The following is a 126,801-nucleotide window of genomic DNA, read 5'->3' as shown; positions in this document are numbered from 1 at the left end:
AAAAGGGGGGGAGGTGGGGTTGAATCCAGCTTAAAAAGGGGGGGAGGTGGGGTTGAATCCAGCTTAAAAGGAGGGAAGTGGGGTTGAATCCAGCTTAAAAAGGGGGGGAGGTGGGGTTGAATCCAGCTTAAAAGGAGGGAAGTGGGGTTGAATCCAGCTTAAAAAGGGGGGGAGGTGGGGTTGAATCCAGCTTAACTCTTTATTAATTTGAGTATCTGCTCATCAAAACTAACCCCCAGCTTGCTTAAACCCAGCTCATTTCCTGCGGGTTCCCACGCGGAAGCCTGCCGTGGCCGTACGCCGTCCTTCCCGTGCACGAAGGCATCTCAATTTTTTTCTTTTCTTTTCCCCCCAGAAAACCTCCGGTTTGAGCTGGAGAACGACACAGGTGAGCACGGTTTGGTTCGGGGAGTCCGACCTTCATTTATTTTTTTTTTATTGTTTTTGCAAGGTTTAATTTGGGAGTTTTGGCTCTGCTGGGGAAGAGCTCAGTGGTGTGACCGCCTGAAGGTCGGGAGAGGAGAAAATTATTGCTGGTGGAAGGGAAAAAAATGAAAAAAAATAAAAAAAGATGCAGCTGCTGGGAGACCTTCGGCCCCACCGGTGGGGGTTGATTTATCTCAGAGATGGACTTTGCAACCTTCCTGTTTGCTGCTGGTGGCTCAGAACCGTCGCCGGGCTCTGTCTCCTTGGCTGAGTGCAGGATAGACCCGTGGTTTTTTTATTTTTTTTTTTTTTTTGCAGTGGTTTCTAACGTTCCCCCCTCGCAGTCATTTTCAGGCTGCGCAGCCCTAGTTCCTGACGGTCCCCCGGGTCCAAAACCAGCCCTTAAACACGAGGATATTTGTGCTTGTTCCTCTCCGGCGCTTGGCAGGGACTTAAAAAAAAAAACCCACAACTTGATTTCTGTGCAGAAATTTCTATTTCAGAGCAAAGAGGTGTCTCAGGTGGGGCGGATTTGCAGCTTTAATTAGAAATCCTTTTTAATTTCTGCCAGAAAGTGGAGCCTGATCTTTGTTCCTTTGTGGTTTTGGGTGCTCCAGGCTGTTGGAGGTGACTCGTTTGGTGTCGTCCTCGTCCGAAGGATGAATCCCCTCGGTGGGTGGGAGAAAGATCTCGAGTTTAGACGCTCACGTCCGTGTTTCTGTCCGCCCAGGTGATCTCTCTCTGGACCCGGACACTGCCAACCCTTACCTGGTGCTGTCGGAGGACAAGAGGAGCGTGAGGCTCCGGAGCGCTCCCCAGGAATTACCGGCAAATCCCAAAAGATTCGATTATTCTTTCTGCGTGTTGGCGGCCGAGGGTTTCGTAGCTGGGAGGCATTACTGGGAGGTGGAGGTGGGCGATGGGGAGAGCTGGGTCCTGGGGGCAGCCCGCGAGTCGGTGCGGAGGAAGGAAAAAATCGACTTTGCGCCGGAAGAGGGAATCTGGGCAGTGGGGCTCAACTGGAAGGGGAAGAATTGGGATCAATATCAGGCTTTTACCTCCCCGGAGACGCCCCTGTCCCTGTGCGAGAGGCCCAGGAAAATCGGGGTGTACCTGGACTACGAAGGCGGGTGGGTGGCGTTTTACAACGCCGATAACATGGCTCCCATCTTCACCTTCACGGCCGCTTTCACCGAAAAGATCTTCCCTTTCTTCTGGCTCTTCTACGTGGGCTCTTCGCTCTCCCTTTGCAATTGACCCCCCCACACACCCCAGTTTCTTTAACCCTCCCCAAGGTGACCTGCAAGTAGTGCCCCATCCTCACCCCTTTTTTTCCCCCTTCCCTTTGCTTTCAAAAACACCCCAAAACTCACCATTGTCCCTTATTTGGCTTCAAGGTTCATTTTTCCTTGTTGCATTGAAAAGTTTGGGGGTTTGTTACCCTAAAAACCTTCCTCTGGGGCTTCAAGCGTTGAGGGTGGCCGCTTCTACCCCCGACGTGGGGTTATCCCCCCTCCTGCTGTATAAGCAACCCCATCTCTATTTTTTTTTTTTCTTGTTGTTTAGTTGTTTTTAAGTTGCCTGCCCCATGCAAACAGGGCTGTAACCAGGGAGAAAAGCTGCCGTAGGCGTTTTTATCGCGTCCCACCTTGAGCTGTAGCCAAAGCCACCCGCTTTCCTGCACCCCCGGGGAGCTCACGAGGGAAAAAAAAAAAAAAAACCTGCCTGAGGAGAGAGGTACCGTACCCAAACCCCCCCATTTTTGACACCGTTGCTCTGCAGGTCACCTTTTAGCTTCCCCCTGCCCCACCCACTCCTCGCTTTCCTCCTGAGGAAAGGGCCGAGCCTGTTTTTTGCTGCCGCTAGCGCTAAAAAGAGCAAAAAATGGAAAAAAAAAAAAAAAAAAATAACCCCCCAAACTTCCCTCGCTGCTTCCCCCCCCCCCCCCCCCCTGTTAAGGCTGAGCAGCCACAGTGGGAAGAAAAAAAAAAAAAAAAGCTGGAAAGCTGTAGGGCTGCGCCGCAAACCTGGGAAGGGCAGAGTTTTTGGGGGTGACTTTGTGGATTTTTTGGGGAGGGGGGGGGAACCCAAGGCCGGGTGGTGGGGAAGGTGGGGGGAAGCCTTGTTTTTGGTGTGATCTCACGCGTGCTTATCGCCCCCTGCCCGCCCTCGTGTGATCCCGCGATGCTGTTCTGTCTCTTTGCCCTGTCACTCTGTTTAGTGGGGAAATAAAAGTTGCTGTGCAAAAAAAAAAAAAAAACAAAAAAAACCAAAAAAAACCCCCTAAAACCCACCAATCTTGATGTATGTTCCTGCCCCGAGCCACCCTCCGAGGTGAGCGGAGCTGGGGACCCCTTTCCTGTCCCCACACTTTAGGGGGGGGGGGGGGGCTCAGCAGAGTTTTGGGGTGTCTGGAGGGTTCACCCAGTCAAGAACCACCCCGAGCTTTGAGCCCCACAAAACAGCCCCAACTCAGAGTCTTTTATTTTAAATTAAAGTTGAAATTGATGACTTTAAGTGCCCAGAAAGGCCCATTTGGGGAGGTTTAAGACCCTCCCCCCTGCTTTCCTTGCATATATATCTATTTTAACTCTTCTGTTTTCTTTGAAACCTGCTAAAAATGGAATAAAATAACACATAAAACCTTTAAAATAAAATAAGGGGAGATGGGGATCCTGGTTTTGGGGGAGCAAAGGTGAAATGGGGGGGGGGGGGGTGTCCTCACTGCTCCCTATGGCCAACACCTGGCAGCATGGAGCCCTTTTTTGGGGGGTTAAAAAAAATAAATGGGGGTTTGGGGTGAAAAAAAAAGAGTTTTGGGGGTCAAAAAAGCCCTTTTTTGGGGGTGGGGGATGGAGCCTTTCCGCAGGCAAGCACCAACCACGTGTGCATGGGGAAGGAGCAGGTGGGAGGGGGGGAAATTGGGGTGCTTGTGTTCTCCCCCCCCCCCCCCCCGAAAAAAATCCAAAAATCCCCCCAATTTTGGCTCTGAGAAGAAAAATAGGACCCAGCAGGAAAGCAGATGCCCCAGCCTGGGTATCGCAGAGCGTCTCTGTGCCGTCACTGACCCTGGGATTTATCCCTTGCGGGGGAGCTCTCCCGGCGCCCACGCAGCCCCGGTTTTGGGTTAATTCCTTCCGTTATCAGTTTCTCGAAGCGTTTGGATCCGGGGCCGTGCTCCAGCTCATCCCTCTCACAGCTGGGATTTACTGCTCAGCGCAGCTGGAAACGTAGCGCAGTGGCAAAACCCACCTCTAACATCCATCTTCTCCCCCAAAATGTGGTTGTTTTTTTTTTCCCCAAAAAGTGCTATTTTGAGGGCACGACCTGACTTGTAATTCCTATATTTTGGGTCCGTGCGTCCCACGGGAGCGCCGTGCTCCCCGCCCAGCCCTTTTATCTGGGTCAAAACGATCTCACTTATGCTTGGGGGGTGGTTTTGGGTTGGTTTTTTTTTTTTTTTTGATAAATCTTGGTGACCTTCAAGGCTGCGTAAATATTCGAATCCTTTCCAAAAAAACCCCTCGATCAAAAGCGAGGGGTATTTATAGGATTTGGGGAACCAGCGCTGGATTAAATAACGCCCATTTCTGCAGCCAAAACCGATAAAGCCTTGATCCCCTCCACCTCCCGCTGACTTCCTGACCTAAATCCCTTTTTTTTTTTTTTTTTTTTAATTGTGCTCAACGCCACCAACCTTTGGACCGGGTGTCGAGACAGGCTGCGCCCGCAGAAATCGCACTTTTCTACCTCTTGTTTTTCATAGAAACCCAGCGCCCGGCGCATGCAGGAAAATCCACTTTTCTACAAAATAAGGCTTTATTGAGGATCCCGACGACGACTTTTGCCACCTCGCGGCTCCAACGCTGCCACGAGCTCGCGGGCAGCCCAGATTTTGGCGGAGAAGTTTGGGAAGCGCCGCTTCTTCTTTCTTATATTTTTGGCGTCGGACACGCTGCGCCGCAGGGCGGGGCTCGGCCTCATTTTGCCCCCACCCTGCTCTCTAGTCCTCTCTTATCCAAGAATTAGGATGAGTCCTGCTACGAGCCAACAGCGTCCATCACCGTGCTTTGGGGTGCACCTGGATCCTGCCCGATACCCCCCCGATATTCAGCCGAGACATTTGGGGTCTCCGTTTCGCCGCTGCTGCCGCCGCTCCCCAGGGTGTCCTCGATCCCTGGCCCCCCCAGGGGCTCCCCGGGTGCCTCCGGGTGCTCCAGTCCCGCCCTAAAATTGGGCGGTGGGGATGGCGCCGCGTGTCGTTGGCCCCCCCCCTCGGCTTGGGGGGTCCCGCCGGGTGTTTCAGGGTGACTTTTGCTTTTGTGGGCGGTGACGTTGTCTTTCTTCTCGAACTTCTTGCCGCAGATGTCGCAGGAGAATTGGTAGAAGGAGTCGGCGTCGTGTTTCTTCATGTGCCAGTTCAGGGAGGCTTTCTGGCGGCAGGTGAAGCCGCAGATCTCACACCTGGGATTAAACAGAACGGGATCTGAGGTAAAATCATTAAAAAAAAAGTATTAAGAAAGGATTAAGCACGAGGGAGAACTGGCCCCGCCTCATCTTGGCGCTGTAATTTTACGTGGGTTTAGCAAAGCCAAGGCCCTGCTGTTGAGGAGGGAGTTCTGTGTGGCTCCAGCACACCCTCCAGGCACGGAAAAGCATCGCTCTGGTTAAAGCCCAGCTTAATAAACTGCTCCAAATCAAGCCCACGCCCTGAAGCTGATCCTAAAGCTGCTGGCTCAGAGCGCAGCAGAAAACTTTGAGCCAAAACAAAAATACCAGCCAGTCCTCTGGCTGCCCACGGCGAGGAGCTCGGCTCTCCTGTGCGGCCACGCACTGAGGAGCTAAATTTGGGTTGAAAAACGATGAAAAATGGCAACTAGAAATGTTGAGGGGAGCGGTAACTCACTGCAGGGGCTTCTCCCCTGTGTGGATGCGCCTGTGGATGATCAAGTTGCTGCTGGTACGAAAGGAACGGGCGCAGAACTCGCAGATGTAGTCCCGCTTGTCTGTGGGGAGAAGAAAAAGGGGAAAAAAAAAAAAAAAAGGATTAGGGGCCTGGAAGAGCGGTCGGGGGGTTCTTGGGATGTATTTTAGGAGGCAGGATGCTTTCCCAGCCCAGAAACTGAGGTGGAAAATGAAAGATTGGGGAGCAGAAAGCAAACGGGTGCGGTGACACCTCCCAAACGAGGACGGTGAGGACGCAGGAGAGCGCAGGAGATGGAGAGGAAGAGGAGGAGGTTTCTGTAGAGCAGGAGAGGAGCTGTAGGGAGGGAAACACCCGTATAGGGGGGACGCGGCCGACTCACCGCTGTGCAGTTTCTCGTGCTCCTTGAGGTGTTTTTTGAAGTTGAAGGACTTGCCGCAGCTGGGCTCCGAGCAGGTGAAGGTTTTCTGGTGGACGTGCTGGTACTTCTTGTGGTGCTGCCGTTTTGGGGAGAAAAAAAGGGGAGTAAGAAAAGAGGAGGAAGCCTGAGGGCACCTTCCAGCGATAACCTCCCCCCGTTACGCTCCCTGAAGTGGGTGGTGGGACGTTCTGGCAGCAGGTGAAGCCGCAGAGAAAACGGGATCTGAGATAAAATAATTTTTAAAAAAGGTATTAACAAGGGATTAAGCATGAGGGAGAATTGGCTCTGCCTTATCTTGGTGCTGTAATCTGAGTGATGAAAACAGAACAGGATCCGAGGTAAAATAATTTAAAAAAAAGGTATTTAAGCCACGAGGGAGTGACTCATCTTGGTGCTGTAATCTGAGCGACCTCGGACAGCGAGCCGCTGCTGAACACATGGGACTAACAAAGCCCAGCTTTGGAAAGCCATCGACAATTCTGCTTGCTCAACTCCAGCTTATGCCCAAAGCGGAGCTTAGCCAGCCAAAACCTGACCTATCTGGTGGGTCACCAAAGCGCCTGGTGGCTCCAGAAGAGGCTGGAGGGGGGAGGGCTGCTCGTGCCCAGCTCGGCTGCTCCTCCCGGGGCACCAGAGGGGGGGTTTAAGCGCGACAGTTGATCCCAACCCTCACGTTGAGGTACTGGCGGTTGGAGAAGATCTTGCCGCAGCCTTCGAAGTCGCACAGGAGGATCTCGCGCTTCGCCGCCTTCCTGCAGAAGGTGGAAAACCATCATCGATGAGGATGAGCGGGGAGGAGAGTCAAAAAACCCGCGGCTTTTCAATTTGGCACCCCGCTAGGTCCATCTCCCCGCTTACCCACCCATCAAAAACCTTAATTTCAGCAAATAAAGCCCTTCAGGAGGCTCCGATCGGAGCCGGCGTTGCTCATCACGCGGGTCCCACCACGGAAGGGCTGGGAAACGGGGTGGCAGCTTCTCCTTCCCCCGCCCCGTCCAGCCCTGGGGGTACCTGATTCTCTTGGGGCCGATCTGGGCCACGTCCTCGTCGTTCGGCCGCATTCGCCTCTTGCAGCTGCAACGGGAAAGAAATGTCTTGAGTGAGGCAAAACCCCACGTTAAAACCATCCTCTGGGCGACTTTTTCTTGTATTTCCTCCATTTTGGGACTTCAAGCTTTCTCCCCATCGGAGCAGGAAGCGACGTCGATAACAAATGCACCTTTCAGACGTTATAAATAGGAATATATTCTTTATTATTCATTACAAAAACTCTTTCACATGGTTTTGGATAGGTCCCAGGACGTTTAAGAGAGCTGTCAACCTCGTTTGATCTCTAATTTATCCACAGCTCCGTGGAAACAGCAGTTATTTCTGGCTGACGTCCTGAAATGAAAGAAAGATACGTTAAAAAAAAACAGGCGTACTTTTGTAGGGAGAAGAAATAAAGAGATCGTTAATAAACGACGATGCCAGACCACATCCTCAGCACTGAATAAAAACAGGGGCTGGGCATCTTTGTCTGCAATCTCTTAAAAAAAAAAAAAAATGTTTGATCAGCTCACGATGGCGTTACCTTTGGGAATCGAGAAGAGGACGAACACGCCAAAGGCCGCAAGCTCTCGCTTTTGCTCGTAAAATAGTGTTTTATCTCCGTTCTTCCAGTTGCTGCAAAAGAAGGGGAAAAAAAAATGACTCAAACGCTTGTAAAGACGCGCTCTATCACCAAACTCAGCCTTCAGAAGGGCAGCACTGACCTAAAGTTTAGGCAGGGCTTTGGAGAGGGGGTTAAAAGCTCCAAGACCTCACTGGTTGCCCAGGAAAGTCAACGGCCGCTTCTACAAATCTCCAACGCTCCTTAGGTGCATCTTTAGGCACTTTTGGAGGCCTGAACACCAGGATTTTGAATGGAAAGCGTGCAGGACCCAAAAAAAATGCCGTAGGGATGTGAAAAATCCCTTTTTTTTATTCGCTTTTGGCCTACAAGAAGTACCTAGAGCGACCCCAAACTTTTCTATCCTCAAATTGAGGAATTGGGAGAAAAGGAAACGCCAGATTTACCGTCATGTTTTCTTTTGCCGGGGTTGGGTCTCCCGGGAGGGCGTTGGCTCTTCCAACGAGCTGCGAGGCGGTTTCAGAGCTGCAAGGAGATGGGAAGGGCGTTTAGCACCGAAAAGAAGCCGCGACGCCGCGTCAAAGTGGGGGAAAAAAAAAAAAAAGGCGATAAAAGTTTTCTCGGAGCAGCGCGATACTTACAGGGTGAGTTTTTGGGCGCCCGTTTTGCTGACGGTCTCTTTCTGAGGATGCACGAAGGCAAGACGCGTTACGGGGCGGTGTAACGTGGTGGCTCCGGCTAATTCCAACGAAAAAGGGTGGTTTTAACACCCTCGTCATATTAAAATCGTAACAAAATTCCAGCGAGGTGACATCTCCTGGTGTGTCAGACCCAAGAGGCAACGCATGGACCATCCTCTTGCTTCAGCATCAAGACCGACGTCTATTCCATACTCTTACGTAAAAACCCAGCAAAAAAATTTGATGATTTGAGCTTATTTAGAACAGAAAAGCGAATTTTGAGCCCACGTGGCTGGGAAGGAGCGATTAAACCTAACCCTCGGCCTTAGGCGGAGGTAAAGAGCGCTCGCAAATTAAATCATTGTGGTTGTTCTCAAGCTGCCCCTTGGCCAAGGTTGGGTTGAGGTTGGCAGCGCTGCCATCGCTGCTGGGCCATATAGAGCTGCTCCCCGTATCTATAGGTGGAGGCAGGAGTCTCTGTGCTTACGTGGCGGGGAACTATGGATTTTTTGTGGCTGAAACCTCCAGGTTCCTTGGAGGCTTTAGAGATGTGAAAGAAAAGGCTTCGACGCTCAAAATGGTGCTGGTTTAAGGGGTCTTCCAGCCCTGCCCAAGCAGCACATCCTCGCTCCCCGCAGCTCCACGAGACCCAGCGGACAAAACGACGACTCGTTAAGCGCCCTCGTTAAGCCCCAACGAGGCCTGGCAAAGCAGTTCTGCCCCTGCTGACGGCGGCACCATGAGGAGGATTAAACCCCCTTGGGGACACGTGGCTCCTGGCCCACCCAGAGCTCAGGGCTGGAACATTTATTGTTGAGTTGGATGGTTTCCATCTGGTTTCTCATCAGCATCTCAGTCGAAACGCTCATTCGGTGGCCACGGGGAGATGGGTGCCCCAAAACAAGGCACCCTGATGCCCATCCCTGGTGTCACCGCACCTCAGAGACATCGTGACTCACCTGACACGTCCGCTCTTCTCCTCGGATGGGCTGGAGCTGGTCAGGCTCGGCTCATTTGGGGGCTGCTCCTCCTTTACGGGTTTCTTACGGGTTTTGGTCTGGCTTTGTCGTCGCTGCGGCTCCGAGTCACTGCGGGAGAAGACAGACGTGGGATAGGCAAGATGGTTTAGGTGCTTGGATGTGGTTGGGTGTGGTAGGACATTGGTTGGGTGTGGTAGGACATGGTTGGACATTATTTGGATGTGGTAGAACCTAATTGATGTGGTAGGACGTTGGTTGGGTGTGGTAGGACATGGTAGGACATCGTTTGGATGTGGTTGGACATTATTTGGACATGGTAGAACATAACTGATGTGGTAGGACATGGGTTGGACGTGGTTGGACATGGCAAAGACCCTCCCCCAGGCAGAGAGGCAGTGAAGGAAGGTGCCTCCCCAAAAGACTCTGCCCTTTTGAGCCCAGAAGCACCTTTTTTAAGCCATATAAGGACATTTTTCCCATCTCCCATCTCTGCTAGGTCAGAGGGTGGCAGAGATGGAAGGTCTGAAACCCTCCCAGTGCGATACCAGTCTGGACTGGGATGGTGTGATTGGGAGCCTGTGGAGCGGCTCTCACCTGGTCCCAGTCCCCGGGCTCCTTCCCAGCAGCTCCCAGCGCTCCTCACCTGTCCAGAGACGGGTGGTAGTTCTCATCACGTAGGTCATCGGTGTAGGCGAGGTCATCGTCTTCGGCGAAGTCCTCGTCCTCCTCTTCCTCCTCCTCTTCTTCTCCTCGGGGCTCAGCCCCCTGCTCCGCTTTCTCCTCCGGGCTGAGCGCGCTGCGGGAACGCAACGATCAAAGTCAACTCTGCCGCGATGGGTCTTCGTTAAAACATTGGAGAACTCAAGGGATGAGATGGACGGGTCTAAACTTGACCTTCGGCTTTGGAGAGCCCAGTTGTGCGCTGGGGGGGAGGAAGGCTCACGCCTGCCACCACTCACCTCCCGTGATCTTTTGCCGAGGTCTCCGTTGGCGCGTGGGGAGCTGCAAGGAGACGAGTTGCGATAAGTCAAAGTGGGGATTTGGGGAGAGGAGGGAGGAAGAGGAGGAAGAGGAAGGGGAATGGATCTGGCTTGGGAAGCCTCAAGTGTTGGGAAGGAGCTGCACGGCGCATCAGCGGGAGAAATGAGGGTCAAGTTCCTCCAAAATACTCTACTGGAAGAAGCTCAACCTCTTCTCAAGTAGCTACATGGCCGCTGTATGGGGGGGAAAAAAAAGATTTTTCTCCCTATTTTCAGTCCGAGTAAACAACAAGATTTGTGGCTTTTGGAAAACACGTTTGTGGGCTCAGCTCTGCGGTGACGAACCCGAGATCCCAGCTCCGCTTTTCGGGGGAAAGGAAAAGGAGGGAGAAGCCACGGGTTGGTTTTGCGGGAGACTCCTCGACCTGGTTCTCCAGAATTTTACACAATCGTTTCCCCAGAATTTTACACGACTGTTTCTCCAGAATTTTACTGGTTTCTCCAGAATTTTACGTGACCGTTTCTCCAGAATTTTAGCGATTGTTTCCCCAGAATTTTACTTGTTTCTCCAGAATTTTACGTGATTGTTTCTGCAGAATTTTACATGACCGTTTCTCCAGAATTTTAGCAATTGTTTCCCCAGAATTTTACTTGTTTCTCCAGAGTTTTACGCGACCGTTTCCCCAGAGTTTTACGCGACCGTTTCCCCAGAATTTTACGCGACCGTTTCCCCAGAATTTTACGCGACCGTTTCCCCAGAATTTTACGCGACCGTTTCCCCAGAATTTTACGCGACCGTTTCCCCAGAATTTTACGCGACCGTTTCCCCAGAGTTTTACGCGACCGTTTCCCCAGAGTTTTACGCGACCGTTTCCCCAGAGTTTTACGCGACCGTTTCCCCAGAGTTTTACGCGACCGTTTCCCCAGAGTTTTACGCGACCGTTTCCCCAGAGTTTTACGCGACCGTTTCCCCAGAATTTTAGCGACCGTTTCCCCAGAATTTTACGTGATTGCGTGGTCAAATCGGGATTTGGGGCAACATCTGATCCCCGGGGACCCCAGGGACCGGGAGAAGGGTTGAAGAAAGGGGAATGAGGAGGAGCTCACCCCCGTCGCCACCGTCGCTCCCAACTCCCGGCTCTTCCCCGTCCCCAACGGGCAACCGAGCCGCTCCCTCCTCTTCACCTTCCTCCTTCGCGGCGCCACACTCGGCGGCCAACCCCGCTCGTCGCAGCGAGCGCCGGCGGCCGGCGGCGGGTGGGGAGCCGCCCCCCGAATCCCCCCGTTGTTCCTCGGTGCGGGGGACGGTGGCGGGGGGACGGTCCCCCGCCGCCTCGGGGACGCCCCAGGAGAAGCTGTGCCCGGCCACGCACTCCCACACCAGCCGCGCCGCGCCGCCGGCGCCCGGGGGCTTCACGTCGGGGATAAAACCGCACTCTTGGCCGTGACCGTGCGACAGGACGACCAGGCGCTGCAGGGCCTCGGCGGGGAGGACGTTGGGCTCCGGTTCGCCTGGTGAAAGCACAAAAAAAAAAAAAAAAAAAAAAAAAAGACAAATCGGAGGGAAAAACCAGCTCCAAACTTTGGCTTTTCAGTCGTTCTCCACCGTGTAAAGTCAGCGGAGGGGGAGTGGGGATATCTGCGAGCGTTTCTCCCTCCTCCTCATGCAGGCTCTGATGTTTCCACCGTATTAAGACCATATTTTTTTTTTTAGCAGCCCCCAAAACCTTTTTTATGCACCCAAAAAAAAAAAAAAAGAGCTAGGGACACCAACAACCCTGAGGCAGCCAAACCCAGGGAGCGATTCTCCTCCATCTCGGGGGCTGAGCATCTCCCAGCGCCACGGGAAGTTTCTTTTTTCACTATCCACCTTTTTTTAGACCCAAAATAATCAAAGCCGACCCAGATTTGAGGCGGGAGGCACCTACCCGGGCTCCAGACGCAGCCGTGGGAGCTGTACCTGCAGGGGAAAAAAAGGGAGAGTGAGCTGGTTTAAACCTTTTTTTTCCCCCCTTTTTAAGGGGGTTTTAAGGGTTTTGTGGCCCTCCCAGCTGACCTGTCAAGGAGGAACTGGGCTAACTGGGAGTGCAGGGCAAAGCCGAGCTGCTCCTTGAGGCGACACCAACGTTCCAGGTGCCCCCCGATGCGGATGCGGCATTTGCTGCGACGAGCGTCCAGCTCCCGGCGCTTCTGCCGTCGGATGCAGTCGGGGGCTCGCTGCCGGCCCGGGCGGCCGGGCTCTGTGGGGGGGGTCTGGGGGCACATATGAGGGGGATATGGGGGTGGCTGGGCTCCATGGGGGGTCTGGGGGGGTCAAAGGGGACATGGGAGGGGGATATGAGGGTGACCAGGCCCCATGGGGGGGTCTGAGGGGGTCAAAGGGGACATGGGAGGGGGATATGGGGGTGACCAGGCTCTATGGGGGGGTCTGGGGGGGTCAAAGGGGAAATGGGAGGGGGATATGGGGGTGACCAGGCTCTATGGGGGGGGTCAAAGGGGACATAGAAGGGGGATATGGGGGTGACCAGGCCCCATGGGGGGGTCTGGGGGGGTCAAAGGGGACATGGGAGGGGGATATGGGGGTGACCAGGCTCTATGGGGGGGGTCAAAGGGGACATAGAAGGGGGATATGGGGGTGACCAGGCCCCATGGGGGGGTCTGGGGGGGTCAAAGGGGACATGGGAGGGGGATATGGGGGTGACCAGGCCCCATGGGGGGGTCAGGGTGGACATTGCGGGGGGACACAGGGACATGGGGGGTGTTGGGGGGACAAAAGGACATGGAAGGGGGGACATGGGGGTGGCCCCACCCCATGGGGGGTGACAGGGGACACTGGGGGGGGGACAGGGGGGGTGGCCCTGCCCCATGGGGCCTGGGCAAGGCCACGTTGCCCCCCCCCCAAGCCAGCTGAAGCCCCGCCTCCCCGTCTAGCCACGCCCCAACCCCGCCCCGCCAGCGCATTGCCCCGCCCGCCCGCCTCAGCCCCGCCCACTCCTGAACCCAAGCCCTGCCCGCTGGCTCCTCCCACTCCCCCGCAAACCCCGCCTCCTTTCCTTAACCCCGCCTCCCGCCTTCCCGCCATTTCTTTCCCCGAGGCCCCCTCACGCCCCCCCCCCCCTTCCCCCCCCCCTTTCCTCCGCCGCCGCGGCCCCGTTCCCGCCGCCGGGCCTTAAAGCGGCCGCTGCGGCGGGGAAGGGAAACGCGACGGGAAGAGAAGGGCCGAGGCTCCGTCCCGCTCCCGCCGTCCCCGCCGCAGCCTCCCCGCCCGCCGACCAACCTCCTCCGCCGAGCCTCGCTCCATCTCCACCCGAGGTGGCCCCACCCTGGGGCCGTGCCCCCTTTAAGAGCCAAAGGCGCTCACACCGCTCAGGGACCGGGACAAGATGGCGGACGGCCGGCCCCCGGTTTGCCGCCGTCGCGCATGCGCCATGCGCCCCTCCCGCCCCCAGAGCACGCCGGGAAATGGAGTCCCCGGCGCGGGGGCTGACGGGAGCTGTAGGCCTGGGCCGCGGGGCATTATGGGAGAGATATAGGCCTAGGCCCCGCAGCCATCAGCCCTCAGGATGGAGCCAGGCGAGATTTGCCCAATTTTGGCATTTTTTGGGGTGAAATAATCCTCTTGACAGGCTCTTTTTGGCATTTTGCAGCCCCACCAAGGGTTTTCAGCTCCCAGTTGGGATTTGGTGCCGTTTTTGTCACACGGGAGAACAGAAACCCCCCGGAACCTGCCCCACAGCCCGTCAAGCCACCCCCAAACCTGCACTAATAATAAATATTAATAAATTATAATAAAGAGCAACAAGCTATAATAAAGTATGATAAATAATAAGTTATAAATTATGCTAAGTAGTAGTAAATTATGATAGGTTATAATAAATTATGATAAGCAGTAATAGATTATGATAAGCAGTAATAAATTATAAGTTATGATAAACAGGAATAAATTATAAGAAATTATGATGAGCGGTAATAAATTATAAGCAGGAATAATTTATAATAAATGATGATAAGCAGTAATAAATTATGGCAGTAATAAATTATAGTGAATTATGACAAGCAGCAATAAATTATAAACTGGAATAAATTATAATAAATTATGATAAGCAGTAATAAATTGTAAGAAATTATGATAAGCAACAATAAATTATAAATTATGATAAGCAGAAATGGATTATGATAAGCAGTAATTATAAGAAATTATGAGCAGTAATAACTTATTATAAGCAGAAATGAATTATAATAAATTATGCTAAGCAGTAATAGATAAGCAATAATTAATTATGATAAATTATGCTAGATTGTAATAAATTGTGATAATAAAATATGATCAATTATAATAAACCTAAAAGCCAACACACCTTTAGTGTCACGCCTGGGCGCCCCCTGCTCCCCCCCTTCCTCCAAGGACCTTTCCTGGCAATTCCTGACAGCCATCCCCGTTGCCCAAATCAGCCCAATTTTACATGGAAATCATTTTCCATCCTCTTCACCATCTTTTTCAGGTTCTTTTCCCAGCAAAAACTCGGATTATCTTGGCATCGAGACAGCCGTTATAAATTTACAATTTTTCTCCAGCTGGTTTCTACCTCCTCCCTCAGTTTCCCTCCAAAAAGGGGCTTGTTAGAATTTTTAATTAATTTTTTTATTATTTTTTCAGAAAGTACCCACACCGCCGCTCACCCAAAACCTCATCCCAAACGAAGCTGCCGGAGGATTTTGGGGTGTAAGAATTATTTTTCACCCCGTGACGATTCTTTTAGTCTCCTCTAAGCATCCCTCAGCGATGATTTTTTGGGGGGTATAATTGACGATTTCGGTGCTTTTGACCAATTCTGGTGGTTTCTCCAAATACGACCAACTCCCCCGCACCCTCCGGCAGCTCCCTCATTATATAATTAGCATGCAAATGAGAGGCCAGCCCCCCGCCCTGCTCTCGTGGGGAAGCTCAGAGCTGGGGGGCTGGTTTTTGGCAGATCCACTGCAATTCTGAGCTGCATCTCTCGGAGACGATCCTGCCCCCCCTCAGCGCCCCACACGTCCCAAATTCAGCCTTAGGGCTTGCCCGGAACCTGGAGGGGGGCAGGAGGGAGCCCGTGTCACAGCACGAAGGGCCCTGGAGGTGCCCCCCGACACCCGTGTCCCCCCCAAAGCGCTCACCAGCCCGGGGCCAGGCGGGAGCCGTTCAGCCAGGTCCAGCCCTGCCCGGCGGGGGGGACGGAGAGGCCGATCCAGAAGTAGGTGCTGGGTTTCCGGAGGGTTTGATTGAGGAAATCCTATGAGTGGGGGGGGGTGGGAAGAGGGCAGGGGGTGACGCCAGCACTGTCACCCCAAAACAGGTTCCAGCCCGGCCCCACGCCCTGCAGAGGCACCGCAGGGGTGGGGGCTCCCCCCGCACGGCCTCAGCGCTTCCCCACGTGCCCCCAGTGCCCCCCCGCCCCCGATGCCATCGGTCCCTTTACCAGCTCCTCGTGGCCCCCCGGCACCAGCAGCTCGGCGCCCCGAGTCGCACAGTCCTCCCGGCTCTGGTTCCACGCCTTTTGCTTGTCGCTCACCCAAAAGCACTTGGTCCCGCGCAGCGTCCAGTTGGGGGGGCAGAGCCGGCACCCCCCGCCCTCTGAAAGACAAGTGCAGCCCCCCCAGAAGCCACCTCGGCCCCCGCACCCCCGAGGCAGGACAAGGGTCCAAGTCCTGTTCGCTCCCAAGGAACGCGGGGACGCCCCGAGCTTCGTCTGCTCCTCCAGTTTGGGGGTGTCGTAATTTTCTTTTTTTTTGGGGTGGGAACCCGACGGTGCGGAGGAGCCTCGTGGCCGTTACCTGGCAGCTCGGGCAAGCAGAGACTTTTCCTCAGCTCCCAGCAGATTTTCTCCGGGGTGTTGCCATCTCCTACGTTCCCGCTCTCGTTTTTGCGGCTTCCCAAGTTCTCCAGCTGCTGGTGCAGAGCTGCAAGGGGAGGATGGAGCAGTGAGGGGGGGGGACGGGGCTCCCCCAGGCACGATGCCCGCCCAGATCTGCCTGCGCGGGGCCCCGTGGGGTGCAGGGCAGCGGCTGGGCTGGATCCCGGCCCCCAGCGACGCTCAGAGCCCCCCCTCACCCTTCCCGTCCCCTCAGCTCACCCCAAACCTTGCGCTGAGCATCTCAGGATGGGACTGGGGGGGGAATTGGCCTCGGGGTCCCCAAACCCAGAGCAGAGCCCAAATCTCGGGGTCCCAAACCCCAGAGCAGACTCCCAGACCCTCTTCTTTTGGGGTACAAGGCCCCCACCCCAGCGCTCACCCCCCCGCCCCGCTGCTGCTTTGCACCCACAACAGGATGTGGCCCCTCCGCCCCTGGCACCAGCCCACGAGCTCCGGAGGCGGCATCGCGCTGGACGGCTGCGAAAAGCCCCCGACCGCTGCGGAAGTCGCCTCTCCTGCCAAACAGCTCTACCTGCGCGGCCCACAGGGGCCCGACGCCGGGGTGAGGGGCTCCCTGCCCCCTCTCCACCGCCCCCCGCAGCCCCGCAGAGCCCCAACGCCTGGCAGCGGGTTTATCTGGGGCCACGCCGGGTTCAAACAATCCCCCCCAGCTCGCTGCCGGCCCCGCATCCCCCCCCCGACGGGGACAGCGGAGCCCTACGAAGCCCCCGCGCCCCGGCTCTCGCCCCCAAGGTCGCTCCCGCGGCCCCACGGCGTCGCCTGCGGAGAACACGGGGCTCAGGGAAGCTCCAGCCCCGGCCCTTCGCTCCTCCCTCCGCACCCCTGGGCCCAAAGCTCGGCAGATCCACCCCCACGGGCCAAATCCACCCCCGAGCGTCCCCCCCAGCGCAAGACCCGCTGCGTCTCCCCCGCTTTGGGGGGAGGATTCTCCTCCCCGACACCCAGCGCGCGCTTGCGTCTCCCTCCCGCCTCCTCGGCGCGCTCTGGGCCGGGGCAGCCTCAGATGCCACCGGCAACATCGCACCAGGCACAAGATTCATTTTGGCTACGGGGTGTCAAATCCTGACCCGGCCGCAGCTGAGAAGTTTCCAGTGGTTTGCCCCTCGCCGGCCAACCAAGAGAGTCCAGGTTCCTCCCCGCCTCGGCTCTAAAATTCTGATCCAAACCCACTTCCCCGACCTCGCGCTGACGGGCGTCCGCCAGCGCAGAGCGTGAAGAGATTTGCCTCCGACACGAGCACCTGGGCCAGCACCCCGAGAAAACAGGGACACCCCACCCCGCTCTTTGGGGTGTCCTTTGGTTGCCCCCGGGCCGGCAAGCGCAGCCACTCACCCAAGCAGCCCACGGCCACCACGGCCACTCCCAGGAGGAGGTTCCCGGTCCAGCCGGCCCAGAGCGCGGGTCGGTGCCACTGGGGACAGCCCGATGCTGCGGGGGAAAGAGTCCTTAGGAGAAAAAACACACCCAGCCGCATCCGCAGCGCCGATTCGGGCGCTTTTCTCCCCAAAAAGCCCTCCGGGGTGGTGCTGCTGGTTGTTCCGCCGCGGCCGCCCTCCTCCCGATCCCGCCGGCGCCGCGGCCAAGTCGCTCGGGAGGAGGTTGGGTCGGTTTGACCCGGAACTGGGAATTTCCTGGATGTTGTAAGAAAGCCAAAGGGTTAAATCCAGGTTAGAGGGGGGCCAGGATGGGAGATGTGTCCCCCCACGGCACCCGGGGCCAAGCTGCTGAGCCCGGAGCAACAAAACTCTCCAAGAATTCACCCCACCGAGCTGGGACAGCCCCGCCGGGGGCAGATTCCTCCCTGCAGAGCTCAAGGCCAAGGCCAAGGCCATCCCTCCTCCGCAGGACGGGAGCCGCGGCCTTGAGAAAAGCCCCCCCAGTCCCTCCTCTTCCTCAACCCGCGCCTCAGTTTCCCCAGCTTCCCCCCCTGCTCAGCGACACCCCGTTATTTCCTTCCCCCCCTCCCCAACAAGTTTAGGAGGGACCCAGCAGCCACGAACCCCAATACCTGCGACGCGGGGGGCCCCCAGCCTCCCCCCAACACCCCGCTTGCCCCGCTGCTGTAAGACCATGTAACCGTCCTCATCCTCCATGGCGCCGAAGAGCCGAGAGGCCGCCGGCGTTGGGGACACGGAGGAGGGGACAGGAAACCCAACTGCCACCGGCCACTGGCCCCTGGGCCAGCGAGGTGCAAATAGGCAGCGGGGCCCGAGCTTCCTGCCCCGCCTGCAGGTAGAGAACCCTTTGGTTTTGTAGAATAATAGCTAAAAGAAAAGAAAAAAAAAAATCTAAAAACACCCAAAAACACCCCCAAAACACCAACCAAACAAAAATCTTTAAAAATCTAATAAAAATTCTAAAAATATTCTAAAAAATCTCAAAAAAAAATCTTGAAAATATAAAAAATTAAAAAACTTTTTAAAATCTTAAAAAAAATCTGAAAAACCCTAAAAAATTCTAAGAAAAAAACCCCTAAAAATCCTAAAAAAACCGCAAAACCCCCAAAAAACTGGGAAAAAAAACAAAAAACCACCCCCAAACCCCCAAAAATCTAAAAAAAATGAAAAAATTTTTTAAAATCTTAGAAAATCTTTAAGAAAATCTTAGAAAGTCTTTAAGAAAATCTTAGAAAGTCTTTAAGAAAATCTTAGAAAATCTTTAAGAAAATCTTAGAAAGTCTTTAAGAAAATCTCTTAGAAAATCTCTTAGAAAATCCTAAATAAAAATCTAAAAAAAATTTTTAAAAATCTAGAGAAGCCGAAAAAAAAAAAAAATCTCGGGGAAAAAAAATCTCTGGAAAAAAAAAATATCTTGGAAAAAAAAAAATCTAGAAAGAAAAGTCTGACCCCACCGCGCCTGAGGGCCGCGGGATAGAACCGGGGTGTGTCCTGCTGGGGAAAGGACAAGATGTAGCACCTGAGAAACTTGGAAAAAAAAAAAGTTCAGAAATCATTTTCCCATCCCAGAATAAAGGCCGGAGGGGAGAAGCGTGTAAATTAATTACCCCGTGTGCTAATTGGGACGCGGTAATTGGCTCACGGGTGCGCAGCGACTTGGGCCATGAACTTTCCCTTTCTTGGGCCGTTTTCCCTCGTTTCTGGGCTCTCGCAGGAGCTCAGGAAGCCACGAGGCACCTCAGGAACTTCCGCCACCCAATTAGGAGCACGTTAATTAGCCTCATTAAGGCCTGTTTGATTGCTTTCACCGCCATTTCCCCCCCTGACAGCCGCCATTTCCCCCGATGCCCATTTCCCCCCGACGGCCGCCATTTCCCCCGATGCCCATTTCCCCCCTGACGGCCGCCATTACAGACACACACAGACACACACAGACACACACAGACACACACAGACACACACGTACTTACACTCCTGTCCCTCATTTTCACATCCCCACCCCGTTCCAGTCACACGCACTTGAGCCCTGACACGGCTCGGGGGCTGCCTGCGGCCACCACAGAGCACTGACCTCACAGACAGACCCTGCCCCGCCCTCGACCCAAGGATTTGGGTTCACATCGGGAGTTTTTACCAGCTTTGAGGCCCTTTCACAACGCAGCTTTTAAAGCCCCCGGTCTGCAGAAATCGTCCTCCAACGGTCTGATGGCAGCGTGACGGGTTTAAACTGCAAACATCATCTCTCTGACTACTGAAACCAGCGCACCACTATCTTTTTGAAAAAATCCATTCCTTCTGGGGAAAAAAATCCATTCCTTCTGGGGAAAAAAATCCATTCCTTCTGGGGAAAAAAATCCCATTCCTTCTGGGGAAAAAAATCCCATTCCTTCTGGGGAAAAAAATCCCATTCCTTCTGGGGAAAAAAATCCCATTCCTTCTGGGGAAAAAAATCCCATTCCTTCTGGGGAAAAAAATTTCATTCTTTCTGGAAAAAAAAAATTCATTCTTTCTGCGAAAAAAAAAATTCATTCTTTCTGGAAAAAAAAAATTTCATTCTTTCTGGAAAAGATTCTTTCAGAAAAACCAATATTTCTGTGAGATTCCATTTAATGGATTAGTCCTAACCGTTCCTTATCAAAATCACCAAAACCCATCAACTCAGTAACAAACCAGTAAGACCAGTTGTGATTTTACCTTCCACAGGGACAATTTTACAACAGTAAGATTTATTTGTGATGCGAGGTACATCAGAGGTTAAATTTTAGTGGCAATTGTTCGTATTTAAATTGCTTCAGTAAACAAATATTAAAATACTGATCTGGCTGGACAGCCCAGAATTACAAATTCAACAACCACCACATTTAACATGCAAACAGGTATTTAAATATCTGTGTGGATGTAAAGACTCAAACCACACACACACACAGAGAAAACTTCCCAGTTGGAGTAAAATGTGTAAACATCCGGAACTGCCGAGTTCTAGTGCAGAGACCCCCGTCTCGTGGTGCCCCACTGAGGCTTCTGCAGCCATGGCGGGAGGCAGCAGCTCCCCAGCACCATTGTCACAGCAGAACAGCAAAGAGATGTGAACTGTGGGAGAAGCCAGAGCTGCCTGGGGGGGTCCCAGAGAGAAAAGGAATCGATTCCACGGACAGCCCAGCGCGGGCAGGGACACAGCAGCTGCCAGGACATCTCCATGCCCTGCGGGTGCATATCTCAGAGCAGCAGCGCGTCCCTGCCGACACCAGAACAACCCGGAGCAGCGGCTGAGGGAAGGACACGGAGTGGTAAGAGCACTTGGTGTGGAGAAGGGCCTTTGGCCACCACTTGTCACGCCAGAACTTGGGGCTTGCTGCAGAGATACGCCCGTGCCTGGGAGCAGCTCGCAGCCCTGAGGCAATCCTCGCTCAGATACACACACGGTTCTTGGCCCTCCACATGGAACCTGCAGCAAGACAGAAAGAGGCGACCGGCCCCCTCAGGTTCCTGGTTTCCCCCGTCCCCTCCAGCAGCGCGAGGGCACAAGCACTGCCCGCCAGGGACAGGCCCAGCACACACGGCCCCCAGGCCCTGCCCATCCCACCGCCGGACGGTCTCCGCGCAGCCTCGGCTCGCCACAGCACTCACGTTTGGTTGAAGCTGCTGCCGTCCACCCACTCCAGCTCCCGGCCCCGTCTCTGCAGCCCAACCCAGTAATCGATGTTGCCCTTCAGGCACGTGAGAAACTCCTGAGAGAAGAAAAAGAGAAGCCACCAGTGAGGAGCCGCTGCAGGAGCCTCGGGCCTGCTCTGCCGCAGCTCTGCTCCGCTCCTCGGGCTCCAGCCCGGCACGGGGAGACGCGCCCTGGGCTCCACGCCGCACCCCGTGCCTCCCTCCCGCCGAGGGCCCCGGCAGAGACGCAGCTCTGGCCCTACAAGCGCCTCTCACCCACCCAGCACCAACCCAGAAACCCCCCTGCACCCCCCAGCCCCTCACTCACCATCTCCCACTGCTCCTTGAGCACAGCCAGCGAGGCCCCGAGGGACGAGCACCGCTCCCGGCTCCACTCCCAGCTCCCCTCCTCGCTCGACCGGTAGTAACAGACCCCACGGTGTCCGACCCACTCGTAGGGACAGGCCAGCACCGGAGCCAGAGACCCTCCACATCTTCCTGCTGGAGAGGGAAGGGCAGAAGGTCAGAGGGTTCCCCTCGGTGGGGACCAGGGCACAGGGCTCTGGGGGGCAGGGAAGGGGCAGCCCCACGCTCCCCCCACCAGCCTTGGCCTCGCACCCCAACGCCTGCCCCAGCCCGCAGGGGAAGGGGCCGCATCCAGCCTGGCACCGCGGGGGCTGGGCTGCCGGCGGCACACACAGCTCTGCGCCCAGGGGCACGGGCAGCCGCTCCTCCCTTACCTGAGAGTGCAGCAACAGCCACGACCAAAGCCACGAGCACAACCCCAATCAGTAACAGCACTGGGTACGGGACCCGCACGCGATGGAGTTGGTGCCACTTGCCTGGAGGAGGAAGAAGCCGCTGGCAGTGAGGACGGTGCTGGCCCGGCACAGGCACGACCCTCACACCCCCACCACGAGGGACCCCCCAGCCCGTTTCCCCCCACACACACAGAGCTGGCAGCAAGACAGCCAAGGGACAGTCACACAGAGCAGGGACAAGGCTCCCACACCACAGACGTGGGGGACAGCCTGGAGCAGGAAAGCTGCCAAAGATCTGGGGGGTGCAGGGGGGGCAGCTACAGCCCCCCGGGGAGGACCCAGCAAGGCCCTTCCCAGGCAGCTGCAAGAAGCCTCACGCTCGCCAGCCCCAGGGGTGACACTGCCCCAGGGACGCTGTCCCCTCCCCACGGGACACGGCGGTGGCCCCACACTCACCCACAAATCTTCTCTGTGTCCTTTTCTTGTCATCCACGGGCACCTCTGTAGCGGGCGGTACCGGTCTGTCCTGGGGCACCAGGGCTGCCTCAACATCCACATCGTTGGAGCAGGAGCCGTTCCCATCCCCTCCGCCCATTGCACACCGAGAAGTGGAATCTCTTTCCTCGCCACCAGCAGCATCTTGCGCCGAAGGAATCGATCCGGCTGACAAAGGCTGTTCCAGGCCCGGTTTCCCCTGGGACAGCAGCCGGCACCTGCGGGGACAAACACAACCTCAGAGAGCTCCGCCCGCAGCGAGCGGCCCAGCCCGAGCAGAACCCACCGCGGGTCCCCACCTGCGCCCAACACGAGCGGCTGCGGCCCTGGGTCCCGCACCTCAGCTCCAACCCCCCGCCGCCCTCCCAACCCGCCCGCGGACGCTCCTCAGGAGAGTCAACATGGCGCCTCCCACGGCACAGCCACCCCACCGCGCCCCGGCCAATCAGCGCACAATGAGTGACCAAGGGAACAGCCAATCGGAGCGAAGCTCTGCCCCGCCCACCCGGGAGGCGGTCTCTGACGAAATAACAGTTTCCGGCACGGCCGCCCCCGCTCCTTTTGGGGGAAAAGCCGCCGGTTTTACCCCCCGGGGCCCCGAGAGGCTGCAGGACACCCCCAGTTCCGGCAGCCCAGGCTGCCGCCGTTTCTCCAAGCCGCTTCCCTGCCCGTGCGGGGCGAGCAGCCCCCGCCTGTCCCCGCTCCCTCAGGCCCTTTTGCCCCTTGGCCCTTCCCAGGCAGGTGCAAGACGCCTCATACTCGCCAGCCCCAGGGGTGACACTGCCCCAGGGACGCTGTCCCCTCCCCACGGGACACCGGGGTGGCCCCGCACTCACCCACAAGTCTTCTCCGTGTCCTTTTCTCGGCATCCACAGGCACCACAGGGCGGGGAGGGGTACCCCTCCATCCGGGGGATCCAGGGCTGCCTCAATACCCCCGTCACTGGAGCAGGAGCCGGTCCCATCCCCTCGACCCACGGCACGTTGAGAAGTGGAATCTCTTTCCTCGCCACCAGCAGCACCTCGCGCCGAAGGAATCGATCCGGCTGACAAAGGCTGTTCCAAGCGCGGCTCCCCCCGGGACAGCAGCCGGTACCTGCGGGGACAAACACAACCTCAGAGAGCTCCGCCCGCAGCGAGCGGCCCAGCCCGAGCAGAACCCACCGCGGGTCCCCACCTGCGCCCAACACGAGCAGCGGCGGCCGCTGCCTCAGCACGGGACTGGGCTCGGTGAGGTCAGAGGCACTTTATGAGGAGCTGAACCCGCACCTGAACCCGCCCCTACCGCGCTCCGGCCAATCAGCGCGCAAGAAGGAAGAGTGGCGGAAAGCAGCAGCCAATCGGAGCTCTGGTACACTCACAGCCTCTCATATAAAGTGGGGGGGGAAATGCACCCGGGGGTGACTTTTGCCTGCCAAACAGTACCCAAACTATTACTGGCATCGGAGTTTCATTCCATGTGCTGCTTATGCTACTAGGCCTTGGGTCAACAATTTATACAACGCTGCAGCTGTTGCAAGGGCTGTGCAGAAACACGGAGCGGGATTAGGACCGAATAGCTGCCAGAGCCGCTCGGGCCGGCGACCCCCAGCAGGAGCCGGGCAGAGGGAAAGGCGGCACGAAAGGGTGAACACACCCCATCCCGCCTCAGCAAACGCTTGTCTGGGGGAGCGAGGCCATGGAAACCCACCGCTGCTGGCCGGGACACAAACAGACGGGAAAACGAACGGAAAAGGGACAGAAAACCGTGCTGGGTGTGCACCCACCGCCGAGAAACGCTGGAGCCCGGGCTGGGGATCCCCCTGCTCCCGCTCTTTCTGTCCCTTTTACTGCTTTTCTCTCTCACAGATCCAGCAGCAAGAGGCCGCAGCACGTACTACCCTTTTCCAAGCTTAAGTTGTTTCTACCACAACTGAAACATCTTCAGTGCTCACTTGCTGTCGCGTCACCTTCATTTAACCCGAGGGGATCACAGGACCTGTACGACCCCCTGGGCTCCCAGGGGCGGTGACAGTGCGGAGACAGCGCCAGGGCCGAGCCGCTGGCACCTCCCTCGTGGTTTTGAGAAGGCAAAGCTCAAAACGACTTTTCACAGAGTCACAGGAGTGACTTGCGCAATCCCGACTCCACAACCTATACGGTTATGAAGTAGGAACGTTTATTCAGCACTGAGGCACGCGGGGGTCTCTCCACCACAAGTGTGCGAACCCACCGTGGTTATTTGTCTTGGCTTTGTACAAGGAAGTGTTACATATTCATGATAGTTTCAAAGCATGCCTATACATATTCATAACCTTTCCCCAAAGAGGCAGGTTTTATTATAATGAGTTCTAAGACGTAATTTCCATATGCTCCGCTTGGTTTCCTCTTCGTTTCACTTGCACAGTGTCTAGTGGTGGTTGGGAGCGGGGTGCTCAGAAATGAAGTAACTCCTCTACCCCACTGTTGAACTTTTCAAATCTGTCTCTTGTGCAGCCCCCCTGGACACTCACCGTTTTTCCAAACCAGGAAGCCAGTTCAGCTGGTTTCAGCTTCTCCGGACAGCAAGCCTTTGTTCTTATCAGGAACTTCTCTGTAACAGACCCTCTTACACAATGAGTTAAAATACATTGTTTCAGCTAAATAATTGCTATCCTGTTAGCCCTTACGTGTTTGGGCTGGAAGGGAATTCTCAAGGCCATCCAGTGCCACCCCCTGCCCCGGGCAGGGCCACCTTCCACTAGCCCAGGTTGCCCAAAGCCCCGTCCAACCTGGCCTTGGACCCTTCCAGGGAGGGGGCAGCCACAGCTTCTCTGGGCAACCTGTGCCACGTTGCTGGCTCACAGGCAGTTTTCCACCCCCCAACCCCCAAGTCCTTCTCCTCGGGGCTGCTCTCCAGCCCCTCCTCGCCCAGCCTGGCTTTGGGATTGCTCCAACCCATGGCAGGACCTGGCCCTTGGCCTTGAACTCCACAGGGTTTGCCCGTCCCCCCTCTCCAGGTCCCTGGGGACCGATCCCTTCCCTCAGCGTGTCCCCGCACCGCACAGCTCGGTGCCGTCAGGGAACTCGCTGAAGGCGCCTCCATGCCCCCGTCCCTGTCCCCAACAAAGATGTTAAACTGGTGCCAGCCCCCAGCCCCGAGGACGCCACTTGTCACCCTCCGCACTTGCACACGGAGCTGCTGCCCACAGCTCTGCGAGTGCCACCACCCAGCCAGGGCCTGCTCCAGCCTGTGCTCTGCTCTACCACACACAGATAAACTCGAGATTAAATCCACAGCGGTTACACAGATGCTCCTATTTCTGCCACGGTGTTTTGCTGATCAGGGATATCAGTTAAACTCAGACACCAGAGTGAGAAGAGCAGGTGTATTTTACTAGAAATAACTAAATAATATAACAGAATAATACAGAAAACATACAGTAAGAAAAGACAGAAGAGTGCACTTAGACAAATAGGAAAATACAGGGTAACGCATCACATCATTGCTACCTGAGAGTGATTAAGAAAGATCCATCCCCACTTGCACCGTTCCCATCATCCAGCCCCGCAGTCTCTGGGCAGCCCCAGTTACAGCGAGGATTTGGAGAACCTTTCCCTGCAAGTGGGAAATCCTACGCGGGGCGTCCACCCGTAGCTGAGGCACCCAAAATCAGCAAACCAGAATAGCTGGCACCTTTGCTTTAAGCGGAAGTATCTGGTTTAAATTTCACATTAGGTTCCCCCCAGAGCCTGGCCAGGGCTCAAGGAAGAAACTGAGGGAATTGCTCTGCTTATCTGATCGGATTATGCACAAGGTCTGACATCAGGTCTTGGGGACAGACACCTGCCTCCGTGACTCTGTTACCCTATTCGTATACAAAGGAAGGGGAAGATACATTCATCACATCAGGTCTGGGGACAGACACCTGCCTCCGTGACTCTGTTGTTCTACTCACATACAAGGAAGCGGAAGATACATCCAAGGTAGCTGCATCCCCCGTGCAGATTCCATTAGGGATTACACACGGAGTGAACAGTTTCGGTGCAGGGCCTGTTGCTCAGGCTTCAACAACTTCCACCTTTTACATCAGAGTAGGTGGTTTGTTATAAATTAGTATAACACCCGTTAGCACAATGGTTATCAGTTATAAAATATACAGGATTCGTCTATAGGTCAACTCTGGCTTATGCCTATGGTCCAAGCCTTAGCACTTCACACGGCTCGAGGGAGAAAACCCCGGCAGGCAGCTGCCGCCTCACACCCGTGAGCTCCGACGCTTCCAACACCGTGAGGGAAAAGCACCCGCGGGAGCGAGGAGGGGCAGGGACAGGGCTGCTGTGAGCAGGCGCCTCCCGGAACACAAGGGACACCCGTGGGAGTTGGCAAACTTTATCAGAAAAAGGAGAAATTAGAAAATACCATTAGTGACAAATCACCATGGAGCCCACAAGGGCCAATCCAGAGCCCCTCTGCTGAGGGTTCTGTGCCCACATCAGGGGCAGCAGCTCCCCAGCACCATTGTCACAGCACAAAAGCAAAAACGGTCTGATGGCAGCGTGACGGGTTTAAACTGCAAACATCATCTCTCTGACTACTGAAACCAGCGCACCACTATCTTTTATAAAAAAATCTTTTATAAAAATCTTTTATAAAAAACGGTATTTCTGTGAGATTCCATTTAATGGATTAGTCCTAACCATTCCTTATGAAAATCAGCAAAAACCATCAACTCAGTAACAAACCAGTAAGACCAGTTGTGATTTTACCTTCCACAGGGACAATTTTACAACAATAAGATTTATTTGTGATGCGAGGTAGGTCAGAGGTTAAATTTTAGTGGCAATTGTTCGTATTTAAAGTGCTTCAGTAAACAAATATTAAAATACTGATCTGGCTGGACAGCCCAGAATTACAAACTCAACAACAACCACATTTAACATGCAAACAGGTATTTAAATATCTGTGTGGATGTAAAGACTCAAACCACACACACACAGAGAAAACTTCCCAGTTGGAGTAAAATGTGTAAACATCCGGAACTGCCGAGTTCTAGTGCAGAGACCCCCGTCTCGTGGTGCCCCACTGAGGCTTCTGCAGCCATGGCGGGAGGCAGCAGCTCCCCAGCACCATTGTCACAGCAGAACAGCAAAGAGATGTGAACTGTGGGAGAAGCCAGAGCTGCCTGGGGGGGTCCCAGAGAGAAAAGGAATCGATTCCACGGACAGCCCAGCGCGGGCAGGGACACAGCAGCTGCCAGGACATCTCCATGCCCTGCGGGTGCATATCTCAGAGCAGCAGCGCGTCCCTGCCGACACCAGAACAACCCGGAGCAGCGGCTGAGGGAAGGACACGGAGTGGTAAGAGCACTTGGTGTGGAGAAGGGCCTTTGGCCACCACTTGTCACGCCAGAACTTGGGGCTTGCTGCAGAGATACGCCCATGCCTGGGAGCAGCTCGCAGCCCTGAGGCAATCCTCGCTCAGATACACACACGGTTCTTGGCCCTGCACGGGGAACCTGCAGCAAGACAGAAAGAGGCGACCGGCCCCCTCAGGTTCCTGGTTTCCCCCGTCCCCTCCAGCAGCGCGAGGGCACAAGCGCTGCCCGCCAGGGACAGGCCCAGCACACACGGCCCCCAGGCCCTGCCCATCCCACCGCCGGACGGTCTCCGCGCAGCCTCGGCTCGCCACAGGACTCACATCTGGTTGAAGCTGCTGCCGTCCACCCACTCCAGCTCCCGGCCCCGTCTCTGCAGCCCAACCCAGCAATTGATGTTGCCCTTCAGGCACGTGAGAAACTCCTGAGAGAAGGGGAAAAACAGAAGCCACCAGTGAGGAGCCGCTGCAGGAGCCTCGGGCCTGCTCTGCCGCAGCTCTGCTCCGCTCCTCGGGCTCCAGCCCGGCACGGGGAGACGCGCCCTGGGCTCCACGCCGCACCCCGTGCCTCCCTCCCGCCGAGGGCCCCGGCAGAGACGCAGCTCTGGCCCTACAAGTGCCTCTCACCCACCCAGCACCAACCCTGAAACCCCCCTGCACCCCCCAGCCCCTCACTCACCCTCTCCCACTGCTCCTTGAGCACAGCCAGCGAGGCCCCGAGGGACGAGCACCGCTCCCGGCTCCACTCCCAGCTCCCCTCCTCGCTCGACAGGTAGTAGCAGACCCTGCGGTATGCGACCCACTCGTAGGGACAGGCCAGCACTGGAGCCAGAGACCCTCCACATCTTCCTGCCGGAGAGGGAAGGGCAGAAGGTCAGAGGGTTCCCCTCAGCAGGGACCAGGGCACAGGGCTCTGGGGGGCAGGGAAGGGGCAGCCCCACGCTCCCCCCACCAGCCTTGGCCTCGCACCCCAACGCCTGCCCCAGCCCGCAGGGGAAGGGGCCGCATCCAGCCTGGCACCGCGGGGGCTGGGCTGCCGGCGGCACACACAGCTCTGCGCCCAGGGGCACGGGCAGCCGCTCCTCCCTTACCTGAGAGTGCAGCAACAGCCACGGCCAAAGCCACGAGCACAACCCCAATCAGTAACAGCACTGGGTACGGGACCCGCACGCGATGGAGTTGGTGCCACTTGCCTGGAGGAGGAAGAAGCCGCTGGCAGTGAGGACGGTGCTGGCCCGGCACAGGCACGACCCTCACACCCCCACCACGAGGGACCCCCCAGCCCGTTTCCCCCCACACACACAGAGCTGGCAGCAAGACAGCCAAGGGACAGTCACACAGAGCAGGGACAAGGCTCCCACACCACAGACGTGGGGGACAGCCTGGAGCAGGAAAGCTGCCAAAGATCTGGGGGGTGCAGGGGGGGCAGCTACAGCCCCCCGGGGAGGACCCAGCAAGGCCCTTCCCAGGCAGCTGCAAGAAGCCTCACGCTCGCCAGCCCCAGGCCTCAGGGGTGACACTTCCCTCTCTCAACGGCACACGGGGGTGGCCCCACACCCACCCCCAAGTCTTCTCTGTCTCCTTTTCTCGGGATCCCCAGGCAGCTCTGAGGGGGTTTCCCCTCTGTCCCAGGGACCCAGGGCCTTCTCCACATCCCCATCGTTGGAGCAGGAGCCGCTCCCTTCCCCTCGGCCCATGGCACACTGAGAAGTGGAATCTCTTTGCTTCCAAAAGCTGGATCTTGCACCAAAGGTCTCAATCCTGCTGGGAAAGCAGATTTCAAGTCAGTTTTACCACAGCAGATCTCAATATTGGAAAGGGAGGTGGCAGAGAGCATGATGGTAACACAATAGACTGGGAGGTTAATTTCTGCTGCATGACAGCTGTCACACTTGATTTAAAATATCAGCCATGGCCCCCTGGTGACACCCGGGCTCAGGAGGGTGGATCATGCACAGTCCTGTCCTCTCCCTGCTCCCCCCGGGACAGCAGCCGGCACCTGCGGAGACAAACGCAGCCTCAGAGAGCTCCGGGACCAGCCCTCGGCCCCCAGCACAGCCAGCGCCCTCCCCACCCCTGCACCCCCCTGCCCACAGCCCGCAGGGCACTCGCTGGCCGGGGGCATCCCCCTGCCCAGCCCCCGGCCCCCCCCGCTCCACCACCACCGGGGGCCCAGGCAGGGCAATGGGGGGCACAGGCTCCCCCCAACATCCGCTGAGCCCCACTGCGCTCCGCACAGCGCCTGGACACCACCACCAGCAGCCCCAGCACCCCAGGCTGCCGCAGGGACAAGACCCGGAGCCTCTGGAGACAACAACAGCCTGGAAACTCAGTTATCCTGGGGGCAGCGAGAGGAAGGGGCCTCAGCAAAGCTTTTTATGTGCTGTTTCTCTCGACAGCTGCTGGAACACCAGCTCCCCATCCCTCACATGCAACTACCAACGCCTAAACGCTGGCAGCTGCTTGGCACAGTTGCAGAACAGGCTCACCTTGTGCAAGGGATCAGGACTCTACATCCTAACGGCTTTTCTCAGAGCAGAACCAAGTCATCAGTTGTAGGAAACCGACTTAGTTTATGAAGAAGAGCTGAAAACACCCCTCCGGGGAGCAAGTCCCAGCCAGATAAGCAGGAGGGGTCCCGAAGGAAAACCCCCTGCCCAGACAGTCCAGGCGACACCAAGGCCTCCCAGGAGCCCACCCGAAAGAACCCCGGGGCCAGCGGGAGCGGTGCAGCCCGGCCACGCCGAGCCCAGGCCCAGCTGCTCCGGGCTGCAGCGCCGACACGACGGGCGTTAATTCCAAGGGGCGGTGGGCTGGGGCCCCTCGGCACCTCCCGCGCTGGGAAGCTGAAGGCTGCACAAGGAGGGGAGACCCTCGGCGGGACCCCTTCTCTGCTGCACCGAGGAACCAGAACCCGCCACAGCAGAACAGGCTCCTTCCGAGCCCGCACGTACCGAGCGCTGCTGAGGGGACGGCGGGAAGGAGAAGGGCACAGGCAGCCGCTCCCTCGCCGGCCCCACAGGGAGGCGGCAAACGGGCAGCCAGAGCCCGCCAGGCTCCCTCCAGCACAGCTCCCTCCGCCCGCAGCGAGCAGCACAGCCCGAGCAGAACCCACCGCGGGTCCCTACCTCCCTCACCCCAGCCCAAACCACACGACGCTCTCCTACCCCTTTCCCTCAGGACTTTTACCCCAATTCGTGCCCCGTAACTCACCGCTTGGGTCAAGGGTGGGTGTAAACGTCTGGAATCTCAACTATTTCAGCTCTCCCAGCTCCGTCACTGACCAGCTCGAGGCTCTTCAGTGGGTGGAATAGGTTGGCATTCTCCAATTTTTCTTCCAAATCTCTTTGAGAGTTCCCGTCCTGGCTCTTCATTCCTACACAGCAATAGAACAGGGATATCCACGGCTTTTTAGAAATTCTCCAGCCAAAAAAACCCCAAAAATAAATAGGACTCAGCAAGGGCAGAGCACCAGTTGAGGCTTCAGGGTTGTCTCAGAGCAGCAACACGAGAGAAGTTAAAAACAAAGTGCTCTACTCCCAGCTCCATCAAACCAGCTCAGAGATAATTTAATTATTGAAATAATTACCATTGCAGCGGGAAGGCGGGAGCTGCTCCAGCCTTTGCACCTCCACGTCCTTCGGTGGCAAAAGAGAGAGATGAAAGCAGACGCAAATTCCTGCCCCTTCGCAGATTTTTCGCCTCCAGATCTCCTCTCTCGCAGATTTTGCGCCGTCTCCAAATGACTCACATCCACTCACTTTTTTTTTTTTTTTCCCTGTTAAAGCAGCCGCTTCAGTACAATTCCACTGAGGAAAACAACCCAGGGGAGGGCGAGCACCAGCTCAAAACCACCCTCCCACGGGGATGCCCACGGTCGGCACCTTCACCGCGGGAGCGACGCGGTGTCGAGGTGACAAATCCCCTCAGATTTCCCCAGAAAAACATTTCCCACCTCCCCAGCTCAGCTCCTTTTACAGACAGGTATGTAACAACAAACCCAAAGCCATTTCCATTTATCACAGCTGACCGATGCAGCAAACAAAACTTTATCTGGGCTCCGCAGGCAGAGGGTGATGCTGATTTTTCCTCATCATCATCATCATCAGGGAGAAACTGGCAGGAAGGAGCAGCCTTGAAATCAGAGACAGCAGCGTAGTTTCAAGCAACAAGGGTTCAACGTTGTCCAAACCTGCTTTTCGTTATAGTTTTAAGCAACATAAAAAGAAAACCAGGATTAGAAAGTCACATTAACAGGAAAAGGAAGAGGTGGGAAATCTGTAAAAGTCACATTAACAGGAAGAAAAACAGGTGGGAAAAATGTAAAAGTCACATTAATAGGAAGAATAGAAGGAGATGGGAAAATGTAAACAATAAACTCCATAAACCTCACGAACAAACCAGCACGTTTTGAATTGCTCTTCGGTAACAGATGAAAAAAGATGGGAAAAAAAAAAAAAAGGTGTTAGAGGTAAATCCTGCACTGGGTCACTGGGGACACTGGTAACAATCAACTGATTTGCACAGCGCTCATTTCCCAGCAGCTTCCAGGCTGTTCTTTGAGTTAAAAATCAACAGCAGCGACAGTTTGTACCTGGGGGAAAATGGTGGTTTCTCCCCCCTACGGCAGCTCGTGGCAAAAACCGCAGCGAGGAGCCGGAGCAGCAGCTCGGGCACACGCGTGTGGCTGCCCAGGGGCGTGTTTGCTCGTGCAAGGCCGTGTGCGGGGGCTCTCAGGGCCCCCCCAAATCCTGATCCCCCCTCCAGAAGGTGCTGGGGGTGCCCCAGAAGGTGCTGGGGGTGCCCAGGGCAAACCCACCGTGGGTGGTGGGTGAAGAAACCTCCCAGCGAGGGCAGCGACGACGCGGGAGCCTCAGGGCTGCTGTTAACGGCCCCTTCCCAGTGCTCCCAGTCCATCCCAGTTCTGGCTGTTTTCATACCACGCTGTAGTCCCAAGCGAGCTTCGTGGCTCGCTCCGAGCGGGGGAAACGCTCTTCTGGGAGGTTTATTCTACAGGGAGAAGTTCTTATCTCTTCCCCATCGCCCCCGATGTGGCGGCTGCGGCTTCGACTCGCAGCCGTCCCCGAGGCCCCTCGTCCCCCAACTCTGCTCTGCAAAATCTGGGGGTTTGGGCTGCGCATTTGGAGCGAGCTCCCTTGCTAAGGGTTTTGTTGGGGATTTTTTGAATCCCCCCCCACCTCTTTTTGGTTGTTTTGGGTGGTTTTGGTTTTTTTTTGGAACCCCCACGCTCTCACCGCTGCTGCCAGCGCCGCACCACGAGCATCCATCTCCTCGACCGCCCGTCGCTCCCTTCCCGGCACCCCCTTGGGTTAATTTTTGCCACGTACGGGGGCAAAAACACCCCCTGAGGATGAGGATGGTCCTGGAGGAAGACTGAAGGGAGGGAGGGGGACCCTGGCAGGGGCAGAAATCCCAAAGCGGGTTGGGACGGGGGCCCTGGCGCGCGCTGGGGATGGGGAAGGGGGGCAGGTAGGGACCAGGCGCCTCGGGATGCTCCTTCCAGCCCGTCCTCGTTAAGAAATTTACTTAAAAAACATCACACGACAGAGCCCGGCCGGTGTCATTATTCATTTGTGCGGGTGGTTGGTGGCCAACAACATCAGCACCAGCTCCCGGATTCCCCCCTGGGCTGAGGGTCTGATCCTGACCCGCCCTCGGCCCAGCTCAGAGCTGGGGGGCTGGTTTTTGGCAGATCCACTGCAATTCTGAGCTGCATCTCTCAGAGACGATCCTGCCCCCCCTCAGCGCCCCACACGTCCCAAATTCAGCCTTAGGGCTCGGCCGGAACCTGGAGGGGGGCAGGAGGGAGCCCGTGTCACAGCACGAAGGGCCCTGGAGGTGCCCCCCGACACCCGTGTCCCCCCCAAAGCGCTCACCAGCCCGGGGCCAGGCGGGAGCCGTTCAGCCAGGTCCAGCCCTGCCCGGCGGGGGGGACGGAGAGGCCGATCCAGAAGTAGGTGCTGGGTTTCCGGAGGGTTTGATTGAGGAAATCCTGTGAGTGGGGGGGGGTGGGAAGAGGGCAGGGGGTGACGCCAGCACTGTCACCCCAAAACAGGTTCCAGCCCGGCCCCACGCCCTGCAGAGGCACCGCAGGGGTGGGGGCTCCCCCCGCACGGCCTCAGCGCTTCCCCACGTGCCCCCAGTGCCCCCCCGCCCCCGATGCCATCGGTCCCTTTACCAGCTCCTCGTGGCCCCCCGGCACCAGCAGCTCGGCGCCCCGAGTCGCACAGTCCTCCCGGCTCTGGTTCCACGCCTTTTGCTTGTCGCTCACCCAAAAGCACTTGGTCCCGCGCAGTGTCCAGTTGGGGGGGCAGAGCCGGCACCCCCCGCCCTCTGAAAGACAAGTGCAGCCCCCCCAGAAGCCACCTCGGCCCCCGCACCCCCGAGGCAGGACAAGGGTCCAAGTCCTGTTCGCTCCCAAGGAACGCGGGGACGCCCCGAGCTTCGTCTGCTCCTCCAGTTTGGGGGTGTCGTAATTTTCTTTTTTTTTGGGGTGGGAACCCGACGGTGCGGAGGAGCCTCGTGGCCGTTACCTGGCAGCTCGGGCAAGCAGAGACTTTTCCTCAGCTCCCAGCAGATTTTCTCCGGGGTGTTGCCATCTCCTACGTTCCCGCTCTCGTTTTTGCGGCTTCCCAAGTTCTCCAGCTGCTGGTGCAGAGCTGCAAGGGGAGGATGGAGCAGTGAGGGGGGGGGACGGGGCTCCCCCAGGCACGACGCCCGCCCAGATCTGCCTGCGCGGGGCCCCGTGGGGTGCAGGGCAGCGGCTGGGCTGGATCCCGGCCCCCAGCGACGCTCAGAGCCCCCCCTCACCCTTCCCGTCCCCTCAGCTCACCCCAAACCTTGCGCTGAGCATCTCAGGATGGGACTGGGGGGGGAATTGGCCTCGGGGTCCCCAAACCCAGAGCAGAGCCCAAATCTCGGGGTCCCAAACCCCAGAGCAGACTCCCAGACCCTCTTCTTTTGGGGTACAAGGCCCCCACCCCAGCGCTCACCCCCCCGCCCCGCTGCTGCTTTGCACCCACAACAGGATGTGGCCCCTCCGCCCCTGGCACCAGCCCACGAGCTCCGGAGGCGGCATCGCGCTGGACGGCTGCGAAAAGCCCCCGACCGCTGCGGAAGTCGCCTCTCCTGCCAAACAGCTCTACCTGCGCGGCCCACAGGGGCCCGACGCTGGGGTGAGGGGCTCCCTGCCCCCTCTCCACCGCCCCCCACAGCCCCGCAGAGCCCCAACGCCTGGCAGCGGGTTTATCTGGGGCCACGCCGGGTTCAAACAATCCCCCCCAGCTCGCTGCCGGCCCCGCATCCCCCCCCCGACGGGGACAGCGGAGCCCTACGAAGCCCCCGCGCCCCGGCTCTCGCCCCCAAGGTCGCTCCCGCGGCCCCACGGCGTCGCCTGCGGAGAACACGGGGCTCAGGGAAGCTCCAGCCCCGGCCCTTCGCTCCTCCCTCCGCACCCCTGGGCCCAAAGCTCGGCAGATCCACCCCCACGGGCCAAATCCACCCCCGAGCGTCCCCCCCAGCGCAAGACCCGCTGCGTCTCCCCCGCTTTGGGGGGAGGATTCTCCTCCCCGACACCCAGCGCGCGCTTGCGTCTCCCTCCCGCCTCCTCGGCGCGCTCTGGGCCGGGGCAGCCTCAGATGCCACCGGCAACATCGCACCAGGCACAAGATTCATTTTGGCTACGGGGTGTCAAATCCTGACCCGGCCGCAGCTGAGAAGTTTCCAGTGGTTTGCCCCTCGCCGGCCAACCAAGAGAGTCCAGGTTCCTCCCCGCCTCGGCTCTAAAATTCTGATCCAAACCCACTTCCCCGACCTCGCGCTGACGGGCGTCCGCCAGCGCAGAGCGTGAAGAGATTTGCCTCCGACACGAGCACCTGGGCCAGCACCCCGAGAAAACAGGGACACCCCACCCCGCTCTTTGGGGTGTCCTTTGGTTGCCCCCGGGCCGGCAAGCGCAGCCACTCACCCAAGCAGCCCACGGCCACCACGGCCACTCCCAGGAGGAGGTTCCCGGTCCAGCCGGCCCAGAGCGCGGGTCGGTGCCACTGGGGACAGCCCGATGCTGCGGGGGAAAGAGTCCTTAGGAGAAAAAACACACCCAGCCGCATCCGCAGCGCCGATTCGGGCGCTTTTCTCCCCAAAAAGCCCTCCGGGGTGGTGCTGCTGGTTGTTCCGCCGCGGCCGCCCTCCTCCCGATCCCGCCGGCGCCGCGGCCAAGTCGCTCGGGAGGAGGTTGGGTCGGTTTGACCCGGAACTGGGAATTTCTTGGATTTTGTAAGAAAGCCAAAGGGTTAAATCCAGGTTAGAGGGGGGCCAGGATGGGAGATGTGTCCCCCCACGGCACCCGGGGCCAAGCTGCTGAGCCCGGAGCAACAAAACTCTCCAAGAATTCACCCCACCGAGCTGGGACAGCCCCGCCGGGGGCAGATTCCTCCCTGCAGAGCTCAAGGCCAAGGCCAAGGCCATCCCTCCTCCGCAGGACGGGAGCCGCGGCCTTGAGAAAAGCCCCCCCAGTCCCTCCTCTTCCTCAACCCGCGCCTCAGTTTCCCCAGCTTCCCCCCCTGCTCAGCGACACCCCGTTATTTCCTTCCCCCCCTCCCCAACAAGTTTAGGAGGGACCCAGCAGCCACGAACCCCAATACCTGCGACGCGGGGGGCCCCCAGCCTCCCCCCAACACCCCGCTTGCCCCGCTGCTGTAAGACCATGTAACCGTCCTCATCCTCCATGGCGCCGAAGAGCCGAGAGGCCGCCGGCGTTGGGGACACGGAGGAGGGGACAGGAAACCCAACTGCCACCGGCCACTGGCCCCTGGGCCAGCGAGGTGCAAATAGGCAGCGGGGCCCAAGCTTCCTGCCCCGCCTGCAGGTAGAGAACCCTTTGGTTTTGTAGAATAATAGCTAAAAGAAAAGAAAAAAAAAAATCTAAAAACACCCAAAAACACCCCCAAAACACCAACCAAACAAAAATCTTTAAAAATCTAATAAAAATTCTAAAAATATTCTAAAAAATCTCAAAAAAAATCTTGAAAATATAAAAAATTAAAAAACTTTTTAAAATCTTAAAAAAAATCTGAAAAACCCTAAAAAATTCTAAGAAAAAAACCCCTAAAAATCCTAAAAAAACCGCAAAACCCCCAAAAAACTGGGAAAAAAAACAAAAAACCACCCCCAAACCCCCAAAAATCTAAAAAAAATGAAAAAATTTTTTAAAATCTTAGAAAATCTTTAAGAAAATCTTAGAAAATCTTTAAGAAAATCTTAGAAAATCTTTAAGAAAATCTTAGAAAATCTTTAAGAAAATCTTAGAAAATCTTTAAGAAAATCTTAGAAAATCTTTAAGAAAATCTTAGAAAATCTTTAAGAAAATCTTAGAAAATCTTTAAGAAAATCTTAGAAAATCTTTAAGAAAATCTCTTAGAAAATCTCTTAGAAAATCCTAAATAAAAATCTAAAAAAAATTTTTAAAAATCTAGAGAAGCCGAAAAAAAAAAAAAATCTCGGGGAAAAAAAATCTCTGGAAAAAAAAAAATATCTTGGAAAAAAAAAAAATCTAGAAAGAAAAGTCTGACCCCACCGCGCCTGAGGGCTGCGGGATAGAACCGGGGTGTGTCCTGCTGGGGAAAGGACAAGATGTAGCACCTGAGAAACTTGGAAAAAAAAAAAGTTCAGAAATCATTTTCCCATCCCAGAATAAAGGCCGGAGGGGAGAAGCGTGTAAATTAATTACCCCGTGTGCTAATTGGGACGCGGTAATTGGCTCACGGGTGCGCAGCGACTTGGGCCATGAACTTTCCCTTTCTTGGGCCGTTTTCCCTCGTTTCTGGGCTCTCGCAGGAGCTCAGGAAGCCACGAGGCACCTCAGGAACTTCCGCCACCCAATTAGGAGCACGTTAATTAACCTCATTACGGCCTGTTTGATTGCTTTCACCGCCATTTCCCCCCCCGACGGCCGCCATTTCCCCCGATGCCCATTTCCCCCCTGACGGCCGCCATTTCCCCTGATGCCCATTTCCCCCCGACGGCCGCCATTACAGACACACACAGACACACACAGACACACACAGACACACACAGACACACACAGACACACACAGACACACACGTACTTACACTCCTGTCCCTCATTTTCACATCCCCACCCCGTTCCAGTCACACGCACTTGAGCCCTGACACGGCTCGGGGGCTGCCTGCGGCCACCACAGAGCACTGACCTCACAGACAGACCCTGCCCCGCCCTCGACCCAAGGATTTGGGTTCACATCGGGAGTTTTTACCAGCTTTGAGGCCCTTTCACAACGCAGCTTTTAAAGCCCCCGGTCTGCAGAAATCGTCCTCCAACGGTCTGATGGCAGCGTGACGGGTTTAAACTGCAAACATCATCTCTCTGACTACTGAAACCAGCGCACCACTATCTTTTTGAAAAAATTCATTCTTTCTGGGGAAAAAAATCCCATTCCTTCTGGGGAAAAAAATCCCATTCCTTCTGGGGAAAAAAATCCCATTCCTTCTGGGGAAAAAAATCCCATTCCTTCTGGGGAAAAAAATCCCATTCCTTCTGGGGAAAAAAATCCATTCTTTCTGGGGAAAAAAATCCGTTCTTTCTGGGGAAAAAAATCCGTTCTTTCTGGGGAAAAAAATCCATTCTTTCTGGGGAAAAAAATTTCATTCTTTCTGGAAAAAAAAAAATTCATTCTTTCTGCGAAAAAAAAAATTCATTCTTTCTGGAAAAAAAAAATTTCATTCTTTCTGGAAAAGATTCTTTCAGAAAAAACAATATTTCTGTGAGATTCCATTTAATGGATTAGTCCTAACCGTTCCTTATCAAAATCACCAAAACCCATCAACTCAGTAACAAACCAGTAAGACCAGTTGTGATTTTACCTTCCACAGGGACAATTTTACAACAGTAAGATTTATTTGTGATGTGAGGTAGGTCAGAGATTAAATTTTAGTGGCAATTGTTCGTATTTAAATTAAAAGTGATTCAGTAAATAACGATTAAAATACTGATCTGGCTGGACAGCCCAGAATTACAAATTCAACAACCACCACATTTAACATGCAAACAGGTATTTAAATATCTGTATGGATGTAAAGACTCAAACCACACACACACACACAGAAATCTTCCCAGTTGGAGTAAAATGTGTAAACATCCGGAACTGCCGAGTTCTAGTGCAGAGACCCCCGTCTCGTGGTGCCCCACTGAGGCTTCTGCAGCCATGGCGGGAGGCAGCAGCTCCCCAGCACCATTGTCACAGCAGAACAGCAAAGAGATGTGAACTGTGGGAGAAGCCAGAGCTGCCTGGGGGGGTCCCAGAGAGAAAAGGAATCGATTCCACGGACAGCCCAGCGCGGGCAGGGACACAGCAGCTGCCAGGACATCTCCATGCCCTGCGGGTGCATATCTCAGAGCAGCAGCGCGTCCCTGCCGACACCAGAACAACCCGGAGCAGCGGCTGAGGGAAGGACACGGAGTGGTAAGAGCACTTGGTGTGGAGAAGGGCCTTTGGCCACCACTTGTCACGCCAGAACTTGGGGCTTGCTGCAGAGATACGCCCATGCCTGGGAGCAGCTCGCAGCCCTGAGGCAATCCTCGCTCAGATACACACACGGTTCTTGGCCCTGCACGGGGAACCTGCAGCAAGACAGAAAGAGGCGACCGGCCCCCTCAGGTTCCTGGTTTCCCCCGTCCCCTCCAGCAGCGCGAGGGCACAAGCGCTGCCCGCCAGGGACAGGCCCAGCACACACGGCCCCCAGGCCCTGCCCATCCCACCGCCGGACGGTCTCCGCGCAGCCTCGGCTCGCCACAGGACTCACGTCTGGTTGAAGCTGCTGCCGTCCACCCACTCCAGCTCCCGGCCCCGTCTCTGCAGCCCAACCCAGCAATTGATGTTGCCCTTCAGGCACGTGAGAAACTCCTGAGAGAAGGGGAAAAACAGAAGCCACCAGTGAGGAGCCGCTGCAGGAGCCTCGGGCCTGCTCTGCCGCAGCTCTGCTCCGCTCCTCGGGCTCCAGCCCGGCACGGGGAGACGCGCCCTGGGCTCCACGCCGCACCCCGTGCCTCCCTCCCGCCGAGGGCCCCGGCAGAGACGCAGCTCTGGCCCTACAAGTGCCTCTCACCCACCCAGCACCAACCCTGAAACCCCCCTGCACCCCCCAGCCCCTCACTCACCCTCTCCCACTGCTCCTTGAGCACAGCCAGCGAGGCCCCGAGGGACGAGCACCGCTCCCGGCTCCACTCCCAGCTCCCCTCCTCGCTCGACAGGTAGTAACAGACCCCACGGTGTCCGACCCACTCGTAGGGACAGGCCAGCACTGGAGCCAGAGACCCTCCACATCTTCCTGCCAGAGAGGGAAGGGCAGAAGGTCAGAGGGTTCCCCTCGGCAGGGACCAGGGCACAGGGCTCTGGGGGGCAGGGAAGGGGCAGCCCCACGCTCCCCCCACCAGCCTTGGCCTCGCACCCCAACGCCTGCCCCAGCCCGCAGGGGAAGGGGCCGCATCCAGCCTGGCACCGCGGGGGCTGGGCTGCCGGCGGCACACACAGCTCTGCGCCCAGGGGCACGGGCAGCCGCTCCTCCCTTACCTGAGAGTGCAGCAACAGCCACGGCCAAAGCCACGAGCACAACCCCAATCAGTAACAGCACTGGGTACGGGACCCGCACGCGATGGAGTTGGTGCCACTTGCCTGGAGGAGGAAGAAGCCGCTGGCAGTGAGGACGGTGCTGGCCCGGCACAGGCACGACCCTCACACCCCCACCACGAGGGACCCCCAGCCCGTTTCCCCCCACACACACAGAGCTGGCAGCAAGACAGCCAAGGGACAGTCACACAGAGCAGGGACAAGGCTCCCACACCACAGACGTGGGGGACAGCCTGGAGCAGGAAAGCTGCCAAAGATCTGGGGGGTGCAGGGGGGGCAGCTACAGCCCCCCGGGGAGGACCCAGCAAGGCCCTTCCCAGGCAGCTGCAAGAAGCCTCACGCTCGCCAGCCCCAGGCCTCAGGGGTGACACTTCCCTCTCTCAACGGCACACGGGGGTGGCCCCACACCCACCCCCAAGTCTTCTCTGTCTCCTTTTCTCGGGATCCCCAGGCAGCTCTGAGGGGGTTTCCCCTCTGTCCCAGGGACCCAGGGCCTTCTCCACATCCCCATCGTTGGAGCAGGAGCCGCTCCCTTCCCCTCGGCCCATGGCACACTGAGAAGTGGAATCTCTTTGCTTCCAAAAGCTGGATCTTGCACCAAAGGTCTCAATCCTGCTGGGAAAGCAGATTTCAAGTCAGTTTTACCACAGCAGATCTCAATATTGGAAAGGGAGGTGGCAGAGAGCATGATGGTAACACAATAGACTGGGAGGTTAATTTCTGCTGCATGACAGCTGTCACACTTGATTTAAAATATCAGCCTTGGCCCCCTGGTGACACCCGGGCTCAGGAGGGTGGATCATGCACAGTCCTGTCCTCTCCCTGCTCCCCCCGGGACAGCAGCCGGCACCTGCGGAGACAAACGCAGCCTCAGAGAGCTCCGGGACCAGCCCTCGGCCCCCAGCACAGCCAGCGCCCTCCCCACCCCTGCACCCCCCTGCCCACAGCCCGCAGGGCACTCGCTGGCCGGGGGCATCCCCCTGCCCAGCCCCCGGCCCCCCCCGCTCCACCACCACCGGGGGCCCAGGCAGGGCAATGGGGGGCACAGGCTCCCCCCAACATCCGCTGAGCCCCACTGCGCTCCGCACAGCGCCTGGACACCACCACCAGCAGCCCCAGCACCCCAGGCTGCCGCAGGGACAAGACCCGGAGCCTCTGGAGACAACAACAGCCTGGAAACTCAGTTATCCTGGGGGCAGCGAGAGGAAGGGGCCTCAGCAAAGCTTTTTATGTGCTGTTTCTCTCGACAGCTGCTGGAACACCAGCTCCCCATCCCTCACATGCAACTACCAACGCCTAAACGCTGGCAGCTGCTTGGCACAGTTGCAGAACAGGCTCACCTTGTGCAAGGGATCAGGACTCTACATCCTAACGGCTTTTCTCAGAGCAGAACCAAGTCATCAGTTGTAGGAAACCGACTTAGTTTATGAAGAAGAGCTGAAAACACCCCTCCGGGGAGCAAGTCCCAGCCAGATAAGCAGGAGGGGTCCCGAAGGAAAACCCCCTGCCCAGACAGTCCAGGCGACACCAAGGCCTCCCAGGAGCCCACCCGAAAGAACCCCGGGGCCAGCGGGAGCGGTGCAGCCCGGCCACGCCGAGCCCAGGCCCAGCTGCTCCGGGCTGCAGCGCCGACACGACGGGCGTTAATTCCAAGGGGCGGTGGGCTGGGGCCCCTCGGCACCTCCCGCGCTGGGAAGCTGAAGGCTGCACAAGGAGGGGAGACCCTCGGCGGGACCCCTTCTCTGCTGCACCGAGGAACCAGAACCCGCCACAGCAGAACAGGCTCCTTCCGAGCCCGCACGTACCGAGCGCTGCTGAGGGGACGGCGGGAAGGAGAAGGGCACAGGCAGCCGCTCCCTCGCCGGCCCCACAGGGAGGCGGCAAACGGGCAGCCAGAGCCCGCCAGGCTCCCTCCAGCACAGCTCCCTCCGCCCGCAGCGAGCGGCACAGCCCGAGCAGAACCCACCGCGGGTCCCTACCTCCCTCACCCCAGCCCAAACCACACGACGCTCTCCTACCCCTTTCCCTCAGGACTTTTACCCCAATTCGTGCCCCGTAACTCACCGCTTGGGTCAAGGGTGGGTGTAAACGTCTGGAATCTCAACTATTTCAGCTCTCCCAGCTCCGTCACTGACCAGCTCGAGGCTCTTCAGTGGGTGGAATAGGTTGGCATTCTCCAATTTTTCTTCCAAATCTCTTTGAGAGTTCCCGTCCTGGCTCTTCATTCCTACACAGAAATAGAACAGGGATATCCACGGCTTTTTAGAAATTCTCCAGCCAAAAAAACCCCAAAAATAAATAGGACTCAGCAAGGGCAGAGCACCAGTTGAGGCTTCAGGGTTGTCTCAGAGCAGCAACACGAGAGAAGTTAAAAACAAAGTGCTCTACTCCCAGCGCCATCAAACCAGCTCAGAGATAATTTAATTATTGAAATAATTACCATCGCAGCGGGAAGGCGGGAGCTGCTCCAGCCTTTGCACCTCCACGTCCTTCGGTGGCAAAAGAGAGAGATGAAAGCAGACGCAAATTCCTGCCCCTTCGCAGATTTTTCGCCTCCAGATCTCCTCTCTCGCAGATTTTGCGCCGTCTCCAAATGACTCACATCCACTCACTTTTTTTTTTTTTCCCCTGTTAAAGCAGCCGCTTCAGTACAATTCCACTGAGGAAAACAACCCAGGGGAGGGCGAGCATCAGCTCAAAACCACCCTCCCACGGGGATGCCCACGGTCGGCACCTTCACCGCGGGAGCGACGCGGTGTCGAGGTGACAAATCCCCTCAGATTTCCCCAGAAAAACATTTCCCACCTCCCCAGCTCAGCTCCTTTTACAGACAGGTATGTAACAACAAACCCAAAGCCATTTCCATTTATCACAGCTGACCGATGCAGCAAACAAAACTTTATCTGGGCTCCGCAGGCAGAGGGTGATGCTGATTTTTCCTCCTCATCATCATCATCAGGGAGAAACTGGCAGGAAGGAGCAGCCTTGAAATCAGAGACAGCAGCGTAGTTTCAAGCAACAAGGGTTCAACGTTGTCCAAACCTGCTTTTCGTTATAGTTTTAAGCAACATAAAAAGAAAACCAGGATTAGAAAGTCACGTTAACAGGAAAAGGAAGAGGTGGGAAATCTGTAAAAGTCACATTAACAGGAAGAAAAACAGGTGGGAAAAATGTAAAAGTCACATTAATAGGAAGAATAGAAGGAGATGGGAAAATGTAAACAATAAACTCCATAAACCTCACGAACAAACCAGCACGTTTTGAATTGCTCTTCGGTAACAGATGAAAAAAGATGGGGAAAAAAAAAAAAAGGTGTTAGAGGTAAATCCTGCACTGGGTCACTGGGGACACTGGTAACAATCAACTGATTTGCACAGCGCTCATTTCCCAGCAGCTTCCAGGCTGTTCTTTGAGTTAAAAATCAACAGCAGCGACAGTTTGTACCTGGGGGAAAACGGTGGTTTCTCCCCCCTACGGCAGCTCGTGGCAAAAACCGCAGCGAGGAGCCGGAGCAGCAGCTCGGGCACACGCGTGTGGCTGCCCAGGGGCGTGTTTGCTCGTGCAAGGCCGCGTGCGGGGGCTCTCAGGGCCCCCCCAAATCCTGATCCCCCCTCCAGAAGGTGCTGGGGGTGCCCCAGAAGGTGCTGGGGGTGCCCAGGGCAAACCCACCGTGGGTGGTGGGTGAAGAAACCTCCCAGCGAGGGCAGCGACGACGCGGGAGCCTCAGGGCTGCTGTTAACGGCCCCTTCCCAGCGCTCCCAGTCCATCCCAGTTCTGGCTGTTTTCATACCACGCTGTAGTCCCAAGCGAGCTTCGTGGCTCGCTCCGAGCGGGGGAAACGCTCTTCTGGGAGGTTTATTCTACAGGGAGAAGTTCTTATCTCTTCCCCATCGCCCCCGATGTGGCGGCTGCGGCTTCGACTCGCAGCCGTCCCCGAGGCCCCTCGTCCCCCAACTCTGCTCTGCAAAATCTGGGGGTTTGGGCTGCGCATTTGGAGCGAGCTCCCTTGCTAAGGGTTTTGTTGGGGATTTTTTGAATCCCCCCCACCTCTTTTTGGTTGTTTTGGGTGGTTTTGGTTTTTTTTTGGAACCCCCATGCTCTCACCGCTGCTGCCAGCGCCGCACCACGAGCATCCATCTCCTCGACCGCCCGTCGCTCCCTTCCCGGCACCCCCTTGGGTTAATTTTTGCCACGTACGGGGGCAAAAACACCCCCTGAGGATGAGGATGGTCCTGGAGGAAGACTGAAGGGAGGGAGGGGGACCCTGGCAGGGGCAGAAATCCCAAAGCGGGTTGGGACGGGGGCCCTGGCGCGCGCTGGGGATGGGGAAGGGGGGCAGGTAGGGACCAGGCGCCTCGGGATGCTCCTTCCAGCCCGTCCTCGTTAAGAAATTTACTTAAAAAACATCACACGACAGAGCCCGGCCGGTGTCATTATTCATTTGTGCGGGTGGTTGGTGGCCAACAACATCAGCACCAGCTCCCGGATTCCCCCCTGGGCTGAGGGTCTGATCCTGACCCGCCCTCGGCCCAGCTCAGAGCTGGGGGGCTGGTTTTTGGCAGATCCACTGCAATTCTGAGCTGCATCTCTCGGAGACGATCCTGCCCCCCCTCAGCGCCCCACACGTCCCAAATTCAGCCTTAGGGCTCGGCCGGAACCTGGAGGGGGGCAGGAGGGAGCCCGTGTCACAGCACGAAGGGCCCTGGAGGTGCCCCCCGACACCCGTGTCCCCCCCAAAGCGCTCACCAGCCCGGGGCCAGGCGGGAGCTGTTCAGCCAGGTCCAGCCCTGCCCGGCGGGGGGGACGGAGAGGCCGATCCAGAAGTAGGTGCTGGGTTTCCGGAGGGTTTGATTGAGGAAATCCTATGAGTGGGGGGGGGTGGGAAGAGGGCAGGGGGTGACGCCAGCACTGTCACCCCAAAACAGGTTCCAGCCCGGCCCCACGCCCTGCAGAGGCACCGCAGGGGTGGGGGCTCCCCCCGCACGGCCTCAGCGCTTCCCCACGTGCCCCCAGTGCCCCCCCGCCCCCGATGCCATCGGTCCCTTTACCAGCTCCTCGTGGCCCCCCGGCACCAGCAGCTCGGCGCCCCGAGTCGCACAGTCCTCCCGGCTCTGGTTCCACGCCTTTTGCTTGTCGCTCACCCAAAAGCACTTGGTCCCGCGCAGTGTCCAGTTGGGGGGGCAGAGCCGGCACCCCCCGCCCTCTGAAAGACAAGTGCAGCCCCCCCAGAAGCCACCTCGGCCCCCGCACCCCCGAGGCAGGACAAGGGTCCAAGTCCTGTTCGCTCCCAAGGAACGCGGGGACGCCCCGAGCTTCGTCTGCTCCTCCAGTTTGGGGGTGTCGTAATTTTCTTTTTTTTTGGGGTGGGAACCCGACGGTGCGGAGGAGCCTCGTGGCCGTTACCTGGCAGCTCGGGCAAGCAGAGACTTTTCCTCAGCTCCCAGCAGATTTTCTCCGGGGTGTTGCCATCTCCTACGTTCCCGCTCTCGTTTTTGCGGCTTCCCAAGTTCTCCAGCTGCTGGTGCAGAGCTGCAAGGGGAGGATGGAGCAGTGAGGGGGGGGGACGGGGCTCCCCCAGGCACGACGCCCGCCCAGATCTGCCTGCGCGGGGCCCCGTGGGGTGCAGGGCAGCGGCTGGGCTGGATCCCGGCCCCCAGCGACGCTCAGAGCCCCCCCTCACCCTTCCCGTCCCCTCAGCTCACCCCAAACCTTGCGCTGAGCATCTCAGGATGGGACTGGGGGGGGAATTGGCCTCGGGGTCCCCAAACCCAGAGCAGAGCCCAAATCTCGGGGTCCCAAACCCCAGAGCAGACTCCCAGACCCTCTTCTTTTGGGGTACAAGGCCCCCACCCCAGCGCTCACCCCCCCGCCCCGCTGCTGCTTTGCACCCACAACAGGATGTGGCCCCTCCGCCCCTGGCACCAGCCCACGAGCTCCGGAGGCGGCATCGCGCTGGACGGCTGCGAAAAGCCCCCGACCGCTGCGGAAGTCGCCTCTCCTGCCAAACAGCTCTACCTGCGCGGCCCACAGGGGCCCGACGCCGGGGTGAGGGGCTCCCTGCCCCCTCTCCACCGCCCCCCGCAGCCCCGCAGAGCCCCAACGCCTGGCAGCGGGTTTATCTGGGGCCACGCCGGGTTCAAACAATCCCCCCCAGCTCGCTGCCGGCCCCGCATCCCCCCCCCGACGGGGACAGCGGAGCCCTACGAAGCCCCCGCGCCCCGGCTCTCGCCCCCAAGGTCTCTCCCGCGGCCCCACGGCGTCGCCTGCGGAGAACACGGGGCTCAGGGAAGCTCCAGCCCCGGCCCTTCGCTCCTCCCTCCGCACCCCTGGGCCCAAAGCTCGGCAGATCCACCCCCACGGGCCAAATCCACCCCCGAGCGTCCCCCCCAGCGCAAGACCCGCTGCGTCTCCCCCGCTTTGGGGGGAGGATTCTCCTCCCCGACACCCAGCGCGCGCTTGCGTCTCCCTCCCGCCTCCTCGGCGCGCTCTGGGCCGGGGCAGCCTCAGATGCCACCGGCAACATCGCACCAGGCACAAGATTCATTTTGGCTACGGGGTGTCAAATCCTGACCCGGCCGCAGCTGAGAAGTTTCCAGTGGTTTGCCCCTCGCCGGCCAACCAAGAGAGTCCAGGTTCCTCCCCGCCTCGGCTCTAAAATTCTGATCCAAACCCACTTCCCCGACCTCGCGCTGACGGGCGTCCGCCAGCGCAGAGCGTGAAGAGATTTGCCTCCGACACGAGCACCTGGGCCAGCACCCCGAGAAAACAGGGACACCCCACCCCGCTCTTTGGGGTGTCCTTTGGTTGCCCCCGGGCCGGCAAGCGCAGCCACTCACCCAAGCAGCCCACGGCCACCACGGCCACTCCCAGGAGGAGGTTCCCGGTCCAGCCGGCCCAGAGCGCGGGTCGGTGCCACTGGGGACAGCCCGATGCTGCGGGGGAAAGAGTCCTTAGGAGAAAAAACACACCCAGCCGCATCCGCAGCGCCGATTCGGGCGCTTTTCTCCCCAAAAAGCCCTCCGGGGTGGTGCTGCTGGTTGTTCCGCCGCGGCCGCCCTCCTCCCGATCCCGCCGGCGCCGCGGCCAAGTCGCTCGGGAGGAGGTTGGGTCGGTTTGACCCGGAACTGGGAATTTCCTGGATGTTGTAAGAAAGCCAAAGGGTTAAATCCAGGTTAGAGGGGGGCCAGGATGGGAGATGTGTCCCCCCACGGCACCCGGGGCCAAGCTGCTGAGCCCGGAGCAACAAAACTCTCCAAGAATTCACCCCACCGAGCTGGGACAGCCCCGCCGGGGGCAGATTCCTCCCTGCAGAGCTCAAGGCCAAGGCCAAGGCCATCCCTCCTCCGCAGGACGGGAGCCGCGGCCTTGAGAAAAGCCCCCCCCGTCCCTCCTCTTCCTCAACCCGCGCCTCAGTTTCCCCAGCTTCCCCCCCTGCTCAGCGACACCCCGTTATTTCCTTCCCCCCCTCCCCAACAAGTTTAGGAGGGACCCAGCAGCCACGAACCCCAATACCTGCGACGCGGGGGGCCCCCAGCCTCCCCCCAACACCCCGCTTGCCCCGCTGCTGTAAGACCATGTAACCGTCCTCATCCTCCATGGCGCCGAAGAGCCGAGAGGCCGCCGGCGTTGGGGACACGGAGGAGGGGACAGGAAACCCAACTGCCACCGGCCACTGGCCCCTGGGCCAGCGAGGTGCAAATAGGCAGCGGGGCCCGAGCTTCCTGCCCCGCCTGCAGGTAGAGAACCCTTTGGTTTTGTAGAATAATAGCTAAAAGAAAAGAAAAAAAAAATCTAAAAACACCCAAAAACACCCCCAAAACACCAACCAAACAAAAATCTTTAAAAATCTAATAAAAATTCTAAAAATATTCTAAAAAATCTCAAAAAAAAATCTTGAAAATATAAAAAATTAAAAAACTTTTTAAAATCTTAAAAAAAATCTGAAAAACCCTAAAAAATTCTAAGAAAAAAACCCCTAAAAATCCTAAAAAAACCGCAAAACCCCCAAAAAACTGGGAAAAAAAAACAAAAAACCACCCCCAAACCCCCAAAAATCTAAAAAAAATGAAAAAATTTTTTAAAATCTTAGAAAATCTTTAAGAAAATCTTAGAAAATCTTTAAGAAAATCTTAGAAAATCTTTAAGAAAATCTTAGAAAATCTTTAAGAAAATCTTAGAAAATCTTTAAGAAAATCTTAGAAAATCTTTAAGAAAATCTTAGAAAGTCTTTAAGAAAATCTTAGAAAGTCTTTAAGAAAATCTCTTAGAAAATCTCTTAGAAAATCCTAAATAAAAATCTAAAAAAAATTTTTAAAAATCTAGAGAAGCCGAAAAAAAAAAAAAATCTCGGGGAAAAAAAATCTCTGGAAAAAAAAAATATCTTGGAAAAAAAAAAATCTAGAAAGAAAAGTCTGACCCCACCGCGCCTGAGGGCCGCGGGATAGAACCGGGGTGTGTCCTGCTGGGGAAAGGACAAGATGTAGCACCTGAGAAACTTGGAAAAAAAAAAAGTTCAGAAATCATTTTCCCATCCCAGAATAAAGGCCGGAGGGGAGAAGCGTGTAAATTAATTACCCCGTGTGCTAATTGGGACGCGGTAATTGGCTCACGGGTGCGCAGCGACTTGGGCCATGAACTTTCCCTTTCTTGGGCCGTTTTCCCTCGTTTCTGGGCTCTCGCAGGAGCTCAGGAAGCCACGAGGCACCTCAGGAACTTCCGCCACCCAATTAGGAGCACGTTAATTAGCCTCATTATGGCCTGTTTGATTGCTTTCACCGCCATTTCCCCCCGCCGCCATTTCCCCCGATGCCCATTTCCCCCCTGACGGCCGCCATTTCCCCCGATGCCCATTTCCCCCCGACGGCCGCCATTACAGACACACACAGACACACACAGACACACACAGACACACACAGACACACACAGACACACACAGACACACACGTACTTACACTCCTGTCCCTCATTTTCACATCCCCACCCCGTTCCAGTCACACGCACTTGAGCCCTGACACGGCTCGGGGGCTGCCTGCGGCCACCACAGAGCACTGACCTCACAGACAGACCCTGCCCCGCCCTCGACCCAAGGATTTGGGTTCACATCGGGAGTTTTTACCAGCTTTGAGGCCCTTTCACAACGCAGCTTTTAAAGCCCCTGGTCTGCAGAAATCGTCCTCCAACGGTCTGATGGCAGCGTGACGGGTTTAAACTGCAAACATCATCTCTCTGACTACTGAAACCAGCGCACCACTATCTTTTTGAAAAAATTCATTCCTTCTGGGGAAAAAAATCCATTCCTTCTGGGGAAAAAAATCCATTCCTTCTGGGGAAAAAAATCCCATTCCTTCTGGGGAAAAAAATCCCATTCCTTCTGGGGAAAAAAATCCCATTCCTTCTGGGGAAAAAAATCCCATTCCTTCTGGGGAAAAAAAATCCCATTCCTTCTGGGGAAAAAAATCCCATTCCTTCTGGGGAAAAAAATCCCATTCCTTCTGGGGAAAAAAATCCCATTCCTTCTGGGGAAAAAAATCCCATTCCTTCTGGGGAAAAAAATCCCATTCCTTCTGGGGAAAAAAATCCCATTCCTTCTGGGGAAAAAAATCCCATTCCTTCTGGGGAAAAAAATCCGTTCTTTCTGGGGAAAAAAATCCATTCTTTCTGGGGAAAAAAATTTCATTCTTTCTGGAAAAAAAAAAATTCATTCTTTCTGCGAAAAAAAAAATTCATTCTTTCTGGAAAAAAAAAATTTCATTCTTTCTGGAAAAGATTCTTTCAGAAAAACCAATATTTCTGTGAGATTCCATTTAATGGATTAGTCCTAACCGTTCCTTATCAAAATCACCAAAACCCATCAACTCAGTAACAAACCAGTAAGACCAGTTGTGATTTTACCTTCCACAGGGACAATTTTACAACAGTAAGATTTATTTGTGATGTGAGGTAGGTCAGAGATTAAATTTTAGTGGCAATTGTTCGTATTTAAATTAAAAGTGATTCAGTAAATAACGATTAAAATACTGATCTGGCTGGACAGCCCAGAATTACAAATTCAACAACCACCACATTTAACATGCAAACAGGTATTTAAATATCTGTATGGATGTAAAGACTCAAACCACACACACACACACAGAAATCTTCCCAGTTGGAGTAAAATGTGTAAACATCCGGAACTGCCGAGTTCTAGTGCAGAGACCCCCGTCTCGTGGTGCCCCACTGAGGCTTCTGCAGCCATGGCGGGAGGCAGCAGCTCCCCAGCACCATTGTCACAGCAGAACAGCAAAGAGATGTGAACTGTGGGAGAAGCCAGAGCTGCCTGGGGGGGTCCCAGAGAGAAAAGGAATCGATTCCACGGACAGCCCAGCGCAGGCAGGGACACAGCAGCTGCCAGGACATCTCCATGCCCTGCGGGTGCATATCTCAGAGCAGCAGCGCGTCCCTGCCGACACCAGAACAACCCGGAGCAGCGGCTGAGGGAAGGACACGGAGTGGTAAGAGCACTTGGTGTGGAGAAGGGCCTTTGGCCACCACTTGTCACGCCAGAACTTGGGGCTTGCTGCAGAGATACGGCCGTGCCTGGGAGCAGCTCGCAGCCCTGAGGCAACCCTCGCTCAGATACACACACGGTTCTTGGCCCTCCACATGGAACCTGCAGCAAGACAGAAAGAGGCGACCGGCCCCCTCAGGTTCCTGGTTTCCCCCGTCCCCTCCAGCAGCGCGAGGGCACAAGCGCTGCCCGCCAGGGACAGGCCCAGCACACACGGCCCCCAGGCCCTGCCCATCCCACCGCCGGACAGTCTCCGCGCAGCCTCGGCTCGCCACAGCACTCACGTCTGGTTGCAGCTGCTGCCGTCCACCCACTCCAGCTCCCGGCCCCGTCTCTGCAGCCCAACCCAGTAATAGATGTTGCCCTGGAGGCGCGTGAGAAACTCCTGAGAGAAGGGGAAAAAGAGAAGCCACCAGTGAGGAGCCGCTGCAGGAGCCTCGGGCCTGCTCTGCCGCAGCTCTGCTCCGCTCCTCGGGCTCCAGCCCGGCACGGGGAGACGCGCCCTGGGCTCCACGCCGCACCCCGTGCCTCCCTCCCGCCGAGGGCCCCGGCAGAGACGCAGCTCTGGCCCTACAAGTGCCTCTCACCCACCCAGCACCAACCCAGAAACCCCCCTGCACCCCCCAGCCCCTCACTCACCATCTCCCACTGCTCCTTGAGCACAGCCAGCGAGGCCCCGAGGGACGAGCACCGCTCCCGGCTCCACTCCCAGCTCCCCTCCTCGCTCGACAGGTAGTAGCAGACCCCGCGGAGACTGACCCACTCGTAGGGACAGGCCAGCACCGGAGCCAGAGACCCTCCACGTCTTCCTGCCAAAGAGGGAAGGGCAGAAGGTCAGAGGGTTCCCCTCAGCAGGGACCAGGGCACAGGGCTCTGGGGGGCAGGGAAGGGGCAGCCCCACACTCCCCCCACCAGCCTTGGCCTCGCACCCCAACGCCTGCCCCAGCCCGCAGGGGAAGGGGCCGCATCCAGCCTGGCACCGCGGGGGCTGGGCTGCCGGCGGCACACACAGCTCTGCGCCCAGGGGCACGGGCAGCCGCTCCTCCCTTACCTGAGAGTGCAGCAACAGCCACGACCAAAGCCACGAGCACAACCCCAATCAGTAACAGCACTGGGTACGGGACCCGCACGCGATGGAGTTGGTGCCACTTGCCTGGAGGAGGAAGAAGCCGCTGGCAGTGAGGACGGTGCTGGCCCGGCACAGGCACGACCCTCACACCCCCACCACGAGGGACCCCCAGCCCGTTTCCCCCCACACACACAGAGCTGGCAGCAAGACAGCCAAGGGACAGTCACACAGAGCAGGGACAAGGCTCCCACACCACAGACGTGGGGGACAGCCTGGAGCAGGAAAGCTGCCAAAGATCTGGGGGGTGCAGGGGGGGCAGCTACAGCCCCCCGGGGAGGACCCAGCAAGGCCCTTCCCAGGCAGCTGCAAGAAGCCTCACGCTCGCCAGCCCCAGGGGTGACACTGCCCCAGGGACGCTGTCCCCTCCCCATGGGACACCGGGCTGGCCCCGCACTCACCCCCAAGTCTTCTCTCCGTCCTTTTCTTGGGATCCACGGGCACCTCTGTAGCGGGCGGTACCGGTCTGTCCTGGGGCACCAGGGCTGCCTCAACATCCACATCGTTGGAGCAGGAGCCGTTCCCATCCCCTCCGCCCATTGCACACCGAGAAGTGGAATCTCTTTCCTCGCCACCAGCAGCACCTTGCGCCGAAGGAATCGATCCGGCTGACAAAGGCTGTTCCAAGCGCGGCTCCCCCCGGGACAGCAGCCGGTACCTGCGGGGACAAACACAACCTCAGAGAGCTCCGCCCGCAGCGAGCGGCCCAGCCCGAGCAGAACCCACCGCGGGTCCCCACCTGCGCCCAACACGAGCAGCGGCGGCCGCTGCCTCAGCACGGGACTGGGCTCGGTGAGGTCAGAGGCACTTTATGAGGAGCCAAACCCGCACCTGAACCCCCCCTACCGCGCTCGGCCAATCAGCGCGCAAGAACGGGAAGGGGCGGAAAGCAGCAGCCAATCGGAGCTCTGGTACACTCACAGCCTCTCATATAAAGTGGGGGGGGAAATTAACCCTTTGGCTGCCAAACAGTACCCAAACTATTACTGGCATCGGAGTTTCATTCCATGTGCTGCTTATGCTACTAGGCCTTGGGTCAACAATTTATACAACGCCGCAGCTGTTGCAAGGGCTGTGCCAAAAGACGGCGCCGAGGGAAATGTCTGCCCGAAGCTGGACGGCTGCCAGAGCCGCGGCCAGAGCCGCTCGGGCCGGCGACCCCCAGCAGGAGCCGGGCAGAGGGAAAGGCGGCACGAAAGGGTGAACACACCCCATCCCGCCTCAGCAAACGCTTGTCTGGGGGAGCGAGGCCATGGAAACCCACCGCTGCTGGCCGGGACACAAACAGACGGGAAAACGAACGGAAAAGGGACAGAAAACCGTGCTGGGTGTGCACCCACCGCCGAGAAACGCTGGAGCCCGGGCTGGGGATCCCCCTGCTCCCGCTCTTTCTGTCCCTTTTACTGCTTTTCTCTCTCACAGATCCAGCAGCAAGAGGCCGCAGCACGTACTACCCTTTTCCAAGCTTAAGTTGTTTCTACCACAACTGACATCTTCAGTGCTCACTTGCTGTCGCGTCACCTTCATTTAACCCGAGGGGATCACAGGACCTGTACGACCCCCTGGGCTCCCAGGGGGGGTGACAGTGCGGAGACAGCGCCAGGGCCGAGCCGCTGGCTCCTCCCTCGTGGTTTTGAGAAGGCAAAGCTCAAAACGACTTTTCACAGAGTCACAGGAGTGACTTGCGCAATCCCGACTCCACAACCTATACGGTTATGAAGTAGGAACGTTTATTCAGCACTGAGGCACGCGGGGGTCTCTCCACCACAAGCGTGCGAACCCACCGTGGTTATTTGTCTTGGCTTTGTACAAGGAAGTGTTACATATTCATGATAGTTTCAAAGCATGCCTATACATATTCATAACCTTTCCCCAAAGAGGCAGGTTTTATTATAATGAGTTCTAAGATGTAATTTCCATATGCTCCGCTTGGTTTCCTCTTCGTTTCACTTGCACAGTGTCTAGTGGTGGTTGGGGGCGGGGTGCTCAGAAATGAAGTAACTCCTCTACCCCACTGTTGAACTTTTCAAATCTGTCTCTTGTGCAGCCCCCCTGGACACTCACCGTTTTTCCAAACCAGGAAGCCAGTTCAGCTGGTTTCAGCTTCTCCGGACAGCAAGCCTTTGTTCTTATCAGGAACTTCTCTGTAACAGACCCTCTTACACAAGGAGTTAAAATACATTGTTTCAGCTAAATAATTGCTATCCTGTTAGCCCTTACGTGTTTGGGCTGGAAGGGAATTCTCAAGGCCATCCAGTGCCACCCCCTGCCCCGGGCAGGGCCACCTTCCACTAGCCCAGGTTGCCCAAAGCCCCGTCCAACCTGGCCTTGGACCCTTCCAGGGAGGGGGCAGCCACAGCTTCTCTGGGCAACCTGTGCCACGTTGCTGGCTCACAGGCAGTTTTCCACCCCCCAACCCCCCAAGTCCTTCTCCTCGGGGCTGCTCTCCAGCCCCTCCTCGCCCAGCCTGGCTTTGGGATTGCTCCGACCCATGGCAGGACCTGGCCCTTGGCCTTGAACTCCACAGGGTTTGCACGTCCCCCCTCTCCAGGTCCCTGGGGACCGATCCCTTCCCTCAGCGTGTCCCCGCACAGCTCAGTGCCGTCAGGGAACTCGCTGAAGGCGCCTCCATGCCCCCGTCCCTGTCCCCAACAAAGATGTTAAACTGGTGCCAGCCCCCAGCCCCGAGGACGCCACTCGTCACCCTCCGCACTTGCACACGGAGCTGCTGCCCACAGCTCTGCGAGTGCCACCACCCAGCCAGGGCCTGCTCCAGCCTGTGCTCTGCTCTACCACACACAGATAAACTCGAGATTAAATCCACAGCGGTTACACAGATGCTCCTATTTCTGCCACGGTGTTTTGCTGATCAGGGATATCAGTTAAACTCAGACACCAGAGTGAGAAGAGCAGGTGTATTTTACTAGAAATAACTAAATAATATAACAGAATAATACAGAAAACATACAGTAAGAAAAGACAGAAGAGTGCACTTAGACAAATAGGAAAATACAGGGTAACGCATCACATCATTGCTACCTGAGAGTGATTAAGAAAGATCCATCCCCACTTGCACCGTTCCCATCATCCAGCCCCGCAGTCTCTGGGCAGCCCCAGTTACAGCGAGGATTTGGAGAACCTTTCCCTGCAAGTGGGAAATCCTACGCGGGGCGTCCACCCGTAGCTGAGGCACCCAAAGTCGCTGTGAGCGGGTCCGGCCTTATATGCTCAAAATCAGCAAACCAGAATAGCTGGCACCTTTGCTTTAAGCGGAAGTATCTGGTTTAAATTTCACATTAGGTTCCCCCCAGAGCCTGGCCAGGGCTCAAGGAAGAAACTGAGGGAATTGCTCTGCTTATCTGATCGGATTATGCACAAGGTCTGACATCAGGTCTTGGGGACAGACACCTGCCTCCGTGACTCTGTTACCCTATTCGTATACAAAGGAAGGGGAAGATACATTCATCACATCAGGTCTGGGGACAGACACCTGCCTCCGTGACTCTGTTGTTCTACTCACATACAAGGAAGCGGAAGATACATCCAAGGTAGCTGCATCCCCCGTGCAGATTCCATTAGGGATTACACACGGAGTGAACAGTTTCGGTGCAGGGCCTGTTGCTCAGGCTTCAACAACTTCCACCTTTTACATCAGAGTAGGTGGTTTGTTATAAATTAGTATAACACCCGTTAGCACAATGGTTATCAGTTATAAAATATACAGGATTCGTCTATAGGTCAACTCTGGCTTATGCCTATGGTCCAAGCCTTAGCACTTCACACGGCTCGAGGGAGAAAACCCCGGCGGGCAGCTGCCGCCTCACACCCGTGAGCTCCGACGCTTCCAACACCGTGAGGGAAAAGCACCCGCGGGAGCGAGGAGGGGCAGGGACAGGGCTGCTGTGAGCAGGCGCCTCCCGGAACACAAGGGACACCCGTGGGAGTTGGCAAACTTTATCAGAAAAAGGAGAAATTAGAAAATACCATTAGTGACAAATCACCATGGAGCCCACAAGGGCCAATCCAGAGCCCCTCTGCTGAGGGTTCTGTGCCCACATCAGGGGCAGCAGCTCCCCAGCACCATTGTCACAGCACAAAAGCAAAAACGGTCTGATGGCAGCGTGACGGGTTTAAACTGCAAACATCATCTCTCTGACTACTGAAACCAGCGCACCACTATCTTTTATAAAAAAATCTTTTATAAAAATCTTTTATAAAAAACGGTATTTCTGTGAGATTCCATTTAATGGATTAGTCCTAACCATTCCTTATGAAAATCAGCAAAAACCATCAACTCAGTAACAAACCAGTAAGACCAGTTGTGATTTTACCTTCCACAGGGACAATTTTACAACAATAAGATTTATTTGTGATGTGAGGTAGGTCAGAGGTTAAATTTTAGTGGCAATTGTTCGTATTTAAAGTGCTTCAGTAAACAAATATTAAAATACTGATCTGGCTGGACAGCCCAGAATTACAAACTCAACAACAACCACATTTAACATGCAACAGGTATTTAAATATCTGTGTGGATGTAAAGACTCAAACCACACACACACAGAGAAAACTTCCCAGTTGGAGTAAAATGTGTAAACATCCGGAACTGCCGAGTTCTAGTGCAGAGACCCCCGTCTCGTGGTGCCCCACTGAGGCTTCTGCAGCCATGGCGGGAGGCAGCAGCTCCCCAGCACCATTGTCACAGCAGAACAGCAAAGAGATGTGAACTGTGGGAGAAGCCAGAGCTGCCTGGGGGGGTCCCAGAGAGAAAAGGAATCGATTCCACGGACAGCCCAGCGCGGGCAGGGACACAGCAGCTGCCAGGACATCTCCATGCCCTGCGGGTGCATATCTCAGAGCAGCAGCACGTCCCTGCCGACACCAGAACAACCCGGAGCAGCGGCTGAGGGAAGGACACGGAGTGGTAAGAGCACTTGGTGTGGAGAAGGGCCTTTGGCCACCACTTGTCACGCCAGAACTTGGGGCTTGCTGCAGAGATACGCCCGTGCCTGGGAGCAGCTCGCAGCCCTGAAGCAACCCTCGCTCAGATACACACACGGTTCTTGGCCCTGCACGGGGAACCTGCAGCAAGACAGAAAGAGGCGACCGGCCCCCTCAGGTTCCTGGTTTCCCCCGTCCCCTCCAGCAGCGCGAGGGCACAAGCGCTGCCCGCCAGGGACAGGCCCAGCACACACGGCCCCCAGGCCCTGCCCATCCCACCGCCGGACGGTCTCCGCGCAGCCTCGGCTCGCCACAGGACTCACGTCTGGTTGCAGCTGCTGCCGTCCACCCACTCCAGCTCCCAGCCCCGTCTCTGCAGCCCAACCCAGTAATCGATGTTGCTCTGGAGGCGCGTGAGAAACTCCTGAGAGAAGGGGAAAAAGAGAAGCCACCAGTGAGGAGCCGCTGCAGGAGCCTCGGGCCTGCTCTGCCGCAGCTCTGCTCCGCTCCTCGGGCTCCAGCCCGGCACGGGGAGACGCGCCCTGGGCTCCACGCCGCACCCCGTGCCTCCCTCCCGCCGAGGGCCCCGGCAGAGACGCAGCTCTGGCCCTACAAGTGCCTCTCACCCACCCAGCACCAACCCTGAAACCCCCCTGCACCCTCCAGCCCCTCACTCACCATCTCCCACTGCTCCTTGAGCACAGCCAGCGAGGCCCCGAGGGACGAGCACCACTCCCGGCTCCACTCCCAGCTCCCCTCCTCGCTCGACAGGTAGTAGCAGACCCCGCGGAGACTGACCCACTCGTAGGGACAGGCCAGCACCGGAGCCAGAGACCCTCCACGTCTTCCTGCCAAAGAGGGAAGGGCAGAAGGTCAGAGGGTTCCCCTCAGCAGGGACCAGGGCACAGCGCTCTGGGGGGCAGGGAAGGGGCAGCCCCACGCTCCCCCCACCAGCCTTGGCCTCGCACCCCAACGCCTGCCCCAGCCCGCAGGGGAAGGGGCCGCATCCAGCCTGGCACCGCGGGGGCTGGGCTGCCGGCGGCACACACAGCTCTGCGCCCAGGGGCACGGGCAGCCGCTCCTCCCTTACCTGAGAGTGCAGCAACAGCCACGACCAAAGCCACGAGCACAACCCCAATCAGTAACAGCACTGGGTACGGGACCCGCACGCGATGGAGTTGGTGCCACTTGCCTGGAGGAGGAAGAAGCCGCTGGCAGTGAGGACGGTGCTGGCCCAGCGCAGGCACGGCCCTTGCACCCCCACTACGAGGGACCCCCCCAGCCTTTTTGCCCCCCCCCACCGAGCCTGCAGCAAGACAGCCAAGGGACAGTCACACAGAGCAGGGACAAGGCTCCCACACCACAGACGTGGGGGACAGCCTGGAGCAGGAAAGCTGCCAAAGATCTGGGGGGTGCAGGGGGGGCAGCTACAGCCCCCCGGGGAGGACCCAGCAAGGCCCTTCCCAGGCAGCTGCAAGAAGCCTCACGCTCGCCAGCCCCAGGGGTGACACTGCCCCAGGGATGCTGTCCCCTCCCCATGGGACACCGGGCTGGCCTCGCACTCACCCCCAAGTCTTCTCTCCGTCCTTTTCTTGGGATCCACGGGCACCTCTGTAGCGGGCGGTACCGGTCTGTCCTGGGGATCCAGGGCTGCCTCAACAACCCCATCGTTGGAGCAGGAGCCGTTCCCATCCCCTCCGCCCATTGCACACCGAGAAGTGGAATCTCTTTCCTCGCCACCAGCAGCATCTTGTGCCGAAGGAATCGATCCGGCTGACAAAAGCTGTTCCAGGCCCGGTTTCCCCTGGGACAGCAGCCGGTACCTGCGGGGACAAACACAACCTCAGAGAGCTCCGCCCGCAGCGAGCGGCCCAGCCCGAGCAGAACCCACCGCGGGTCCCTACCTGCGCCCAACCCGAGCGGTGGCGGCCCTGGGTCCCGCACCTCAGCTCCAACCCCCCGCCGCCCTCCCAACCCGCCCGCGGACGCTCCTCAGGAGAGTCAACATGGCGCCTCCCACGGCACAGCCACCCCACCGCGCCCCGGCCAATCAGCGCGCAAGGAGTGACCAAGGGAACAGCCAATCGGAGCGAAGCTCTGCCCCGCCCATCCGGGAGGCGGTCTCTAACGGAAATAACAGTTTCCGGCACGGCCGCCCCCGCTCCTTTTGGGGGAAAAGCGGCCGCTTTTACCGCCCGGGGCCCCGAGAGGCTGCAGGACACCCCCAGTTCCGGCAGCCCAGGCTGCCGCCGTTTCTCCAAGCCGCTTCCCTGCCCGTGCGGGGCGAGCAGCCCCCGCCTCTCCCCGCTCCCTCAGGCCCTTTTGCCCCTTTGTGGGGAGCGAGGGGCCTGGGGGGGCGTGATGGAAACCCCCTTCCTCACCGCTCTGTCCCCCCGCCCCCGGACAGACACGGGGGGAGCTTCCTTAGCACCCCCCACCTCACCTGACCGGGTGCAGTGCAGCACGGAGGGTGCAGGGGGGGCAGCTACAGCCCCCCGGGGAGGACCCAGCAAGGCCCTTCCCAGGCAGCTGCAAGAAGCCTCACGCTCGCCAGCCCCAGGCCTCGGGGGTGACACTGCCCCAGGGACGCTGTCCCCTCCCCACGGGACACCGGGGTGGCCCCGAACTCACCCACAAGTCTTCTCTGGGTCCTTTTCTTGGCATCCACAGGCACCACAGGGCGGGGAGGGGTACCCCTCCATCCCGGGGGTGCAGGGCTCCTTCAATATCCCCATCGTTGGAGCAGGAGCCGTTCCCATCCCCTCCGCACGTTGCACACCGAGAAGTGGAATCTCTTTCCTCACCACCAGCAGCACCTTGTGCTGAAGGAATCGATCCGGCTGACAAAGGCTGTTCCAAGCGCGGCTCCCCCCGGGACAGCAGCCGGTACCTGCGGGGACAAACACAACCTCAGAGAGCTCCGCCCGCAGCGAGCGGCCCAGCCCGAGCAGAACCCACCGCGGGTCCCCACCTGCGCCCAACCCGAGCGGCGGCGGCCGCTGCCTCAGCACGGGACTGGGCTCGGTGAGGTCAGAGGCACTTTATGAGGAGCCAAACCCGCACCTGAACCCGCCCCTACCGCGCTCCGGCCAATCAGCGCGCAAGAACGGGGAGGGGCGGAAAGCAGCAGCCAATCGGAGCTCTGGTACACTCACAGCCTCTCATATAAAGTGGGGGGGGGAAATTCACCCGGGGGTGACTTTTGCCTGCCAAACAGTACCCAAACTATTACTGGCATCGGAGTTTCATTCCATGTGCTGCTTACGCCACTACGCCGTGGGTTAATAATTTATACAACGCCGCAGCTGTTGCAAGGGCTGTGCCAAAAGACGGCGCCGAGGGAAATGTCTGCCCGAAGCTGGACGGCTGCCAGAGCCGCGGCCAGAGCCGCTCGGGCCGGCGACCCCCAGCAGGAGCCGGGCAGAGGGAAAGGCGGCACGAAAGGGTGAACACACCCCATCCCGCCTCAGCAAACGCTTGTCTGGGGGAGCGAGGCCATGGAAACCCACCGCTGCTGGCCGGGACACAAACAGACGGGAAAACGAACGGAAAAGGGACAGAAAACCGTGCTGGGTGTGCACCCACCGCCGAGAAACGCTGGAGCCCGGGCTGGGGATCCCCCTGCTCCCGCTCTTTCTGTCCCTTTTACTGCTTTTCTCTCTCACAGATCCAGCAGCAAGAGGCCGCAGCACGTACTACCCTTTTCCAAGCTTAAGTTGTTTCTACCACAACTGACATCTTCAGTGCTCACTTGCTGTCGCGTCACCTTCATTTAACCCGAGGGGATCACAGGACCTGTACGACCCCCTGGGCTCCCAGGGGGGGTGACAGTGCGGAGACAGCGCCAGGGCCGAGCCGCTGGCTCCTCCCTCGTGGTTTTGAGAAGGCAAAGCTCAAAACGACTTTTCACAGAGTCACAGGAGTGACTTGCGCAATCCCGACTCCACAACCTATACGGTTATGAAGTAGGAACGTTTATTCAGCACTGAGGCACGCGGGGGTCTCTCCACCACAAGTGTGCGAACCCACCGTGGTTATTTGTCTTGGCTTTGTACAAGGAAGTGTTACATATTCATGATAGTTTCAAAGCATGCCTATACATATTCATAACCTTTCCCCAAAGAGGCAGGTTTTATTATAATGAGTTCTAAGACGTAATTTCCATATGCTCCGCTTGGTTTCCTCTTCGTTTCACTTGCACAGTGTCTAGTCGTGGTTGGGGGCGGGGTGCTCAGAAATGAAGTAACTCCTCTACCCCACTGTTGAACTTTTCAAATCTGTCTCTTGTGCAGCCCCCCTGGACACTCACCGTTTTTCCAAACCAGGAAGCCAGTTCAGCTGGTTTCAGCTTCTCCGGACAGCAAGCCTTTGTTCTTATCAGGAACTTCTCTGTAACAGACCCTCTTACACAATGAGTTAAAATACATTGTTTCAGCTAAATAATTGCTATCCTGTTAGCCCTTACGTGTTTGGGCTGGAAGGGAATTCTCAAGGCCATCCAGTGCCACCCCCTGCCCCGGGCAGGGCCACCTTCCACTAGCCCAGGTTGCCCAAAGCCCCGTCCAACCTGGCCTTGGACCCTTCCAGGGAGGGGGCAGCCACAGCTTCTCTGGGCAACCTGTGCCACGTTGCTGGCTCACAGGCAGTTTTCCACCCCCCAACCCCCCAAGTCCTTCTCCTCGGGGCTGCTCTCCAGCCCCTCCTCGCCCAGCCTGGCTTTGGGATTGCTCCGACCCATGGCAGGACCTGGCCCTTGGCCTTGAACTCCACAGGGTTTGCACGTCCCCCCTCTCCAGGTCCCTGGGGACCGATCCCTTCCCTCAGCGTGTCCCCGCACAGCTCAGTGCCGTCAGGGAACTCGCTGAAGGCGCCTCCATGCCCCCGTCCCTGTCCCCAACAAAGATGTTAAACTGGTGCCAGCCCCCAGCCCCGAGGACGCCACTCGTCACCCTCCGCACTTGCACACGGAGCTGCTGCCCACAGCTCTGCGAGTGCCACCACCCAGCCAGGGCCTGCTCCAGCCTGTGCTCTGCTCTACCACACACAGATAAACTCGAGATTAAATCCACAGCGGTTACACAGATGCTCCTATTTCTGCCACGGTGTTTTGCTGATCAGGGATATCAGTTAAACTCAGACACCAGAGTGAGAAGAGCAGGTGTATTTTACTAGAAATAACTAAATAATATAACAGAATAATACAGAAAACATACAGTAAGAAAAGACAGAAGAGTGCACTTAGACAAATAGGAAAATACAGGGTAACGCATCACATCATTGCTACCTGAGAGTGATTAAGAAAGATCCATCCCCACTTGCACCGTTCCCATCATCCAGCCCCGCAGTCTCTGGGCAGCCCCAGTTACAGCGAGGATTTGGAGAACCTTTCCCTGCAAGTGGGAAATCCTACGCGGGGCGTCCACCCGTAGCTGAGGCACCCAAAGTCGCTGTGAGCGGGTCCGGCCTTATATGCTCAAAATCAGCAAACCAGAATAGCTGGCACCTTTGCTTTAAGCGGAAGTATCTGGTTTAAATTTCACATTAGGTTCCCCCCAGAGCCTGGCCAGGGCTCAAGGAAGAAACTGAGGGAATTGCTCTGCTTATCTGATCGGATTATGCACAAGGTCTGACATCAGGTCTTGGGGACAGACACCTGCCTCCGTGACTCTGTTACCCTATTCGTATACAAAGGAAGGGGAAGATACATTCATCACATCAGGTCTGGGGACAGACACCTGCCTCCGTGACTCTGTTGTTCTACTCACATACAAGGAAGCGGAAGATACATCCAAGGTAGCTGCATCCCCCGTGCAGATTCCATTAGGGATTACACACGGAGTGAACAGTTTCGGTGCAGGGCCTGTTGCTCAGGCTTCAACAACTTCCACCTTTTACATCAGAGTAGGTGGTTTGTTATAAATTAGTATAACACCTGTTAGCACAATGGTTATCAGTTATAAAATATACAGGATTCGTCTATAGGTCAACTCTGGCTTATGCCTATGGTCCAAGCCTTAGCACTTCACACGGCTCGAGGGAGAAAACCCCGGCGGGCAGCTGCCGCCTCACACCCGTGAGCTCCGACGCTTCCAACACCGTGAGGGAAAAGCACCCGCGGGAGCGAGGAGGGGCAGGGACAGGGCTGCTGTGAGCAGGCGCCTCCCGGAACACAAGGGACACCCGTGGGAGTTGGCAAACTTTATCAGAAAAAGGAGAAATTAGAAAATACCATTAGTGACAAATCACCATGGAGCCCACAAGGGCCAATCCAGAGCCCCTCTGCTGAGGGTTCTGTGCCCACATCAGGGGCAGCAGCTCCCCAGCACCATTGTCACAGCACAAAAGCAAAAACGGTCTGATGGCAGCGTGACGGGTTTAAACTGCAAACATCATCTCTCTGACTACTGAAACCAGCGCACCACTATCTTTTATAAAAAAATCTTTTATAAAAATCTTTTATAAAAAACGGTATTTCTGTGAGATTCCATTTAATGGATTAGTCCTAACCATTCCTTATGAAAATCAGCAAAAACCATCAACTCAGTAACAAACCAGTAAGACCAGTTGTGATTTTACCTTCCACAGGGACAATTTTACAACAATAAGATTTATTTGTGATGCGAGGTAGGTCAGAGGTTAAATTTTAGTGGCAATTGTTCGTATTTAAAGTGCTTCAGTAAACAAATATTAAAATACTGATCTGGCTGGACAGCCCAGAATTACAAACTCAACAACAACCACATTTAACATGCAAACAGGTATTTAAATATCTGTGTGGATGTAAAGACTCAAACCACACACACACACAGAGAAAACTTCCCAGTTGGAGTAAAATGTGTAAACATCCGGAACTGCCGAGTTCTAGTGCAGAGACCCCCGTCTCGTGGTGCCCCACTGAGGCTTCTGCAGCCATGGCGGGAGGCAGCAGCTCCCCAGCACCATTGTCACAGCAGAACAGCAAAGAGATGTGAACTGTGGGAGAAGCCAGAGCTGCCTGGGGGGGTCCCAGAGAGAAAAGGAATCGATTCCACGGACAGCCCAGCGCGGGCAGGGACACAGCAGCTGCCAGGACATCTCCATGCCCTGCGGGTGCATATCTCAGAGCAGCAGCGCGTCCCTGCCGACACCAGAACAACCCGGAGCAGCGGCTGAGGGAAGGACACGGAGTGGTAAGAGCACTTGGTGTGGAGAAGGGCCTTTGGCCACCACTTGTCACGCCAGAACTTGGGGCTTGCTGCAGAGATACGGCCGTGCCTGGGAGCAGCTCGCAGCCCTGAGGCAATCCTCGCTCATATACACACACGGTTCTTGGCCCTGCACGGGGAACCTGCAGCAAGACAGAAAGAGGCGACCGGCCCCCTCAGGTTCCTGGTTTCCCCTGTCCCCTCCAGCAGCGCGAGGGCACAAGCGCTGCCCGCCAGGGACAGGCCCAGCACACACGGCCCCCAGGCCCTGCCCATCCCACCACCGGACGGTCTCCGCGCAGCCTCGGCTCGCCACAGGACTCACGTCTGGTTGCAGCTGCTGCCGTCCACCCACTCCAGCTCCCGGCCCCGCCTCTGCAGCCCAACCCAGTAATCGATGTTGCCCTGGAGGCGCGTGAGAAACTCCTGAGAGAAGGTGAAAAAGAGAAGCCACCAGTGAGGAGCCGCTGCAGGAGCCTCGGGCCTGCTCTGCCGCAGCTCTGCTCCGCTCCTCGGGCTCCAGCCCGGCACGGGGAGACGCGCCCTGGGCTCCACGCCGCACCCCGTGCCTCCCTCCCGCCGAGGGCCCCGGCAGAGACGCAGCTCTGGCCCTACAAGTGCCTCTCACCCACCCAGCACCAACCCAGAAACCCCCCTGCACCCCCCAGCCCCTCACTCACCATCTCCCACTGCTCCTTGAGCACAGCCAGCGAGGCCCCGAGGGACGAGCACCGCTCCCGGCTCCACTCCCAGCTCCCCTCCTCGCTCGACAGGTAGTAGCAGACCCCGCGGAGACTGACCCACTCGTAGGGACAGGCCAGCACCGGAGCCAGAAACCCTCCACGTCTTCCTGCCAGAGAGGGAAGGGCAGAAGGTCAGAGGGTTCCCCTCAGCAGGGACCAGGGCACAGGGCTCTGGGGGGCAGGGAAGGGGCAGCCCCACGCTCCCCCCACCAGCCTTGGCCTCGCACCCCAACGCCTGCCCCAGCCCGCAGGGGAAGGGGCCGCATCCAGCCTGGCACCGCGGGGGCTGGGCTGCCGGCGGCACACACAGCTCTGCGCCCAGGGGCACGGGCAGCCGCTCCTCCCTTACCTGAGAGTGCAGCAACAGCCACGACCAAAGCCACGAGCACAACCCCAATCAGTAACAGCACTGGGTACGGGACCCACACGCGATGGAGTTGGTGCCACTTGCCTGGAGGAGGAAGAAGCCGCTGACAGTGAGGACGGTGCTGGCCCAGCGCAGGCACGGCCCTTGCACCCCCACTACGAGGGACCCCCCCAGCCTTTTTGCCCCCCCCCACCGAGCCTGCAGCAAGACAGCCAAGGGACAGTCACACAGAGCAGGGACAAGGCTCCCACACCACAGACGTGGGGGACAGCCTGGAGCAGGAAAGCTGCCAAAGATCTGGGGGGTGCAGGGGGGGCAGCTACAGCCCCCCGGGGAGGACCCAGCAAGGCCCTTCCCAGGCAGCTGCAAGAAGCCTCACGCTCGCCAGCCCCAGGGGTGACACTGCCCCAGGGATGCTGTCCCCTCCCCATGGGACACCGGGCTGGCCTCGCACTCACCCCCAAGTCTTCTCTCCGTCCTTTTCTTGGGATCCACGGGCACCTCTGTAGCGGGCGGTACCGGTCTGTCCTGGGGAACCAGGGCTGCCTCAACATCCCCATCGTTGGAGCAGGAGCTGCTCCCATCCCCTCCGCCCATTGCACACCGAGAAGTGGAATCTCTTTCCTCACCACCAGCAGCATCTTGTGCCGAAGGAATCGATCCGGCTGACAAAGGCTGTTCCAGGCCCGGTTTCCCCTGGGACAGCAGCCGGCACCTGCGGGGACAAACACAACCTCAGAGAGCTCCGCCCGCAGCGAGCGGCCCAGCCCGAGCAGAACCCACCGCGGGTCCCCACCTGCGCCCAACCCGAGCGGTGGCGGCCCTGGGTCCCGCACCTCAGCTCCAACCCCCCGCCGCCCTCCGAACCCGCCCGCGGACGCTCCTCAGGAGAGTCAACATGGCGCCTCCCACGGCACAGCCCGCCCACCGCGCTCCGGCCAATCAGCGCGCAAGGAGTGATCAACAGAACAGCCAATCGGAGCGAAGCTCTGCCCCGCCCACCCGGGCGGCGATCTCTAACGGAAATAACAGTTTCCGGCACGGCCGCCCCCGCCGTTTTGGGGGAAAAGCCGCCGGATTTACCCCCCGGGGCCCCGAGAGGCTGCGGGACACCCCCAGTTCCGGCAGCCCAGGCTGCCGCCGTTTCTCCAAGCCGCTTCCCTGCCCGTGCGGGGCGAGCAGCCCCCGCCTGTCCCCGCTCCCTCAGGCCCTTTTGCCCCTTAACCTTTCCCAGGCAGCTGCAAGAAGCCTCACGCTCGCCATCCCCAGGGGTGACACTGCCCCAGGGACGCTGTCCCCTCCCGACGGGACACCGGGGTGGCCCCGCACTCACCCACAAGTCTTCTCTGCGTCTTTTTCTTGGGCCCCACAGGCACCACAGGGCGGGGAGGGGTACCCCTCCATCCGGGGGATCCAGGGCTGCCTCAATACCCCCATCACTGGAGCAGGAGCCGGTCCCATCCCCTCGACCCACGGCACGTTGAGAAGTGGAATCTCTTTCCTCGCCACCAGCAGCACCTCGCGCCGAAGGAATCGATCCGGCTGACAAAGGCTGTTCCAAGAGCGGCTCCCCCCGGGACAGCAGCCGGTACCTGCGGGGACAAACACAACCTCAGAGAGCTCCGCCCGCAGCGAGCGGCCCAGCCCGAGCAGAACCCACCGCGGGTCCCCACCTGCGCCCAACACGAGCAGCGGCGGCCGCTGCCTCAGCACGGGACTGGGCTCGGTGAGGTCAGAGGCACTTTATGAGGAGCCAAACCCGCACCTGAACCCCCCCTACCGCGCTCGGCCAATCAGCGCGCAAGAACGGGGAGGGGCGGAAAGCAGCAGCCAATCGGAGCTCTGGTACACTCACAGCCCCTCTCATATAAAGTGTGGGGGGGAAATTAACCCTTTGGCTGCCAAACAGTACCCAAACTATTACTGGCATCGGAGTTTCATTCCATGTGCTGCTTATGCTACTAGGCCTTGGGTCAACAATTTATACAACGCTGCAGCTGTTGCAAGGGCTGTGCAGAAACACGGAGCGGGATTAGGACCGAATAGCTGCCAGAGCCGCTCGGGGCCGGCGACCCCCAGCAGGAGCCGGGCAGAGGGAAAGGCGGCACGAAAGGGTGAACACACCCCATCCCGCCTCAGCAAACGCTTGTCTGGGGGAGCGAGGCCATGGAAACCCACCGCTGCTGGCCGGGACACAAACAGACGGGAAAACGAACGGAAAAGGGACAGAAAACCGTGCTGGGTGTGCACCCACCGCCGAGAAACGCTGGAGCCCGGGCTGGGGATCCCCCTGCTCCCGCTCTTTCTGTCCCTTTTACTGCTTTTCTCTCTCACAGATCCAGCAGCAAGAGGCCGCAGCACGTACTACCATTTTCCAAGCTTAAGTTGTTTCTACCACAACTGAAACATCTTCAGTGCTCACTTGCTGTCACGTCACCTTCATTTAACCCGAGGGGATCACAGGACCTGTACGACCCCCTGGGCTCCCAGGGGGGGTGACAGTGCGGAGACAGCGCCAGGGCCGAGCCGCTGGCACCTCCCTCGTGGTTTTGAGAAGGCAAAGCTCAAAACGACTTTTCACAGAGTCACAGGAGTGACTTGCGCAATCCCGACTCCACAACCTATACGGTTATGAAGTAGGAACGTTTATTCAGCACTGAGGCACGCGGGGGTCTCTCCACCACAAGCGTGCGAACCCACCGTGGTTATTTGTCTTGGCTTTATACAAGGAAGTGTTACATATTCATGATAGTTTCAAAACATGCCTCTACATATTCATAACCTTTCCCCGAAGAGGCAGGTTTTATTATAATGAGTTCTAAGAAGTAATTTCATATGCTCCGCCTGGTTTCCTCTTCGTTTCACTTGCACAGTGTCTAGTGGTGGTTGGGGGTGGGGTGCTCAGAAATGAAGTAACTCCTCTACCCCACTGTTGAACTTTTCAAATCTGTCTCTTGTGCAGGCCCCCTGGACACTCACCGTTTTTCCAAACCAGGAAGCCAGTTCAGCTGGTTTCAGTTTCTCCGGACAGCAAGCCTTTGTTCTTATCAGGAACTTCTCTGTAACAGACCCTCTTACACAATGACTTAAAATACATTGTTTCAGCTAAATAATTGCTATCCTGTTAGCCCTTAAGTGTTAGTTCCATTTATCTGGAGGGTTTGGGCTGGAAGGGAATTCTCAAGGCCATCCAGTGCCAACTTCCACTAGCCCAGGTTGCCCAAAGCCCCGTCCAACCTGGCCTTGAACCCTTCCAGGGAGGGGGCAGCCACAGCTTCTCTGGACAACCTGTGCCAGGGCCTCACCACCCTCACAGGGAAGAATTTCTTCCTTACATTTAATCTAAATTTACTCTCTTTCAGTTTAAAACCATTACCCCTCACCCCCAGGCAGCTCTGAGGGGGTTTCCCCTCTGTCCCAGGGACCCAGGGCCTTCTCCACATCCCCATCGTTGGAGCAGGAGCCGCTCCCTTCCCCTCGGCCCATGGCACACTGAGAAGTGGAATCTCTTTGCTTCCAAAAAGCTGGATCTTGCACCAAAGGTCTCAATCCTGCTGGGAAAGCAGATTTCAAGTCAGTTTTACCACAGCAGATCTCAATATTGGAAAGGGAGGTGGCAGAGAGCATGATGGTAACACAATAGACTGGGAGGTTAATTTCTGCTGCATGACAGCTGTCACACTTGATTTAAAATATCAGCCTTGGCCCCCTGGTGACACCCGGGCTCAGGAGGGTGGATCATGCACAGTCCTGTCCTCTCCCTGCTCCCCCCGGGACAGCAGCCGGCACCTGCGGAGACAAACGCAGCCTCAGAGAGCTCCGGGACCAGCCCTCGGCCCCCAGCACAGCCAGCGCCCTCCCCACCCCTGCACCCCCCTGCCCACAGCCCGCAGGGCACTCGCTGGCCGGGGGCATCCCCCTGCCCAGCCCCGGAGGCCCAGGCGGGGCAATGGGGGGCCCGGAGCGCAAACGGGCAGCCAGAGCCCGCCAGGCTCCCTCCAGCACAGCTCCCTCTGCCCGCAGCGAGCGGCCCAGCCCGAGCAGAACCCACCGCAGGTCCCTACCTGCGCCCAACACCGAAAACAGCAGCCGCGCCTCAGAGAAGCCGCCTCCACAGCTGTGGAACAGGCGCCATTTTAACTCTTTTTTCCGCGGGCGCTGTTTGTGAAGCGGCTCCTCTGAGGCGTCGCCGCCATCTTCGGTGTTGGGTACGTGTGGGGACCCGCGGTGGGTTCTGCTCGGGCTGTGCCGCTCGCTGCGGGCGGAGGGAGCTGTGCTGGAGGGAGCCTGGCGGGCTCTGGCTGCCCGTTTGCCGCCTCCCTGTGGGGCCGGCGAGGGAGCGGCTGCCTGTGCCCTTCTCCTTCCCGCCGTCCCCTCAGCAGCGCTCGGTACGTGCGGGCTCGGAAGGAGCCTGTTCTGCTGTGGCGGGTTCTGGTTCCTCGGTGCAGCAGAGAAGGGGTCCCGCCGAGGGTCTCCCCTCCTTGTGCAGCCTTCAGCTTCCCAGCGCGGGAGGTGCCGAGGGGCCCCAGCCCACCGCCCCTTGGAATTAACGCCCGTCGTGTCGGCGCTGCAGCCCGGAGCAGCTGGGCCTGGGCTCGGCGTGGCCGGGCTGCACCGCTCCCGCTGGCCCCGGGGTTCTTTCGGGTGGGCTCCTGGGAGGCCTTGGTGTCGCCTGGACTGTCTGGGCAGGGGGTTTTCCTTCGGGACCCCTCCTGCTTATCTGGCTGGGACTTCCTCCCCGGGGGGGTGTTTTCGGTTCTTCTTTTTCATAAACTAAGTCGGTTTCCTACAACTGATGACTTGGTTCCGCTCTGAGAAAAGCCGTTAGGATGAAGAGTCCTGATCCCTTGCACAAGGTGAGCCTGTTCTGCAACTGTGCCAAGCAGCTGCCAGCGTTTAGGCGTTGGTAGTTGCATGTGAGGGATGGGGAGCTGGTGTTCCAGCAGCTGTCGAGAGAAACAGCACATAAAAAGCTTTGCTGAGGCCCCTTCCTCTCGCTGCCCCCAGGATAACTGAGTTTCCAGGCTGTTGTTGTCTCCAGAGGCTCCGGGTCTTGTCCCTGCGGCAGCCTGGGGTGCTGGGGCTGCTGGTGGTGGTGTCCAGGCGCTGTGCGGAGCGCAGCGGGGCTCAGCGGATGTTGGGGGGAGCCTGTGCCCCCCATTGCCCTGCCTGGGCCCCCGGTGGTGGTGGAGCGGGGGGGGCCGGGGGCTGGGCAGGGGGATGCCCCCGGCCAGCGAGTGCCCTGCGGGCTGTGGGCAGGGGGGTGCAGGGGTGGGGAGGGCGCTGGCTGTGCTGGGGGCCGAGGGCTGGTCCCGGAGCTCTCTGAGGCTGCGTTTGTCTCCGCAGGTGCCGGCTGCTGTCCCGGGGGGAGCAGGGAGAGGACAGGACTGTGCATGATCCACCCTCCTGAGCCCGGGTGTCACCAGGGGGCCATGGCTGATATTTTAAATCAAGTGTGACAGCTGTCATGCAGCAGAAATTAACCTCCCAGTCTATTGTGTTACCATCATGCTCTCTGCCACCTCCCTTTCCAATATTGAGATCTGCTGTGGTAAAACTGACTTGAAATCTGCTTTCCCAGCAGGATTGAGACCTTTGGTGCAAGATCCAGCTTTTGGAAGCAAAGAGATTCCACTTCTCAGTGTGCCATGGGCCGAGGGGAAGGGAGCAGCTCCTGCTCCAATGATGGGGAGGTGGAGAAGGCCCTGGGTCCCTGTGACAGAGGGGAAACCCCCTCAGAGCTGCCTGGGGATCCCGAGAAAAGGAGACAGAGAAGACTTGGGGGTGGGTGTGGGGCCACCCCCGTGTGCCGTTGAGAGAGGGAAGTGTCACCCCTGAGGCCTGGGGCTGGCGAGCGTGAGGCTTCTTGCAGCTGCCTGGGAAGGGCCTTGCTGGGTCCTCCCCGGGGGGCTGTAGCTGCCCCCCCTGCACCCCCCAGATCTTTGGCAGCTTTCCTGCTCCAGGCTGTCCCCCACGTCTGTGGTGTGGGAGCCTTGTCCCTGCTCTGTGTGACTGTCCCTTGGCTGTCTTGCTGCCAGCTCTGTGTGTGTGGGGGGAAACGGGCTGGGGGTCCCTCGTGGTGGGGGTGTGAGGGTCGTGCCTGTGCCGGGCCAGCACCGTCCTCACTGCCAGCGGCTTCTTCCTCCTCCAGGCAAGTGGCACCAACTCCATCGCGTGCGGGTCCCGTACCCAGTGCTGTTACTGATTGGGGTTGTGCTCGTGGCTTTGGTCGTGGCTGTTGCTGCACTCTCAGGTAAGGGAGGAGCGGCTGCCCGTGCCCCTGGGCGCAGAGCTGTGTGTGCCGCCGGCAGCCCAGCCCCCGCGGTGCCAGGCTGGATGCGGCCCCTTCCCCTGCGGGCTGGGGCAGGCGTTGGGGTGCGAGGCCAAGGCTGGTGGGGGGAGCGTGGGGCTGCCCCTTCCCTGCCCCCCAGAGCCCTGTGCCCTGGTCCCTGCTGAGGGGAACCCTCTGACCTTCTGCCCTTCCCTCTCCGGCAGGAAGATGTGGAGGGTCTCTGGCTCCAGTGCTGGCCTGTCCCTACGAGTGGGTCGCATACCGCAGGGTCTGCTACTACCTGTCGAGCGAGGAGGGGAGCTGGGAGTGGAGCCGGGAGCGGTGCTCGTCCCTCGGGGCCTTGCTGGCTGTGCTCAAGGAGCAGTGGGAGATGGTGAGTGAGGGGCTGGGGGGTGCAGGGGGGTTTCTGGGTTGGTGCTGGGTGGGTGAGAGGCACTTGTAGGGCCAGAGCTGCGTCTCTGCCGGGGCCCTCGGCGGGAGGGAGGCATGGGGTGCGGCGTGGAGCCCAGGGCGCATCTCCCCGTGCCGGGCTGGAGCCCGAGGAGCGGAGCAGAGCTGCGGCAGATCAGGCCCGAGGCTCCTGCAGCGGCTCCTCTCTGGTGGCTTCTCTCTTCCCCTTCTCTCAGGAGTTTCTCTTGCGCCTGAAGGGCAACATCGATTACTGGGTTGGGCTGCGGAGACGGGGCCGGGAGCTGGAGTGGGTGGACGGCAGCAGCTTCAACCAAACGTGAGTCCTGTGGCGAGCCGAGGCTGCGCGGAGACCGTCCGGCGGTGGGATGGGCAGGGCCTGGGGGCCGTGTGTGCTGGGCCTGTCCCTGGCGGGCAGCGCTTGTGCCCTCGCGCTGCTGGAGGGGACGGGGGAAACCAGGAACCTGAGGGGGCCGGTCGCCTCTTTCTGTCTTGCTGCAGGTTCCATGTGGAGGGCCAAGAACCGTGTGTGTATCTGAGCGATTATTCTGTTGTGAGTGGGAGCTGCTCCCAGGCACGGCCGTATCTCTGCAGCAAGCCCCAATTTCTGGAGTGAGACGTGGTGGTGAATGGCCCTTCTCTTGTGTGCAGAAACCTTGGTGGATGGGCCACAAACTGGGTTCTAGATTGGCCCAACATTTTTATTATTAAACTTTGTAAACTCCCATGTGTGCCCCTTCTGTTCCGGGAGGCGCCTGCTCGCGGCAGCCCTGTCCCTCCCCGGGGCTCCCCCAGCTCCTCACCCCCTCAGGAAGGTGCTGCAGGAGCCCCCGCAGCCAACGGACGCAGCCCTGGGCCTTGGGGACGGACCCCACCAGGATGGGGGTGACCAAACCTCACCGTGTCCCCTGCGAGCGCGGTGCCTGGGTGGGAGGGCCCCTCCCAGTGCTCCCAGTCCATCCCTCCTCGAGCATCCCAGTTAGGGGTTCAGGTGGCAGCGCGGAGAGGTCGGGGCAGTCCTACCTCATTTCTTATTTGGCTTTTTCTTCCTGAGCTGGGCCAACACTCTTTCAGAGGCATCTGCCTCGGGGAGAGGCTCTTCCCTTCTTTCCTTCCTCCTGATGTTTTTTTCTAATTTTATCCTAATTCCTCTCTTTCCCCTTTGCTCAGCGCTCGCACCGCTCCGCTTCCTCTCCTCCTTTGCCTCCTCTGCGGATGACAACCCAGCTGGGAGAGCGCTAATGCCCCGCGTTAGAGCAGGCGCAGGCTGTGGTGAGTGAAGGGTGGCGACTGCAGGAACATGTTCCTCTTTTTGAGGTTCCTTTGTTTGTTTTTTTGTTCCCCTGGTGGGAGCTCCCTTGGCCTTACCTGTCGCAGCTTCCTGTTTTTATGCTGTTAACCACAGCCCCTCCCCTCCTAAGACAAGGCAAAATTTAGCCTGTGAGGCCTCAAAGCGATTTAAAAGGAGGAAAATTGTCTTTGAGCGACGTTTGTCTGCGGCGTGGGGGAGAGAGGAGATGGGGGTGTTGGATGGGGGCTGTGGCAGAAAGAGGGGCTGCGCTGTGCTGCTGTGAGCCCGCTGCCGTAGGTGGCTATCGCCCAGCTGCCCGCACTAGCCACACCAAACCTCGCTTTGGCTCGTGTTTTCCTCCTCCCTGACTCTCCTTTTCTGCCTCTGCATGTCGCGGGGTTCCTGCCGGTAATTCCTGGGGTTCAACCTGGACTGGAATCAGTGGGTTAAACTGGTCTTTCTAGAGCCACCAGCTCAGCTGAGCACCCGGCTTCCCCGCCCTGCTCAACTCCTTCCTGCTGCCCGTGCTGTGGAGAGGAGGAATCCTCTCGCTATTGCGCTTTTTGTCGCCGCAAAATTAAAAAATTTAGCGGAGCGTCGTTGCGGGCGTCGCGTTTGCAGCGTTTGCTGCTCCGTTTTGGAGCTTTTTTTTTTGTCGCTTTGCCTCTGGGCTGTTGGACCGGTTGTGGAAAAGCCTCGTTGAACCATTAAACCAAAGGGTTTGTTGTTTGGAGAGGGGCTGCGGCTCCTCCCGCCTTTGATTTTTTCCCCAAAAAATCCTGAAAAAAAATCTCCTGGGGTTTCCCTTCCCGCTTTGAGGGGGGGTTGGGATCAGCGAGCGGAGCGTGAGGGGACAGACCCTGCTCAGGTCCCGCCGTTCCGCTCGTCCCCTCCGTGTGCTTCTGTTGTACGTCTGGAGTCTCCAGAGAAACCACTTCAAAATGGGGCTAAATACCTCCTTTTTGGATGCTTTGGTAGGTCTGGGAGCATCTGACTCCTCTTCTGGCTCTTGTCTTTGTGGGGTGGGAAGATGCTGGTGGGGGAGTTTCTCAGCCTGGGTGTGAAAAAAAAAAAAAAATGAGCAAGTTTTCCAAAGAAACCAGTAAGAAGGTCACCTCTCGCCTTTACAGCTCCATTTTTGGGGTGTTTTGTTTTCTTTTCTACCCTTCCTGCTCGTTAATTAGTTGACTCCCACCCCGATTTCCAAAGGGAGAAGCTGACTGTCTCTTGGAAGTGCCGTGAAAACAAGAAATGAAGGAAAACCAAAGCGATTTCTTCGGCTGCGGGGAACATTTTCTATCATTTCCCCTCGCAGGGCTCATTCCTAAAACCTTGGTTTCGAGCCCTTTTTGGCATCGGCGGGGCGGCGAGATGGCCACGTGCTTCAAATCCGGGCTGAAAAAAAAAAAATGGGATCACAGAAAAATCGGTAACGGGGAGAAAGCGGCAGCGCTGGAATGGGGTTGGGTGGGGAGAAGCAGTGCTTGAGGCTAGAAAACACCTTTCAAGTCGCTAAAAGGTGGAAATAAGGATGGAAAGGATCTGGTTTTATTCAATTCCCTAAAAATTACGATTTTGAACGATCCTATTGGGAGTATTTTCCGGAGTCGTTCTTGTGACGACACCTTATTTTTCTTGCAAAACAATCAATTGGGACGGAGGGGAGCGAAGTCTGGAACCGCCTGTTTGCAGAAGCGCTTTTTTAGGGGTTGATTTGTGCTTTTTTTATTATTAGAAGTGACTCGTTTGGGAGATTTTGCGCGGCGCCTTTGAAGAAGACGGCTCGGCTTTGACTAGAAAAAGGCTTCTCGATGCTCTCAGGTGTTACTTCCCTTCATGCGAACTCATTTTCCCTGGTTTAATTCGGCAGAAGCTACATAAAGTTTCATTTTCAGGCTGGCCAGCACCTCCAACACGCTTTTTTTTTTTTTTTTTTTTTTTTTTTTTTTTTTTTTTTGCAGCCTCAAGGGCTCAGAAGCTCACGCTTCTCCTCGCAGACCTCTAGTTTGGAGAGAGGAGCTCGCAGAACCGCCTTGGAGGAGCGAAAAACTTCCGGAAAAAAAAAAAATAAAATTTCCTCACGGCTGGCTTGTGGTTGGAGCGAGAGGCATGGCCGGGGCTCCCCTCACCAATCCTGTGATGTCTGGGGAAATTATTTACGCAGACCTGAACATCGAGGCCGGGAAACGCTGCAGGGAACGACATTTGCTTCCTCAGCCTGGCGGTAAGCGCATCGTTTTGGTTTGGTTTTTTTTTTTTTAAATTTATTTTTTAGGCTCCCATCCTCCCAGTGATGCGGGACGGGGCCGAGGCTGCGGTGGGGTCCTAAAGGATTCTGGTGGTTGTTTGGGATCTTTTTGTCTTGAAAGCAGGAGGGTTTCTTTGAAACGGGGACCCCGTTATAATTAAACACGATTCCTCCAGCGTGGAAATGGGGTGGGCTGGCGCGAACGCTCGTCGCCGTGGGGTTAATTAACTTTTCTACCTGCGGCTGCTCTTGGGGATGGTGTTGCCCCCCCCCCTCCACCTCCCTCATCCTTCCTTCTGCTGCTGCTTCGGCTGCAGCCCTGCCAGCATCAAGCCTCACTTTTATACGATTATTTTTAAGCCCTACATGCCCCCTCCTCGGCCCTTCGGAGCTCTGAAAACCTCAAAACTTGCGCGGCAGGACTCGGCCACCGCACCGAGCGCGTTTGCAGGGGCTGGTTCTTAAAACCCCTCCAAAGGGCCTGTCCTTGTGCTGGCGTGCTGGACGGAGAAATCCCCTCGCAGCCAGCCAGCAAAAGTTCCAAATTTGCCCAAATTCAGCTGCTTTTAGGAGCCCTGCGATGCATGAGGGCAGCTGGTGTCTTCAGATCCAGGCTCTGAGAGTCCTGGTCCGTCCTCCCTGCGCTTGGGGTGATTCATGTCGGTGTGGTGCTTCGTCTTCTTTTCCTGCTGACTCTGGGTTTGGTTTTTAGCTTATAGAAAAATTAAGAAAACAGGGAAAGGTTTAATTCCTGGTCTGTCCACCTCTGGAAGGGGACCTCTGCCTGCATCTCCTTTTTTTTTTTTTTTGCAAGAATTCAGGATTTCCACCAAACACATCCCTTTTGATCTCTGAGTGGGCAAACCCACTTTCTGCTGATGTTAAGGTGGAATCTGTTGCTTTTCCTTTGCTGTTTTCTTCTTAGGCTGAACCTTTAATCCCTGATCCCTTTGGTCAAGGTGAGCTCTGGCCAGAATCATCATCCTGCATCTTGTGAAACCAGAGGGGAGGAGGGATGGCCTTGGCCTTGGCCTTGAGCTCTGCAGGGAGGAATCTGCCCCCGACGGGGCTGTCCCAGCTCGGTGGGGTGAATTCTTGGAGAGTTTTGTTGCTCCGGGCTCAGCAGCTTGGCCCCGGGTGCCGTGGGGGGACACATCTCCCATCCTGGCCCCCCTCTAACCTGGATTTAACCCTTTGGCTTTCTTACAACATCCAGGAAATTCCCAGTTCCGGGTCAAACCGACCCAACCTCCTCCCGAGCGACTTGGCCGCGGCGCCGGCGGGATCGGGAGGAGGGCGGCCGCGGCGGAACAACCAGCAGCACCACCCCGGAGGGCTTTTTGGGGAGAAAAGCGCCCGAATCGGCGCTGCGGATGCGGCTGGGTGTGTTTTTTCTCCTAAGGACTCTTTCCCCCGCAGCATCGGGCTGTCCCCAGTGGCACCGACCCGCGCTCTGGGCCGGCTGGACCGGGAACCTCCTCCTGGGAGTGGCCGTGGTGGCCGTGGGCTGCTTGGGTGAGTGGCTGCGCTTGCCGGCCCGGGGGCAACCAAAGGACACCCCAAAGAGCGGGGTGGGGTGTCCCTGTTTTCTCGGGGTGCTGGCCCAGGTGCTCGTGTCGGAGGCAAATCTCTTCACGCTCTGCGCTGGCGGACGCCCGTCAGCGCGAGGTCGGGGAAGTGGGTTTGGATCAGAATTTTAGAGCCGAGGCGGGGAGGAACCTGGACTCTCTTGGTTGGCCGGCGAGGGGCAAACCACTGGAAACTTCTCAGCTGCGGCCGGGTCAGGATTTGACACCCCGTAGCCAAAATGAATCTTGTGCCTGGTGCGATGTTGCCGGTGGCATCTGAGGCTGCCCCGGCCCAGAGCGCGCCGAGGAGGCGGGAGGGAGACGCAAGCGCGCGCTGGGTGTGGGGGAGGAGAATCCTCCCCCCAAAGCGGGGGAGACGCAGCGGGTCTTGCGCTGGGGGGGACGCTCGGGGGTGGATTTGGCCCGTGGGGTTGGATCTGCCGAGTTTTGGGCCCAGGGGTGCAGAGGGAGGAGCGAAGGGCCGGGGCTGGAGCTTCCCTGAGCCCCGTGTTCTCCGCAGGCGACGGCGTGGGGCAGCGGGAGCGACCTTGGGGGCGAGAGCCGGGGCGCGGGGGCTTCGTAGGGCTCCGCTGTCCCCGTCGGGGGGGGGATGCGGGGCCGGCAGCGAGCTGGGGGGGATTGTTTGAACCCGGCGTGGCCCCAGATAAACCCGCTGCCAGGCGTTGGGGCTCTGCGGGGCTGCGGGGGGCGGTGGGGAGGGGGCAGGGAGCCCCTCACCCCGGCGTCGGGCCCCTGTGGGCCACGCAGGTAGAGCTGTTTGGCAGGAGAGGCGACTTCCGCAGCGGTCGGGGGCTTTTCGCAGCCGTCCAGCGCGATGCCGCCTCCGGAGCTCGTGGGCTGGTGCCAGGGGCGGAGGGGCCACATCCTGTTGTGGGTGCAAAGCAGCAGCGGGGCGGGGGGGTGAGCGCTGGGGTGGGGGCCTTGTACCCCAAAAGAAGAGGGTCTGGGAGTCTGCTCTGGGGTTTGGGACCCCGAGATTTGGGCTCTGCTCTGGGTTTGGGGACCCCGAGGCCAATTCCCCCCCCAGTCCCATCCTGAGATGCTCAGCGCAAGGTTTGGGGTGAGCTGAGGGGACGGGAAGGGTGAGGGGGGGCTCTGAGCGTCGCTGGGGGCCGGGATCCAGCCCAGCCGCTGCCCTGCACCCCACGGGGCCCCGCGCAGGCAGATCTGGGCGGGCGTCGTGCCTGGGGGAGCCCCGTCCCCCCCCCTCACTGCTCCATCCTCCCCTTGCAGCTCTGCACCAGCAGCTGGAGAACTTGGGAAGCTGCAAAAACGAGAGCGGGAACGTAGGAGATGGCAACACCCCGGAGAAAATCCGCTGGGAGCTGAGGAAAAGTCTCTGCTTGCCCGAGCTGCCAGGTAACGGCCACGAGGCTCCTCCACACCGTCGGGTTCCCACCCCAAAAAAAAAGAAAATTACGACACCCCCAAACTGGAGGAGCAGACGAAGCTCGGGGCGTCCCCGCGTTCCTTGGGAGCGAACAGGACTTGGACCCTTGTCCTGCCTCGGGGGTGCGGGGGCCGAGGTGGCTTCTGGGGGGGCTGCACTTGTCTTTCAGAGGGCGGGGGGTGCCGGCTCTGCCCCCACAACTGGACACTGCGCGGGACCAAGTGCTTTTGGGTGAGCGACAAGCAAAAGGCGTGGAACCAGAGCCGGGAGGACTGTGCGACTCGGGGCGCCGAGCTGCTGGTGCCGGGGGGCCACGAGGAGCTGGTAAAGGGACCGATGGCATCGGGGGCGGGGGGGCACTGGGGGCACGTGGGGAAGCGCTGAGGCCGTGCGGGGGGAGCCCCCACCCCTGCGGTGCTTCTGCAGGGCGTGGGGCCGGGCTGGAACCTGTTTTGGGGTGACAGTGCTGGCGTCACCCCCTGCCCTCTTCCCACCCCCCCCCACTCATAGGATTTCCTCAATCAAACCCTCCGGAAACCCAGCACCTACTTCTGGATCGGCCTCTCCGTCCCCCCCGCCGGGCAGGGCTGGACCTGGCTGAACGGCTCCCGCCTGGCCCCGGGCTGGTGAGCGCTTTGGGGGGGACACGGGTGTCGGGGGGCACCTCCAGGGCCCTTCGTGCTGTGACACGGGCTCCCTCCTGCCCCCCTCCAGGTTCCGGGCGAGCCCTAAGGCTGAATTTGGGACGTGTGGGGCGCTGAAGGGGGGCAGGATCGTCTCTGAGAGATGCAGCTCAGAATTGCAGTGGATCTGCCAAAGACCAGCCCCCCAGCTCTGAGCTGGGCCGAGGGCGGGTCAGGATCAGACCCTCAGCCCAGGGGGGAATCCGGGAGCTGGTGCTGATGTTGTTGGCCACCAACCACCCGCACAAATGAATAATGACACCGGCCGGGCTCTGTCGTGTGATGTTTTTTAAGTAAATTTATTAACGAGGATGGGCTGGAAGGAGCATCCCGAGGCGCCTGGTCCCTACCTGCCCCCCTTCCCCATCCCCAGCGCGCGCCAGGGCCCCCGTCCCAACCCGCTTTGGGATTTCTGCCCCTGCCAGGGTCCCCCTCCCTCCCTTCAGTCTTCCTCCAGGACCATCCTCATCCTCAGGGGGTGTTTTTGCCCCCGTACGTGGCAAAAATTAACCCAAGGGGGTGCCGGGAAGGGAGCGACGGGCGGTCGAGGAGATGGATGCTCGTGGTGCGGCGCTGGCAGCAGCGGTGAGAGCGTGGGGGTTCCAAAAAAAAACCAAAACCACCCAAAACAACCAAAAAGAGGTGGGGGGGATTCAAAAAATCCCCAACAAAACCCTTAGCAAGGGAGCTCGCTCCAAATGCGCAGCCCAAACCCCCAGATTTTGCAGAGCAGAGTTGGGGGACGAGGGGCCTCGGGGACGGCTGCGAGTCGAAGCCGCAGCCGCCACATCGGGGGCGATGGGGAAGAGATAAGAACTTCTCCCTGTAGAATAAACCTCCCAGAAGAGCGTTTCCCCCGCTCGGAGCGAGCCACGAAGCTCGCTTGGGACTACAGCGTGGTATGAAAACAGCCAGAACTGGGATGGACTGGGAGCACTGGGAAGGGGCCGTTAACAGCAGCCCTGAGGCTCCCGCGTCGTCGCTGCCCTCGCTGGGAGGTTTCTTCACCCACCACCCACGGTGGGTTTGCCCTGGGCACCCCCAGCACCTTCTGGGGCACCCCCAGCACCTTCTGGAGGGGGGATCAGGATTTGGGGGGGCCCTGAGAGCCCCCGCACGCGGCCTTGCACGAGCAAACACGCCCCTGGGCAGCCACACGCGTGTGCCCGAGCTGCTGCTCCGGCTCCTCGCTGCGGTTTTTGCCACGAGCTGCCGTAGGGGGGAGAAACCACCGTTTTCCCCCAGGTACAAACTGTCGCTGCTGTTGATTTTTAACTCAAAGAACAGCCTGGAAGCTGCTGGGAAATGAGCGCTGTGCAAATCAGTTGATTGTTACCAGTGTCCCCAGTGACCCAGTGCAGGATTTGCCTCTAACACCTTTTTTTTTTTTTTCCCATCTTTTTTCATCTGTTACCGAAGAGCAATTCAAAACGTGCTGGTTTGTTCGTGAGGTTTATGGAGTTTATTGTTTACATTTTCCCATCTTCTATTCTTCCTATTAATGTGACTTTTACATTTTTCCCACCTGTTTTTCTTCCTGTTAATGTGACTTTTACAGATTTCCCACCTCTTCCTTTTCCTGTTAACGTGACTTTCTAATCCTGGTTTTCTTTTTATGTTGCTTAAAACTATAACGAAAAGCAGGTTTGGACAACGTTGAACCCTTGTTGCTTGAAACTACGCTGCTGTCTCTGATTTCAAGGCTGCTCCTTCCTGCCAGTTTCTCCCTGATGATGATGATGAGGAGGAAAAATCAGCATCACCCTCTGCCTGCGGAGCCCAGATAAAGTTTTGTTTGCTGCATCGGTCAGCTGTGATAAATGGAAATGGCTTTGGGTTTGTTGTTACATACCTGTCTGTAAAAGGAGCTGAGCTGGGGAGGTGGGAAATGTTTTTCTGGGGAAATCTGAGGGGATTTGTCACCTCGACACCGCGTCGCTCCCGCGGTGAAGGTGCCGACCGTGGGCATCCCCGTGGGAGGGTGGTTTTGAGCTGATGCCCGCCCTCCCCTGGATTGTTTTGCTCAGTGGAATTGTACTGAAGCAGCTGCTTTAACAGGGAAAAAAAAAAAAAAAGTGAGTGGATGTGAGTCATTTGGAGACGGCGCAAAAGCTGTGAGGGAGGAGATCTGGAGGCGAAAAATCTGCGAAGGGGCAGGAATTTGCGTCTGCTTTCATCTCCCTCTTTTGCCACCGAAGGACGTGGAGGTGCAAAGGCTGGAGCAGCTCCCGCCTTCCCGCTGCAATGGTAATTATTTCAATAATTAAATTATCTCTGAGCTGGTTTGATGGGGCTGGGAGTAGAGCACTTTGTTTTTAACTTCTCTCGTGTCGCTGCTCTGAGACAACCCTGAAGCCTCAACTGGTGCTCTGCCCTCGCTCAGTCTGATTTATTTTTGGGTTTTTTGTGGCTGGAGAATTTCTAAAAAGCTGTGGAAATCCCCGTTCTATTTCTGTGTAGGAATGAAGAGCCAGGACGGGAACTCTCAAAGAGATTTGGAAGAAAAATTGGAGAATGCCAACCTATTCCACCCACTGAAGAGCCTCGAGCTGGTCAGTGACGGAGCTGGGAGAGCTGAAATAGTTGAGATTCCAGACGTTTACACCCACCCTTGACCCAAGCGGTGAGTTACGGGGCACGAATCGGGGTAAAAGTCCTGAGGGAAAGGGGTAGGAGAGCGTCGTGTGGTTTGGGCTGGGGTGAGGGAGGTTTGGGCTTGAGCTTAATTCTTAATTCCAGCGATTCTTAGGCCAAATCCAAGGGCGTGGGGGAACCTTTGTGTGGGGAAAGCTGGATGAGGACGTGCTGAGCTCATTTGTTGCTCCAGTTTTAAGCTCCCGCCTTGATCTGGCCTCAGCCCTTGGCGTGGTGCGTTTCCAGGTCCCTCACGAGCAGAAAACGGAGCAGAAAACCCGTTATTGGTGCTGTTTGCTCCTGCTGCACCCCAAAAACATCCCATCTGGTGGGGGGGGTCTTGTCAACACTGTTTTGCTCTGATTCTCCAATTACCCGCGGAGCCTGGCCGGGGTTTGGGCTGCGGCTGCTGTTCCTCTTCCTGTCTGACTTTAGGGAATTGAAGGGAGGTTTAACAGCTGATTAACAGCAAAACAGTGATAAGGTTTCTAAGGCAACTGTCTCTCAGAGGAGCAGTTTATCTTGTGAAGAGGAACAACTGCTCGGTGTCGGGTATTAAACGCTTCTGGTAGTTTCAGGTTTGTTGGATTCTTGCGCCGCTGCTACAGGTAGGGGATGAATTTGGGGTTTGGGAGCAGAGAGCGTCCCTGCGTGGGTTTAAATCCCTCCTCTGGATGGAGGCTGGGGGGCGCCGAGGGGACAATTTGGCAGTTTTTCCTCTGCCGCAGAGGAGAAAAAAAAACCCCACGCAGTGAAGTTTAGTGGGAGCTCGACTGTCCTCCCCCTGCAGCTCCTGGGAGCTGGAAACACCCCGAGTTCGGCAGCGGTTTCCCCGCAGGTTCAGAGCTGGGAAATGGGGTGGAAAAGCTCCTTTTCCTCTGAGTGCGCAGAGGGTGAGTTGGGAGCCTGTGAGGGGGCACTGGGGCTGCCTCACCCAGCCCCGCCCTCGTGGATTTTTCTTTTTTCAGCCCAAAGATGGGTTTTTCATGGTTTTTTTCAGCCAAAAAGTGGATTTCTTGTCATTTTTTTTCAGCCCAAAGGTGGGTATTTCTGGGGGTCTTTCAGCCCAAAGGTGGATATTTCTGGGGGTCTTTCAGCCCAGAGGTGGATATTTCTGGGGGTCTTTCAGCCCAGAGGTGGATATTTCTGGGTTTTTGCAGCAGTTTTGTCGGGCGTTGTCGGGGCACGAGGGATTCAGTCCCTGCTGCCGCGTGGATTCCCCTCTCGGGCACCAGACAAAAGCCCCTTTGACTCACTTCCTCGTGCCCCTTCCAGACGTTGCTTCACCGGGCAGCAATGTTTCCCCACACCAAGGCCATGAACACTGCTGCCCTGTTTCAATACACATTTTGAGACATAAAAGTCCTTTCTTTCCCCCAAGCCCAGTGGGTTTGGGAGTATTTTCTGATGATTAAGCTGCTCTTTTGTTCTCCGCTTGGTGGCTTTTCTCCTCCTCTTTCTCCATCATTGGTTTTATTCCAAACCCACCACGCTGCAGCCTGGGCCAGGAGTAATTTGGTGTTGAGCTGCATCGAGTAAACCCTCTTGAAAACTGAGCATTTGGGGAGGAAAAAAAAAAAAAAATCCCCTTTTGATTGTTGCCTTTGCAAACACATGAAGGTTCTTCTTACGTGGCAAATATTTGCTGCAGGCTGAGGAAGATGGAAAAGGCAGGTGGTTAATTGTGTTGACAGAGCTGCTGTTAAACAAAACCAGCAGCTGCACGACTGATAAATATATCAGTTTTATATGATTTTTAGGAAGTAGAGCTCTTTGTTAGACGAGCTGCAGCTGTCGGTGGGCACCAGTCTCAGCAGGTGTTTCCATTGTTCATCGATGGATTCTCGCTCTGATTCGTTGAGTGGTTTTTTTTTTTTTTTCTTGTAAACGTGGTTGTTCCGGAGGTTGATGCTGCAGAACTGGTTTTTTTTTTTTTTTGGCTTCTCTGAGTCTGAGCAGAGATGTGAAGCTGTTGAATATTTTGCTCTGGGAAAAGGCTGCGTCGAGAGAAAGGTCAAAACTCAAGAGGATTTAGGAAAAAAACGGTCTTCAAGAATTTATGAGCTGTTGTGGCAGGGGAGAGTTTTGCCAAGCAGTAATTCCGAGCGAGTGGAGAGGAGCTTTGAGAAAGAAGCGCTGCGATGAGCTGCCCTGGTGTTTTGAGTGTGGATTAGGAGCTTTTTGGCTTTTTATTTTAGCGACTGCAGGAGCATCCTGGCGAAGCCCCGCGACGAAGAAGGACCTGGCAGGTCCCTGGTGCACGCGCTGCGGACGCGGGGTGTTCCTGACCCTCTTGGTGGTGGAGTTGAGGGTCCCCAGAGGCTGTCGCCGGCCCTTCCGCGGCACCAGGGATGGCAGAAGCTGTTCATGAGGCAGGTACAGAAGCACCATCCCCTTTCTCAAAGGCTTTACGAGCTGCCCGGGGTACAACGGGGAGACGAGGGGGTGGTTTCTGTGCTTTGTGCTGGGGGGACGGGCCTTGAAGGGTGACCTGAGAGTGCTGGAGTGGGGATTGGAGCTGAACTGAGCCTTGTAGTTGAAGTAGTGGGGGGAAAAAGTCGAGACAACACGTCTCCAGGGCAAACAGAGCTTGTAGAAGCCGGTAAAATCAAGGCTGGCTTGGGAAAAACAAAACAAACCTGTTTTTTCAAGGGCAAAAGTCACATTTCCCCTCCCTGGTGTGCGCGTAAACCAGGTGGAAGAGAAATGCTGCTTTTTCCATTGTCTCGTGGAAAAAAATGGCCCAAGATCGGGCGTTTTCTGCTGAATAACATGACAGCATTTGTGTGTTAGTGATAAATCCCTTAATTGGGGAGGGCTTCTTGCTCTGGCGCAGGCGAAGACGTGAGCACTGTGATGATGCCGTCCCAGCAGAGAGCGGAGGAGGAGACCCGTGAGTCCATCAGGGGATGTTATTTTGGTCGTTGTGGCTGGGTGGAGCGGGGCGTGGGCAGAGAAATTTGAGTTAAAACAGCTGGGAGGGAGCAGGGGAGGAGAATGTGGGAGAGGCAAAGCTGGTTGCGAGCTGCAAGGAGGCACAGGGCAGCCCAGGCGGGGGGGTCTGTGTCTCTGGTGGATGAGGGGGGTTGGGGAGGGTGCAGGGAGGTCAGGCAGCCCGCAAAAAAATATCTATTTTTGGTAGCTCACAAAAGAAATCCGTTCTTGCAAGCAGGCCATGGAAAAAGATCAACAAATCCATTCTTGGAGGCAGCCCTTGGAAAAAAAAAAAACTCAACAAATCCGTGGGGGCAGCCCTTGAAAAGAAGAAAAATCTGTGGGGGTTGGTGAAAGCGCTGGGTTGTCCCCCCTGAACCGAGCCTGCACCCCACTGTGGGCTCCACCCCCCCCCCCCCAGCTTTGTGGCTGTTTTTAAAGGTGTCAAAGGCCCCCGCGGGGGGAAGCCGAGGGCTGCGGGGAGCTGGGGGGTGCTCCTGGTGCTGCAGCTTTTCCCCCCCCTGTGCCTCTTCCCCCCGCGGTTTGTCCCCAGGTTTTAGCCTCAAGTGCATTAAAGACAAAAAGGTCCCCATCGGGGTCACCGTGGTCGTAGCAGCGTTGCTCCTCACCATCATCGCGCTGGCGGGTAAGCGCCGTCGGTGACCCCCCCTGCTACATTTTTCTCCTCCCCTGGAGAAAAACCACCGGTGTTAAGCCACCAGGACACGTTCTGCTTTTTTTTTTCCAGCAAAAAAATCCCCGTCTTGTCCATCCTGCCCCTCTCCCACCCTTCCCAGCTGCCCGGGGAACGCCCTTGGCTACAAATTAAAGTGTTTTTACTTCGTGGAGGACGAGGCCGACTGGAACACGAGTCAGAGCTTTTGCCTTTTCCTCAGGGCCCATTTGACCACCATCGACAGCCCAGAGGAGCTGGTAAACAAGAAAAACAAATCCCCATGGATTTAATGCTTTTGGGAAGCAGGTTTGAGATCCCCCCAGGGCGTAGCGTGAGGATACACGCGGAACTTGCTTTTTTTTTTTATTTTTTAATTTTTTTTTCCCTCCCCCTTTATAGGATTTTCTCTTGCGCTACGGACGGTCCATCCACTACTGGGTCGGTCTCCGAAGGGAAGGTTCAGCACCTTGGAAATGGTTCGATGGCTCTTTCCTCAACAGCTCGTACGTCCCCGTCGCCTTCCGGAGAGCGTAACCCGGGCTGAGACGGGGCAGGGATCGAACGCAAGAATATATATATATATATATATATATATATATATATAAATTTAATGAGGTGGGAGCAATTAAACACCGCTTTGCTTGCTTGAGCTGAAGCGCTCGGACCGCAGGCTGTGGGTTTGTGTGGTGCAGGGGGGTGAGGGCAGCACTGAATGACCCCCCCCCGGGGCCAAAACAACCAAAAAATCCTCCGTTTTTTTGCAGAGGAGGAGGCATTTATGCTCTGGGGAGGCTGGACCCTGCTCCTCGCAGCACCCTTCTGGCAGTCGCTCGGCCGCCGACCTGTGGCTGACAGCAACCCCTTTGCTTCCTTTTCACTTTTCTTCCTGTTTTTTTGGTGCAGATTCCCCGTCCGGGGCGATGGACAATGTGCTTATATCAACCACGACGGCATCAGCAGCGACTGGTGCTCCCAGAAAAAATATTCTGTCTGCAGCCACCCGCAAAAGCGTCACGGCAGGGTTCAGGAGTCAAAAATCCTTCTGAATTCCACCTGAAATAGCCCCCGCGGCGGAGCAGACGGACCACAAGCTGCTATTAACCCACCACGACGTGGTAACGAGTCTTCGGCGTTATATTTATTTCAATTTACATTCTAAAAGTTAAAAACGATGATGCCGCGGAGCCGCGACCGCAGGATCCTTCCTCCAGTCAGACCACGAGCGTCTTCCCAGCTTTTTCCACTTGGGAGGAGACGTGGGAATATTCAGAAGGTTCTAGAAACGCCCCCGCTCTGCCGGTAGCTGCTGCGAAGCTCAGTCCTGCTGGGTTTGGAGTCTGGTTTTGGGGTGGATTTGGAGGAGCTGGAAGTGAGGAGCGGAAATGCAAAGTGGGGCAATGAAACGGAATGGCCTGAGGGAAGATTCCAGCCTCGTTGAGAAGCGACCAAACTGTTCCTCTGGGATGTTTTTTGGCATTAATCCCAATTATTTTTGTTTTTTTTTTTTTTTTCCTTCTGTCGTTTTCCTCCATCTTAAACCTCGGTGGCCTCTTTCTGGCAAATCCAGTGCAAGGGGGTGGTGCAGCTGTGGGGGTTCAGCTCACCCCTCCGAATCGTGGCACAAGCGTCCCCCTCCCCGTGATCCGGCGTCTTAAACCTGGAGAGCACCGTGACACCAATCAACCTGCCGTCCTGCACTTTTACACCATCTCCCCACTAACAGAATTTACCTCATTAGGGCGTTTTCCAGCCCAAAACCTACCCTGACTCAACAGTTCTCAGCTCGCCCGCGAGCATGGGAACGTATCCTCTGTTTAATCTCTTTTCCCACTTTTTTTGGGGAAGCAGAAGCGTTGAGGAGACACTACTTCCCAAAAAGCTTGTTCCTCCTCCCCAGACCCGCCCTGTGTTTACTGTTTGGTCTAATAAATGTTAATCCTTCAGAAACTGCCTTTTTTCCTACAGGCTGGGGTCGCTGTGGCCGCAGCCTAAAAACTTGTCCCCAGGGACAATCTTGCTTTTATTAGCAGGTTGAAATCTCCCCACTTTCACACTTGGCGTGTGGGTGTAAAACAGGAACGAGGGTTTAATCGCTTTTTCCTCTTTTCTCCCTGTTTAACAGCAGAGACCGGACCCGCGTCGCTCTGGTTTATTTTACTCCCGTGAGCGTTGCTGCCGGCTCCAGAAGGATTTTTTTGGCAGCGGTCAGGTCTGTGGTGAACGTTGGGCTGGGAAATATTGCCCGTGGGCTTGTAGTTGTGGCAACCTGTTGGCGAACCAGAGAGACACTCACAAGGTTCCCTGCAACGGGGATCCGTCCCACCACGTCCACTCCCTCCCCCTCGCCCGGGTGATGCTCAGCCCCAGCCACGCAGCCGAGATGTTTTTAGTCATATTCCCGATGAAAACCTGCGAGAGGGAAGGATGGAGTCTTAGAGCGGATCACGGCGGGGAGGGGAAACCTAATCCTGGCCCGTGGGGGTCTGGTTGGCCCATCCCAGTTGCAGACTGGGAGCTGGAGAAGCTCGGTGGGAGCATGGTCTGGAGGTGACGGGCAGCAAAACGATGATTTTTGGTGCAGTCAAAGAGCCTGGCAGCTCCGTGGGGTTTTGCCTTTCTGCTTTCATCTCTGAGCTCATATTTCTGCGGTTTTGTCCCCGGAAATCCTGCCTGTCAGCGCGGATTCGGGCTCTTTGCAAGCCAGGAGGGGAAAGATCAGCCACAATCTCGAGGTTGTGTGGTTTGGTTTTTTTTTTGGTGGAAAACGAAGCTTAAAAAAGATAAATTCCAGGGTGACGCTGGCACCTTCCCCCCCCTCCTCCCCTGCAGTTACTTACCTTCTCCTCCACGCTCTCCAGCTTGACCAGCTGAGATCTCTGGTCCAGACAATCCTTTGCTGCTTTCTCCCAGGATTCAGTTTTGGTGGAAATCCAGTAGCACTTGGCTGCGAACGGCTGCCAGCCCGCGGGACAGAGCCGGCAAGCCGAGGGGCCTGTGGCAGAGGAGGAGTGTGAGCAGTGCCTGGGTGCCGCGGGGCTCCCTCGGGCCACTCGAGGCCTTTTTCTGCTGCTTGAACCCCTCCAGGTGCAATTTTTTTTTTGGGGGGGAGGAAAATAAAACCTCCCCTGGTACAGGGCGGGGAAAGAGGAGCAGCGGAGGAAGGTGTTGAGGGCGTGAGGGTGATGTGGGTGGGGACGGCAGTTAGGAGGTTTAGGGGGGTCTTGGGGTGCTTTTCTGGCCTTTCCCCTCGACGTGGAAGGGGGATAGCACCCCCCTGGCGTCCCTAACGAGGTGGGGTCTCCAACCACACCCCCGAAGCTGTGGCTGACGGTACCTGTTGGGTGTTGGTGTTGTTCCTCACACAACCGTTGTCTCAGCTGCAACCGGAAGCAACTCAGGGAGCATTTGAACTCCGGGGTGGCCCGTTGGTTGCTGTTGGTCCAGCAGCTTTCCCAGGAGCATCCGCTGCTCAGGACCTCCATGTCCTGGCTCGGAATAGGGTTATTTCCACCTAAAAATGAGGATGGGTTTGACCCGCAGCATCGTGCTGCTGTGGCGAGACCGGAGGGACGCGGCGGGGATGGAGCCAAGTGCTGCCGGGGGTGACCCCTGGGGGTCTTTGCAGCCGCTGTCGGGGTGGAGAAAAGGGCCTGTACGAGGCTCCAAAACCACATAAATCATCCTCTGCGTGTCCACGGGGACGTGCTGGCAGCTCCCCCCCCTCCTGCCCAGCGGGGATATCGCCTGGGAGCTGCTCCCTGCTAGAAAATACGGGAGAAAATTGCTCCAGCCCAGGCCAGGGGCTGAGCCGTGATGGATTTGGGGAGATTTTCCCTGTTTTTTTGCACGATAGACCGTGCTGCTTACCGTGTTGCTGCAGCAGCCACAGCACGACACCCACCAGGAGCACGGTCCCAACCCATCCGCTTCCCAGCAGCGCCCAGTACCACCAAGAACCTGCAACGGGACCCGTACTGGGGAGGCCAGGGAAGAATCGGCTCTTCTGTGGCCTTTGCCCTGTTTTTAACCCGGTTTGTGTCACTTTCCTTTGCCAGAAAACCTCGCGAGCCTCTGGGGGAAGCTGCGGCCAGCAAAGCTGCAAGGCTTCGACGCTGGGAGCTCGGCTCCTCTCCTCCCCGTGCTGCACCCAGAGCTGCCCCGGGCAGTTGGGCTCCTGCGAACGCTCAAAACGCAGCCTTAAAATTCCCGTCTGGGGAAGGGGGTGATAAAAAACCCAGAGATTCTCCCCAAAAAGATAATGGAGGAGGTATAACATACCTTCCTCAGCAGGATTTTGCCTTCAGGGTGGGATCGGGCTCGTTGAGAGTTGGTCGATCCTCTGCTTTAGGTGCTTACGGGGGGGATGCACCAGCCTGGAGCATCCCACATTTTTCTGCTTTCCACGTAAAACCCCAAATTCGAAAGAAATGAACCCAAGCTGGGGGCAAAGACAGCTGCTAGAAACTGCTCAAAACAAGTAAGCGCAAAGCTGGCGTAACCCATCTTTTGCTAAACCTCAAAAAGGCAGAGATTTCACCCAAATTGCCTTTCCAACCCCAAGCAAAGCCCTTGGGGTGCTTTGAGGCCACCACGCCAGAGAGACGAGCGCGTGAAGCCCTGCGGGGAGAGTGTCCTTGGGGCGTTGGCTGCAGGTTTTTTTTTTTCCCTTTTTCCAAGAAAATTGAGCTACGGGCGGGGGGGGGGGGGGGGGGGGGGGGGGGGGGGGGGGAAAAGCTGCTTGTGGTGTCGCTCTGCCCCAGGCTGGAGATGGGCAGCGAACCCCAAGGGCAAAGCGTTAGGTTTTGGCTGTATCAGCTCAGGAAACAGATGGAAGAAAGCACAGGAAATCCTTTTTCTTTGTTTTTTTTTCCTGCGGGGTCAGGGTCTGGCAGGGTCAGGGATGGTGGCTTCTCCGAGCCACCACCCCCCCCCCAGAAATCCCGTGAGGGCAACAGGAGCAAATTCACTTACCAGGAAGTTTCTGGCAAGCGCCGGGAGCTGAGCGCGGCGGCGAGTCTGGCCTGGACGTGGCAAAGTCCCGCCTGGCGTAGATGGTGGTCACTGCCATGGCCGCTCCCTTCGTGGCGTTAAGGTTCAAGCCAACAGAAATTGGGTTGGGGTGTTTTTTTTTCCCCCCCACTTTTCTGAAGCAAAAAAACTGACCGGCAGCGGCTGCAGGGTTTGATCTGGAGCTCGCTGCCGCGTTATCTCTTCGCTCTGCTCTTCCACCTGCCGTGGCAGCCCACAAAGAGCCGCTTCTGAAAGCGAAGCTTTTTTTTTTTTTAAGCTATGGGGCAGCTCGAGGCGAGGAAAAAAAAAAAAAAGCTTTTTCACCTCGAGTTGTGGTTGAAACCTGAAGGTCTTCTCCCATTGGGGAAAGCAGCCGCCGCCTCCTCCCGCTGCCAGCGCAGTGTTGTTGGACTAATATATTAATTTTTTTCTTCCCAACCTGCTTTTAACGAGGATGCAACGTGCTGCCCGTTTGCAGGGCGCTGGTTCATTTTGGGGGTGTTTTTTTAGCAGCGTTTTGGGTCTTGGCGTTGCTCCCATCCCACCTCCGAGAGGGGAGAGAAAACGGGAGCTGGCGACGCGGGAAACGCAAAACCCGGCGCGTTCAGCTCCACAACTGTTGGATCTTTGGTCTTTCTGGAGGTAAATTTTGCAGGAGAATCCCCGGGGATTTGGGCTCCTGCGAACGCTCAAAACGCAGCCTTAAAAATCCCGTCTGGGAAAGGGGGTGATAAAAAAACCCAGAGATTCTCCCCCAAAAAAATAACGGAGGAGGTACAACGTGCCTTCCTCAGCAGGATTTTGCCTTCAGGGTGGGATCAGGCTCGTTGAGAGTTGGTCAATCCTGTGCTTTAGGTGCTTACGGGGGGGGATGCACCAGCCTGGAGCATCCCACATTTTTCTGCTTTCCGCGTAAAACCCCAAATTCGAAAGAAATGAACTCAAGCTGGGGACGAAGACAGCTGCTGGAAACTGCTCAAAACGAGTAAGCGCAAAGCTGGCGTAACCCATCTTTTGCTAAACCTCAAAAAGGCAGAGATTTCACCCAAATTGCCTTTCCAACCCCAAGATTCCATGAGAATTTGAGGTGGAGACACGACCCCAGCGACGGGCCAAGGGCCGGGTCAATCCGATGGGATTTAGGTGACTCATTTCTGTACCAGTGAGGAAAAAAAACCGCTCAACTCCCCTGGGGAAGGGAATCACTTGATTTAAGTTGAATCTGGAGGTGCCCAGCGTGAAACCCATGGATAAAATATCCCCCCCCAAAGCCCCTTGTTGAAATTTTTCATGGCTTTTCTCAGCCCAGACTGAGGGAAAGCCCAGAGAAAGGAGAAAAAAAAAAAAGGCAAATTGAAAAAATTGTTACTGGCCACGGTTTCTTCTCGTGGCCGTTCTGGCCAAGGAGGTCCCCGGTACGTGTGTCCGTGGGCTTGGGCATCAGGGTGGGGTCCTTCACCTTCAGCTTGGTCACAGTGGTGTAACCTCCGTCGTCCTCCAGCGCTGGTGTCGAGGTCAGGGGTTGGGCTGGATGATCGTCAAGGTCTTCTCCAACCAAGATGATTCTGTGGTTTGAGGAGCGGAGCTTTTACAGGCGGAGGTGGTGCCCTGGAGGAAACCCTCCCTGCTCTCTGGCCACGGGCCAACGTCTGTCCTTGGCAGGATGCTCAGGTTCTTCCTTGCCAAGGAAAGGCTGGAGAGCCACCACCAGGCAAGACGAGGAACCTCAAAATGAGAAAACAACGTCGCTGAAGAAGAAAGCACCAGCGACCTTGATGGGTCGGGAACGCTCATCCTCCTCTCAAAGACTTGCGTCTCCAACCACGAAGCGGGGCCTGTGTTAATTTTTCTCGCTCTGGGGAAAACCCTGCCTGTCGCCTTGAGTGATCTCCTGGGTTTCATCATCCACGCTTTGGTGCTGTTTTCGTTTTTTTTTTGGTTTGTTTTTTTTTTACACGTGTTGCCTCCACACTGGATGACGTGAAAATCACCCCCGGAACGCAAGCGACGGCCTCCCAGGACCAACAACAGAAGGATACCCAAACCTTTGATCCCCGTGACCCAGCTTGGAGTCTTAAGACTTACGGAAGAGCACTTTGGAGCGGGGTCAAGTTAGATCTTGCACGTCCTGATGATATTTTCTACAAATACGAAATGAAACAGGAAGACCCGAAGATGACTCGTGGTCTCGCTGCCTGATTCTTCACTCCTCTGCCCTCGTGGGAAGCATCGGGGTTATTTTTCTCCCTGGGTTCTTGGCTCGCACGTGGATGCGTTGTTGGATGCATCTTCAACGGGTCAAGGTGGATCCCAGGCTCGGTGACGATGAGTATGGCCACCTCCTCCCTCCCTGGGCAAGGGAGGGCCAGCGAGCAGGGCGGGCGAGCCCTGGTTTGGTGAGAAATTAAGAAATGATCCCTCCCATGAGGCAGAAAATGGGGTGAACCAAGATCCATTCGGCATCAATCAAGTTTATTGTCCCTGAAAAATCTGGTTTTCGGGGGTAAAAGAGGCTGTTTCGTCCTCCCCAAGGGCTTTTCAGCTCCCACCCTGCACCAACTTCTCCTTGAAGCATTTTCTCATCGCTCTGGGCTGGTTTTTCTTCGAGCCCGGTTTGTTTTTTTTTTTTTTTGTTTCCCAATGGGGGAAGCAGCAGCAAGCCCGACACTTTGGTTTTTCCTCTGCCGTAGCGCGATGATTTAAACCTGCGTTAGCACGGCCTGAGCCCGGCTTTGCCTGCGAACCGTTTGAAACCAGCTCCAGGAGCTGCCCAAGGAGACACCCCAAGGTAACACCCAAGGGTGTCGTCCCTCCCTGCTCGTTACGATATTCGAGCAGCACCAGGAAGTTACTCACAGCCCGGGAACATTCTGCTAAAGAAGGTGAGTTCCGTAAAACGCAGCTTTCTGCGGGGAATAACGGGGGGTGGGTGAGTCGGTCCCAGCCGGAGCGATGCTGGGATTGGGGTGGGGGGGGACCCTGCAGACAGAGACCTCTTATTTTGGGGGCTAAATTAAAAATGGTAAATTGAAGCGAGGGGGGGAAAAAACCAACCCCCCGACTCGCTACTTTTCAGCTGGTTTTATTGAAGCTTTTGCCACCACGGGTGCCCCGTCTCTTGCTGTTTTCCTCGGGTTGTTTGGAGTTTGTAGATGCGTTTTTTTTCAGTTGATTTTTAATTTTTTTGGTCACTGTTTTGCTGCTTTTTTTTCAGTGCTGATTTTTTTCAGTTCTGAGTTTTTTCAGTGCTGATTTTTTTCAGCCCCTTGTAGCTAACAGGGTCGCTTTCTCTGGAAGGGAATTAAGAAAATCGTGGGGAAAAGAGGCAAAGAATCGTATGATAAAAAGGACTTAAATTTGTTTTAGTTTAGTGGAATTAATAGTGATTTTTGGGGGGAGCTGGAGCAAACTGGTTGGAAACCACAGTGGGCTTGGGAGGGATAAAACCCCCCGGCAGGAGCTCAGGCTGCCCTCTGTGATCTCTGAAATTTTGGTGGGGTGACAAACATGAACTTCTGTGGGTTTTTTTGAAGGGAATTTTGTTTCACAATCGTTACAAAGCGAAGTCAAAAGTGGAACAGAAGCTTTCAGTTTGAAACGGGGAAGCGGAGAGCTTCCTCGGTGAAATTTTGAACTCGAGGGAGGACTCTTGGGTTACAAATATTATCCCAACGCCTCAGCTCTCCCCACCCAGGGCTGGAGCGTTTCCAGCTCAAACTCTGCTCGGAGATAGAACAAAGTCAGGGCCCTGTGCCGTTGAGTTTTGGGTGCCTCCAGGGATGGGGAAGCACCGACCTTTCTCAGCCCACCCTTGTTATGACTTTTTCTCTTTTTTTACTGCTAAATTTAATCCTAAAACTGGTTCTGCAACACAGGAGCCAGCAGTGTGCCCAGGTGGCCAAGAAGGCCAATGGCATCCTGGCTTGTGGCCAGCAGGGACAGGGGAGGGATCTGACCCCTGGTGAGGCCGCCCCTCGGTGAGTGGGTTCAGTTTTGGGCCCCTCACCCCAAAAAGGCCATTGAATGACTCGAGCGTGGCCAGAGAAGGGCAACGGAGCTGGTGCAGGGTCTGGAGCACAGGTCTGATGGGGAGCGGCTGAGGGAACTGGGGGGGGTTAGTCTGGAGAAGAGGAGGCTGAGGGGAGACCTCCTGGCCCTCTGCAACTCCCTGAAAGGAGGGTGCAGAGAGGGGGGAGGAGTCTCTTGAGCCAAGGACCCAGCGCCAGGCCAAGAGGGAATGGCCTCAAGCTGCGCCAGGGCAGGGTCAGACTGGCTCTTAGGAAGGATTTCTGTCCAGAAGGGGTTGTTGGGCGTTGGAATGGGCTGCCCAGGGCAGGGGGGGAGTCCCCATCCCTGGAGGGGTTGAAGAGTCGGGTTGAGCCAGCGCTGAGGGATCTGGTGGAGTTGGGAACGGTCAGGGGGAGGTTCATGGTGGGACTTGATCATCTTCAAGGGCTTTTCCAACCGAGAGGATTCTATGAAATCCCCCGTGGAGGGGATGGGAACGTCTTTCCATCTCTTTCTGCTCTATTTACTGACGACCCAAACCTGCTCCAACGGTTGTACCCAGCTCAACGCGTTTGGGCACGGTCTTTACAGTCATTTATTGCTTTGTTCTGAAACGCTGGAGCACACAGGACCCAGCAGAACAACAAAAGCTGTTGCAACGTGTTTGTGCTCTTTGGTCCATGCGAGGGTGGGTGCTGGAGGAACTGAGATAAAAGCTCCCTCAGAGCAAATTTTGCTGCGAGTAGCTAGCAGCTTCAACAGTAATACTGCGTTTGTTCTAAAATCAGCTTCCTTCCTGCCCGTGAGTTTCTCGAGCGGGGTCAAACCACAAGTTCCACTTCGACCCATCAGTTTGCTCCTGCAGTGACAGCCCTGACCCCTTAACAGACTTGTGTCCCCTCCGAAATACTTAAATTCCCTTTAAATTATGAATAATTTATGTTTTTCTTTTAATATTGAAACTCCATCTAAACTTCTCTTTTTTTTTTTTTTCATCCCTTTTTCCTCTCTCTTTCTCTCTCCCCTCTTGGTGTTTTCATCTTTTTTATCCTTCTGCCTGCCTTCTTTTTCTGCCTTCCTTTCCCTCCCCCGTGTAGGACAAATGCCCCCTCCCGTGGCTTCCCATGGTACCTGGTGCCCACGAGGTCTTGGTGCGTTGGAGAGGCCAAAACTAAAAAGGTTCTGGGGTTCTGGACAGCTTGATGGGATCTCGCAAAGGCTGGTTGGCTGCAGATTTTTCTCAGCTTTTTCCTTCTTAACACACAGCCTGAGCCACGGTCCCCGCAGACGCCGGTGGATCCGAGCCCGTGGGTTGAGCACGTCTCTGCCCGCGATGGGGAAAGGAGCCCAAAGGCCCAAATCTGCGGACCAAGAGGAAGCGTTGAAGAACCTCAACGATATAGAGGAAAACTGCAAATGGGGTAAAGTTGGGAAAAAAAAAACAATTCTCGGGGTGAGGGCGGGGGGTGGGAAGAGCATCTCGCTCCGGTGGAGCACTAGTGGGATGGGGATGGAGCTTTTGGGGGGATGAAAAGCCCTGAGTCCACCTCCAGGTCCTCAAAAAGACGTCGGTGCCGTTGAAGGACACGCGTCCGCTCTCCTTGCGGGCGGCCCCTCGCGCCTCCGCAAGCTCTCCCCACCCTCCCAAGCCCCCAAAACGGTCCCTGTCCCAGCCGGGGCTTGGGCAGGAGCGAGGATCCGGCAGGAAAAGGGTGAAGGAGGGAGGGGGGAGATGACCCAGCCCACACCTTCTCCTGCTCTTTCCTCCCCCAGAGCCCAACGCCAAGAAGTCAGGCTGGGAACGATCCCGCTCGTCGCAGGTTTTCATCCCCGTGTGCGTGGTGCTGAGCCTCCTCATCTTCATCCTGCTGGTGGCCTTGACTGGTGAGTCCTATCCCCCGCGGGCAGGATTGGGCCCCTTTTTGGGGGGGAAGGGGGAATTCCAGGATTTTCCTCCTCAACTGTGCTCCAGGTCGCTTGGGAAAGGGGAAAGCATCCAAAGCATCACCCCCATTTCCCCCCTCCGCTGCAGAAAAAACCCAATAAATCCCATTTTCCTCCTTTTTAGGGCTGCTCAGCTTTCTCTTTTTCAGTTTTCCATTTGGGATCCCGTTTGCCTCGCCCGGATTTCTCCCACGTGTGCCCAGATGCCTGGCTCGGTTTCCAAGGCAAATGTTATTATTTTTCGGAGACTGAGAGCAACTGGACCATCAGTCAGGAAAGTTGTGAGGCCCTGGGAGCTTCGCTGGCCCCCATAAGCACCGTGGATGAGCTGGTGAGAACGGAGTTTGAGCCCCTACGCTAGCACCGGGGTGGGAAACGTGAAAAAAAAATTAACAAAGAGGCAGGGAAAAAAAAAAAAAACGAGGGGGGAAAAAAAAAAAAACAGAGTGAAAACCTGCTTGGCCCCAAATTGCACCTAACGGTGTAACCAGGAGCGGGTGCCTTGGGGAAAGCGCCGACTCTGGGTGGGGGGATGGCCCTGGGTGGCAAAGAGGGGGTGGGGAAGACCAGATGAGCTAAACCAAGTTGTTGTTTTTTTTTTTTTTTCTTTCAAGATGTTCATTAAGCGTTACAAAGGCGAAGCGAATCACTGGTTTGGGCTGCGGAAGGAGGAGGACGGGTGGTGGTGGAGCGACGGCACAGCCTTCGACAACCGGTTGGTCCCTCTGGGGAGCTTGGGGGTGGCAACTGGGACCAGTTTGCTTCTTGGTGGGGTGGGAAATGGTTTCGGGGCAGGGGGGGGGGCTGTGGCATCGCCGCTCCCCCCCTGGGTGCGGTTTCTAGGAGCGATGACCCCTCCTGGGATGGGGATTTTCTCCTGCCACGCTGCTGCCCACCAAACCCCTGTTAGATCCTCTCAGCCAAGCGCCGCCCATCCTCTCCTAGAGAGGAAATCCCAGCTTTTCTTAATTATTTTTTGGGGGTAGAATTCTTCTTTTCCTCCTTTTCTCGCTCCGCTGAGCGTGTCGCGTTGCAGGTTCGAGGTGTGGGGCGGCGGGCGCTGCGCGTACCTCAACCAGGAGAGGATCAGCTCCTCTCTGTGCCACACCAAGAAGCACTGGCTCTGCAGCCGGCCCGACGACTACGTCCTCTGGAAGCAAAAAACATACCCGGCGTGAAATGCACCAAAAACGGGACCTTCGAGCCCAATTCTCCGACCGGCAGATGAAGGAAAACCGAGGATGGTTTTTTCTTCGGTAAAGCCTTGCGCCTCGCTCTGTCACCAACATCTATGAGTTTTTGCTGTTTTTTTAATGAAATTTTCTGCTCAGGTAAGTTAGGCTGTGATCTTGCTGCTGGAGCACTGCATCAGAAGGAAAAAAATCGAACTTTTTCTACCCATTTTTGAAAGCAGATTTTTACCTATAAACCAGTCAGGTCCATAATTCACTCACCGGAGTGAATTAGTTCCTATGAATTTGTTTTCTTGCTGGGGATGAAAAATGGGGGGAATTTGGTAGAATGGTGGATTTGGATGGGCTTGGGATGTTTTAGAGGCGTTTTTTTTATTTTTTAACCCCAAAATTCCAAAACGAAACCAACCAAAATCCCAACCAAAAACCCAAAAAACACCCCAAAAAATTAAAAACCCGACCCCAAAAACCCTCAAACCCAAAAAACCCCAAACAAACTCCCAATGACAAAAATAATCCCCAAACGGCAACAAAAAACCCCAAAAGACAAAAAAAATATATATAAAACAAACACCTTAAACCCACAAAACCCCGCTGCCTGCATCGGGCCGTGCGCGGATGCTCTCAGCTGCGCTCAGGGAGACGCCGTCGCAGAGAAAAACTTTTCTTGATTGAACTTTGTGCTATTTGCCGTACGGTTTTGTGCCGCTCTTGTTTGTAACTGTGGTTTTTTTTGACAAGTTGAGTCCAAAAAATCGAAGTAAACCAGTTTTCTGGGTTTTTTATTGATGCCGTAGCTCTGCTGACACAGTGCCTGGGGCACAGACGTTCCCCAGCTCGCCCCAAAAAAATGGGCTTGACCCGCGTGGGAAACGCACTGGCCAACCCTAAAATCTTGAGGTTTGGGCTGGTTTCACCCCAAATCTTGGTGGCCAAGTGGCTCGTGGGCTGGGTGTTCGGGGCTGGGCACCCGTCAGACGGCGCCGTCGCATTTCTCTCCGTCGGCCGTCGAGGGGGAGAGCTGGAAAGGGTCTTTCTGACAAACCCACTTGTGTTCGTCGTCGCAGATATCGACCTCCAACTCCTCTTTCAGCGTCCCGCACCCTTCATCCGTCTTCTGCAAGCTGCCCCACCTGCCCCACAAAAATTCAACTGCCAAACTCCTCCAGCCTCGCAGAAGAGGTCGGGCATGTCTCCTGCCTTTATTTTTATTTTTTTTGCACCGTTTTTGAACGATTTCTCGCGGGCGGGCGGCCCCGCGTTGAGCACGCGTGGGCCGTCAAACCCAACCGTTGGTTGGGTGTTGGTTGGGTGGGAGATGTTGCGTTATCGTGCTCCACCAACCCAACTCTTGGGTCTACAAGATCGTTGCATTGACAGAAAAATCTTAGACCGGGTCTGAAATGAAGCAAAGTTGCCTTTTTTTTTTTAACGCCAAGGGGTTGTGGCTACACTCACGTTTTGGCGTTGAAGGACGTGTTGTCCACCCATCTCAACTCCTTGGGGGATGACAGCAATCCGACCCACACCGTCTGCGTGCCCGTAATAATCTTGAGGGATTTCTGGGAAATGGGAGGTGACCGGGCTTTTGTGGGGTGCAAAGAATAAATTTGACTCGTTTCATCCCCAAATAGACGGAACACGAATGTCCCCCCCCGTGCTCTCAACGCCACCGTGTCGAAGGGCAGCTCTGGGGTGGAAAGAGTCGCGTCCATCCGAGCTCTCCCTCCCTCCCCCTCGTCACGGGGGGGTTTAGGGGACGATTCAGCTCTTTTTTTCTTCCCAGTCACCTCTTAGGAGCCACCACGGTGTCTCCAAACCCTCCTCCTGCTGCTTTTTGCTCCCCTACCCACCTAAAAAAAAAAAGGACTTTCTGCTCCTTTTCACGCCTTCTCCTCTAGATTTACCTTCTCTTTCTTGTTCCGGAGCACCACCAGCTGAGCCTCCTGATTTTCGCAGCCTTTTTTACCTTGAGTCCAGTTCCCCTTCTCCTTGGAAAGCCAGTAGCATCTGTCCCCGTGGAGCTGCCACTCCTGGGGACACAGTTTGCAGCCAGAACAGGCTGAAGAAGAGAAAGAACCATGAGACAACCCAAAAGGGGGATCCAAGGTCTTCCCCAACCACCAGTTGAAAGGCACCAAGGGGTTGCTCATCCCCCCCACCCCACCTCTTTGCCCCATCCTTGAGTTTTTTTCACACTGTTTTTCCTGCTCCATCACTGGAGAGGAGGAGGAAGACTGGTTGAGTGGTTGGTTGGGATGGAGGAAGGGCGATGAAGAACCTCCTCCCTAGGGTTGGTCCCGCTCCTCCCCGTACGCAAAAAAAAAAAAAAATAACTTCCCTGCAACCCTCCTCTTCGCCGAATAACCCTGGGGGGGAGCAACAATTCGCATCCCCAGGGGCATCCTGGTGATGGAAGGGGGGAGGAAGGTCCCACCTGAGCATCCCCCGGCGGAGCTCTCCTGCCTGGGCTCGCAAAAATACCGTCTCAGGGCTGAAACGACGCATCGCTCCGGCTGGGTCCTTCCCGGGGTCTCGGCGTTTTGCCGGGGAACGCTCGTGGCTGTCGGCTGCCGAGAGCCCTGAAAAACTTGAGGGAACGACCTGGGGTGAGAAGGCTGCGGCCGTTTGGGGTTAAAACCCACAAAAACCAGGTAGGGCTGGGGTTGGTTTTGCGCAACCCTTCTTTTTCCCCGCTGCGGTTGCACCCGGTTAATTAATCGAGCCTAAAACCCTGCCTTGCGTCTTCCACTCTCGCTTAAAAGCTACGGGGATAATCCAGGTTTAGCTCAGAGAGGGTTTACTCTTGGTGGGGGGGAGGTGTGATGCATCTTGTTGCATCTCCATGGGGCAACCTCGGCCCCTCCAAAGGCTGAAACGTTGAAATAAAACCCGATTTCCCCTCCCAAACCCGCTCGCTGGGGTTTGAGATGTAGATTAAGGGCAGGTTACTCACCCTGCACGCTCAGCACCACCACCAGCACCAGCAGGACGAGGTGGCCCAGTCCGCTGACTTTGAGGAGGACCCTGTGCCACCACGGGCACAAGGCAGGAGCTGAAAGAGGCCACATTGCTTAAAAAAGTTGTCCGTTTTCATGCGAAAAAGCTGGGGTTTGGGGGGGGGGGGGGGAAGGAAAAAAAAAAAAAAAGCTGGTGAGTTTAAGCAGAAGTTTATGGCTGCTCTGCTTCCTCCAAAAAAATAAATCGCCACCGATGAGGTTGGATGCGGAGCGAGGGCATCACCTGAGGGTGGGTTTTGAGGTGGTGGAGGGGCTACACGTAGCCTCGAGAGCGGCCCTGGGCGCCCAACGCTGGCGCTCAGCAGCCCCAAAACCTTCTGAAATCGGCTTAAATTAGAGCAGGCGAAACCCACCCGCCGTGGGGGCGGCGGCCGGAGGGACGTGGGTCTCTCCAGACCTCGTCTCCACCAGGATCCCGGATGTCGTCTCGGCAGTTTTGCTTCCCATCGAGCGTTGGCTCACGTTGGGCTTCTTGGGATGTATTTTTGCCAGGAAAAGAGGCAAAATCGTTCAACCTCGCTCTCCCCCCCCATCCCGTCGTGGCTCCACGCGAGCCAAGATCCCGCCTTAGAGGATGTTTAATCCATCCAACGTTCTCTTGGAGACCTCAACAACATGGGCATGAAGAAGCAAGAGAACCCAAAAACTCGAAATAAGCACTTTCCTCCACAAAACAGGACTTACCAGGACTCTTCTTGTCGGGAGAAAAACCATCCCCAGGGTGTCTTAAATCAGCATAAACTATTTCTCCGGCCATGACCGGCTCAGAAAATTGCAAGCGGGTCCCAAGAGTGAAGCTGTTCTTGGGCAACCTCTTGCCTTATGACCGACCCGCTCGCGCCTGCGTCTCGCCCCAGGAAATGGCATCGCCTGGGCCTTTTATCTTCCTTTTTTTTTTTTTTTTAAAAAAAAAAACCAAACCAAAAAACCCCTTATATCCTACAGCCTTCCCGTGTGAATTAAGGCCGGTGAGGGGGTCGATGTCCTCTAGCCAGGAGGAGGTCCCGTATTTAGAGGTGTAATAACATCGATGAGTTTAATGATTGTGCCTGGCAGCCAGGACACCGAGCAGAGATTTTCTATTTTATTCTGTTCCACTTTATTTTATTCCATTCTACTTTATTTTATTCTCTTCTACTTTATTTTATTCCATTCCACTTTATTTTATTCCATTCCCCTTTATTTTATTCCCTTCTACTTTATTTTATTCTCTTCTACTTTATTTTATTCCCTTCTACTTTATTTTATTCTCTTCTGCTTTATTTTATTCCATTCCCCTTTATTTTATTTTATTCTCTTCTAATTTTATTCCATTCCACTTTATTTTATTCCATTCCACTTTATTTTATTCCCTTCCACTTTATTTTATTCCCTTCTACTTTATTTTATTCCGTTCCACTTTATTTTATTCCGTTCCACTTTATTTTATTCCGTTCCACTTTATTTTATTCCCTTCCACTTTATTTTATTCCCTTCCACTTTATTTTATTCCCTTCTACTTTATTTTATTCCCTTCTACTTTATTCTATTCTCTTCTACTTTATTTTATTCCCTTCCACTTTATTTTATTCCCTTCCACTTTATTTTATTCCCTTCTACTTTATTTTATTCCCTTCTACTTTATTCTATTCTCTTCTACTTTATTTTATTCCCTTCCACTTTATTTTATTCCCTTCCACTTTATCTTATTCCATTCTACTTTATTTTCTATTTTATTCTACTTTATTTTACTTTATTTTGATTTTATTTTGGTTTTTACCCTGCAAGTGCACCCTCCCCCCGCCCCACTGTGCTTTTACATCCCCCAGAGCCGCGTTTGCTCCCAGTCAGGGACCCTCTGACCAGCGCAGGCGCAACCAGCGATTCCCAGCCCACACTGACCCTTTTTCCCTTCCCTTTTCTCCTTTTTTTTTTTTTTTTGTTTCTTTTTGGCGTTAACCCCATTTGCAGCAGGTTTGGGCCCGTCCCTAACACCCCCAGCAATGCCTTTTTGTAGAGGTAGAAATGACTTTTTTTTCCCACGCACCCAAAAGACAGCAAGAAAAAAAAAAAGCAGAAATTTGCCCCAATACCTGCCAGCGGCAAGAAACGGGGTAACAGAGGAGAAACCCAGAAGTCCTGGCAGGAAAAGCACGGCCTTTTCAAATCTTTGTTTTAATTTTAATTGTAATGATTATTTCAATTTTTTTTTTTTTTTACTATTTTTTTTTCACTATTTTTTTTTTTCTGCCTGCAAGCCTTTTTAGCTTCATGGAAACTTTTTGTGGTGAGCTGCTCTCACACTTTGTTCTTCCTGTGCCCTGCAAAAGCAGCAGCTCTGGTGGCGTGTGACCATTGCTTTAAAAAAACCCCATAACACTAAATAAAAGAAAAAAAGAAAAACAAAGGAAAAAAGAAAAAAGGAAAAAAAAAAAAAGAGAAAAGAGAAAAAAGAAAAAAGAGGGAAAAAAAGGAAAAAAAGAGAAAAAGAAAACAGAAAAAAGAGAAAAGAGAAGAAAGAAAAAAGAGGAAAAAAGGAAAAAGAAAAGAGAAAAAGAAAACAGAAAAAAGAGAAAAGAGAAGAAAGAAAAAAGAGAAAAAGGGAAAAAAGGAAAAAGAGAAAAAGAAAACAGAAAAAAGAGAAAAGAGAAGAAAGAAAAAAGAGAAAAAAGGAAAAAAGGAAAAAGAGAAAAAGAAAACAGAAAAAAGAGAAAAAAGAAAAGAGAAAAAAGGAAAAAAGAGAAAAAAGGAAAAAAGGAAAAAGAGAAAAAGAAAAAAGAGAAAAGAGAAAGAAGAAAAAAGGAAAAAGAAAACAGAAAAAAAAGAGAAAAGAGAAAAAAGAAAAAAGGAAAAAAGGAAAAAGAGAAAAAGAAAACAGAAAAAAAAGAGAAAAAAGAGAAAGGAGAAAAAAGAGAAAAAGAAAACAGAAAAAAAGAGAAAAGAGAAAAAAGAGAAAAGAGAAAAAAGGGGAAAAAGAGAAAAAGAAAAAGGAAAAAAGATAAAAAAGAAAAAGGAAAAAAGAGAAAAAAGAAAAAAGGAAAAGGAAAAAAGAAAAAAGAAGAAAAAGGGAAAGAAAAGAAAAAAGAGGAAAAAGAAAAAAGGAAAAAAAAAATGAAAAAAGAAAAAAACCCCAAATTTGTGTTTTTGGGTAAAAACCCCTGGAGTTGGCTATATTACAAAAATCACAAAATGAGCCCGAGGGCCCCACCCCCTCCCTCCACTTCATCCTCGCACCATCCCTGACCCCCCGGAGCACAGCGAGCGCCCGCAGCAGCTCTTTTCCCCTTTTCCACCCCAAAATAACCTGGTTTGGCCAATCCGTCCTCCCCGGCCGAAACCGCTGGAAACGCAGCAAAAAGGAGGTGACGAGGGTGACGGCGGGAAACCCCCGCGGCGTCGCTGGGGAGCAGCTGCCCCGCAGGATCCGCGTGAAAATTCCCCAGATCTAAACCAAAGCGAAGAATTAGTGAATTTTTTAGTATTTTCTGTTTGATGTTTCTCGTAGCAGCAGAGGGTCGCGCTCAGCATCCAGGTGAGGGGGGGTGGGATGAGCTGGGGGGAGTTGGAGTTAAAATTTTAATTGTGGGGAGAAAAATTTAATTTTGGGGAGAAAATTGTAATTGGAGGGGAAAAAAAATTAATTGGGGGAGAAAATTTTAATTTTGGGGAGAAAACTGTAATTGGAGAGAAAAAAAATTAATTGGGGAGAAAATTTTAATTATGGGGCAAAAATTTTAATTTTGGGGAGAAAACTTTAATTGGAGGGGAAAAAAATTAATTGGGGGAAGAAAATTTTAATTATGGGCAAAAATTTTAATTTTGGGGAGAAAACTTTAACTGGAGGGGAAAAAATTAATTGGGGGAAGAAAATTTTAATTGGGGAGAAAATTTTAATTTTGGGGAGAAAACTTTAATTGGAGGGGAAAAAAATTAATTGGGGGAAGAAAATTTTAATTGGGGGAGAAAATTTTAATTTTGGGGAGAAAACTTTAATTGGAGGGGAAAAAAATTAATTGGGGGAAGAAAATTTTAATTGGGGGAGAAAATTTTAATTTTGGGGAGAAAACTTTAACTGGAGGGGAAAAAAATTAATTGGGGGAAGAAAATTTTAATTGGGGGGGAAAATTTTAATTTTGGGGAGAAAACTGTAATTGGAGAGAAAAAAAATTAATTGGGGAGAAAATTTTAATTATGGGGCAAAAATTTTAATTTTGGGGAGAAAACTTTAATTGGAGGGGAAAAAAATTAATTGGGGGAAGAAAATTTTAATTATGGGCAAAAATTTTAATTTTGGGGAGAAAACTTTAACTGGAGGGGAAAAAATTAATTGGGGGAAGAAAATTTTAATTGGGGGAGAAAATTTTAATTTTGGGGAGAAAACTGTAATTGGAGAGAAAAAAATTAATTGGGGAGAAAATTTTAATTATGGGGCAAAAATTTTAATTTTGGGGAGAAAACTTTAATTGGAGGGGGAAAAAAATTAATTGGGGGAAGAAAATTTTAATTGGGGGAGAAAATTTTAATTTTGGGGAGAAAACTTTAATTGGAGGGGGAAAATAATTGGGGGAAGAAAATTTTAATTGGGGGAGAAAATTTTAATTATGGGGCTAAAATTTTAATTTTGGGGAGAAAACTGTAATTGGAGGGGAAAAAAATTAATTGGGGGAAGAAAATTTTAATTGGGGGAGAAAATTTTAATTATGGGGCTAAAATTTTAATTTTGGGGAGAAAACTTTAATTGGAGGGGGAAAAAATTAATTGGGGGAAGAAAATTTTAATCGGGGGAGAGAATTTCAATTGCCGGGAGAAAATTTTAATTGGGGGGAGAAAAGTTTGATTGCAGGGAGAAAAATTTAGTTATGGGGCTAAAATTTTAATTTTTGGGAGAAAACTAGAGGGAAAAAAAATTGGGGGAAGAAAATTTTAATTGGGGGAGAGAATTTCAATTGCAGGGAGAAAATTTTAATTATGGGGCTAAAATTTTAATTTTGGGGAGAAAACTTTAATTGCAGGGAAAAAAATTGAGGGGAGAGAATTTAAATTGCCGGGAGAAAATTTTAATTATGGCGCTAAAATTTTAATTTTTGGGAGAAAACTGTAATTGGAGGGGAAAAAAATTAACTGGGGGAAGAAAACTTTAATTGGGGGGAGAGAATTTCAATTGCCGGGAGAAAATTTTAATTGGGGGAAGAAAATAATTGGGGGAGAAAAGTTTGATTGCAGGGAGAAAACTTTAATTATGGGGGAAAAAAAACTTTAATTGTGGCGAGTAAATTTTAATTGGGGGGAGAAAACCGGTGTCCTCTTAAGGGAAATTTTATGATTTTTTTTTTTGTCCTCCGACATCATTCCTGCGAAGCCCGGGGGAGGGGCTGAGGCCCGACAGCCTTCGTGACACCTCTGAGAGGTGAAACCTGCGGCGGTGGAACCCAAAAATGACGGAAACGAGGGTTTCTTCCAGATTTTGGGGTGTGGGAAGGAGCCCGCGGGCAGGTAACTGCAGAGCGATGAACTGACGAATCGCTGTGCGTTTTGGGTTGGGTTGGGTTTTTTTTTTAATACTTCTATAATTTGAGAACAAAAACCAGCTGAGGTAAGGGGGGGGGTAGTTAAAAAAAAAAAAAAAAAGCTTTTTCTCTTTTTCTCGCACTTCCCTCGGGGGAAAATTTTTGTCGCTCAGCAGATGGAATTTTTGCTTTTTCAGCCTCATTTCAGATGCTCTGAGGTGACTCATCCTCCACGAGGCACTCGAGTGCTTTTGGGTCTTTTTTTTTTTTTTTTTTTTCCCCAAAAATTCCAAATTTCTGCTTTTTTCGGAATGAGAAGAAATTTTGGAACAGCTGAAATGTTAAAAGACCCCTCTCCCCCCCCAAAACAATAAGTCTGGGATTTAAGTCCAGTTTAGACACCTCAGGCCCTTCAACACTGACCTGACTCTTCCTCCCATCCCCATCATCCTCTCGGGGCACAATAAGGTAAAAAAGGGGCTTTTTGGGTCTCTCTCTACCCAGCCAGGGACTAAGATTTTGAGGGATCTTCTTTTGATTTGGCATATTTGTTGAATTTTTTATTTCTTGATTTTTTTTATTTGTTGATTTATTTGATGATTTTTTCAATTGTTGGTCTTTTTATTTGTTGATTTTTTAAAAATATTTTTTTTATATGTCTTTTTTTTAAATTATTTGGTATATCTGGTTTCTGACTTTCTAATATTTTTACATGGGGGGAAAAAAAAGGGGGAAAGGTGTTTTTTTCCCATGAGATTTAGTTCATGTGATAGATGGGGACAAAGAGGGGGAAGCCTGAAAGACAAATAGGAGAAGCCCCACGGGGTGAAACCACAGATTTTTCAGTAAAACCCTTAAGAAACAGAATTTTCTTTGCTCGTGGCGGGGGGAAAGAGCCTGTTCTGGATCAGAAGAGCCACCAAGTTGAGAATTTTTGCTGTTTCTCACCCAAAATGAAGCAAGTCCACCCAGTGTTGGGAAGAGACCAACCCCTCATCGTATAATTTGATTCCACGTGGAGAATTTTTGCTGTTTCTCACCCAAAATGAAGCGAGTCCACCTGGTGTTGGGAAGAGACCAACCCCTCATCATATAATTTGATTCCACGTGGAGAATTTTTGCTGTTTCTCACCCAAAATGAAGCAAGTCCACCCAGTGTTGGGAAGAGACCAACCTCTCATTGTATAATTTGATTCCATGTTGAGAATTTTTGAGGTTTCTCACCCAAAATGACAGCGAGTCCACCCGGTGTTGGGAAGAGACCAACCCCTCATCGTATAATTCGATTCCACGTGGAGAATTTTTGCTGTTTCTCACCCAAAATGAAGCAAGTCCACCCGGTGTTGGGAAGAGACCAACCCCTCATCATATAATTTGATTCCATGTTGAGAATTTTTGATGTTTCTCACCCAAAATGAAGCAAGTCCACCTGGTGTTGGGAAGAGACGAACCCCTCATCGTATAATTCAATTCCACGTCGAGAATTTTTGAGGTTTCTCACCCAAAATGACAGCGAGTCCACCCGGTGTTGGGAAGAGACCAACCCCTCATGGTTCGGGCGTCAAACGACGCGTGTCCTTGAGGAAGACTCTTCCCAAAGATGCTTTTGATGAGCATCACCCAAGTGATGTGGGGCTTGGTGCTCTCCACGCTGGTCCAAGACGGGGAGATTGCGCTCAAAGTCCTCTTCATCCTCAAGAAAAAGGAGGAAAAAACCATCTTCTGGGCCAACAGCCCGGACCTGGAGCGCGTTGCTCCCCCCGCAAAGGTGTTGAAGGTCTCTTCTCCTGCAGGTTACAGCCTGGAGATGAAGCCGGAGGCGCGTGTTGCCTGTCAGGTGACCATGGCGGTGCTGTTCGTGGCTCTGCTCGTCACGGCCGTCGCTTTCGCAGGTGGGTCTCGAGGGGTTTTTGTCCTGTGGGGAACATCTGGGAGATACTTTGGGTTGTTGCACGTGTGCCAGAACCACGCCCCGGGGGAAGACGCAGCCCAACCCAAGATGTCCTCTTCAGAAGAGGGACATTTCCATGAGAAGCTTTTCTCCAGAAAACCAAACCCATCTCCTCCGTGTAGGAGCTGATGTTGTCTAGAAACCCTTAAAAAAACCACCAGAAAGAGCCGTTTCACGGGTACAGTCACCTGGGCTTTCTCAAAGGTGTTTTCTCAGAGAAGAAGGGGCCGTTCGCTGCTTGTCCAAGCACCAAGAGATGTTGGCACGAGTCCCACCACGCCAAGAAGTCTGCAGGAACAAGAGAACTTCTTTTTCTGTCCTTTGGCCATCGCTGTTTTTGCATTAACGACCCATAGCAATACCTGGGGAGGGGGGCGTTTAGGACTAGGGCTATTGTAGAAATCCTCCTCAAAACATTTTTTGAAGGCCACCACCCTGTTTTTCTTCTTTGAAGGTACAGCACCCCCATTCCTTGCCCAACGCCACGACGCTGGGAGAAGATCTGAGCTTGTTTTTTCCCTCCAACCCACCCAAGATTTCTCTTGGCGTCTTAATTTTTTCTTTCCTCCCGCTGTTGAGGCAGATGTAAGACTTTTGGAGGCCACGGGGTGGAGGATGACCTTCCCCACCCCAGGGAGCCAAGGGGAAGGTCTTTCTCCTTAACGGTGTTGCTCTATCGATGACAGTTCAGGCTTTTCAGCCTCGTCCCCAACCCTGCTTCCGCTGTCCGTTCGACTGGATCGGCTACAGAGGAAAATGCTACTATTTTTCGGAAGCTGAGGGCAACTGGACATCCAGCCGGGACAACTGCTCCGCTCTTGGTGCTTCCTTGGCCTTGCTCGACAGCGTGGAGGACTTGGTAAGGAGACCTGAGGCCGTGCTTAGCGTGGGGGGAAAAAAAAAAAGAAGCCACCAACGTATTTACCACCTTTTGGTTTCTTTGATCGCTCTTCCAAGATCTTCCTTGGAGATCTGGGGTGAGGAGATGGGGAAAATGGTCTTCTTGAGGGTGGGTCATCGTGGTTTTCTTCAAATTTCTCACCAATCTATAGCAAAAAAAAAGCCCCGTTTCTACGCTTTGCCTCAAAGAATACAGTTTTTGGTAGCAGGTTGAAAGGTTCAAGCACCAAAAGAGCCCTAAAGGAACATGAACAACTGGTAGAATTTAGATTATTGGGTGGAAGGAGGTTTCTGCAAGACCTGCCAGAGATGTCTCAAAGCCCCATGACCTATAAAGCCTTTTTTTCTCCTCTTTTTCAGACCTTCGTGACGAGATATAAAGGGAGCTTGGAGCACTGGATCGGCCTTTCGCGGGAAGATGAGGAGCAACCGTGGAAGTGGGTGAACCACTCACGTTTATCTCCCCTGTGAGTCTGTGTTTTTCATCGTCACGTTGTCGGTTGGTGTCTCCTCAGCCCCAAAAACGTGCGTTTTCTTCTGGCATTTGAGGTGCATCCAGAGGGAGCAACGGGACGAAGACGTTTGGGAAGGGCAACGTCACATCCGGAGCTGGTTTTCATTTTTTCCCTTTGAGAGGTGGAAGCGGTGCGTTTGGTGGGGAAAACGCTGATTTTTTTAATTTTTAAATAAGTTTTTTTTGCTTGCAAAGCTTCAGGTTTCTTCCAGCCGACCCAGACTGCTGCCAAAATAGACATAATTCAACCTAAATATTGGCATGTTGATGCCCATGAGGACCCCTGAGAACTGAAGGGCGGGGGGGGGGGGGGGGGGGGGGAAGCCAATGTGTGATTTTTCTCCTTTTTTCCTGCTGTCCCCACCTGAGGTGGGTTGTCTCATCTGCCCTTCCAGGTTTCAGATCCGCGGCGGCGGCCTCTGCGCCCTCGTGAAGGATGACGGGCTCAGCTCCTCCCGCTGCGGCGCCGAGAAGAGCTGGGTTTGCAATAAACCCGAGCTGCAGAGCCCAAGGAAGGGCAACGGGACGAGACGGGCTCAAAACCTTTGCGTCAGCTCTTGAGGATCCGCAGGGAGCGCTCCTCAAACCGAAATACCCGGTGAACAAAAAGGAAACAAAAGAAAACCTCAAAAAAAAACCCCAAAAAAAACACCACAGAAAAAGCGAACTCGGGGAAAAATGCCTATTGCCAAAAATTGCCCGAGAAGAACCAAAGTCATCACGCGTTTGCATTTGTCAACCCAACTCTGGCTTGTGACCAACAAAAAATATCACAACGCCCCTGAAATTCGTACTTTGTGGTGATTCACTCATAATTCCACTGCAATTAAACGTCGGAGCGAGAGGAAATCCGTAGGATCCCAGAAGGACGTCTGGAGGGTGAAGCTCCACGAGATGTCTGCTGCCTCGCACGGTATGACCAGAAAAATGGGTAAATACCGTAGGATTTTTGCTTTTCCTGCTTTTTCTGGAGCTAAAGCAGCAACCTTCAGGCTTGGCTGGCTGAGAAAAACCTCTTGACGCCGTAGGAGCACGCGGAAACGCCGCAAGGATGGACAACGCCTGCGAGACCTCCAAGAATTTGCTGGTTTTGTCTTCATGGAAGCAACCAAGTCAACCTGTCAAGAGCAAGATGAAGGTGAAGAGACGTCCACGCATCAAAAATTCTGATTATTCTCTCCAGGGGCTGAGCTCTGGGGGTGGGACGGCGACAGGATTGGGGAGGATCTGCCAAGGGTTGGAGAGAAGAGAAGGCGGCGACGTCTTCGCCTCAGCGCGCCGATGAGGTTGGAGATCAAAGCCAACAAGGTTTTTAAAGAAAACGAGGAGTAAAAGAAAAAAATTTTGCACGTTTTCACGGAACGTTGTGTCCAGGGAAGACTTTTGAGCATCTCGTCTTGATAAAAACCTGACACGTTTGCGCGGACAACCGCCAAGGTGAGGGGGAAAAACCTGCTTTAGGTGGGTGAAGTGTTGACGGTTCACAGGCAAAACCCTTCTCCCGCCCAACCTCGAGCGTCTTTTAGCGTCGCTGAGCTCCTCAAGCATCCGAAAAGCGGGTTGTTTTTTAAAGACTGCCTGCCGTTTGTTAAAGGTTCTCTCCTAAAAGTGAGATTTTGGTGAAATTTTCCAGGTTTTCTTAGTGGCTTGATGAAATGTGGTGCAGGACATCTCCGTGGTCTTTAAAATCATCGGCCGGGGTTGGGGTGGCTGCTCACAGCAAAGTCGTCTTCGAAGTTTTTCTGCTTCCGGCAGAGCTGAGAAGCCCCCATGGATCCAGCTGGTTTGAGGGTTTGTTAAATAAAAACCTAAAAAACTAAAGAGCTAAAAACCCTAAAAAACTAAAAAGCTAAAGAACTAAAGAGCTAAAAACCCTAAAAAACTAAAAAGCTAAAGAACTAAAGATCAAAAACTCGAAAACCTAAAAAACTAAACCCCTAAAACTCTAAAAAAACTAAAGAACTAAAAAATTAAAATAACTACAGAACAAAAACTCGAAAACCTAAAAAACTAAAAACCTAAAACCCCCAAAAAATAAAGAACTAAAAAACTCAAGAAACTAAAGGACCAAAGAACAAAAACTAGAAAACCTAAAAAACTAAAACCCTAAAACTCTAAAGAACTAAAAAACCTAAAGAACAAAACCTCAAAAACCTAAAAAACTAAAAACCTAAACCCCCCAAACCTAAAGAACTAAAAAACTAAAGAACTAAAGAACAAAACCTCGAAAACCTAAAAAACTAAAAACCTAAAGCCCTAAAAAACTAAAGAAATTAAAGAACTAAAAAAACTTAAAAATTTTTAAAACTAAATAATATTTAAAAACTAAAGAACCTAAACCCCTAAAAACCTAAAAAGATAAAAAGCTAAAAAACTAAAGAACTAAAAAACTAAAAACCTAAAACCCTAAAAAACTAAAGAAACTAAAGAACTAAAAAACTAAAAAAATTTTAAAACTAAATATTTAAAAACTAAAGAACCTAAACCCCTAAAAACCTAAAAAGATAAAAAGCTAAAAAACTAAAGAACTAAAAACCTAAAGAACTAAAAAAACCTTAAAACTGTAAAGAACTGAAGACCTACAAAACCTAAAAACCTAAAAAAGAACCCCATAAATATAAATTAAATCTTTAATATTTTATAGGTAACCCAATTTCTTTCCGACAGAAGCGAAGGCGCATCCAGAAGCGCCCTGGTCCATGGTGCCCCCCTGTGGCTGTTCCTGTTCCTGCTTTAAATTATAGCCTGAATTTTTTGGGAGGATCTGGGGATTTTTTTTTAAATTTTTTAAAAAATTATGTCTTGTGCACATCTGAGGGGCAGGACCGGGCATCGCTGCTCCTTACGCGCAGCCGGACCCGCCGCCGAGGAGCATCGTTCACCCTGGAGACGGTGCTAAAGACAAAAACTGAAAATAAAACGTTGGAAATAGTGTTGCAAATTAAAAATTAACGAGGTTTTGGTGCTGGGGGGCGGGGGGGGGAAGGAAAAAAATATGATTTTTCCTCCAAATCAGCCTGTCGAGGCCGCTGCATCCAAGGGCGACGTTGAATTTGCTGGTGAGTTTTGGGTTGGGTATTAAAAAAAAAGTATTTATTATATTCTGAGCATATTTTTATAATTGATAATTTTTATAATTTATAATTAGCTGCACGTTAATTATGCGGAAATACACCCTGAGCGTGGGGAACAGCAGAAGAAAATGCCGGAGGGGGGGGGGGAAGCAGGCACAAGCACATCCTCGTGGTGACAAAATAAACCGAGGTGACAGCTGGTCTTAACATAAAAATTAAGATTTTTAATTTGGGTTGGAAGCCTGGACAGGCATCGAGGTCAGTAAAAACCACCTTCAGAAGGGGCAAAACCCCAAGTTTTCAGCTCAAAACCAGCTCGGTGAAGCCCAGCTCCCGTTAATGAGCTTTGGATGAATTTAGTAACAGCGACTTTCAGATGAGATGAGCTGCTCCGAGCTCGGACCCCAAACCCCCTGGATATAACCCAAAATGGAACCATCTAAGATGGAGGTAGGACCATGAGGTGGAAATGACTCCAAGACCTGGAAAATAAGACTTGAGGAGCATCAAGGAGCGTTTCCAACCGCCGTGGAGCAACCGGTTTTGGGGGGACCCCGGCGACGCATCAACCCTTGGGGGACAGTTTGATGGTGGAGAGGAGGACGCAGAAGTAGGGGAAGACTTTCTCACCGCTGAAGGAGGCCACGGGGAAGGTGAAGATGCGTTGGCGGCTGCCGACGGCGTAGAAGGAGACTTGTCCCACCTCGTAGTCCAGGTAGACCCCGATCTCCCCGTTGAGGAGCGGGACGGAGGTGTTGGAAGGAGCCGTGAGGGCCACGCAGAGCTCGTCGTACTTCTGCAAGCCCCAGAGCTCGGCGTTGGGCTTGAAGAGGACCCGACCTTTCCTCTGAATCGACTCCCGGGCCACCCCAACGGCCCAGAAGCGCCCGTTGGCCTTCACCTCCCAGTAGTGACGGCCCGAGGTGAAGCCCTCGCTGCCCAACATGCACGGATCTGTGTCAAACTGGCCCGGACCCTCAGGCCACCGGCGTCCAGGTCTGCCCCAGGTGGCCTCTTTGAGGTCCTCGGAGAGGATCACCTCGGGACCTGCCGTGGCTGGGTCCAGGGTCACGTCCACTGGAAAGCAAAACAGAGAAGGAATCAAAAGTCAAATTTAAGCGTAGGGGACGCACACCCCAAAAATTCTCTTCACTTGTTACTTTTTAAGGAGAAAGGGAGAGGGGTGGTGAGGTTGGAGATGGAGGTTGGAGATGGAAGAGACAAAAGATGGAGGTTGGAGATTGAGGATCTCCAGGGGAGTTTGGAGATGGAGGAGCCGAGAGATGGAGGTTGGAGATGGAGGATCTCCAGGAGAGGTTGGATATGGAGGAGCCGAGAGATGGAGGTTGGAGATTGAGGATCTCCAGGGGAGTTTGCAGATGGAGGAGCCGAGAGATGGAGGTTGGAGATGGAGGATCTCCAGGAGAGGTTGGAGATGGAAGAGACAAAAGATGGAGGTTGGAGATGGAGGTTGGAGCTGGTGGATCTCCAGGAGAGGTTGGAGATGGAGGAGCCAAGAGATGGAGGTTGGCGATTGAGGATCTCCAGGGGAGTTTGGAGATGGAGGAGCCAAGAGAGAGAGGTTGGAGATGGAGGATCTCCAGGAGAGGTTGGAGATAGAAAAGATGGAGGTTGGAGATAGAGGAGCCAAGAGATGGAGGCTGGAGATGGAGGATCTCTAGGTGAGGTTGGAGATGGAAGAGACAGAAGATGGGAGGTTGGAGATGGAGGTTGGAGCTGGTGGATCTCCCGGCCAAGTTGGAAATAGAGGAGCCAAGAGATGGAGGTTGGAGATGAAGGATCTCCAGGGGAAGTTGGAGATGGAAGAGACAGAAGATGGAGGCTGGAGATGGAGACTCTCCAGGTGAGGAGATAGAAAAAATGGAGGTTGGAGATGGCAGATCCCCAGGCCAAAGTTGGACATGGAAGAGCCAAGAGATGAAGGTCAGAGATGGAGGAACCAGAGAGATTGAAGGTGGAGCTGGAGGATCTCCAACGCCAACGGCCACCTCACTTGCTGCGGCCCAGAAAACATCAGGAATTGGTACTTTGCTCCTCTCCGGCCGCCTCCGGTTACCTTCAAACTGTTTTGCGGTGTCGTAGTCCAGGGCGAGATCCCACGTGCGCGGCCGCGGTTTGAGGAGGAAAGTCATCGCGCCCGCGCCGTCCTCCCCGCCCGGCTGGAGGCGCAGGAAGGGCAAAGAAGAATAAAATGCAATTATTATCCTACAAATGGGCACATCTCAGCTTTTCACCCCTTTATATGTCAGAAAATGGGTTCAACCACTGCATTTTATCAAAATACTTGAAAGAAAATGCCCATTTTCTTGTCCCCAGAAGCTGCAAAGTTTTGTTAATTTATGTGAAGACCCACAAAGATGGATTAAATCTATGACTTCCCCGATGACCATGAAAAGAACATGAGGAACACGTTGGGATGGACCCATCTACCTCATAAATATGATTATACCCCAAAATCCTCATTCCTCGTGCTGGCTCAGGGATGAATCCATCTTAAATCCATCTCTGCCCCCACCATTCTTGATTTCTTGGGCAACCAAATCCAACGAGGTTTATTTGAGGAAGCAAAAAAAATCCTTAAAATTGAGATAAGCTGAGTCCAACTTCCCGGCGTCCAGAGAAATCTTGCGAGAGGCGGAGAAATTTGCCGCTGGCCCCCGAGGAAAATGTGCACGGGGGAGATAAGGGCGGGGTGTCGAAGGGCCTCGAATCCGTTCTCCGACACCCGGCGCGGGGCTTTGAGTGCAAACAAGCGCTTGCCCACGGTAAAGGGGCACTAAAAATTAGTAATAAAGCCCTAAAATGGTCGAATAAACCACGCTGCGAGACTCCAAAATAATCAGGTCGCTTCTTTCCCCGGCAAAACTGCAGAGAGGGGAATTAAAGCAGCAAGGTGGAGGAGTGAAAGTGGGGGAAAAGGTAGGAAAATCACCCTTAAATGAAGATAGAAGCAGGATTTGTGCTGTTTTTCACCCAAATTTCCGCAGCTGGATCGTTACGGGGGGACAAGAAGCAAATAATAACCGTGACTGACCACCACAAAACACCTTTAAATCCGAAATAAAGATCCTGAGGGCAAAACAAGGATAAATCCGCTTTCCTTCCCCTGTGGGGAGAGTGCTCAAAATCCCCCTTTTTCCCCCCAAAAAAACCCAGCAGGGTGATGTAACCCACCTGGCAGCGCTGGGATTTTCCCCTCTCTCAAACTTTTCGGGCTGTTTTGGGGTTCCTCTGGTTGGTTTTGCTTCATCAGCTGCTTCTCCGCTTGGTTTCTTCCCCTCTTTTGGAGTTTTTTTCCCTCTCTTGGAGTTTTTTCCGTCTCTTGGAGTTTTCTTCCCTCTCTTGGGAGTTTTTTTCCTGCTTTTGGAGTTTTTTTCTGTCTCTTGGAGTTTTTTCCCCTCTTTTTGAGGTTTTTTCCCTCTTTTGGAGTTTTTTCCCCTCTCTTGGAGTTTTTTTCCGTCTCTTGAAGGTTTTTTCCCTCTTTTGGAGTTTTTTTCCCTCTTTTGGAGGTTTTTTCCCTCTTTTGGAGTTTTTTTCCGTCTCTTGGAGTTTTTTTTCCTCTTTTGGAGTTTTTTCCCCTCTCTTGGAGTTTTTTCCCCTCTCTTGGAGCTTTTTTCCCTCTTTTGGAGTTTTTTCCCCTCTCTTGTAGTTTTTCCCCCTCTCTTGGAGTTTTTTCTGCCTCTTGGAGTTTCTTCCCCTCTCTTGAAGTTTTTTCCCCTCTTTTGGAGTTTCTTCCCCTCTCTTGAAGTTTTTTCCCCTCTTTTGGAGTTTCTTCCCCTCTCTTGAAGTTTTTTCCCCTCTTTTGGAGTTTCTTCCCCTCTTTTGGAGTTTCTTCCCCTCTCTTGAAGTTTTTTCCCCTCTTTTGGAGTTTTTTCCCCCTCTCTCTGGCACGGGCTCAGCAAAAGCTCGGCCCCGTCTCTGCCTCCGCCAGCTTTTATCACCCGGGGCGGGAGGAGACCTTCAATCTCCCACCCGCAGACGCACTCAGACGCCTCCTGCACCTGCCGATTGCGCTCCCCCCCCCCGCCCCATTTCAGGCCCGTTTACTTTCTCAATGTAGATGTCAGGGAGGAGAAAAAAAAAAAAAAAAAGGTGGCGTCAAAAACGTCATCTCCCGGCGTTGAAGAAACAAAACCCCATCGGGGCCACGCGGGTGCCGGCGGCGATGGGCGAGCAGCCGCGGGTTGCAGCCATGAAGTTTTTCGGGGAATCCGCTGAGACCTGCGAGGTGAGATCGGGCCCATCGAGCCTCTTCCCCCCTCAGCCCCGCAAAAAATATCGCAAAAATATTTGAATTTTTTTGGTGGGAAAGCAAAGAGACGGCGCCTGGTCCCGTTCGTGGGAAAAACTGGCAGCGAGTCGATTCCTGCTTTCAAGGGAAGGCAGCCAGGTGGCTTTTGGGGCGGAATATTTGCTTTCCTCCGCCAAATAATTTAAGATTTTAAAGGCAGAATTATACAACGGAGCCGGGCTGATTGCTTCAAATTGCTATTTTGGGGTGCGTTCAGGACAAAATCCAGTCTCACTTGCGATCCCTAAGGAAGGCGTTGGCAGAATTTCTGGACTGGAGAGCGAGCGAAGAGAAGCGACGCGTGGAGTATCTGGTAAAGGTTTCAGCAGCCCAAAGGGGTCCTGGGGTATTTTTTATATTTTTTGGGTTTTTTTTTTTTCCCCCTCATCCCTCCGGTAGAAACACACGGGATCGTCTCCCAGCGCCCTGCAAAGCCCCAAACCCGGTCGGAGCTGCCGGTGTGGATCCCGGGCAGGTTTGGTGAGCGCCGCCTCCGTGCGTAGCTGCTTATTATTCCTCTTTTAAATGGTTTTATTTTCATGGCGCCGCTCGTTTTCATCCCAGATCAAGTCCTAAAGGGATGTTTGTTCATGTGGAATTAACCCTCCGCGCCGCTTCCCAGGGCCCCAGTTGATTTTGGACCAACTATAAAGAAGAAACGGCCACGGGGAAGGGGAAAGGAGACAGAAAAGCACCGGCTGAACTGCTTAATTACCCTCCAGCCGTTAATTAACTGCATCCCCAGCGTTACAACCCCCCTGGCTCCAGCCAAAGCGCTTTGTCCTTTAGCTCGAAAGGGAAAAATTCAGGTCTGGGGGTCGCATGTAGCCTCACAGTGGGGTTTTTTTTTGGGTGTGGGTGGTTTTTTTTTTTTTTTTCTTCTCCAGGAGACGAGCGAAGCCGAGCGGCGTCGCATCGGGGCCGAGTTCAAGCGGCTGCGCTGGTTCCTGGAGGAGAAGGAGCGGGAGGTGCTGGGGCGGTTGGCGGAGCTCGACGCCGCTTTCGAAGCCGCCCAGGAGGAAAAATCTTTGCGGGTGGCCGAGGGGATCGCGCGGCTCCAGGGGCTCATCGGGCAGCTGGAGGCCAAGCGCTCGCCCCAGGTGAGGCTCCTCCGTAGCAAAAAAAGCTCCTCCCAAAGTGCTGCCTGGGGGGTCCTAAACCCTCTTTTTCTCCTTTTTTCCCCTTTTTTAGGATATCGGGAGCATCCTGAGTGGGTACGTGGTGCCTGGTCGCGTCACCCCGACTGCGGAGAAGGGCTGGGCTGGGTTAAACGTCCCCCCCGACGCTGAATCCGTCTCCGTCCGCATCGTTTCTCTTCGCAGCTGGAGCGAAATGAGGCTTCAGCTCCTCTCGGGGCTCCCCAGGGAGCTGGAGAAAAGCCTGAGCTGCTGCCGCCGCCAGCGGGAGGCGCTGCAGGAGGCCCTGCAAGAATTCCGAGGTGTTTGGGGAGGATTCTGGGGTCTTTCAGGAGGATTCGGGTATTTGGGAGGGATTCAGGGGTGTTTGGGGAGGATTCGGTTATTTTGGGAGGGATTCAGGAGTATTTGGGGAGGATTCGGGTATTTGAGAGGGATTCTGGGGTATTTGGGGACGACTCTCATATTTTGGGGAGGATTCAGGTATTTTGAGAGGGATTCTGGGTATTTGGGGAGGATTCAGGGGTTTTGGGGACAATTCAGAGGTATTTGGGGGGATTCAGGGGTCTTTGGGGAGGGATTCAGAGTTATTCTGGGAGGGATTCAGGGGTGTTTGGGGAGGATTCAGGGGTATTTGGGGAGGGATTCAGGGGTATTTGGGGAGGGATTCAGGGGTATTTGGGGAGGGATTCAGGGGTATTCGGGGAGGGATTCAGGGGTATTCGGGGAGGGATTCAGGGGTATTCGGGAGGATTCTGGTATTTTGGGAGGGATTCAGGGGTTTTGGGGAGAATTCAGAGGTATTTGGGGGGGTTATGGGGTCTTTGGGGAGGATTCAGGTTTTTTGGGAGGGATTCAGGGGTATTTTGGGAGGGATTCTGAGATACTTGGGGATGATTCAGGTATTTGAGGAGGATTCAGAGGCATTTGGGGGCATTCTGGTATTTTGGGAGGAAATCAGAGGTATTTGAGGAGGGAGTCAGTTATTTTGGGAGAATTCCGAGCCATTTGGGGAGGGATTCTGGTATTTCGAGAGAATTCAGCTGTATTTGGGGAGGAAACAAGATCTTTTGGGAAGACTCCGAGTATTTCAGGAGGGAAAGGCGGTTGTTGAAGGCAGCAGCGGGCGCAGCTCCCCGCTCACCCCCCACCTCCTTCCAGACACGGGGAGACCCGAAGCGAAGCCGGGAGCGGGACAATTCCCCAGCGCAAAGGAGAAGGGTGAGGCGACCGCTTTTACCCCTTTTTTTTTTTTACGCCCCCTAAAACGGCCGCCGCTGACCCGCCCGGGTTTCCCCGCAGCGAAGGCGGCTTCGCTCCCGCAGCTCTTGGCGGACAGAAAAAGCGTCCGGTGGGATGAGGAGCAGCGAGGGGGGGAGCCCGGACCGGGGCAGGACCCGACCGGCGCCTGCCAGGGGGGAGCCCCGGGGCGATGCCGGACGCGGACGCGGTAGCCCGGGTGGGCGAGTTGTCGCCTTCCCGCCCCGCGCTCGTCCCGCTCACATCTCGCAGGTGGCGGCTGAGGAAAAACCCCGCGAATTTACGCCAAATTTTACTTCCAGCCGTTGCTCCGCTTCCTTAGAGACGGGCCTTGCGGTGCTGAAGCGCAGCTCAATAAAATTTTTTTAAAAAAAACGCGATTTGAAGGTATTTGCTGGTTTTGAACAATTGAGGCAGCACCACACGGGCCGGGGCCGAGCCGGGGGGGGCGCGGACCTGGTTGAAAACCGCGCCGCCGGACCTGATTGGGAACTGCGCCGCTAGACGCGCTTCCCCGCCTCCAGCCCCTGCGGGGAGGAGCCGCGCCCCGCGCAGCCCCTTCCCCCCCCCCCCCCCCCCCCCGGTACTTTATTACCCCTCTCACCGCTCCGCGGAGCCTTTTTATCCCTCACCCTCCCTTCACACCTCCCCCTGCCGCCCCGTGCCCTCCGCTAAACCCCCTGTGGGACCCTCTAAAAACACCCTTTTAAGCTCAAACCTTTTATTATTCCATTTCCCGCGCTCCTAAGTCGCCTTCAGCCGCCGGCGTCGCAGCACCCCAGATCTCCACGCCGCCGACCATCCTCTTTGCCGCCTTCTTCCGAGGTTTTCTTCCTCTGTTCAGCCGCTTCGCGGTGGATTTTTGTGCGCGCCGCGGACTCTTCTTCTTTTTCTTCACGGCGGGGCGCTCACGCGTCTTACGAGCCGCCCTCCCGCGCTGCGCGGCTCCTTCTAATCGCTCCTTCCCGACGGGGCCGATCCGGAACGACCCGGCGACGCCGCTGCCGGTCACTCGCTGCAACAACCCTTTTTCCAGCATCGCAGCGATCGCCGCTTTCAACCTCCCCTTATTCCGTGCCACATCGTAGCCCTCAGCGCCGATCGCTTTTTTGATAAAAATCAGCGACGCGCCTTTGCGGCCGGTGGACAAACTGACGGCGTGGAGGATGCGGTCGGACAACGACCGCCGCCCGCGGAGCTGCGCTGCTGCGGTTTTAGGACGGGATCGTTGCGGTGTTAGTCCGTAGCGACCCATAACCGCGACCGCCGGGATTCGGGGAGGCGCCGCTTCGCTTCGCTTCTCCACGCTCCGGCGCCGCCGCCCGACTGCGAACAGCGCCCCCCGGCGGCCCCTTATATACCCCCACGCCGGACGGAAACGAGGCTGCGTCTCGCGCGCACCGCCCCCCCCGCGCGCCGCACGCGCCCCCCGCGCGGCGCACGCGCCCCCCGCGCGCCTCTGCGCTCCCGCCGCCAAAAACCGCTTTTCCCCCCCAAAAAACCCCCCCCCACAACGCCGCACCCCACTTCCCCAAGGGGTTAAACCCCCCTCCCGCCCACCCCAACCTCCGCGGCAACCCCGCGGCCAGGGCTCCGGAGTAAACCGCGTTAAAAAAAAAAAAACCCTCCTAAAACGCTAAAAATCGGTTCAAAAAGTCAAGCAGGCGCCACGCGCCCCACGGCGCTGCAGCTCCGGGACGTCTTTATAACTAAAAAATAAAACTTAGAGAGCGCATCAACAATAATTTAATTTTATATTGTGGCATAGAAGTAGAAAAAAGCGGAGAAAAAGTAGGATTTCTGGAAAAATATTTCTATCTAGCACAGCCCCCGGCTTTTCTTTCTGCTGCCGAAGCGTCTCGCAGGGTGAGATCCCGCGGAGAAAGGGCCAAGAAGTGCCTGAAACAACTAAAAATTAATTAAATATTAAGTTTGTCTCCTGTTTGATAAAAGCCCTGTTCCGGCCGTTTTCCTACAAAATACCTTAAAAAAAAAAAAAAGGAAAAAAAGGGTTTTGTGCGGATTTTTTTTCCTTTTTTCTGCCCAAAAGCTCTGACTAGAGATGAAAGTTTGAGGCCGATTTTGGGTCGGTTCCTCCCGTTTTCCGTTGCATCGCGCGTGGCTCCATCGCACCCTCGAGGCCCCCACGCGCCTGCGAGGAGCTGGGAAGCGGATCACAACCGCCTCCTCCTATTGGCTGCCTGGCGCGAGGAGGCTTCCTATTGGCTGTCGGAAATCAACCAATGAGAGTGAACCTTTCCGATCCGCTCTCCCGCGGCCAAGGCGGGTTCCGCGCCGCGCCCCCCCCCCCCCCCCCCCCGCATAAGCGCGAATTTGGGTCCATTAACGGGGTTTTCGCGGAAATAACAAATTCCCGGCGGGTTTTGGCATCGCTTTTGGCTATTTTTGCCCTCGTTGCAAGCTCCCCCCGCCGCGTTTGGCAGCGCCTCTGATTTCCCCTGAGGAAGGGGCTGGGGTTTTCCGGCGGAAAAGCCAAAGCTGATTAATTTGGGGCTCAGCAACCCGCAGTTTTTACAGCTCTGTTTGGGAATATTCAACTTATTTTACTGTTTTATCAGCCTTATTCATAACTATAACAATTCCTGATTAGTTGGTGGTTTTTTAAATTATTTTTATGGAGGCTACATCCTATAAAAGTGAAGCTTCCAGCCTAAAGACCCTCCTTCGGTTTGAATCCCCGAATTAATTTTATTACACAACTCCCAGCCTAAAGATCCTCGTTCGGTTTAGATCCCTGAATTAATTTTTATTCCACAGCTGCATTAACATTATTCCCTCCTGGAATGGGCTGCTCTAACACCGCCTCCACTCACCCACCCATCCTGCGCCTGCTCGTTTTTACTTTTTCCTCTCCGCTTCTTGTCTTTCACATCTGATTTGGGTGCTGAGGTTTAGCGGTGGGGTTTTATTTCACTTTAAACCCCTCCCCGCCCCGCTGGGTTTATTGGCAACACGGCTAATAGCCACCGGACCCGTTGCATTCCTTCGTTAATCCCTGCTTTTTACAGGCACCCTCCGGCCGCAGTTTGCTTCCCCAAAACGCAGCCAGAATGGTAAAAAACTCACCCTGTGAATAAATCCCCTCTCCCAAACCCGCAGCAATCGCCGCCCGCGTTCTCTGTCGTCCTTAAATCCTTGCTGGCCTTGTCCTTGGGGGTTGTTTTATCGCCGGGCAGCGGAAACATCGGATAAACTCCGCGTTGCTTTGCTCCGGGTGCCAACACCAACCTCCTGCCCCGCCACCGCTTCCAGGAAAACCATCGCCCGGCCCCTTCGTGTGGGCGTTTCTCCGAGTGCTCATAAAAAAAAAAAAATTGTGCCCTGGAAAAGCTGCTTCAATCTCAGCCCCCAACAAGGGGTTTGGGCCGTGGGGCAGCCCCACATGACGGAAATCTTCGCCTTTCCCCCAGCTGCTTTTGCTGGTGAAAGACTCCGGCGGCAGCTCTGGCAGGTCGAGGGGCCAGTTACACCCTGAACCCCCCCAAAACCCCACCCTGAACCCCTCAAAGCCTCCACCACCCCCACAAACCTCCTGCTCAATAAACAGCCCCACCACCCCTCAGCCCCATTTGTTTTTCCTTTTAACGCTTCATTTCGCAAAATTAATCACAATTCACCCTCCCACTCCTTGCCAGGTTTGCAGAGACTCAAAATTCCTTTAAATCCTTTTTTTTTTTTTTTTTTTCCCCCCCTCTTTTCCTCCAGCTCTGCTGGGCAGTTCTCCAGTAAAAATAAGCTTTGAAAACAGAAAAAAAGACAAGGGAATATCTTGCTTCCCAAAGCAGCTTCACAGCGCTCACCCCAAACCCCTTTCCCAAAGCAAAACCCACCCTGAATGTACATTTTTTCACCCATTTAATTATTATTATTTTTTAAAGCGGGGGGGGGGGGGGGGGATTAAAGAAAGAGCAGCACATTGCACGTGGGCCCAGAGCAGGGCAGAATTTTACATGCTGGGGAGAGGGGCTGCGCTGGAGGCATGTTTTATTTCCAATTTAACGCTTTTTGTTGAGTTTTTCTTCCCATCATGCTACAAAACACCCGCATTTCCCCACGAGGAAACATCCTCAGTAGGTGAAAGGAGAAGTTTTTTGCTTCCCTGGCTGTTTGTCAGAAAAACAGGGAGAAACGCCCCCCTAAAAAAAAAAAAAAAATGGTAAGAGCTCAATTTGCGGAAGAAAAAGGGCTTTGCTGCTGGTGGTGGACGCCTTGTAGGAAGGTTTTGCAAGCGGAGAGGTTTCTGCTTCAGGTTTGCAGAGAATTTAGGGGAAATGGGATAAAACCACTTCTTGTGCCTCCCGGGATCGCTCAGGCTGGGGCCTCCCTGTGGTTTTGCAATCGCCGCTGGGATGGGAGCAGGGAGAGAGGCCACGGACGGGATTTCATCCCCCATTTCCCCACCTACGAGAAGGGGAGAAAAAATAAACAAACCAACGTCTTGAGAGAGCAGGAAGTTGTTAGGAGGGTTCAACCACATAATGAAGTGTTGTTATCAGGCAGCGCAGGCAGGACCCGGCAGGTCTCTGCCTCTTACAGCCCCAATCGCTCCACCTCCGCTGCCAGACTCGTCCTCCCGTCCGCAGAGACTCGTGACATCGGCCTGAGGAAGAGGAGAAACCACCAGCGAAGGCAGCAGGGAGGGCGGCTGCTTTCATCTCCGCGGCTCTAATTTTAAATAAGGTCTCTGACAAACCCGCAGATCGTTGCTAAACCCTAATTACAGCCCGGCGTGGTGGTGTAATTAGTCATTTCCCTCCTCGGGTCACGGCAAAGTAGGTCAGAGGTGACGTTGCCCTCGAATCGTTATGGCACAAGGTCCGGCGACGCCGCGTTTCTTCGCGGCGTCCTGCTCCGACAGGCAAGCCCCTGACGCTCTGTTTCTTCTGCTTTTCTTCTGCAAAACTTCATAAAGGTTTCATTTAAAAGCGCACACCCGAAAGCAAAGCGTAAACAACAAAAAAAATTCGCTTTTTCTGCGTAGCTCAGCAGGCCCAGAGCTGCGGGAGGGGGGTGGGCAGGGGGGAAATCAGCTTCTTCTCTCTTGAAGGCACCTCACCAGCCTGACGTCAGCGATTTGGACAACGGCTCGCTTGGCGTGGAGGGCGCAGAGCCCCCATTCCTCGAGCAGAGCCAGCAGATGCACCTCGCAGCCCTCCCGCAGAGCCGCCACGGCAGCGCCGTGCACCCCGAAACCCTTTCGGCCGACGGAGAAACCTCGCACCAGCCCACGGAAAGAGGCCGCGGGGAGCAGCTCAAGACGTTTTTTCCGCGAGACACGGAGCTTTTTCCACAGCGCTGGAGCCCGGCGCGGTGGTGGGCGCGTTTTGGGGGGTTTTGAGGCTGGAGAAGGAGCGTTTTGGGGTTTTTTTTTAAGAGCCGCCGCCGCCATCTGCTTCGCCCGCGCCATCCCGGTGCCCTGTTCCCGCCAACCCCCGCGCCCCGCCTTCTAGAAGCGCCCGGCGCGCTCTGATTGGCTGATTCGCTCTCACCGCGGCGCTCCATTGGCTGCTTCTTCCCTCGCTGCCCGCCTCCACGGAGCGGACCTGAGTGAGGACTGCGCGCCTGGCGAAGCGCGGCGCCTCCGAAGGGGCGGACCTGAGTGAGGACTGCGCGACCGGCAAGCGCGGCACCTGCGAAGGGGCGGACCTGAGTGAGGACTGCGCGCCTGGCGAGGCGAGGTGCCTGCGAAGGGCCGGACCTGAGTGAGGACTGCGGGTCCCCGGTGGGGGCGAGGGCGTTAAACCTCCCTCGCTTCTCCTTGCGGTCCATTTTAAGTGGAAAAAGGCGGATTTTGGGGAAGGCGGGCGGGCGGGCGGGGTTGCAGCTATTCGGGTTATTAATCGGCGAGTGTTTCTAGAAACGGGGCTGGGGAGGCACTTTTTTTTTAATCGTGGGCTCGTTAGACCCAAAAGACACCAATCTGGGCATATTTCACCCCAAAATACAGCTCCAGTGCAAACCGGGGGGGGTGGGGGGGGGGGGTGGGGGGGGGGGGGGGGGGGCTGTCAGTGGTTTTAATCCTCTGGTTTTGGGGAAGTTTGTCCCGTTTGGGTATTTTCCCCAAAGGAGCAGCCAGCGTGCTGGGAAATGGGGGGGTTTCTGCCTCAAAATGGTGCCCGTGGGGAAGAAAACCCCAATTTGGGGAGGAACAGGCGAAAAGTGCTGATAAACCCCCAAATCCCCATTTTTTTGGGGACTGACCGCCCCCCTTTTAAGTGAAAGTAAAAAAGATTCGGTGTTTTCAGCACCAGCAGCGGAAGTGGGAGGAAACACCTCCAAAAATATCCCCGAAACCACCTGGATTTAACCCAAAATAAATCCCTCCCAGTGTCACCAGTCTGCCCAGTTCCACCCCCCCCGCCCCAAACCTTTTCCTCTCCAATAACATTTCATAATTTCATTTCTTCCATTTCATAACTTCCCCTGCTCTGAAAAGCAGCTTTTTCTCCCCAAAACGAAGCTCAGCAGGATGTTTCTCCCCCCCTCCCTAAAAAGCCATGTCTGGAGGTTTATTTCAGCTAAAAAAGGGGCGCTTTTTTTTAACACAAAAGGGGCTTTTTAGCAGCAGAAACGATGCCCTTTCCCCCTGACTCCAAGCCTGGAGCATATGGGGCTGAGGTATAGGGTGTACCTATAGCGAGGGGAGCGTATGGACTGTGCTATAGGGCCTGGATACAGCACCCAGACCCTACAGCCCAATATAGGGACAAGACCACACAGCCCAGACCCTGTAACACAGCGTGTGTATATGTTTAAAGCATATATAGGGTCCAGACTATAAAGCCACCTATAGGGACTGGAGTACAGACCCTTATATAGGTCCTAGACCCCACAGCCCAATACAGGGCCTGGAATGTAGGGCTGACACCGTATAGGAACCAGGGTCTATAGGCCTGTAGAGACCCCTATAGATCTCTATAGACCCCCATAGATCCCTATAGACCCCTACAGATCTGTACAGACCCCTATAGATCCATATAGACCCCTATAGACCCTCATAGATCCATACAGACCCCTAGAAATCTCTACAGATCCCTATAGACCCCCCATAGATACCTACAGATCTCTATAGACCCCCTATAGATTCATATAGACCCCACAGATACCTATAGACCCCCTACAGATCCATGTAGACCCCTACAGATCCCTATAGACCCCCCATAGATCCCCTATAGATCCATATAGACCCTATAGACCCCCATAGATCTCCTATAGATCCATATAGACCCCTATAGACCCCCCACAGATCCCCTGTAGATCCATGTAGACCCCTATAGACCCCCATAGATCATGTAGACCCTATAGACCTCCCACAGATCTCCTATAGATCCATACAGACCCCTACAGATCCCCTATAGATCCATGTAGACCCTATAGACCCCCCATAGATCTCCTATAGATCCCTACAGACCCCTATAGATCCCTATAGACCCCCTATAGATTCATATAGACCCCTATAGATCCCTATAGACCCCCTATAGATTCATATAGACCCCCTATAGATCTCTATAGACCCCCCCATAGATCCCCTATAGATCCATATAGACCTCTATAGACCCCCGTAGATCCCCTATAGATCCCTATAGACCCCCCATAGATCCCCTACAGACCCCTATACATCCCTATAGATCCCTATAGACCCCTATAGATCCCCTATAGACCTCTACAGGCCCCTGGTGTTC

General features: G+C 55.1%; 17 protein-coding genes and 2 long non-coding RNA genes across 49 annotated transcripts in view; 7 read left to right on the top strand and 12 right to left on the bottom strand.

The window, feature by feature from the left end:
* The window catches only part of LOC141917343 (E3 ubiquitin-protein ligase TRIM7-like), a 7,343-nt gene extending 5,007 nt beyond the window's left edge, over nucleotides 1-2,336 (top strand). The window contains exons 6-7 of the mRNA XM_074810464.1: nucleotides 356-388; nucleotides 1,157-2,336. Coding sequence (XP_074666565.1) covers nucleotides 356-388; nucleotides 1,157-1,683 — 560 coding nt within the window. The 3' untranslated portion in view covers nucleotides 1,684-2,336. The remainder of the gene's footprint in view (nucleotides 1-355; nucleotides 389-1,156) is intronic.
* Nucleotides 2,337-4,466: 2,130 nt separating this feature from the next.
* On the bottom strand, nucleotides 4,467-14,555 carry LOC141917311 (zinc finger protein 692-like). The gene is made up of 12 exons (XM_074810420.1): nucleotides 13,301-14,555; nucleotides 12,080-12,276; nucleotides 11,952-11,983; nucleotides 11,131-11,535; nucleotides 10,003-10,045; nucleotides 9,687-9,839; nucleotides 9,023-9,151; nucleotides 6,783-6,845; nucleotides 6,445-6,523; nucleotides 5,733-5,847; nucleotides 5,333-5,432; nucleotides 4,467-4,890 (listed from the first exon to the last, which is right to left on the bottom strand). The coding sequence occupies exons 1-12, from the start codon at nucleotides 13,322-13,324 to the stop codon at nucleotides 4,467-4,469; spliced, it is 1,764 nt and encodes a 587-aa protein (XP_074666521.1). The 5' UTR covers nucleotides 13,325-14,555.
* On the bottom strand, nucleotides 7,005-7,650 carry LOC141917372 (uncharacterized). The gene is made up of 2 exons (XR_012621274.1): nucleotides 7,345-7,650; nucleotides 7,005-7,154 (listed from the first exon to the last, which is right to left on the bottom strand). It is a non-coding gene; the product is annotated as an uncharacterized LOC141917372 (long non-coding RNA).
* Nucleotides 14,556-14,646: 91 nt separating the features above from the next.
* LOC141917358 (killer cell lectin-like receptor subfamily B member 1B allele B) lies at nucleotides 14,647-18,474 on the bottom strand. Its single transcript, XM_074810505.1, has 6 exons — nucleotides 17,947-18,474; nucleotides 17,271-17,366; nucleotides 15,838-15,963; nucleotides 15,483-15,637; nucleotides 15,181-15,296; nucleotides 14,647-15,092 (listed from the first exon to the last, which is right to left on the bottom strand). The coding sequence occupies exons 1-6, from the start codon at nucleotides 18,029-18,031 to the stop codon at nucleotides 14,969-14,971; spliced, it is 702 nt and encodes a 233-aa protein (XP_074666606.1). The 5' UTR covers nucleotides 18,032-18,474; the 3' UTR covers nucleotides 14,647-14,968.
* A 1,311-nt stretch (nucleotides 18,475-19,785) lies between these two features.
* On the bottom strand, nucleotides 19,786-23,882 carry LOC141917310 (uncharacterized). Its single transcript, XM_074810419.1, has 8 exons — nucleotides 23,878-23,882; nucleotides 23,419-23,486; nucleotides 23,079-23,337; nucleotides 22,204-22,460; nucleotides 21,727-21,828; nucleotides 21,315-21,487; nucleotides 20,963-21,063; nucleotides 19,786-20,780 (listed from the first exon to the last, which is right to left on the bottom strand). Exons 1-8 carry the CDS (start codon nucleotides 23,880-23,882, stop codon nucleotides 20,666-20,668), a joined length of 1,080 nt encoding a protein of 359 aa, XP_074666520.1. The 3' UTR covers nucleotides 19,786-20,665.
* Nucleotides 23,883-29,313: 5,431 nt separating this feature from the next.
* On the bottom strand, nucleotides 29,314-36,433 carry LOC141917359 (killer cell lectin-like receptor subfamily B member 1B allele B). The gene is made up of 8 exons (XM_074810507.1): nucleotides 36,240-36,433; nucleotides 35,564-35,659; nucleotides 34,131-34,256; nucleotides 33,776-33,930; nucleotides 33,474-33,589; nucleotides 31,166-33,385; nucleotides 30,790-30,952; nucleotides 29,314-29,337 (listed from the first exon to the last, which is right to left on the bottom strand). Exons 1-6 carry the CDS (start codon nucleotides 36,322-36,324, stop codon nucleotides 33,262-33,264), a joined length of 702 nt encoding a protein of 233 aa, XP_074666608.1. The 5' UTR covers nucleotides 36,325-36,433; the 3' UTR covers nucleotides 29,314-29,337; nucleotides 30,790-30,952; nucleotides 31,166-33,261.
* A 1,834-nt stretch (nucleotides 36,434-38,267) lies between these two features.
* LOC141917357 (C-type lectin domain family 2 member D-like) lies at nucleotides 38,268-41,620 on the bottom strand. Its single transcript, XM_074810504.1, has 7 exons — nucleotides 41,582-41,620; nucleotides 41,022-41,091; nucleotides 40,654-40,856; nucleotides 40,185-40,286; nucleotides 39,773-39,942; nucleotides 39,418-39,518; nucleotides 38,268-39,235 (listed from the first exon to the last, which is right to left on the bottom strand). Exons 2-7 carry the CDS (start codon nucleotides 41,042-41,044, stop codon nucleotides 39,121-39,123), a joined length of 714 nt encoding a protein of 237 aa, XP_074666605.1. The 5' UTR covers nucleotides 41,045-41,091; nucleotides 41,582-41,620; the 3' UTR covers nucleotides 38,268-39,120.
* A 3,001-nt stretch (nucleotides 41,621-44,621) lies between these two features.
* On the bottom strand, nucleotides 44,622-48,998 carry LOC141917400 (killer cell lectin-like receptor subfamily B member 1B allele B). Of its 2 annotated transcripts, XM_074810578.1 has the most exons (6): nucleotides 47,754-48,998; nucleotides 47,078-47,173; nucleotides 45,645-45,770; nucleotides 45,290-45,444; nucleotides 44,988-45,103; nucleotides 44,622-44,899 (listed from the first exon to the last, which is right to left on the bottom strand). In XM_074810578.1, exons 1-6 carry the CDS (start codon nucleotides 47,836-47,838, stop codon nucleotides 44,776-44,778), a joined length of 702 nt encoding a protein of 233 aa, XP_074666679.1. In that variant the 5' UTR covers nucleotides 47,839-48,998; the 3' UTR covers nucleotides 44,622-44,775. The 2 variants fall into 2 exon arrangements, with proteins under 2 accessions (XP_074666679.1, XP_074666678.1); XM_074810577.1 differs by lacking the exon at nucleotides 47,754-48,998 and having other exon boundaries at nucleotides 44,622-45,103; nucleotides 47,078-47,733.
* An 835-nt stretch (nucleotides 48,999-49,833) lies between these two features.
* LOC141917309 (uncharacterized) lies at nucleotides 49,834-60,311 on the bottom strand. Its single transcript, XM_074810418.1, has 12 exons — nucleotides 60,307-60,311; nucleotides 59,823-59,890; nucleotides 59,483-59,741; nucleotides 58,418-58,674; nucleotides 57,943-58,043; nucleotides 57,530-57,703; nucleotides 57,175-57,275; nucleotides 52,315-52,571; nucleotides 51,840-51,940; nucleotides 51,427-51,600; nucleotides 51,072-51,172; nucleotides 49,834-50,889 (listed from the first exon to the last, which is right to left on the bottom strand). Exons 1-12 carry the CDS (start codon nucleotides 60,309-60,311, stop codon nucleotides 50,775-50,777), a joined length of 1,713 nt encoding a protein of 570 aa, XP_074666519.1. The 3' UTR covers nucleotides 49,834-50,774.
* Nucleotides 60,312-61,997: 1,686 nt separating this feature from the next.
* LOC141917308 (uncharacterized) lies at nucleotides 61,998-69,280 on the bottom strand. The gene is made up of 8 exons (XM_074810417.1): nucleotides 69,272-69,280; nucleotides 68,935-69,205; nucleotides 66,479-66,737; nucleotides 65,604-65,860; nucleotides 65,128-65,229; nucleotides 64,716-64,885; nucleotides 64,361-64,461; nucleotides 61,998-64,178 (listed from the first exon to the last, which is right to left on the bottom strand). The coding sequence occupies exons 1-8, from the start codon at nucleotides 69,278-69,280 to the stop codon at nucleotides 64,064-64,066; spliced, it is 1,284 nt and encodes a 427-aa protein (XP_074666518.1). The 3' UTR covers nucleotides 61,998-64,063.
* Nucleotides 69,281-69,330: 50 nt separating this feature from the next.
* On the top strand, nucleotides 69,331-72,570 carry LOC141917365 (C-type lectin domain family 2 member B-like). Its single transcript, XM_074810519.1, has 6 exons — nucleotides 69,331-69,533; nucleotides 70,727-70,929; nucleotides 71,297-71,398; nucleotides 71,641-71,810; nucleotides 72,064-72,164; nucleotides 72,347-72,570. The coding sequence occupies exons 2-6, from the start codon at nucleotides 70,794-70,796 to the stop codon at nucleotides 72,459-72,461; spliced, it is 624 nt and encodes a 207-aa protein (XP_074666620.1). The 5' UTR covers nucleotides 69,331-69,533; nucleotides 70,727-70,793; the 3' UTR covers nucleotides 72,462-72,570.
* A 134-nt stretch (nucleotides 72,571-72,704) lies between these two features.
* On the top strand, nucleotides 72,705-79,358 carry LOC141917356 (killer cell lectin-like receptor subfamily B member 1B allele B). Of its 3 annotated transcripts, none has more exons than XM_074810501.1 (9): nucleotides 72,705-73,117; nucleotides 74,346-74,565; nucleotides 74,872-74,957; nucleotides 75,098-75,360; nucleotides 76,804-76,899; nucleotides 78,207-78,332; nucleotides 78,533-78,687; nucleotides 78,874-78,989; nucleotides 79,078-79,358. In XM_074810501.1, exons 4-9 carry the CDS (start codon nucleotides 75,246-75,248, stop codon nucleotides 79,199-79,201), a joined length of 732 nt encoding a protein of 243 aa, XP_074666602.1. In that variant the 5' UTR covers nucleotides 72,705-73,117; nucleotides 74,346-74,565; nucleotides 74,872-74,957; nucleotides 75,098-75,245; the 3' UTR covers nucleotides 79,202-79,358. The 3 variants fall into 3 exon arrangements, with proteins under 3 accessions (XP_074666602.1, XP_074666603.1, XP_074666604.1); XM_074810502.1 differs by having other exon boundaries at nucleotides 74,321-74,565; XM_074810503.1 differs by lacking the exon at nucleotides 74,346-74,565.
* Nucleotides 79,359-80,536: 1,178 nt separating this feature from the next.
* On the top strand, nucleotides 80,537-87,237 carry LOC141917362 (C-type lectin domain family 2 member B-like). 6 transcript variants are annotated; one of them, XR_012621273.1, is made up of 8 exons: nucleotides 80,537-81,293; nucleotides 81,507-81,669; nucleotides 83,879-84,056; nucleotides 84,517-84,573; nucleotides 85,168-85,260; nucleotides 85,363-85,547; nucleotides 85,690-85,905; nucleotides 86,194-86,326. XR_012621273.1 is itself a non-coding variant. In XM_074810516.1 (8 exons), exons 4-8 carry the CDS (start codon nucleotides 84,537-84,539, stop codon nucleotides 86,345-86,347), a joined length of 573 nt encoding a protein of 190 aa, XP_074666617.1. In that variant the 5' UTR covers nucleotides 80,537-81,293; nucleotides 81,507-81,669; nucleotides 83,879-84,052; nucleotides 84,517-84,536; the 3' UTR covers nucleotides 86,348-87,237. The 6 variants fall into 6 exon arrangements, 5 of the variants coding, with proteins under 5 accessions (XP_074666617.1, XP_074666613.1, XP_074666616.1 ...); XM_074810516.1 differs by having other exon boundaries at nucleotides 83,879-84,052; nucleotides 85,690-85,793; nucleotides 86,194-87,237; XM_074810512.1 differs by having other exon boundaries at nucleotides 85,690-85,793; nucleotides 86,194-87,237.
* On the bottom strand, nucleotides 86,780-91,840 carry LOC141917353 (CD209 antigen-like protein C). Of its 9 annotated transcripts, none has more exons than XM_074810493.1 (7): nucleotides 91,720-91,840; nucleotides 90,262-90,367; nucleotides 89,158-89,247; nucleotides 88,625-88,801; nucleotides 88,128-88,282; nucleotides 87,584-87,699; nucleotides 86,780-86,947 (listed from the first exon to the last, which is right to left on the bottom strand). In XM_074810493.1, exons 2-7 carry the CDS (start codon nucleotides 90,356-90,358, stop codon nucleotides 86,824-86,826), a joined length of 759 nt encoding a protein of 252 aa, XP_074666594.1. In that variant the 5' UTR covers nucleotides 90,359-90,367; nucleotides 91,720-91,840; the 3' UTR covers nucleotides 86,780-86,823. The 9 variants fall into 9 exon arrangements, with proteins under 9 accessions (XP_074666594.1, XP_074666590.1, XP_074666589.1 ...); XM_074810489.1 differs by having other exon boundaries at nucleotides 89,158-89,728; nucleotides 90,262-90,588; nucleotides 91,720-91,817; XM_074810488.1 differs by having other exon boundaries at nucleotides 89,158-89,728; nucleotides 90,262-90,845; nucleotides 91,720-91,809.
* A 1,230-nt stretch (nucleotides 91,841-93,070) lies between these two features.
* LOC141917361 (C-type lectin domain family 2 member B-like) lies at nucleotides 93,071-98,214 on the top strand. 3 transcript variants are annotated; one of them, XM_074810510.1, is made up of 6 exons: nucleotides 93,071-93,182; nucleotides 95,575-95,729; nucleotides 96,082-96,192; nucleotides 96,402-96,583; nucleotides 96,867-96,967; nucleotides 97,289-98,214. In XM_074810510.1, exons 2-6 carry the CDS (start codon nucleotides 95,642-95,644, stop codon nucleotides 97,428-97,430), a joined length of 624 nt encoding a protein of 207 aa, XP_074666611.1. In that variant the 5' UTR covers nucleotides 93,071-93,182; nucleotides 95,575-95,641; the 3' UTR covers nucleotides 97,431-98,214. The 3 variants fall into 3 exon arrangements, with proteins under 3 accessions (XP_074666611.1, XP_074666610.1, XP_074666612.1); XM_074810509.1 differs by having other exon boundaries at nucleotides 96,387-96,583; XM_074810511.1 differs by lacking the exon at nucleotides 93,071-93,182 and adding an exon at nucleotides 95,394-95,459 and having other exon boundaries at nucleotides 96,387-96,583.
* LOC141917351 (uncharacterized) lies at nucleotides 93,189-116,046 on the bottom strand. 12 transcript variants are annotated; one of them, XR_012621268.1, is made up of 10 exons: nucleotides 115,586-116,043; nucleotides 114,468-114,570; nucleotides 113,021-113,467; nucleotides 103,749-103,889; nucleotides 100,402-100,500; nucleotides 99,883-100,035; nucleotides 99,353-99,507; nucleotides 98,904-99,007; nucleotides 95,440-95,669; nucleotides 93,189-93,590 (listed from the first exon to the last, which is right to left on the bottom strand). XR_012621268.1 is itself a non-coding variant. In XM_074810477.1 (9 exons), exons 2-9 carry the CDS (start codon nucleotides 114,541-114,543, stop codon nucleotides 93,527-93,529), a joined length of 1,365 nt encoding a protein of 454 aa, XP_074666578.1. In that variant the 5' UTR covers nucleotides 114,544-114,570; nucleotides 115,586-116,046; the 3' UTR covers nucleotides 93,189-93,526. The 12 variants fall into 12 exon arrangements, 7 of the variants coding, with proteins under 7 accessions (XP_074666578.1, XP_074666583.1, XP_074666582.1 ...); XM_074810477.1 differs by lacking the exon at nucleotides 98,904-99,007 and having other exon boundaries at nucleotides 115,586-116,046; XM_074810482.1 differs by lacking the exon at nucleotides 93,189-93,590 and having other exon boundaries at nucleotides 95,538-95,669; nucleotides 98,904-99,030.
* Nucleotides 108,582-109,622, top strand: LOC141917371 (C-type lectin domain family 2 member E-like). Its single transcript, XM_074810524.1, has 2 exons — nucleotides 108,582-108,761; nucleotides 109,163-109,622. Exons 1-2 carry the CDS (start codon nucleotides 108,582-108,584, stop codon nucleotides 109,271-109,273), a joined length of 291 nt encoding a protein of 96 aa, XP_074666625.1. The 3' UTR covers nucleotides 109,274-109,622.
* LOC141917355 (pyrin-like) lies at nucleotides 114,611-119,473 on the top strand. Of its 2 annotated transcripts, XM_074810499.1 has the most exons (9): nucleotides 114,611-115,330; nucleotides 116,472-116,639; nucleotides 116,724-116,801; nucleotides 116,920-117,015; nucleotides 117,590-117,802; nucleotides 117,894-117,916; nucleotides 118,025-118,140; nucleotides 119,000-119,059; nucleotides 119,141-119,473. In XM_074810499.1, exons 2-9 carry the CDS (start codon nucleotides 116,472-116,474, stop codon nucleotides 119,290-119,292), a joined length of 906 nt encoding a protein of 301 aa, XP_074666600.1. In that variant the 5' UTR covers nucleotides 114,611-115,330; the 3' UTR covers nucleotides 119,293-119,473. The 2 variants fall into 2 exon arrangements, with proteins under 2 accessions (XP_074666600.1, XP_074666601.1); XM_074810500.1 differs by lacking the exons at nucleotides 114,611-115,330; nucleotides 116,724-116,801 and having other exon boundaries at nucleotides 116,071-116,639.
* Nucleotides 119,474-120,828: 1,355 nt separating this feature from the next.
* LOC141917373 (uncharacterized) lies at nucleotides 120,829-122,638 on the bottom strand. Its single transcript, XR_012621275.1, has 2 exons — nucleotides 122,186-122,638; nucleotides 120,829-121,006 (listed from the first exon to the last, which is right to left on the bottom strand). It is a non-coding gene; the product is annotated as an uncharacterized LOC141917373 (long non-coding RNA).
* Between the last annotated feature and the right edge of the window lie 4,163 nt (nucleotides 122,639-126,801).

The sequence above is a fragment of the Strix aluco genome, chromosome 37 (genome assembly GCF_031877795.1).
Source record: "Strix aluco isolate bStrAlu1 chromosome 37, bStrAlu1.hap1, whole genome shotgun sequence".
Lineage (NCBI taxonomy): Eukaryota > Metazoa > Chordata > Aves > Strigiformes > Strigidae > Strix > Strix aluco.
This window is presented reverse-complemented; position numbering and strand designations above follow the sequence as displayed.

Bases quoted from the DNA above. Each gene is read 5' to 3' on its own strand.
- LOC141917351 (XM_074810477.1), bottom strand. From the start codon at position 114,543: ATGACTTTCCTCCTCAAACCGCGGCCGCGCACGTGGGATCTCGCCCTG. The intron at 103,890-113,020 runs GTGAGAAAGTCT...GCTTTGGTTTAG, and splicing joins CCCCGTGGCCTCCTTCAGCG to ATCTGGGGAATTTTCACGCG. The intron at 100,036-100,401 runs GTGAGTAACCTG...CGTTCCCTCAAG, and splicing joins GGTGGTGCTGAGCGTGCAGG to TTTTTCAGGGCTCTCGGCAG.
- LOC141917311 (XM_074810420.1), bottom strand. From the start codon at position 13,324: ATGGAGCGAGGCTCGGCGGAGGAG. The intron at 12,277-13,300 runs GTTGGTCGGCGG...ATGTGCCCCCAG, and splicing joins AGCGAGGCTCGGCGGAGGAG to ACCCCCCCCACAGAGCCCGG. The intron at 6,846-9,022 runs GTGAGTCACGAT...TTCCCGTTGCAG, and splicing joins GAGAAGAGCGGACGTGTCAG to CTGCAAGAGGCGAATGCGGC.
- LOC141917356 (XM_074810503.1), top strand. From the start codon at position 75,246: ATGGCCGGGGCTCCCCTCACCAATCCTGTGATGTCTGGGGAAATTATT. The intron at 75,361-76,803 runs GTAAGCGCATCG...TTTCCCCCGCAG, and splicing joins TTTGCTTCCTCAGCCTGGCG to CATCGGGCTGTCCCCAGTGG. The intron at 78,990-79,077 runs GTGAGCGCTTTG...GCCCCCCTCCAG, and splicing joins TCCCGCCTGGCCCCGGGCTG to GTTCCGGGCGAGCCCTAAGG.
- LOC141917309 (XM_074810418.1), bottom strand. The intron at 58,675-59,482 runs GTGAGTTCGGGG...TTGTCCCCGCAG, and splicing joins GACCCAGAGAAGACTTGTGG to GTACCGGCTGCTGTCCCAGG. The intron at 51,173-51,426 runs GTGAGTGAGGGG...CCCTTCTCTCAG, and splicing joins TCAAGGAGCAGTGGGAGATG to GAGTTTCTCACGCGCCTCCA.
- LOC141917357 (XM_074810504.1), bottom strand. From the start codon at position 41,044: ATGATCCACCCTCCTGAGCCCGG. The intron at 40,857-41,021 runs GTGTCACCAGGG...CTGCTTTCCCAG, and splicing joins ATCCACCCTCCTGAGCCCGG to CAGGATTGAGACCTTTGGTG. The intron at 39,236-39,417 runs GTGAGTCCTGTG...GTCTTGCTGCAG, and splicing joins GGCAGCAGCTTCAACCAGAC to GTTCCCCGTGCAGGGCCAAG.
- LOC141917362 (XM_074810512.1), top strand. From the start codon at position 84,032: ATGGCAGAAGCTGTTCATGAGGCAG. The intron at 85,548-85,689 runs GTAAACAAGAAA...CCCCCTTTATAG, and splicing joins TCGACAGCCCAGAGGAGCTG to GATTTTCTCTTGCGCTACGG. The intron at 85,794-86,193 runs GTACGTCCCCGT...TTTTTGGTGCAG, and splicing joins GGCTCTTTCCTCAACAGCTC to ATTCCCCGTCCGGGGCGATG.
- LOC141917371 (XM_074810524.1), top strand. From the start codon at position 108,582: ATGACAGTTCAGGCTTTTCAGCCTCGTCCCCAACCCTGCTTCCGCTGT. The intron at 108,762-109,162 runs GTAAGGAGACCT...CCTCTTTTTCAG, and splicing joins TCGACAGCGTGGAGGACTTG to ACCTTCGTGACGAGATATAA.
- LOC141917365 (XM_074810519.1), top strand. From the start codon at position 70,794: ATGGGCCGAGGGGAAGGGAGCAGCTCCTGCTCCAATGATGGGGAGGTG. The intron at 70,930-71,296 runs GTGGGTGTGGGG...TTCCTCCTCCAG, and splicing joins GAGACAGAGAAGACTTGGGG to GCAAGTGGCACCAACTCCAT. The intron at 71,811-72,063 runs GTGAGTGAGGGG...CCCTTCTCTCAG, and splicing joins TCAAGGAGCAGTGGGAGATG to GAGTTTCTCTTGCGCCTGAA.
- LOC141917310 (XM_074810419.1), bottom strand. The intron at 23,338-23,418 runs GTGGGGACCCGC...TTGTCCCCGCAG, and splicing joins GCTGCTCGTGTTGGGCGCAG to GTACCGGCTGCTGTCCCGGG. The intron at 21,488-21,726 runs GTAAGGGAGGAG...TTCCCTCTCCAG, and splicing joins GGCTGTTGCTGCACTCTCAG to CAGGAAGATGTGGAGGGTCT.
- LOC141917400 (XM_074810577.1), bottom strand. From the start codon at position 47,577: ATGGCCTTGGCCTTGGCCTTGAGCTCTGCAGGGAGGAATCTGCCCCCG. The intron at 45,771-47,077 runs GTGAGTGGCTGC...CTCCCCTTGCAG, and splicing joins GGTGGCCGTGGGCTGCTTGG to CTCTGCACCAGCAGCTGGAG. The intron at 45,104-45,289 runs GTAAAGGGACCG...CCCCACTCATAG, and splicing joins CGGGGGGCCACGAGGAGCTG to GATTTCCTCAATCAAACCCT.
- LOC141917358 (XM_074810505.1), bottom strand. From the start codon at position 18,031: ATGGAGGATGAGGACGGTTACATGGTCTTACAGCAGCGGGGCAAGCGG. The intron at 17,367-17,946 runs GTATTGGGGTTC...TTTCCCCCGCAG, and splicing joins GGGGGCCCCCCGCGTCGCAG to CATCGGGCTGTCCCCAGTGG. The intron at 15,093-15,180 runs GTGAGCGCTTTG...GCCCCCCTCCAG, and splicing joins TCCCGCCTGGCCCCGGGCTG to GTTCCGGGCAAGCCCTAAGG.
- LOC141917359 (XM_074810507.1), bottom strand. From the start codon at position 36,324: ATGGAGGATGAGGACGGTTACATGGTCTTACAGCAGCGGGGCAAGCGG. The intron at 33,931-34,130 runs GTAACGGCCACG...CTTGTCTTTCAG, and splicing joins CTGCTTGCCCGAGCTGCCAG to AGGGCGGGGGGTGCCGGCTC. The intron at 33,386-33,473 runs GTGAGCGCTTTG...GCCCCCCTCCAG, and splicing joins TCCCGCCTGGCCCCGGGCTG to GTTCCGGCCGAGCCCTAAGG.
- LOC141917353 (XM_074810489.1), bottom strand. From the start codon at position 89,566: ATGTTATACCTCCTCCATTATCTTTTTGGGGAGAATCTCTGGGTTTTT. The intron at 88,283-88,624 runs GTACCGTCAGCC...CCTCTGCCACAG, and splicing joins ACAACACCAACACCCAACAG to GCCCCTCGGCTTGCCGGCTC. The intron at 87,700-88,127 runs GTAAGTAACTGC...TCCCTCTCGCAG, and splicing joins TGGAGAGCGTGGAGGAGAAG to GTTTTCATCGGGAATATGAC.
- LOC141917308 (XM_074810417.1), bottom strand. The intron at 66,738-68,934 runs GTGCCGGCTGCT...TTGTCCCCGCAG, and splicing joins GGCTGCGTTTGTCTCCGCAG to GTACCGGCTGCTGTCCCGGG. The intron at 64,886-65,127 runs GTAAGGGAGGAG...CCTCTCTGGCAG, and splicing joins GGCTGTTGCTGCACTCTCAG to GAAGACGTGGAGGGTTTCTG.
- LOC141917361 (XM_074810509.1), top strand. From the start codon at position 95,642: ATGGGGAAAGGAGCCCAAAGGCCCAAATCTGCGGACCAAGAGGAAGCG. The intron at 96,193-96,386 runs GTGAGTCCTATC...AGGGCTGCTCAG, and splicing joins CCTGCTGGTGGCCTTGACTG to CTTTCTCTTTTTCAGTTTTC. The intron at 96,584-96,866 runs GTGAGAACGGAG...TTTTCTTTCAAG, and splicing joins TAAGCACCGTGGATGAGCTG to ATGTTCATTAAGCGTTACAA.
- LOC141917355 (XM_074810499.1), top strand. From the start codon at position 116,472: ATGTCAGGGAGGAGAAAAAAAAAAAAAAAAAGGTGGCGTCAAAAACGT. The intron at 116,802-116,919 runs GTGGCTTTTGGG...GGGTGCGTTCAG, and splicing joins TTTCAAGGGAAGGCAGCCAG to GACAAAATCCAGTCTCACTT. The intron at 119,060-119,140 runs GTGAGGCGACCG...GTTTCCCCGCAG, and splicing joins CCCCAGCGCAAAGGAGAAGG to CGAAGGCGGCTTCGCTCCCG.